Source organism: Schistocerca nitens, chromosome 9, assembly GCF_023898315.1.
Source record: "Schistocerca nitens isolate TAMUIC-IGC-003100 chromosome 9, iqSchNite1.1, whole genome shotgun sequence".
In the NCBI taxonomy this organism is placed as follows: domain Eukaryota; kingdom Metazoa; phylum Arthropoda; class Insecta; order Orthoptera; family Acrididae; genus Schistocerca; species Schistocerca nitens.
In genome coordinates, this window is record NC_064622.1 from 110,755,116 (window position 1) to 110,899,294 (window position 144,179).

Here is a 144,179-nt window from a genome sequence, read left to right on the forward strand (position 1 = left end):
ACTGTGATACACATGGTGAGGAAAACATAAAGAATTGCAACCAATAGTTTGCACATCATAATAGGCTTTGACATCACATAAATTACAATTATCAAGTGTACTAATTAGCATATGAAATATTAATGTTTTTTGTGAAATTTTTATTTTTGCATATTCATACAACATGGCTAAAAAATATATGTCCATTGTTGACAGCGATAGCGAAAATTCGATCATTCAAGATGGCATAGAATTGCATGATCAAACAATTGAAGTTCGGGCACCATGTATGCCAACTGCAGAAAGTTTAAGTAGATCAGAGACGGGTGTCGCAGTTGTGACAAATGATATCGATGCTCTACAGTTGAATAATCTTGACAACATAATGTTTACAATTGACAAGACGATGTCACACATCTCCCAGAGCAACATATCACTCATGAATGATACATTGAAGAGCGATTCTAATATGAGTCTTGACAATATATTACAAACACCAGTTGGTCACAACACAAACATTAACTTGGAAAGTACAGCTGACAGCAATCACAGTAGTACAAGTGATGCAATGGTATGGCTGTTTTTATCCACCATAAACATGAAATTAGGTAGTCTCAACACAAATTTCACTGATATGAAACAAGGAAATCTTGCTGGGGACAATTCTGTAGCTGATCAACTCCATGAACTTGAAATCAAGGATATTTTGCAGCTCATCAGAGAATGTAAAAACAAAAAATTCGCTGGATGGGATGAAATTTCTCCATTTTTACTTAAACAGTGCGAAAACAATCTAGCGTATCCCTTGGTGCATCTAATAAATAGTGTCTTAAGAGAAGGAGTGTTCCCTGACATACTAAAATTAGCCATTGTTAAACCTCTCTACAAAAAAGGTGATAAATAACTAGTAGAAAATTACAGACCACTTGCCTTAACTTCCCTTTTTAGCAAGTTAATTGAAAAAATAATTCTGAAATATATTTTAGAGCATTATAATAAGCAAAGCATCCTGGGAGATTTTCGCACGGTTTCGGAAGTGGTCGTAGCACCATGACTGCAACACTTCAATTTATGCTGAAAGCTCTTGGCAAAACTGATGAAGGCATGCAAGTAGCTAGAGTTTTCCTAGACCTATCAAAGGCTTTTGACAGGGTTGATCATAATGTGCTTCTGTCAAAACTGGCCAGAGATGGCATAAGTGGAAAATTATTGCACCTCATCACATCATATTTAAAAAACAAAAGACAGTGTACCTCAATCTCACACAATAGTGGAGAAACATTAAAAAGTTATACATCAAGGGCCAGGAGTATTAAATTCGGTGTGCCTCAGGACTCGATAATTGGTCCCTTCCTCTTTATACGTTACGTCAATGACTTCCCAAAGATAGTAAAAAATGATACCTTCGTTACAATGTATGCAGATGACACTTCAGGCCTTTGTTGGGGAAATGATATTCTTAATCTCGGCATAGAGGTAAAAAATTTATAGATATTGCAAAGGAAAAGTTTGAAAATGACAATCTAAAAGTCAACTTACAAAAAACAAATATAATCCCCTTCAATGTTGGTGATTTGAAAACTTGTATTGATTCTCAAGATAGCAATATCATAGGGAAAATCTGCAGTGAGTGTAAATTCCTTGGTATATGCATTGATAGCAAACTACTACGGACACTACAAATTGACAACGTATGTGCAAGGCTATCATCTAGCCTGTATGTTTTAAGAAGAATAGCTCCATATGTCAATACCCAAAAATGAGGATGTATTTTGGTTTAATACATCCATTTCTAGCATATGGTCTTGCACTGTGGGGCGGGGCTTCCAAAACTCATGTAGACAGAGTATTTAACCTCCAGAAAAGAGCTTTGAGAATATTAGGCAAAAAAGATGCTCGAACATAATGTAAGGAATTGTTTATAGAATTTAAAATTCTGACTATCTATTCAATGTATATGTTTGAAACAATAGTATTAACTGTAGAAGATAAAAAATATACCTGTTATAATGCAGAAATTCATTATCACAATACTAGACAAGTACAAAATTACCATATGATACACAGAAGACTGAAAAAACTGCAAACAGTCCATATATTAATGGAGAAAAATGCTTCAATGCACTGCCAAATGAACTGAAGGTAATAACTGGAGAGACATTAAAAAAAACATCTAAAATCGTGGCTCATTGAGGAGTGCTTCCATAGCCTACTGCATAAACTAAAATCTAAAGTATTATTATGTCAAATAATTTGGACAACATTCTTAAGTTCCTATTATAAAGTAAAATTAGATTGTATACTGTTGTATTGTACTACCAATTGCTATGCATGTAATTACATGTTTCACGCAAATAAATTACACATTACAAAAGGTACGAATACCAAAATTGATAATTTGACACAAGATATGAACATGGTAAAACAGCAACAAAACACTGTTACACACGATCTAAATACAATGAAACAAGAAGAAAAACAAGTATTCAAGGATTTGCAAGACGTGGTCTCACAGAAGTTCAATGAGTTAAACAAAAATTTTTGCACTAAAATCAATGAAGAATTGAATAATATGAAAAAACAAGTAAAGCATGAAGTACTTTCTGAAGTTATCAGTAACATTATGTAGTTAAAACAGAAGGTAGATTCTTTCAATGACCATCGTGATGAAGTAGAGCAACAGATAAAGGAAATCACAGACATGAACACAAACACTGAAGCCACATAGAACCAGTTGTGTTCGACAGTAAAAAAGGCAACCACTGTCATTAACAAACTAAATGAAGACTATTAAGGTGTACCCCTAACTATAGAAGAGCTTACTTTAAAGGTAGAAACTTTAGAAGTTGACTCAGCATGTACTAAGAAGGAGAGAGAGAAGATCAATGAAAATCTGAGTGATATCATTAGTCAAGCTGAAGCAGGTACGTTAGATAAGGGTAATACCATTGCAGAGAAGTTAGTAACAGATTGTAAGCTATACACAGATGTAGTAGAAAAGGCTATTCAGAAAAAAGAAAATGAAATAGTGAACAAGGTAAACATTAAACTACAAGCGGCAGAAAATAGGATCCGCAATCTTTTAGAAGAAAATATGCATGTAAATAATACACAGGCTACAGTGAACAAACTACAACCTGTCGGTATTGATCCACAAATTGTCACGGGTCCCACAGCAGTACTTGTGATAGTTGTAGAATGCAAAATGTAAGGATACCCACAACTCCAATACCTGAGCAATTACCAACCAGAATTACAGGTAACTACAATAACCACATAAATATGACTGAAAATGCCACATGTTTATCAACTATTTTTGCAGAGGAAGGTTTCTGGACACATCAACAGATTCCTACATTCACCACTGAAGGTAAAAGAATAAATCCATTAGTATTTATCAATGCTTTTCATCATTTATTTCCATGCAACTGGATGGAAGCACAGAAAATTAGATTTGTCATGGGATATATGCATAGTGACATTCTTTTATGGGCAACTAAAGTGGTTGAACATTGTAGCACTTATATCCAATTTCAGTGAGCTTTTCTCAACAAATACTGGTCTGAGGCAGTGCAAGAATGACTCAGATGCGAGGTTTTCAACCTCCCATCATTCAATGGCAAATACAATAGTCTGCATGAATACTTTGAAAAATATCTGGATAACACATACTATTGGACGAACCCAACATCACAGGTAGACTTTTAAAAATCTGGAAAAGTTGTTTACCATCGCACATTAGAGAAATATTAGTCACAATGCCAGAGCACGAGACTGAATATTTTCTGTCAGTGCTTGATTGTATCAACTTTTGAGGAAAGACCTGCACCCAATAGAGCAACAGAAAATCAGGCACAACAACAACATAGTTATGTAAATCAGTCAGTAGAACTTGTTCTGAACACACAGTAAGGATGGTACACACAACAGCAAAATTACATACACAGAGGTAACGAGTATGGTAACAGAAACGGAAAGGACAAATGATTTAAAAGAAATTTTCAAAACAACAGAAGTAATTTCAATGCACTAGCGAATTACAATCTGACATCACAAGGCCCTATGCCAAACATAAACAGAAACAGTCAGCTGCAGCAGTGACTGAGGCATGGCAACAATGCCATGCCTTATGCTGTACCGTAGCTAATGTTTGGGTGGCAAAATAACGGCACAGCAGCCAACAGCACAAATTGGTGAAGTGCCCACACAGTGCAACTAACTGGAATTACTCCAGGTAATGAATTAAGTCACACTACGCCATTGGAAAACACCAACCGGTTGTAGTTAAGCCCCAGGCTATTGACCTCTCTGCGAGTGGGGACAAAGAAAAACTACAAACATGTTTCATAAGGTTTGACAAACAAAGTAACATCGAAATGATCTGCATCAGTATTAGTTAGATACAACAAATAATATCCAGGAAGGACAAGTACAAGCAATCATTAAGGTGAAAATATTTAATATTGACACATAGTTAATTTTAGACACAGGTTCAACTACCAACCTAATTTCAAATACATTTTTGTGTGAATTGAAGAAGAGAGGCAAATTCCGAACACATCCTGTCCAAAACTGCGAGGTGCAAACTTCTACAGGCAATAAGAGGAAATTCGTTAATAATCAGGCATTTATTGCATTACAAACTGGACATTTTTACAGTGAAGTGCAATTTGCTTATAATTGACAACCTTATAGTTAATTGTCTTACTGGCATGGACATGTTTAGAACATACAAAACACAGATTGCCATAGGTAATGGTAAATGCCACTTTTATGTAAAGGATCAGATTTTTTCTATTTATTTCACAAACAAATTTGATACTGATCAAGAAACAAACACTGAGGTTAGTTACGATTTGGTAGAGCAGAAACTAAGTGAATCACAGATACTACATGATATGCAATGACAAGAACTTTCTACCTTGTTATTTAAGTGTGCAAATGTTTTCAGTAAGGAGTCAGGAGTAATCAAAGACTATGTATATATATTTGAAGTCTGTCCACATGAAATATTTTGTGTAATGTCATATCCTATTCCATGGGCAAAGCAAGAGGCAGTAAGGGAAGAGATCAATCATATGATTAAATGGGGAATTATACAAGCTTTATTTTCACCCATACCAGTGCATATAAGACCAGACATCTTGGATGAACAGCTTCTAAAGCTTTACAATACAAGATATTTCAGTATACTACAATATCAAGGAATCCTACTGGCAAATAAAGCTCCATGAAGAAAGTCGAAAATATACAGCATTTGTTTGTAGTGGCAGAAGTTACAAATTCTGTGTTCTACCTTTTGGACTCAACATTAGTGCAGGCGTGTTTATATCGGGACTGGACAAGGTTGTATGACAAGAATTGCTTAGCAAAGTCACTGTTTATGTAGACAATGTGTTAATACCCACACCCACTTGGTTAGAACATATCAGGCTGATTGAACAGGCACTTCAACGATTTGCAGATTATGGAGTAACAGCCAATTTTTCAAAAAGTCTAGTTTTCGTTGGGAGCAAGTCAAATTCTTAGGACATGTTGTGTCAGAACAAGGTATATTACCTGATCTGAAAAAAAACTTAATGCCTTACACAATTGTCCAGTTCCAAGGCATAAAAAACAACTAAAAGCCTTTTTCGGACTAACATCCTTTTTTTGTAAATTCATACCACAACAACTGACGACTGACTAGTGATGCATTACTCAATTTGTTATGAAAACGTAGGCCTTGGTTATGGGGTGATAAGTGTCAGCAGGACATTAATAACATTAAGTATTCTTTAGTCAATGCAAACATTCTTAATCACACTGACATGTCCACGGATTTTTGTCTATTCATAGATGCCTCATCTCAGGGGCTGGTGGCATGCTTGTTCAAGGTGCAAGAAGAAGAAGGTAAAGAAGTACCCAAGGTCATCAGTTTTGCTAGTTACACATTATCAGAACCATAAAGATCTTATTCTGGATGAGAATTGGAAAGTTTAGTTGTAATATGAGCATTTAAAAAGCTTGAATATTTTTTGTGGAATAAGAAAACCCAAGTTTACTGTGACCATCAGTCACTGTCATTTCTTTGAACATGTAAACTATTGCATTGTAGATTAGCTAGGTGGTATCTATATTTACAAGAATTCAGTTTTGAGGTCATTTATATTAAACGAAGTCAGAATATTATTGAAGATGCCTTGTCTAGGTTACCACAAGGTTTAGAGGAATTTAGTGAATTAATGGAGCAAGATGCAGAAATCAAAATGTTATTAATGCAGGGTACAACACAACAGTCTTATTACTATAAGTTTTGTAAGCAAATGAAAATTATACAGCAGCAAGATCACAGATGGAGTAAAATCATTCAAAACCTTAAGCAAGATGAAGGTGGAAAGGTAAGTAAATGGTATCAGGGGTACAAGGGCGTTTTGTTTCACAGGAAACATGAAAAATCTGATCAGTGGTGTATGTATTCCTGAAGATTATGTCAACAAATTTATAAGACACACACATGAAGTATGGAGTAGGCAAATAGACTGAGAAAATTGCAACACTTCATTATTTTCCAGATTTGAGAAGGCGAGTCCCAAAGGTATTAAGAAAGTGTGCAATATGTCAAAAATCAAAACAGTCCAGTGTGTCAAAATGTACTGAGCTACATCCAATACTCACCAAAAGTCCTCCAGATATAGTATCCCTGGACGTAGCTGGTCCATATCCAAGAAGTAAAGGAGGAATAAGATAGGTAGTAGCACTATACGATATTTTCTCCAAACATATCAAAATGTATTCCATTAAAAATGCATACTATGTGAATGATTAGTCAGTACACATTATTTCCGTGAAGTAAGAGTTCCTTAGCAACTAGTCCATGAATGTACAAGTAACATTTCCTTATAAATCCTTGAAGCTGTAGATCAGTATTTCCTTTCTCCCCTCCCAAACAAAGGAGGCAGCATCAAGTGTAGTTAGGCCAGCAATGTGTAATGTTTAGTCCTATTTCAAATGTTTTTCTACTTCCTCTACCTAAGGAAGAAATGAGCACCCATAAGTGATAAAAGCCTATCTATAAAATGGAGCATAAATGTATCATAAGCTTCTATTGTACCATAACAGTGTGTTATGTAATTAATTTGTATGTGTGATGTGAACAAAGATAAGTTAAAACTAACAAACTGCAGTAACAGAAACCAGTTAATGAAAAATTTATGACATTTTAAAACTTAAGAAATTTATGTTCGTAGTATAAGCGAGGGATAAAATGTCAGCCGTAGGTACAATCTATTGTTTTATGTATATTGTTGTAACTCAAAATTTATATGAATTTTCATTGGAAACCAAACTCTATGTGAAGGAATGAACTTTAAAGACAAGCAATTTATACAATGTTTGGGATGGCTATATGTGTCTTTGAACAAAGTTGACAGTGAAATGTGATGACATTAACATACGTATGCAATGAAATAATTTCTGACTATTGTGGCTCACAATGCTTGATACATTAATAAGTGAACTATAGTTGTTTGAGCACACTAAATTCAAATATGTAATGGATGATCATATTACGTATATAATCTTTCAATTTCTTGTAGAACTTTAACATACACAGAATAATCTGGCATATCCATTCCAGTAAATATTTATTTATTTATTCCATGTGATCTGATGGTACACAGTGTGTTACAGATGTTGGAAAATATCAGTTAACATTGTTAACATATATAAATATATAGAATCCTAATGTATTATATTGTAAAGATTGGTTAAGTTTACTTCACTCCATTGCTCAGTTTTTTTCAAAATAAGGTAAATAGCAAGATTAGTGTTCTAGGTATTCATTTATAGAGTAAAAACAGTGACACAACAAGTATGACTTCACGATTTGCTACATTTTATGTTGTCTTCGATGGACTTAATACTAGTGGGAAGATTGTTGAACAGTTGGCGGCCCATGTGGAAAGCTCCCTTTTTACACAGTTGAGTGTTTGTATGTAAAACATGCAGATTTGAATTTTTCCTGGTGTTGTGTTTATGTACTTCATTATTTTTTATGACTCTGGAGTCAGTTGGAACTATGTGGTTTCTGAAAAATTTTAGAGTCTACAGAATGTATGGGCAAGGCAGTGTAAGGATTTCCTACTTTATGAAGATAGGTTTGCAGGAGTCTCTGGGTTTGCTCCCAGTAATAATCTTCATTGCTCTCTTCTGGATTTTGAATGTGCTCAGGGCAGTTGGAGAATTTCCCCAGAATATCACACCATATTTTAGGTGGGCTTGTATGTAACCATAGTACGCACTGGTTAATGTTTTCAGGCTTGCACATGATTTCAGTACACTCAATGCATAACAGCCAGTACTAATTCTGGCATTTACATTTCCTGTATGTGTATTCCATTTCATGTTATTTTGAACCCACAGACCCAGGAATTTAAAAACAGTGTCAGTATCTATTGGCTGGTTATTTGCAGTGACAAGTGGCTGAGAGGTATTTGCATTTTGTGTTGTGTGAAAGTTCATGGAAGCTGTATTTTTGGTGTTGATAGTTAATCTGTTGATTTTAGCCCAGTTGTTGAGTTGTTTAGTGGCGAAGTTCACAGCTTTTTGCACAGTCTCTGTATTCTCCCCTTTGAGGAGTACAGTTGTGTCATCAGCAAATATTACTTTTTTGTGCGCATTTACATTCAGGCTCAAGTCATTAATATACAGGAGGAAAATTAGAGATCCCAATACTGAGCCCTGTGGTACACCTGGTTTGACAGTTTTATTACTTGATAGGATTTCGGTTAGAGTTGGTTTGTCTATTAGTGTATTTCATGCTGCCTCTCTGCATCTCATTGGTTAGGAGTGAAGCAATCTAATTGTTTGCAATTCCTCTCATACCATAAAGTTCTATTTTTTCCAGCAATATTTGTGGTCAACACTTTCAAAAGCCTTTGACAGATCCAGAAATATGTCTGTTATGGGTTGTTTTTTATCTGACGGATCTAATTGCGTATTTCTGCAATCATATACTGCAGTTTCAGTAGATTTGTTGCTTCTGAACCCATGTTGAGCTAAACTTAGTAAATCTTTTTTTTTTTTTTTCAATTAAGTCCATCAGGTTTTTGCAAATTATTTTTTTCAAATACTTTAGAGAAGCAGGATGAGACTGAGATAGGCTTGTAGTTAGTCATATCTTTATTATCACCTTGCGTATTTATGCAGTCATATACTGCAGTTTCAGTAGATTTGTTGCTTCTCAACCCATGTTGAGCTAAACTTAGTAAATCTTTTTTTTTTCATTTAAGTCCATCAGTTTTTTGCAAATTATTTTTTTCAAATACTTTAGAGAAGCAGGATGAGACTGAGATAGGCTTGTAGTTAGTCATATCTTTATTATCACCTTCTTTGAAGACAGGAATTACTTTAGAAAGCTTCAGAGCTGTAAGGAAAGTACCTGCCTGGAAAGTACAGTCACAGAGGTGAGTTAATGGTTCAGCAAATAAAAGAGAAGCTGACAAATAAAGGGCATGGACCCCTATCAGCAAATGTAAAAAACACTGTACGTCTCCATACCATGTCAACGAACAGTGTGGGGGCAATTGTGTAGGTGCATGGTGAAAGACCTCCAGGATATCGTTAAGTTAAAATTTATTAAAAACAAAAAAATGAAATACCAATCAACCATAACCATTGGTAAAGAAATTAATTATGAATGCGCGGTAAGGTGCAGACAAATGAAATGAAAAAAAGGAAGAAACATTCATTTTTTTTCTTCGTACATGATATTGTTTTTCACACTCTCTCGTATGTAGGACGATGAAGATGTATGGCTTTAAGTGTGAAGCATTATGAGTGTTATGTATCATATGTGTGCCTGAACAATAGTATATTTAATAACAGTATTAAGTATTTTTTGTTGAAGTGAATGCAACCTAGTAAGGAGGATTTTATTCACTTATTTGTCATGCACTGGTGTCCTTGAAGTCAGCTGCCTGTATCTACAATTGAAATGTAAGAGAGGCAGTCTGAATAACCTAAATACATACAAGCAGAATATTTGTGATAATGCATTGTACTACACTTTAATTTTTTTTCCATTCATATGTATTTTTTCTATTATTATTATAGCACAACCTATACTGATTATTCTCTGGTGTTTCATCGTGTGTACTGCTTGAGTTTTTTTAATGCGACACTCTGCATTGTTGTAATTAGAAAAGATAAAAACCATTTACCAACAATATTTAAGAAATGATGGTATTTGAGTTTCTCTAGCAGACACTGGATAGGAAGATGTGGGGGAATATTGGCCATATTTGCTGTACCGCTAGACACAACTAGCTGAGATAGTCTCAGTTCTCTGTCTCTGGCAGCATATAGTGGCCATGTGGGCAAGAGGTGTGCTTGTGACTTCTGAAATTTTCCCGGCGTATTTCTTCTTCTAATAATTTCCGGGTATGCAGCCGGATCCCGTCGACATTCTGCCATGATATTTTGGTCCAGAGACGTCCGGCCATCATCAGGTGAGTACACAACTACTGAAGAGCCCAGGTGCAGTCGCGGTATTTATGCTGAATCTCGCGCATGCGAAATGTACTGGCATCCTACAGCGCATGCGTCAGGTGTTGACATGCGCAGCATAGCCGAGTTGTACGTGCTGCCCTCGGTGGTGAAAATAAAGGTTCATCTAGTCATTGAGTATCGAATGACACTGTCGATTCTGCTGTGATTGTATAATTTTAATAACAGGATTCCAATTTTTATCCAGCTGAATGCCGTTGTCACGAATTATAAGATTATTGGCAAGACGTATTTCCACCGATTCCTTGATTACGGAATCTCAAAAACCGGAAACCGGAGCTAAAATTTTGTTCCATTGTATTCCATTGAATGTCCCAATGAAATATAGTGCTCTGCTACTGCCGATATTGACGGTTGCCGCAGACGGGTGTATCTTTCATGTTCTATACATCGTTCATGGACAGTTCTTGTCATCTGGCCAATATATGCAGAGCCACATTCACAGGGAATTTTGTAGATGCCTGCTTTCTTCAGTTGTAAATCATCTTTAACGGATCCAACCAGGGCCCGGTTCTTTGCTGGTGGACGGAAGATAACCTTGATTTTATTTTTCTTCAGTAATCAGCCTATTTTCGAAGACACATTCCCAGCGTATGGAAGGAACGCAGTTGATTTAAAGTCGTCATCTGCGTCCTCAGTGCATTGCTTCTTGTTATGATAGTTGCGGATGGCCTTCCTTATTTGGCGAGAAGTGTAGCCATTCTCTTTGAACAAACAGCCGGTGTTCTCAGTACCTTAATACATCGAGCGCATATAATATCGGATGATGAAAACCTCCACGCAGAATTAGAACACTTGGAGAAGGTTTTCAAAGAGAGAGTGGTCAGCAGCATTGTGTAGAACCCATTGCCAGTGACGTGGTAGGCTTAGTACACTGTTAACAGAGCCTGTTCTGTTGACGGTGCGATTGGAGTGGTCTACTGCCTGTTGAATCTATGGAACAGTTCTGAAGCGAATGTCATGAAGTGGTTCCTCCACCTTTGGAATCAAATCAAAGTCACAAAGACTTAAGTCCAGAGAGTAAGGTGGATGGTACAGTACTTCCCAGTCGCTTTGACCAAACAGAGCAGCCACAGCTTCCGCTGTATGTGTCTGCACATTGTTGCGAAAAGTGATGGGTGGCTTGCACAGAACGTGTCGCCGCTTCTTTCGCAAAGCTGGTCACTGGTGATGCTCCAAAAATGAACAGTAATACTGTGCATTGACAGTCTGCTATAGAGGAATGTAATGCATTACGATAACACCATCACAGTCATACACAAGAATTACCATAACTTTCACCATACTGGGCTCTGATGCACTTTCGACTTTGAAACCATTCATTGGGTTGGCGTTTCAGTTTTGGCTCATACGATGTGGCCCATGTCTCATCCAGTGCTATGATACGGCATAAGAAAAGCTCTCCTTCACGCTTATAGCGCTCCAAGTGTGTCTGAGCAGCTTCTTAATGCATACATTTCTGCATCTCCGTCAAGTCATGTCGAACCCATCATGATGCAATTTTATGCATGCCCAGGTGTTCCTTCATGATGAGAAGCACAGTCGTATGCACTAATCCTGTTTTATGGCATGCTTATGAATTGTATGACATCAATCACTGTCCACTAACGTGGCAACAGCATGCACTTCTTCTTCAGAGACGCTAGGATGACCAGCCCACTGCATGGCTACCACAGTTTGCCGACCTTCATTGAAGGCTTTTACCCAATGTGCCACTGTTCTGTATAGCAATGCCGATTCCCCGCATGCCTCTTGAAGACGTTGATGACACTGTTGTGCTGTATAGCCTCTGGCACATTCAATCTTGATCCAACTCTGCTGTTCCCATTTCGAAAACATAGTGACACCGTTAAGTTAGACCACTCACTCACAAGTGACTGTGTTTCCCTCAATTGTGCACACGCCAGTGACGTGGGATGGGCGACTCCATTTTCTCGGAAGTAAGGTAGATATGTAAACAACATGTGCTATCAGCGGCAGTATTAGATTCCATTGCATAAAGTCTCCACAGTTTTTTTGCCACTATTTAAGTTCCAACCTATGTACTTTTCAGTGATTTAAATCTGTTTGTTATGGTACAATAAAAATTTTGACTCTGATTCTGAGGCGCTTACTAGCAGATGCTTTGTCTGCATTCCAATGTTTGTAACTGTACCTGTGACAAGCCATTTTAGCATGATAATGTTTGGCGTCACATCCTTAGATAATGAAGATCTGTGTATTGGAGTAAGCTACCCAACAGTGTGTATTTTTATTGTGTGTTGCCAGGTTAGTATTAGACACATGACCATCACAGTGGCATAAAATATGTACTGGTTCCTTAGTACATGACAGACATTTTCTGGTAACATTCACGTAATTATTTAACAATGTGTTTGTCAGAGTATAAATTTAGATAATGTATAATAGCCAATGATGACTTGCTTCACATCCAAAGATTATCTTAACAACTTATTCTTTACTATGTACAGAAAAACTGTCTATCATTCTGTCAAAAGTTTCTTTGTTAGCTGTCCTCAGGTAGAGGACACCTATCTCAATTTAACTTATGTTCGATGTCTCTTTCTGTTTCAAAATTTTCAAGTGTTACCCATTTGTTTTGATTTCTCATGTGGAAGCTCCACCTCTCCTTTCCAATTTCATATGTTATCTCATGCTCTCTTTTCTCTTGAGTAAGGAACGTCTGCTATATTTTTGAGGCTAATTGTTATGTCATTCAGTTCTTCTGCCTTGTTCTGTTAGTAAATATGACCTCATGCTCCAGTTTTCTACACCCCCATTATAATATTTGATATTGTTTCCTGCTGTTCACAATGTGTTTTTTCTGTTCCCATTTCTCATTCTTTATTCCAGAATTAATGTTTGTGGATCATTTTTGATATTTTGGTCAAAATTTTTGTGTTAGCTGGCTGCCACATCATAGACTGATAATATCTTTACGGAAAAGTCCAACGAACAAGATTATATTACAAAACCAATAGTCAATGATTTCTCAGACTATGACATCCAATTCCTTTTGTGAAATGTTAATACTGAACAGGGTATAAAATCTACTAAATCTAAATACAAGAGGGCAGTCAGTAAGGCACAAAGTGATTAGTTTAGGACACTCCTCAAAGACATGAACTGGAGTGATACATACAGTGTTTATGGCATGAATGTCTTTAAGTCCTTACCTTATTCAAATACAGTTTTCTCCCAAACCTAGCAAGGATTAGACTGTAGTCTACAAAGAAGCCATGGAGTACTCAACGATTAAGAGTTTTTTTAAGGGACACTCTCAACCATAAAAAGTTCTGATGTTGACACTATAACTCATTATAAGGCATACAGCGAAATATTAAAGATAGTAAAAGTGAAATAAAGACACTTAGGGACATGGTGAAGGAGGAGACTGATAGAACCAGACATGAAGAGGGGCAGATAGCATTAAGAGTAAATGATACATTGGTAACAGATGTGTGATATGTTGCACCATTGCGGATGTGGAATAAGTTAAAAAGAAAAAAAGAAACATATTTTTGTTTAAAGGTTGATAACAAACTTATCACAAAACATGAAAATATACTAAGGTGCATATGACAGTTTTTAGCCTATTGTAGCCACACGTCATCAAAGAGAAAATCAGTTTTCAGTACTTATTGACATTGATTGCATTACTGCACTGAAGATATGCAGAAGTCAGACTTATGTAACACTCACATCATTTGATAATATTTATAATATATACACATTTACCAAGAAATTCATCAGTGGACTTGGAGGAGAAGCCCACCAACAAATCCTTTAGGTTTGTATTAAACTGAACTTCATTAGTAGTTAAACTTATTGTGGCTGCTGGCACATTATTGAAAATGTATATTCCTAAATATGGACATTTTCTGGATCAAAGTGTGTGAGTTAACCCTCAAGCAGGCACCCAGTTTTCATAACACAAGTGAGTGCATGGCATACTTTGTACACAGGTAAAGAATAGTTATCCTTTTGTTACCGAGATCAACTTGTATTATAAAATCACAGCTCATTCTTAGTTTCATTAAACAATGATAAAATAAATTTATATTACATGACCTGAATCAAATTTTCTTTGTATCTCTCTGTTGCTAGGTACAAGTGTTATTCCACAGTAATGACCCAGTCAGAGCATTAAACAGCGTAGTGGCATCAGATCCCAACCAATTACTTTTTCAGTTACAAATTACCTGATAGACAACTGCCTCGTTGTGGGACTGTGCTGTGGGATGTATTTTTCCCTCTTCTCCTGCTGATGTATTTTTGTAGGATTTGTGGTGGGTCTTATATCAGCACTAGCGGGAAGTTGTGTCTCTGGCCGATATAACTGGGCAATATTTTGTTGATCCTAATACATCACCAAATGAAAGTAGTATTACATTTATCCTCTCTTCTCAGAGTAGTTGTTTGGTGGTCCGGATCCTTCTGTGAGACCTCCCTGTTGATCAAACTGCAGGTGAAGATTCCTGGAATGCTTCCACAAGTTCTCTCTTCTGGGCTACTAAATAAATAGCCACACTTCCCACAAACAGGGGTATATTTTGCCCAACATTTTCACTATTTCTTTTAACAACACAACAAACAGTTGCTACAGTAATACCACTCTCTTGAGTACTTTAGGAGCTGAGAGAGCAAACCAGATAAACAACTACTGCTGTTCAGTTGTTCATTATGCCCTGGTTGGTGCATCATTTGCTCCATGGCTCTCAGACTCAGGCACTTGCTGCACCATGGCACAAATGACTCCCAGATAACCAGTGGTTTTAATACCATTTTTACTGGTCCCCTTCTTGCCAGCTCCACCACTGCTCCACTGCTCCACATTCATACAGCGCCTACAGAATATTGCCTCAGTTGTGCGACTGGATTTGTGATTTCCTGTCAGAAAGGTCACAGTTCGTAGTAATACATGGAAAGTCATCAAGTAAAACAGAAGTAATATCCAGCATTCCCCAAGGAAGTGTTAAAGTCCCTCTATTGTTCCTGATCTATATTAATGACATAGGAGACAATCTGAGTAGCCATCTTAGATTGTTTGCAGATGATGCTGTCATTTACTGTCTTGTAAAGTCATCAGATGATCAAAACAACTTGCAAAATGATTTAGATAAGATATCTGTATGGTGCAAAAAGTAGCAATTGACCCTGAATAAAGAAAAGTGCGAAGTTATTCACATGAGTACTGAAAGAAATCAGCTAATTTTTCGAATACGTGATACGTCACACAAATCTGAGGGCTGTAAATTAAAACTAAACATTTAGGGATTACAATTACAAATAACCTAAATTGGAACGATCACATAGATAATATTGTAGGTAGAGCAAACCAAAGACTGTGATTCATTGGCAGAACACTTAAAAGACGCAACAGGTCTACCAAAGAGACTGCTTACACTACGCTTGTCCACCCTATTCTGGAGTACTGCTGTGCGGTGTGGGATCCGCATCAGGTGGGACTGACGGATTACATCAAAAAAGTACAAAGAAGGGCAGCTTGTTTTGTATTATCACAAAATAGGGGAGATAATGTCACAGACATGATACGTGAATTGGAGTGGCAATCATTAAAACAAAGGCGTTTTTCGTTGTGACGGGATCTTCTCATGAAATTTCAATCACCAGTTTTCTCCTCCAACTGCGAAGGCATTCTGTTGGTACTCACCTACATAGGTAAAAATGATGATCACAATAAAATAAAGAAATCAGGGCTCACACGCAAAAATTTAAGTGCTCATTTTTCCCACTTGACGTTCAAGAGTGGAACAGTAGAGAGACAGCATGAAGGTGGTTCATTGAACCCTCTGCCAGGCACTTTATTGTGAATAGCAGAGTAATCATGTACATGTAGATGTAGATACAAGAAAGGAAAACACACAGTTTCCATTTCCCACTACATTTATTCTTATTCAACTTACTCATGAGCATCTCTTGTCAACGGGTTTCTAATAGTATGTTGGGATGTTTACAAATATCCTGAAACACTGCATATCCCGCCACTCAGACAAGAGTTCTCATACTTAAGTCTCTAGTTATGTACAGATTTTATTAACAATTGCATTATTATTATCCTACTCTTACTTCTTAAAGCTGCCTTTACATAATCTCTCCAACATGACTTTTTATAATTGTTAATGATCACTCGTGACTATGTCCACTTAATTACTTAACTACTTTATTCCTGTTTGGCAGATTCATTCATTTTCTTCATACTTGTAATATTATTTCTCATATCTTATTACTTTCTTTAATACTATGGCTAGTTTTTCTAGATCTGAGGAACGTGCATAGTAATACAAACATATTACTTGTCATTAATGTTGTTCTTGAGTTCCTTTCGTGGTCCTCTTGACCTCATAACCAATTAACCAATTTCGTTTTTGATTTAAGGCAATTTTAGCATCTATCTACTGGATACTTGTGCGACATTTATTCTGATACACTTAGACATCATATTATTATTCGTCTTTAAATATGTAAAGCAATATTGACCTTCTTTACATAGAGAGCTCATTTTTTTTGTTATTATACTGATTTTAAACTTTCTGAATTTCCATTGCAATGACATCTAAGTCTTCTCTTTTTAGAGAACTTAACTTCTTTAATATCCGACCTTCCAAGAGTATGGACTTGTATTGCAAAGCCTTTGTGCACAAGAATGCGGAGGTGTAAATTGTCACCACCACTCAAATATTTTCACCTCTTTATTATGAACCATTTGGAAAAACCTCTTGTTATTTATTATAAATTTAAGAATAATCTATGGATTATCCTTTTAACAAAACTTATTCCCCCTTCCACCAAAGACCACTTCTGCATCTTAGTACAGTAAAATATATCTATCTCATTCAGTGTGGTAGTGCCTCATATTAATTCCTATTCTACTATGGTACAGGTCAATCCCCTTCTTGGTGCCCCTGCCCACACAGTATAGGCCAGTCTTTCTTAGGGCGGCCTATCTGCCTTTTATTCATCATTCCTAATTCTCCACATTTCAGATATATTTATATCTTCCATTATTTTTTTCTACTTTCTCCAATATTGCTTTGAGGTTCCCTTTTGATTTCCATGTCTGCACTCTATTTCCCCATTTGATTTCCATGTCTGCATTCTATTTCAATTGTTAAGTCTTTTGCTTACTACCTTCTCCATACCTTAACTCATCTATTGACAGCACTACATGTCTAAGTATTCTTAATTGCACTCTATTCTTTCTTTTGTTCTCTCTTTTCTTAAAACCCGGCTCCAGCTAGATAACCAATTCAAAAACTTACTGTTTCTACTAGCAACTTCTATTAATCCATTTTCTGTACCTGTACCCTATGTTTCTATTTGTCATCCTATTATTATAGTCACGTCAAATATTATTTAATACTTGGTTGCTTGACCTCTCTCTCCTCCTAATTTATGATGACTAAATAGATAGTGCAATTCATCTACTGGATCATCTAAGTACTTCGATTTTGTCAAATGCTATTTTATGTACTTTTTATATGTTCCCCATGAATTATTGTATGGAGTAGGGTCTAATAGCTTTAAGATTAATTTTTCCTGAGTACTTGAAGACCAGTACTTCCTCTTAAAGCTTTCCTCAAAATCTTTCCAAGACACAAATTCTTCTGCATGAGCATTTCCCCATTCCGCCGCATCTCCCATTAAATATCCTAATGTGAAATCTATTTTCTTTTGGTCATCAAAATTTTTAGGTAAAGATCTGGAAAACACTTGTACAAAATTAATTAGGTGTACATCACTGTCTGGTTTATACTTTGGAAATTTCTTTGCTAAATTAAACCCATTACCTATAGATAAACAGTCTATTACGTCTTTAGTTACTCCTGTCATAGTTTCAGTTTTACTATTTTCTAATTTATTTTTATTACAGTCTATTGCTTTCCATATTCTATCATGTTCTTCTTTACTGTTAATTGTACCTTCCCCAGAAGTGATTTGTCAATATTTATTTCTATTTTGTCTTATACTTCTTTTTCTACAAATAACTGTAAACATTTTTCCAACTGTTTTATAGCATCAGGTGTCCCTGTTACAGCATTTTCCTGTATGGACGTGATAAGCTTATTTGTGTCTGAATTACTAACTTGTACCACCTGGAATCAGGAATTCACCTCTACTGGCACTGATTCTCGTAATTCATTTATTCTAGAATTTATTTCCATTGTTTTAATTTTTTGATCATTAATTTGTGTATTAAAGTTAGATTCTAAGTTAGTTTTAATCTTTTGTATTTTATTGTTGAGTATGTCCTCGATTGATTCATAACTTGTTCCTTAATGGACTCAACTAATTCTACTTGTTCCGCTCTCCGTCCTTCCTTATCCTTCTCTACATGTTCTTTAATTATACCTTTTAGTATCACCTTATCCTTCTCTGCTTGTTCTTTCATTATACCTACTAGTATGGCCTTATCCTTCTCTGCTTGTTCTTTAGTTATACCTTCTAGTACCGACCTTAACTCCTCGTTTTGCATTGCCATCTTTCTTGTGATCGGCACACACTATTTATTACCAATCGACAATTTTAATATTGCACGCTATACCCACAGAAATGTCTTTACATTTTTAAATCTTCACGGCTCACCCTTCTGCAGAACTGTGAACTGCTGCTGGTTGTAGAACAGCCAAAGCCGGCACTGAAGTTGAAGCTGATGTCTGTTCTCGTGCTGCACACTGCCGCTGACTGTACAACACCCCGTACTTGCATTGCTCACTGCTCTGCAATGATAACTCCCACTGGATCGACATCTGCTGTGTATGTCATCCTGTCGAAACAGTTTTGTTAAGTTTTGAATTAATTCCATGCACTCACTGCTTGTAATATGGGTGAACTTTCTGCTGCTATTGTCTTCTTTTTTTGTTTCAGATATCCAACAGTAAAGTATAGTTTCCGTTCATTATGTGTTTACTAATCTTTCTTAGACAATTCATTCAAAAGAAGCTCTGAATTATTTTTGATTTCTTGTTATGTGTGTTATAAGGCACTGTTGCTGATCGCTGGTTGTCAAGGGCAACTTCTCTGTCTTCTATTCTTTGGAGTCGTAATTCTGACTCAAATCAATTTTCTGCACTTACTTGCTGGTTCATTCTCCATTTGGATTTTCCAGGGTCACCACATGGAGTGTATTTTTCCCTCCTCTCCTGTTGAAGTAGATTTTGTAGGGTCTGTGGTGCGTCTTATATCAGCACTAGCGGGAAGTTGCGTCTCTGGCCGGTATAACTGGGCAATATTTTGCTGACCCTAATATACTGCCAGATGAAAGTAGTATTATGGTTATCCTCTCTTCTGAGAGTATTTGTTGGTGGTCTGGATCCTTCTGTGCCACCTCCCTGTCGATCCAGCTGCGGTGAAGATTCCTGGAATGCTTCCGCAAGTTCTCTCTACTGCACTACTAAATAAATAGCCACACTTCTCACAAACAGGGTATATTTTGCCCAACATTTTCAATATTTCTTTTAACAACACAACAAACTATTGCTATGGTAATACCACTCTCTTGAGTACATTCAAAAACGTCCGTACATGTGTACTTTAGGACCTGAGAGAGCAAACCAAATAACCAACTACTGCTGTTCAATTGTTCATTATGCCCTTGTTGGTGCATCGTTTACTCCATGGCTCTCGGACTCAGGCACTTGCTGCACTATGGCACCCATGACCCCAGACGACCAGTGGTAGTAATACCATTTTTACTGGTCCCCTTCTTGCCGGCTCCACCACTGCTCCACATTCACTGCATACGAGAAAGGAAAACACACAGTTTCCCTTTCCCACTACATTTATCCTTATTCAACTTACTCATGAGCATCTGTTGTTGACAGCTCTCCAATGGTGTGTTGGAATGTTTACAAATATTCTGAAATACTACAACTGCTAACTTTTGAGCCTGGGTCATTTTCTTGGACAGATTGCAAATTTTTTATCACCTAGCTCACTGTTTCATATTTCCACTGCTCATTTGGCTTTATGACAGCACAACTTATTTCTCTATTAGCTGACGCAATACTGAAGGATAAGTATGGGTTCACAGTTGTAAAACAACAATGGAATGGTACAAGATATTATTATTTGTGATTGGCAATTTTATACATAGGTGTGTGCACCCACTCACAAGTTGAAATCTTTCTAAAGATAATTTTTATTCCTACTACTGATTCCATGACCTGTGTTGTTGATTTGATAAAAAGACTACTTACTTATGACAGATTTCATTAATTTAAAAATAGCAATAACCAAACACCTCATAGAAACTTCTGGGACCTTAAGTGATCCTTTTACTCATGTGCCAATACATTTACTCCCTAATTGTATTGAGATTAATAATAAGATTGAATTTAAAATAACCTATTAAATAGTACTAGTAGCATTTAAATAATCTGCTTATAGACATTGCACCTCTGTCTTGCTTTCAGACTGAAGTTATATATTCAGGGGCAAAAGTGTTTAATGAAGTAGTCAGCAGACACTGGATGAGAACCAGTTAATCACCAGGTATTCAGAAGTACCTTAAGGGAAACATTTGATGGTGTGATGGTAATTTAAGTATCCGGTATTTCCTATACCCAACTAAGAAAGAATTGTTCAGTCCAGTATTGGAACAATTCAATTTAAACACAGTGTTGGAACAGTTCAATTTAAACACAGTGATGGGAACATTACAGTTAACTGTTTTGAATACTGGCCTTCACCTCTGAACAGTCAGGTTATTTGAACTATCATCAATGGAACAGATCAACTCGGTAATACAAAGATAAGTACTCATATTACTGAAAAACTGTCTAATGCTGAGAAGTTACCTATATTAAATGCAATTGTAATGAAATCCAGACCTTTAGCTGCTTACAGGCACTGATAAATATCAACGGGGACAGTTGAAAAATGTGTGCGCCAACTGGGATTCAAACCCAGGACCTCCTACTTACATGGCAGATGCTCTAACCGACTGAGCCAATGAGGACACAGACAAGAGTGCAACTGCGAGGACACAGACAAGAGTGCAACTGCGAGGACACAGACAAGAGTGCAACTGCAGGGACTTATCTCTGGCACGCTCCCCATGAGACCCACATTTTCAACTTACTGTCGGCACACTACATTTGCAGTGACCCTGCCCACTATACTCATTACTCGTGGCATTCAATCTACTGATTCCCGTAAGAGTTCTGAATTTCATTGTAATTCCATTCTTAAAGAGCTGCAAGGTCACCAATGGAATCCGTTCTTTTGGACATGTCCGAAAAAATAGATACCATCTTCATATAGATAAGGCTTACTGTCCAGTGATCGTATTCAGTGAGGGTGCACTCATATTGCCCAAACTCATGGGAATCAATAGATTGACTACTGCGAGTAATGAGTATGGTGGGCAGCGGCGCTACAAATGTAGTGTGTGGACAGAAAGTTGGAAAGTGTGGGTCTCATGGGGAGTGTGCCAGAGATAAGTCCCTGCAGTTGCACTGTTGTCTGTGTCCTTGCTGGCTCAGTCAGTTAAACTGTCTACCATGTAAGTAGAAGGTCTCGGGTTCAAATCCCGGTTGGGGCACACATTTTTCAACTGTGCCCATTTGTATTTATCAATGCCTCTAAGCAGCTAAAGGTCTGGATTTCATTATAATTTCATTCTTCGAGAGCTGCAACATCACCAATGGTATCTGTAGAGATACCAGCTTCATATATTAAATGTAGTGTGACAACCGAAGATAGACCTGAAAAACCACATATCCTGATCAGTTACTCTATGGAATACAGGTCTATTGTTATAAGCAAGGCAATTGTTATGTATGATAATCAGGTGTGAACTTCTGCAGCTTGTGGCCTAACTTGCCACATATGAGCACAATGTATACAAGGACATGTGGCGGAAATTTAAATGTGAGAAGAGATACAAACACAAGGAATCAATATTTAGATTAAATGTATTTTTTTTTCAATAGTTCCATAGTGAGCAGACCCACCAGGATGCAGAACAAGTTAGAAAAACAATAATACACAAGAAATATTTTTGCAAATTGCTAATGTACCTTCCATAGATCCCAAGGAAATGGTTCTCAAGGATGTGGAATAAACCAAAAATCTTAAATATATTTTTTGTTTAAAAGGTAATAGGAAACTTGTCACAAAACATGTAAATGTTGAGTATACTGAGGTGTATATGGTAATTCTTAGGCCATTGTAGCCATGAATTGTAAAATACAAAAATCATTATACAACATTTATTTACAATGATCATATCATTGCACTTATGGTTGGAAAGTTACTGAAAATGTGTTTGGACCAAAGTAAGTGATGTTAGGTCTTCATGAAGATGATTCTTGTTTCTTAATATGTACCCATAAAATAAAGAAAAGAAAACCATTCATCTTTAGGTGACTGACATGTGGCTCACAGAAACATGCAATGGAAAATTGTCATACCAGATTTAGAGTTCTTGCTCTTTCTCTGCCGGCTGCTGTGGCTGAGTAGTTCTAGGCACTTCAGTCTGGAATGGGGCTGCTGCTATGATCACAGGTTTCAATCCTGCCTTGGGCATAGGTGTGTGTGGTGTCCTTAGGTTAGTTAGGTTTAAATAGTTCTAAGTCTAGGGGACTGATGACCTCAGGTGTTAAGTCCCATAGTGCTTAGAGCCATTTGAACAATTTTTTTTTTGTTCTTTCTCTACTAGAAGTGCACACAGTCACATACAGATGCACAAGACATCAAAATGCACATCTGCAGGGTGATGGTGAGATTCAATATGAACACAAAAATTGTTTTATAACACTTATTTACAATGATTGCATTAGTGCCCTGAATTTGTGCAGAAGTCTGCTGAGTCTTGCCATACCCACAGGCATGTGTGTTTTGGTGTCTATGTAGTTGTGGGTGTGAATGCCTGTATACTTCTACTAGAGGAAGAGCAAGAGCTTGAAAGCTCTGTCTAAATAGTTTTCCATTGCTTATTTCTATGGGCCATACATCAGTCATTACAAGTGAAACCTTGCTTTTCCTTTATTTTATGTAGTATTCCATCTAAAAATTTACATTATTGTTGTTCTTATTCCTAGTACTGATTCAGTGGACTGAGATTTTGGTTTCAAAAAGAAATATATTTTTAACAACAAATTTCATTAAGAATAAATTCTTTGGGAATCAGTGGCTTATACCCCTCATTCCCTAAACACACCTCTGCAGGCTGTACCTGACATCACACCATAAATAAATTCTTATCACACAATTTTAGACATGGAAAACTTTAGCTTAGCTTGATGAGTTACTCTCAAAAATAACCCTATATAACATTATGGAATGAAAGTAAGCTTAATATACCAGCTTTTTATTTTTATGTCACCTACATCTGACAACATTTGCATTCCATATACTGTCAAATCCTTCTGTCTATCATCATATTTTAGACACATGCTGGTGGAAATCTCTTACGAGTTCTAAATTGCATATAGTGTTTTTGAGTTTAGTGGCAAAGAATTGGGTAGGAACAATTAATGTCTAAGAGTATTTCATTAATTGATCTTTCTAAGATTACACTTGATTTGCTGTTTACTGCTACATTTGTATCATCTACAAACAAAACAAATTTGGCATCTAGTAATGTTACTGATGATACGTCATTGATAGACATAAGAAAAAGTAAGAGCTCTAAGATGGAACCTTGTGGGACACCACGTATAATTAGTTCCCAATTGGATGATGCCTGATAGCTCAATACACATCTCTATCCCATTGACACCTTTTGTTTCCTACTAGAAATATGGGATCTGAACAATTTTGCAGCATTTCCTACTACACGGTATGGAATATTCTAATTTGCTTAAAAGGATATTGTGATTTGCAATCATATGCCTTTTTTAACAGATCACAAAGTGTATCAGCAGCCTATAATTTATAGTCTAATGAATTAAGTACATTTTTTCTGTATGTTTAGACAGCCTTCTCAACATCAGAACCCTTTGGAAATGTGAATTGTGACATTAACAATATATTATTTGTTGTTTGAAGGTTAAGAAACCAACTGTATATTACCTTTCCTAAAATTTTCAAGAATGCCCACAAAAGTGAAATTGGGTGAAATCTGACAGTATTTCCGTATCTCCTTTCTTAAACAAAAGCTTAGCTTCAGCATATTTTAACCACTCAGTAAATGTTCCACTGATAAATGATTGGTTGCATAGACAAAATTTACTAAACTCAGAAGCACACTTATTAACTCTGTTGGTGTTTTATAGTAACAACTAGAAATTTTTGATTTTAAAGATTTTGTTGTGGACATTGCTTCTGCTGGTGTAGTGAGTGTCATACTCACGGAGCTGAAGTTAATTGTAATGACTGATCTGAGATATCCCATGGGAGCATGTACTGAACTTGACAACTCCATCTTTTCATCTTTTCAGTAACAGTTATGAGGTGGTTGAATGGAGGTAGTATACTGTAGGATGTGCAATCTGGTCAACGATTCACAATGTTTACACAGTTTACATAATCATCTTTGTAGCATATTCTGAGAGATTGCATCAATAAGGATAACTCATTTATTAGTGTTCATAATTTTTGAACCAATGCTTATTCCTCTGATAATGCACTCACTATGCTATACATAATAACCATGCCAGTTGTGTCCTACAGACAACTCTAACACTCCATAGCAAGAAAACCTTCAGTTCTTTGTAAAATAGGGAAATGGGACACTATGTAGACTGCAGAGTACTCAGCAGTTTCACTTTCCATCATATCAGAAACAAGACAACCAGAGTTCATTTGCTAAGTTATACAATAATGCACATCTGACACAGGAATTGCATGTACTAATAAAACTTCCCTCACCATATGACTCATTTATTTTAAAGTGCTGATTTTCTACATAAGACTAAAACTAACAAAGTTTAAATATGAGAGTTAAAATAATCCAAAGACCTCAGCAGATGGCACACACACTGAGAGACACTGTGAACATGAGTAGCACCATCAACAGTGAAAAAAAAATGTGAAGTCACTGTTTGCACATAGTTCAGTTTAGTTAATTAATTTTCATGCTTCATAGATCATATTTGTATTCCACCTTTATGAATAACATGTTCCTTTAGCACATTTCCAGGCATTAATGCTGACACATCAAACCTCACCCCCTCATTTCAAAACTGAAAGACAGTGAGCGTCATACCTCCTCCCTTAGTCATTATGAGGATATGAGGAGAGATAAAGATCTCCTCCCCAAGGAACTAATATTTCTGAAAGTTAAGACAGTTTTGTGTATGGTATCTATTGGTAATGCTAAAAAATTCACCTTCTGTAGGCAAGTACTGGCCAGATATTTTATCTTGGCACCAGCAAAAACTTTGCATTCTGTAGGGAAGTATTGGCCAATTTTACAATTACATAATTTTCGTAAGTGTTAGAGTATTGCGCGGTGTGGGATCCTTACCAGGTGGGATTGACGGAGGACATCAAAAGGGTGCAAAAAAGGGCAGTTCGTTTTGTATTATCATGTAATAGGGGAGAGAGGGTGGCAGATATGATACGCGAGTTGGGATGGGAGTCATTAAAGCAAAGACTTTTTCGTCGCGGCGAGATCTATTTACGAAATTTCAGTCACTAACTTTCTCTTCCTAATGCGAAAATATTTTGTTGAGCCCAACCTACATAGGTAGGAATGATCATCAAAATAAGAGAAATCAGAGCTCGAACAGAAACGTTTAGGTATTTGTTTTTCCCGCGCGCTGTTTGGGAGTGGAATGGTAGAGAGATAGTATGATGGTGGTTCGATGAACCCTCTGTCAAGCACTTAAATGTGAATTGCAGAGTAATCATGTAGATGTAGATGTAGACCATTAACCTTCATAAACATTTTATTTAAAAAAATGATTTTCTTATGGATGACAGTGAATGCATAAGGCAGAGAAGATTTTTCAAGAGAAGATATTTATGAGGGAGGATTGGAAAGCAATGCAAAACAATTTTACTACCAAAAATTTTGAAAGGTAACAAAACAATAAAAATCAAAAATAAACTTACACCTTTTACCTATTATTCTACGTAGTCACCAACATTATCAACACATTTCTACCATCATGGTATAAGTTTCAATATGCCATACCACTTGGTTGGTTCACTTCTGCACCTGTCACAAAGCACTGGCTGGTCAGGAATTTCATTATGGGACCAAACAGATAAAGTCCTAGAGTGCACTGTCTGCACTGCATGGTGGATGCTGGACCATCTGACACTCAAATTTGGCAGTTTTGTCACAAACAGGAGGAGCAACATGGGGGCATTGTCATGAAGAAGTCTGACACCATCAGCATTAATTTATGGTGCTTATCACAAAGGGTATGATGCAACTTAATGAAAGTTTTAATGTAGGCTGCAGCATTCACAGTGGTCTGATGTTGAGTAAAGTCCACCAATAATAAGACCATGCATATCCTGTCACAAGCACTTTCCTAACAGACTGAGTCACCTTGAATTTTTTTCATACTGGGGAACCATGCCTACACTCCATAGCAATCTGCTTGGTTTCAGGCATGTAGTGGTATGCCCACAACTCATCACCAGTGGTGATTCCTTTCAGGAAGTCATGCCTTTCTGCAGTGCAACACATTAAGTGAGCAAAGCTTGTCATCATTTGCTGGCCGTTGTGATTGTCAGGTTCTTAGGCATGCTGGATGAAATTTCAACATTTCATCAACAATATAATACACCACACCACAGGAAATTATGGACTGGGGCAATAAGATTCTCAGTTGCACATGTAGGTCGTTCAGAATTGCTGCATCAATGGCTCCAACATTCTGTGTGGTTGCAGCTGTTACCGGCCACACAGAGCATGGTGAATCACTAAGGTTCACATGGCCTCTTGGAAGAATGCACACCATATGGAGACCTTGCTATGGTCCATACAGTTGTCCCGATACATGCCACATACATCCCTGTGAATTTCATTTGGTTTATGACCTCTGGGCCACAAATATTGAACTACACTTCACTGCTCTTCACAAGCTGATGAGAGTAAAATGCGCGCTATGCTTGTTTTGTACTTCAGGCTCTTCTGTATAGACCCTCACGTGAAAATAAAATATCCTTTTTAGTGCAATCTTCAAACCATATCACCATTAAATTTCAACACTCCAGCTGTAAAACCAAGGGACAAAAATATTATTGTGCATTACTTTATGATCCTCCCTCATAACTTATTAATTCATGTGAAACTGTTTTATTATGCCTGCCTGAACCACACACATTGTGGAGAAAGTGCAAATCATTCTCCTCTGGAACACTATTGTATTCATATATTTTGGCGACCTAGAATGGTTTGAGCTCTTAAGAATAAGTACAGACACATATCTATTCCTGTACACAAAATCATTGAATATTTTATCACCAATCAGTTCGTATGTCCCTTTGCCACTAAAAGAGACAGAGGATCCAGCAGTTCTCAAATTAGCCAGCTGTGCAGACTATGAGGTAGTTGCAAAGCAGTTCAGTTTTCTTAATTTGGCAGTTGTATCAGAATACACACTCACTTCATCCATATTAACCAACATTTTAAAAAGCAATTAGCAGCATAACAAGCCAATCAGTAGCCAAATGTGGTACAGCATTTACACAGAGTGAATATTTATTGTGAGAGCTGAAATACAGCAACTGTAGCCATGCTTCAGACTCGATACTGGACTGGTTGTGTGACCAACCAGAACTGACACTGGGAAATCAGTGTAAAGAAAACTGGAATTGGAAAAACCACGTAAAAACAGTAAACATGAGACAAGAAATATAATTTATAAATATTTAGTAATTGTTTCCTGATAGGTATATTTTGTATAACATAAAACAAAAAAATACACTCTCAAGTATAAACACACTCACAAAATTTTAAAAAGTTGCACAAGCATTACTTTGCTCATAAAATTATGACGGCATTTTCCACAAAATTCAATTGTTCGACCAAAACAAACAGTGGACAGTACCAAATAAAAATCAGTCCAAAAAAAAAAAGAGCCAATCATACCCTGAGGAAACTGACTTTGTAATTTTGATTTCTTGTATACAATTATCAGTATTCACTGTTGGAGGAGTAGGGTTCTGTGTCTACAGCTATTTCTTCATAATCCTTCTCCAGGGCACCCAGATCTTCACGAGCTTCACTGAACTCCATCTCCTCCATACCCTCTCCAGTATACCAATGGACAAAGGCACGCTTCTCAAACATTAGGTCAAATTTACGGTCCAGCTTCTCCCACGCTTCTTGGATAGCTGTGGTGTTGCTTAGCATAGACACAGCACGATTTACCTTAGCCAGATCTCCACCTGGTACCTCAGATGGGGGCTGGCAGTTTATTCCTACCTGCAAGAGATGCAGGAAGACATTCAAATGTTATCACACTGTAATCATACAAAATTCTTGCATCAGATCAGGCACTGCAATCATAAAATTCATGGATCATATCCTGCCTTGTCCAAACTTACACAGCTAGCAGTAATGATAAAGAAAATAAAATTAATTATGCTTTATGCTGTTAGATTGAAAAGGCATGAAAGAGTGGTAATTAGTGCCTCAGCTAAGTTTTTTATGGGGGCATGGTAAAATATACAAATGCATAGTTTCATGATGATATATACTGATAAAATTTTCTTGGGCTTCCAGCAATCTCCAGTGGTTTTATCAGAGCATCGTAAAAGTGTTACCAATACCACACACTCTGCCAATGGTCAGACTGTTATTGTATCCACTGAAGTTAGAAAACAGTCTATCTGCTGTATAACATAAGCAAAACCCAAATAACTTTGCATCCAGGCACAGAGAACTACATGATTAAACTGGATGACACCCCTCCTTTCCATTAACAAACAAGTCACAAGTGATGCAATAGCACAGTTACCAAATGCAAGATGTGCCTCCTGAAACTGCATTAACAAATGCTGTAAAATATGTGCAAACACAAAAGGAATAGCTATGAAATCACACATGAAGGTCAATTGACATGAGGTCAAAAAAAGGTTCTAACATTCTCAACAAGCATTTTCTCCCACCAATTAGAACCAGCTTCCAAACAACAAGACCACTTAGCAGCTCAATGCACTGCTTCATGATGAGAGCTTTGAATCTGAAAGGCTAAATGAGAAAGATATAGGTAATATATTTCTACAGCTGTAAAACAAACATTCAGGTGGCCGGGGTGGCTTTACAGCATAATAATTAAAATGCACACATATTGTGGTCAAATAAAGTACATATATATCTCATCAACTGTAGCATTAAATAATGTGCATTTCCCAGTACACTGAAAAAAGGAGCCAGTCAGATCAACAGATAAAGAAGGGTTAGAGGAGGAAGCATCAAAATAGAGATCAATATGTCTGATTCCCACGTTTAGTAAGATTCTTGAATCAGTGATGTTAGTCCAACTTAGTACCTTTTACATTAGAGACAATTTACTCACAGAAACCCAACAAGGATTTCAAAAAGACTGCAGCACCACAACAGCTGTCATAAAATGTTAGCACAAAGTATATAGCTTTCTAGATGGAGAGAAGAATGCTGTGGGTATGTTTTTAGATCTGACAAAGGCATTTAACACAGTCAACCACACACTGCCCTCACAGAAACTGACTGTTTACAGTATCAGACACACATATATTGACCTCCTGTCTACTAACCTACAAAAATAAAAAGTGCACAAATGCAAATGATGAAAATAATGTGAAAAATTAACATTCAGTCTAAAACTGACATAGTAACAAAGGGCATGCCGCACGTCAGTGCTGGGATCACTTCTTTTTCCCTTGCTTGTAAATGACCTCATACGACTTTCATATTCCCATGTAATTAAAAGAGATAATACACTTTCCTGTGCTTGGACATCACAAAAGAATAAATAACCAGGGCCTAGAAGTCTGTGTCGGTGTAACTCCATGAAGTTACTTGGAACAATATTGCTGCCCTGCTGTAGCTCAGCTAACTTCTCTGGATTGCAGTTAGTTCATTTGGATCTATGTTTGTGACAAAATGCATTTTACCTTGTAGGACAATAAAATATATTTGTATGGAATCATATGACCTGTTAGTTGTTACTACATGTAACTACTATCACGAGTACCATACTTCCTACAGTGGTGACTCCAAAATATCAACCATGACGCATTTAAAACACAAAATCTCCCATGCTGGTCCAGTGTCTTACAGTGCCACAGCTACCTCCAGCTCAAATGTTTCCTGCTCTGAGGGATATCAGGCTCACTTCATCATCAACATCTTTGAATTCTGCAAACTTTCCAAGCCTCAGTTTGGTAAAATTTCACTAAAACCTGGGTATAGTGTCCGACCTGTGAGTGTGTAGTGAAGTGGTGAGAATGCTTCCATTGTTTCCATTTATACCACACTAGACTCAAGCCACTTCACACAGAACTGGCCAATGATGTTTGTCAAATTCTCAGTATGACCTTACGAATGATGGTACTGTAAGATGCCGGGTGAGTACTTGCCTAGAAATTCCCATGGACACTCCTTTAGTGCCAGTAAATCTATGTGCATTAACATTCTCAGTGTTTTGCAAAACTATCCAGGCATCCATCAGGGTGTTTGCAATAGTTGGTCAACAATGGCCCCCAGTAAACGTTCCTCAAATCATTTCCAACTACTTACCATCTCCCGGGCAAAATAACATAGGTTTGAGTGATCTTCCTAGACATAAAAGCAAACTACCCAACACAAACATGTCTCATGCAGCATTCATCCATGTCATGACCACCATCATAACGCCCAGATTCAGCACAACTGCATTATTTCATGAGCATACCATGCACATAAAGCACCCAGCAGCTCCAGCAGACCACCACTCACCACCAGTCATGCCCACATTTGTTCTCAGCTCATGTCTATCATGCTGCTCATATTTTGTCTCATCCAAACGTGCTCCATCACTAAGCTTCTCCACTTGCTGTGCCTACCATGCTGCATTTCTCTTCACTACTTTACAACGCGCCACTTCCCCAAAACTTCCATGCCTGCTGAGGCTACTTTGCTGCATATCTCTTTGCCGCTTTATGATGTGCTGCTCCATGATGCCTCCACTCCTGCTGCATCTACTGCACCAGGCAACACCCACCTCATGACAGCGCCAGCCTCACATAACCATGACCCTGCCATTCCATAAGCCCTCAGCCGAAACTCCCTCTGCTGAATGTGGACTTACCTATGCTGTGGTTCATGCTTAATGTGTGCATAATGCAGACCGGAGGCATCACTGAGAACAATGACAAATTTGCAGTACTTCTCAACCATCTTGGTGATAATGCCGATCTCACTAATGACTCTCTGCTTGATGTACACACACAAACAAATAAATATGAGACTGTCAAGGTACTTCTGCTTCAATGCCAATCCCACTCACCAGAGCAACAACTTCATCTAAAGATAAATGAAACCTCACTCTGTCACAGTATGCACACTGTGGCACAAGCTTTGCCTGCAAACTGAGACAAACATACTACCAGATTGCACTCTATGGACTTTGTGGCTGTTGAAACTGCCAGAGAGCATTCAAACAGCAATGCTCACATACAACGACACTCCACTAGATTTCAAACTATGCCTCACTGACAGAATGCTAGTGCTCAGACAGCACCACTCATTGATTAATTCTCATTATAACCATGCTACAGCTAACAGCATCCCAACTGTGCTCTCAGCCTCTACTGCACACCTCATACTGCGCAGACACCAGTCACCCAAAGTCTACCAGGACTCGCTGAACCTTACCTAGCTGGCACCCACTATTGCTCCATGTCGTCTCCCAGGTGATGAGCATAAACAAAAGCCTACAGTGCAGATTACCAACAGCGCTCCTTCACCTGGTTACTGAGCCATGCCTGCCAGTCAAAACAATGTGAGTCATCCAGGCCCTTACACCTGCCTGCACGAACCATCTCTGCTGGTTCCACACTTGCTTCAGCTCCAACACACTGCATAGCAGGCAGCCTTGCTTATATCCAAACCGATCTCATGGACTGATACCAGTGTACCAAGTCACTCGTCCTCTTTCAAGTTGCCATAGATCATCACTTCACAACAGTTTCTGCAGGTCTCATATATGAGCAGGTGGCTCTCACCACTTTATTTACATTGCACAAGTGAATTCTTGTCTTCTACCTGATGCCGGAGCCGACATCAGCATGATTCCACCATTTCTCACTCCCACTACACTTTCATTTTTGCCAATGCAATTACACACAGCTAATGACTTTGTGATACCGATGGTTGGCATGCCTACATCACTCTTGATCTCAGCAGCCACGAAGCTATGCCCTGGATGCTCTTAGTGGCTGAAATGGTGGAACTCATCTTAGGAGTCAACTTCCTCATACAGTACTGTCTACTGCCAGATCTGAACTGCACTCTGCCCCTGTGCCATGATGGCTAACGGTCAATGGCAAGATCATCTACTCTCTTCCTGCCAATGATACACTGCCATCTCCTATTTGCAGTCAGAAATGCCTCTCAGTGTTATCTTGAAATGTCAAACACTTCTGGATGAGCTCTGCATGAGATCTGCTGAATGCTCCAGACTCTGGCATTCCAACTTGGATATGTGAGCAACAAACGACATTCTCTCCTCATGTTTTGCTGAGACATCTAGTGAGCTTTATATGGCTCAACAGCAACTCACTGTTCTGAAACATCTACAACCACTGCTTGATGACAAAGATATCACCTAGGTCTCCAAATAGGTCAGTCAAGTGCCATTACCTAATTGTGCTCACCTGACCATACCCAGTGTTACTGACACTGCCTCTGTGAGCGAGTTGTCCATGGACGATCGTGTTACGATAATACTGTTGCTATGCCCTCAGCCCCCACTTCACATCTGCCCATCCGGCCGCATAATATTTGCGCTATCTGCGATGGGACAGTTCATCACATCAACGCCACCCCTGAACCCACTGGTCTGCCATCACCTAGCTCCCCACAAACTCAAAGCAGCAAAAGCTACCATGTACTAGCTCTTGCATACTGGTATGTATGGTCATCTGACAGTGCCTGGGCTTCTCCTATCAAGCTCATCCTCAAAAAGGATAATACTTGGCAAATTTATGGCAATTATCAGTACCCTAATTCCTGGACTGTAATAGACAGCTACCCCATACCGAACTTACAATACTTCACACACAAATTTGCTGGTGCCACTATATTTAGTGTTAGTGAATGTAACAGGGCTTGTTTCAGATATCTATGGCTGACAAATATCTAACAAAAACTGCAATAATCATGCCGTTCAGTATGTTTGAGTTTTTATTTATGCTGTATCATTAAAAAAAAAAAAAAAAATGCAGCGCAGACCTGGCAGAGGTTTATTGACGGCCTCCTATTTATCACATCATTCTGCTATGCTTACCTAGATGATGTGATAATTTTCTCACTGTCTCCTGATGAACTTGAGATTCATTTATGCACCTTGTTGGACAAGTTAGTACCACACATAATTGTTTGTTGTTGTTGTTGTTGCGGTCTTTAGTCCAGAGACTGATTTGATGCAGCTCTCCATGCTACTCTATCCTGTGCAAGCTTCTTCATCTCCCAATACCCACTGCAACCTACATCCTTCTGAATCTGTTTAGTGTATTCATCTCTTGGTCTCCCTCTACGATTTTTACCCTCCACACTGCCCTCCAATACTAAATTGGTGATCCCTTGATGCCTCAGAATAAGCCCTACCAACCGATCCCTTCTTCTAGTCAAGTTGTGCCACAAATTCCTCTTCTCTCCAATTCTATTCAATACTTCCTCATTAGTTATGTGATCTACCCATCTAATCTTCAGCATTCTTCTGTAGCACCAAATTCCAAAAGCTTCTATTCTCTTCTTGTCTAAACTATTTATCGTCCATGTTTCACTTCCATACATGGCTACACTCCATACAAATACTTTCAGAAATGACTTCCTTACATTTAAATCTATACCCGGTCTTAACAGATTTCTCTTCTTCAGAAACGCTTTCCTTGCCATTGCCAGTCGACATTTTATTTCAGCTCTATTTCAACCATCATCAGTTATTTTGCTCCCCAAATAGCAACACTCCTTTACTACTTTAAGTGTCTCATTTCCTAATCTAATTCCCTCAGCATCACCCGACTTAATTCGACTACATTCCATTATCCTCGTTTTGCTTTCGTTGATTATCATCTTATATCTTCCTTTGAAGACACTGTCCATTCCGTTGAACTGCTGTTGCAAGTCCTTTGTCTCTGACAGAATTACAATGTCATCAGCGAACCTCTAAGTTTTTATTTCTTCTCCATGGATTGTAATTCCTACTCCGAATTTTTCTTTTGTTTCTTTTACCGCTTGCTCAATATACAGATTGAATTACATGGGGGTAGGCTACAACCCGGTCTCACTCCCTTCCCAACCACTGCTTCCCTTTCATGTACCTTGGCTCTTATACCTGCCATCTGGTTTCTGTACAAATTGTAAATAGCCTTTCGCTCCCTGTATTTTACCCCTGCCACCTTCAGAATTTGAAAGAGAGTATTCCAGTCAAGATTGTCAAAAGTTTTCTCTATGTCTACAAATGCTAGACATGTGGGTTTGCCTTTCCTTGATCTTTCTTCTAAGATAAGTCGTAGGGTCAGCATTGCCTCACGTGTTCCAATATTTCTACGGAATCCAAACTGATCTCCCTGACATCGGCTTCTACCATTTTTTCCATTTGTCTGTAAAGAATTTGTGTTAGTATTTTCCAGTCATGACTTATTAAACTGATAGTTTGGCAATTTTCACATCTGTCAACACCTGCTTTCTTTGGGATTGAAATTATTGTATTCTTCTTGAAATCTGAGGGTATTTCGCCTGTCTCATATATCTTGTTCACTAGATGGTCGAGTTTTATTAGGCCTGTCTCTCCCAAGGCTGTCATTAGTTCTAATCGGTTGTTGTCTACTCCCGGGACCTTGTTTTGACTTAGGTCTTTCAGTGCTCTGTCAAACTCTTCACACAGTATCACATCTCCTATTTCAACTTCATCTACATTCTCTTCCATTTCTATAATATTGTCCTCAAGAACATCGCCCTTGTATAGACCCCCTACATACTCCTTCCACCTTTCTGCTTTCCCTTCTTTGCTTAGTACTGGGTTTCCATCTGAGCTCTTAATAGTCATGCAAGTGGTTCTCTTTTCATTACATTTCCTTACATTTGTCCTCCAGCCATCCCTGCTTAGCCATTTTGCACTTCCTGTCCATCTCATTTTTCAGACGTTTGTATTCCTTTGTGACTGCTTCATCTGCTGAATTTTGTATTTTCTCCTTTCATCAATTAAATTAAATCTCTTCTGTTACCCAAGGATTTCTATAAGCCCTTGTCTTTTTACCTACTTGATCCTCTGCTACCGTCACTATTTCGTCTCTCAAACCTACCCATTCTTCTTCTACAGTATTTCTTTCCCCCATTCTTGTCAATCATTCCCTCATGCTCTCCCTGAAGCTCTCTACAACCTCTGGATCTTTCAGTTTATCCAGATCTCATCTCCTCAGTTTCCCACCTTTTTGCAGTTTCTTCAGTTTTAGTCTACAATTCATAACCAATAGATTGTGGTCAGAGTCCACATCTGCCCGTGGAAATGTCTTACAATTTAAAACCTGGTTCCTGAATTTCTGTCTCACCATCATATAATATATCTGACATCTTCCAGTATCTCCAGGCTTCTTCCATGTATACAACCTTCTTTCATGATTCTTGAACCAAGTGTTAGCTATGATTAAGTTATGCTCTGGGCAAAATTCTACCAGGGGGCTTCCTCTTTCATTCCTTACTCCCATTCCATATTCATCTACTACATTTCCTTCTCTTCCTTTTCCTACTGTTGAGTTCCAGTCACCCATGACTATCAAATTTTCGTCTCCCTTCACTATCTGAATAATTTCTTTTATCCCATCATACATTTCATCGATCTCATCACCTGCGGAGCTAGTTGGCATATAAACTTGTACTACTGTCATAAGCGTGGGCTTCGTGTCTATCTTGGCCACAATAATGCATTCACTATGCTGTTTGTAGTAGCTCACCCACATTCCTATTTTCCTATTCATTATTAAACCTACTCCTGCATTACCCCTATTTGATTTTGTATTTATAACCCTGTATTCACCTGACCTGAAGTCTTGCTCCTCCTGCCATTGAACTTCACAATTCCCACTATATCTAACTTTAACCTATCCATTTCCCTTTTTAAATTTTCTAACCTACCTTCCTGATTAAGGGATCTGACATTTTACACTCCGATCCATAGAACGCAAGTTTTCTCTCTCCTGATAACAACATCCTCCTGAGTAGTCCCTGCCCGGAGATCCGAATGGGGACTATTTTACCTCTGGAATATTTTACCCAAGAGGACACCATCATCATTTATCCATACAGTAATGCTGCATGCCCTTGGGAAAAATTATGGCTGTAGTTTACCCTTGCTCTCAGCCGTTCGCAGTACCAGCACAGCAAGGCTGTTTTGGTTAGTGTTACAAGGCCAGATCAGTCAATCATCCAGACTGCTGCCACTGCAACTACTGAAAAGGCTGCTGCCCCTCTTCAGGAACCACATGTTTGTGTGGCCTCTCAACAGATACCCCTCCGTTGTGGTTGCGCCTACAGTACGACTATCTGTATCGCTGAGGCACGAAAGCCTCCCCACCAACGGCAAGGTCCATGGATCATGGGGAGGCACACATAATTAATAAAGCATCGACCAAACGTCCAATGATGAGGACACATGATTGCCATAGTTGGCATTTATCATTATTACACACATAATAATGATGAATGCCAACTATGGCAATCATGTGTCATCATCATTGGACGTTTGGTTGATGCTTCATGAATATGCTCCATGCCAGAAAAAAAAGGGAACAAATCTGCCTCCTCCCTACCCTCTCGGACTATCAAGAACTACAATGTTTCCCTGCAGTCATCAGTTTTTACAGGTGTCATCTCCCACACACTGATGAAACACTCTTGCCTCTGACTGATCCACTGCTCAGCAAGAACACCACCAGCAAACAATGCCTGACATGGGTGCCTGAAATGCAAACTGCCCTTGACAAGACAAAATCCGACCTAACACAGGCTGTCACCCCCATCCTTCTGTCACTGGATGCAAACTTTGTGATCACCACAGACGCCAGTGACCACATAACTGGCGCATTACTGCAACAAGATATTGCCAGCATAACACAGCCACTGTGTTTCTTGTCTTGAGAGGTAATCGATACTCAGAAGAAGTGGTCAAATATTGATAGAGAGCTTGTGGCCATCTATTAGGTGGTCTCCTTTTTGCAGAGTGACATTAAAGGATCCCTCTAACCATTTACACCGACCACAATCCTCTTGAAGGTGCGATCAAAAGCCCTTCTCTTAACATCAAGCCAAGTGCTTTTGCCACCTTGACCTGTCTTGCAATTTATCACAGACATCAGATATGTTGGAGGTGCAGAAAATATAGTTGCAGACTACCTGTCCTGCTTGGTGGTCACATCTACTCAGCTGGACTTGATCTTCTCACTGGCGCACTAGCCACAGACCCCGACCTATAACAACTACTCACCGGACAAGACGCTGGCCTACAACTATGACAGTGCATACTGCCATGGACCACCAAACCTGTTTCATGTGATGTGTCGCATAAGAGAATATAACCAGTCATCCCAAAATCATACAACTGTTTTTATTTTGGCTGCTGCATGAATCTGAGAATAGATGTATAGTATTGGTGCCACCATTTAGTTGTTTTTTATCTATGTCAGAATGAAAGTCCAGCAAAGCTGAAGCAACTTGATTGCATCCTCTAGAGGATTCCATCTCCAACCAGGTGTAGAAAACAGTACTTTCATCCTTTTTTTCCTGAGTATGGATCATGATGCACCGATTGTGTAACCATACTAGTCTAGTAAAGAAAACATCACTGACTTGATAGTTCTAGAATAGGCTGGTTTTGTTAGATGTCAAAGCAAATCTTAATGACAGCTGGGCTATCTTCATTCATTGTATCATAAAACTGCTTTGCATGAATTTTATTTAACTTGTAACAAGTTCACAGATCACTCTTCTTCTGCAGACATGTTTCGGCTTTTATTTCCATTAAACCAATCTTACAAGTGGAGCAGCTATCGCTGCGAGGAGTTCTTTGTAAAATACGTGCTTGTATTTTGATAAGGAACATTGTTTCAGTCCTAAATTTTTCTCTTTCTGCAAATAATCTCTTGAACATTTTATTGACTGTGAGAACTGAAGGCAAATAACCTCTCATAAACTTCCCCCTTCCACGGAGGCTCTCTCTGCCATTCTTAATGGTAGTAGTTACCTCCTTACAATTGTTTCCTGTTCTGTCGTCTCCTCTTCTTTCCTTTGGCACCCTCCCTCCTTCATCGAACCTCCTTGCTAGATAGGATTATATATTTACATTTTTTGCATGTAGGCCATTGAGTTGATGTCTTTGCAAATGTCATACATAGGTTGAGCAGAACACAGTAGAAAACACTTACATATATTAGTGATGTATACACTCATCTTAATATTCTAATTATATTACATGTTACTACAGAGGGCAAGTAGATTAGAATTCAGTGAGTGAATACAAACATTTATTTACTAAGAAGGCTTAAAACTCCCTGTGCAACGGCTTTGGTTCACAAGTTTTCAAAGCCTGTGGTAGCTTGCAGAACCATATCTGTCCATTAATATGAGAACTATTTAAGTTATTTTTACTTTTGTCATCTGACTGAAGGGGTTACCCTTACTTCCAGTATCATAATTATGTGTATCACTGCACTTATTTACTTTAACAATTTTAGACAAATATAAGGAATGTATTTTTAGATATTTATGCTGGACAAAGGTTTCACAACAGGACTCTCGGGACTTTAGTACATTCGTTAAACTAATGCCTCTTTTCTATAGTACTAATATACTATTCAAATGCAGGACTGCCTCACAACCTAATAGTTCAATAGCAAAATTAAGAAATGGATAAACTGTTCCATAGTAAACATTTTTTAGTGTTTGACTTGGGACTATTTTTGCCAGCTGACTTACAGATACAAGTTACTGCTGATTTTCTCACATAAAGAAGTAATGTGGTTTATCCAACTGAGATTTTTTGTTCAGGTGAACACCAAGAAATTTAATTTGGTTTCTGCTGATCTAATACCACAAATATTGTTTATTTCAGTCTCATGGTATTTTAAACATTAGTAGCTGGGATTTACTGATGTTGATGTTTAGACTCTGGTGTAGAAAATATGTAGTTACTTCCATCACACCCATAGTTGCAGCGTAGTGTAATGTCTCCAAGTGTTTCTCATAAAATAAAATTTTTTTGGTTTGGTTTGGGGTATAAAGGGACCAAACTATAATGTCATCAGACCCTTTATCCTCAGGCAAACAAGTCTCAAGGTAAACAATTAAAACAAAGAACTTGGGGGAAGTGAAAGGGGGTAAAACTAATGGGAAACCACACCAAAAGAGAAAATAAAAGAAGCCAATGAAGGAGGGGGGGGGGGGGGGGGGACATACGGACATACACTAAAATGAAAGGTAGAGGAAGGCAATAAAATCACATAGCAGATGGCTCAGGCTGATTGATCACAAGGATAAAAAAGGATTAGCCAGCCACTATGCAATATACTAAAATTGCCAGCCTAAAAGACAAGGTGAGAATAACACACATAGGGAAAAGACAAGCAACACGGCAAACGAAATGCAAAAAAAGAGCAATTAAGATGTAAAAGGGAGGGAGGGTGGAGGCCTGGGAGAGAAAGCCAGACACCCAATCTTGGATGGTACAATACAAACCACCCTCATGAACAAAACATAAAATTTAATCAGCCATTGAGGCATTGTTGCCCAACTCCATAGGTAGAGTGCTGGGAAGGTTAAAAGTCTGCCACAGAGCGGCTACAATTGGGCAGTCCAACAAGAGGTGGACAGTAGTCATACGGAAGCCACAGTGACACTGAGGTGGGTCCTTGCGATGGAGGAGGTGACCATGTGTTAGTCAAGTATGGCCGAAGTGAAGCCGTCCAAGGATAACAGTGTCCCTACGAGTGGCTTGCATGGGTGACTGCCACACATTCGTTGTCTCCTTGATAACACGGACTTTGTTTGGGGTACTGAAGGCACACCATTCAGTATCTCAGATCATGAAAACATTGTGGCAGAAGACTGATCAGAGATCAGACTCCGGTAGGCCAATTTCCAGAGCTGGTTGACCAGTAGCCTGTTTGGCCAGGTTGTCAGCAAGTTCATTGCCCAGTAACCCGACATGTCCTGGAGTCCAAATAAAGGTCATTGAATGTCCGCTGGTCCTGAGGACATAAAGAGAATCTGGGATAGCTGTGACCAAAGGATGTCAAGGGAAACACTGGTTGAGAATTTGTAGGCTGTTTAAAGAGCCACTACAGATGATGAATGACTCACCAGCGCAGGAGTCGATATGCTCAAGGGTGCAATAGATGTCTACCAACTCTGCAGTGAAAACACTGCAGCTGCCCAGCAAGGAGAGGTGTTCAGTATGTCCAACAAGACTGTCGACCACTGATCCATCGGTGTAGTCTATTTCTTGAGTCCTGGAACTCGCCCAGAAGAGAGAGAAATTGCCGGTGGAGGGCTTCAGATGGAACACAGCCTTTTGGACCTTGCAATAGGTCCACCCAAAGCCATGGCTGAGGCATGGACCATGGAGGTGTACAGAAGTGGACTGCAGGAAAGATGGTAAGGGAAAGCATTGAGTTTATTAAGAAGCGACTGGACATGGACAGTGAGGGGATTTCCAGTTTTGGGCCACTGTTGTGAAAGATAGATCGCCGCGTTAGGGAAAAGGAGACAGTAATTAAGATAGCAAGGCAAACTATGAATGTGGGTGGTGTAATTTGCAAGATAGCTGCCGATGAAGCCGCAATGTAGGAATGCCAGCTTCCACAAAGAGGCTGTTCACGGGTCTCGTTCAAAAGGCTTCTGTCACGAATCAAGCTCCACAGTGGTGGATAGGGTCCAGCAGATGCAGTGCAGAGGGCGATGCTGAACCATACACCATGCTCCCATAATCAATATGGGACTGTATGAGGGCTTTGTACAGTTGCAGCAGTGTACGAAGATTAGCACCCCAGTTGGTGTGGCTCAGGTATTGAATAATTTTAAGGTGCCGCCAGCACTTGTCCTTAAGCTGACGAAGATGGGGAAGCCAAGTTAAGTGGGTGTTGAAGACCAGTCTCAAAAAGTGGTAAGTGTCCACTACATCTAGTAGTTGGTCATCAAGGTAAAGTTCTGGGTGGGGATGGACAGTACAACGATGACAGAAGTGTATGATACAAGTTTTGGCAGCCAAACACTGAAAGCCTTGAGTGTGGGCCCATGACTGTGCCTTCCATATAGCTCCCTGCAGCTGGTGTTCAGCCACAACAATAGAAAAGGAGCAAAAGGAAATACAGAAATCATCATCATATAGGACGGGAGATACTGATGATCCTACTGCAAATGCGAGACTATTGACGGCAATTAAAAAGAGTGGGCACTCAGGACAGAGCCCTGTGGGACCCCATTCTCTTGTATATAGGGTGCACTGTGGGAAGCATTGACAAACTCTGAAAATGTGGAGTGAGAAAAAATCCTGTGAAAAATTGGGAGCAGTCCCCAGAGACCTCACTCATGCAGAGTAGCGAGGACGTGGTGTTGCCAAGTGGTACCGTAGGCCTTCATGATGTTGAAAAAGACGGCAATAAGGTGTTGTCACCAGGAAAAGGCCGATCGAATGGCATACTCCAGGTACACCAAGTTGTCAATCGTGAAGCATACTTGGCAAAAACTGCCCTGGGACAGAGCCAGAAGGCCCGGAGACTCAAGGAGCCAACACAACCGCTGACACACCATAGCTGCACAGAATGTTGGTTAGGACGATAAGATGATAGCTATCAACATCTAGTGTGTTCTTACCAGTCTTTAGCGCTGGGATGATGATACTTTCCCGCAATTTTGATGGGAACTTGCCATCACTCCAGATGCAGTTGAAGACAGCAAGATGGTGCCACTGGGAATCCACAGACAAATGTTTCAGCATTTGTGAATGGATGCAGTCTGGGCCAGGGGATGTGTCAGGACAGTTGGCAGAGCTTTGTCCAAACCAGGGATGGGGAGGTTCATGTTCCAATGTTGGGGACATAGCATTCCCAACACTCCTGCTTCCTTCATTTGATGAGGAGGAAAACCTTGGCATGGAGCCATTTGAAGGTAATAAGGTTCTCCAGAGAGGAGTGGCACTTATGATGTTGGAGGGTCCACCTATAGTCTCTAATGGCCACAGTGATTTCTGGTGACCACCAAGGCACTGACTTCTGCCAGGGGTAACTGGAGGAACAAAGGATTGCCGATTCAGTTGTGGCAATAGTGGTATTAGTGATGGTGTGAATCATCTCATAAATAGTAGCATGCAATGGAGATTCAGCAGTGGTAGCAGATGTGAAAGTGTCCCAGTCAGCCTTGGGAAAAGCCCACCTGGCCAAGTGTGGAGATGAGGGACACTGGAGCAGGGAGAGAAAGAGTGGAAAGTGGTCACTACCACACAAGTTGTCATGTGCTGTCCAGTGGATAGATGGGAGAAGACTAGGACCGAAAACTGAGAGATCAATAGCTAAATATGTGCCGTGTTCCAGACTGAAATCTGTGGGGGCACCTGTATTTAGGAGGCAAAGATTGAGTTGAGTTAGTGGGTCCTCAACATCTTTGCCATGGCCAGTAACTTTGGTTCCACCCCACAAAGGGTTATGGGGGTTATGGGCATTAAAATCACCCAAAAGAAGAAAATGTGGGGGGAGTTGTGAAATGAATACAGCCAATACATGGGGTGGTGCATCACCATCTGGAGGGAGGTAGGTGTTAGAGATGGTAATTTCCTGTGTTGTCCTCACTCTGACAGCCACAGCTTCTAAAGGTGTTTGAAGGGACACAGGTTCACTACAGACAGAGGTAGTGACAAAGAGACTGACTCCACTGATGGTCTGTCACAGGCAGTATGGTTCTTGTAGTACTCCCTATAGCCACGAAGAGCAGGGGCCCACATTGAGGGAAACCAGGTTTCCTGAAGGACAATGCAAAAAGCAAGTGTAATACTTAAAAGGTGACACAACTCAGCCAGGTGGTGAAAAAACTGCCACAGTTCCACTGGAGAATGGTGCTTTCTGTTGTCTGGGAAGGCATAAAGTGACCAAGGAGGTAAAATTATGCCTCAGCATCACCTCCCATCACCGGTTGAGTGTTGGAATCCTGTAGCATTGCATCCGAGCTATCAGTGAGCTCTAGGTCCTCAGAGGATGCCAAAATCTCCGTGTCCTCAGATGCAGAGACATGAGGGAGTGCAAGCAGTCACTGGAGGCTCCATTTCTTATCAGACTTCTTCTTTGAAGCTCCTTAGGGGCTTGCTGAGAGGGCTCTTGCAAGAAACTTCAGGAACAGAGAAAAACTGTGAAGCCCTCCAACCAGCAACCACTGGCTCTTTCAGCCACTGGCTTCATCACTGGGGGGGGGGGGGGGGGGGGGGAGACCATGGAAGGTAGAGTCCCAAGGTATCAAGAGGGAGGTGTCATCAGCATAGGTTACTAGATGTGAGTTAATGGATTGTGTCATGACATTGACATAAACCACGAAGAGAAAGGGACAAGGATCAATCCCTGCAGTACCACCTGGATTATTGTATCTCTAGATAACTGGAAATCTATTACCTTATTATCTATTTTACATGAAAGTTTAGTACACTGTTTGTGATTTGTCAAGTATATGGTCATTAATTGTAAATTAAGTCCTTGATGTTTTAAGCCTTCAGTTTCTTAATGAGCAGCCCTTGGTCGACTGAGTCGAAGACTTTTGAAAGATCTAAGAACATGCCTGCTGTCTTCATACCTTGGTCTAGGAGGGTGTACATCTCATGGAGAAATTCACAACTGCAGTAGTTGTGCACCAATCTTGCCTAAAGCCATGTTGTGTTTCTGTTAACAATTTTTTCTTTGTAAAATAACCAGAAAGCTGAGAAAGGATAACCATTTCCAAAACCTTACTAAAGGTAGGGGTCAATGATACTGAGTGTTAGTTTGAAACCTCTTTTGTACTCCCCTTCTTATGCAATGGTTTAAAAATGCTTATTTTTAGACTACTAGCATAAGTACTTTCTCAAATACTGTAGTTTATGGGGTGCATTAGTGGTTTAACTGTTTCCCTTATGCATTTTTAACTACTACACTCGACACACAATCCCATCCAGCTGAGTACTTGTCTTTAATGTGAGGATTACCTTTCCTTGCTTGTATAATTTTCTCTAATCTCGTCAGATTAAAAACTTACTGCTTGAGTAGTGTATTTTGGTATCTCTTAGTACGTTTCTAAAGTGTGTGTTGGATTTCCTGTTGATGATATGAAATGCTTATGAAAAAGATTACATAATGCTTTAGGTTCTTTTATAATATTACCATCCTGTATAATGCATAAAGGTTTGCTGTTCCTAGTTGTGGAGGTTTTTCGATACTTATTGATCAGCTTCCAGGATACTGTGCTTACATTTGTAGATTTTGAGATTTCATTACTGTGGACTTGTTTTCTAAGGTTTAAAAATTCTGATTTAAAGGTCTTCTTAGCTGTGTTATATTTTTGTTTGAAAATGTGCAGTCTTGTTGATTTGTACAGGACATTCACGTCATAAATATTATGCCTGAGTTTAACAGGGCTGCTGGAAGTCTGAGTTCACTATTTCTTCCACTCTGAATCTGTATTGGCCTTCTCTGCATTTCTTTAATGGGACAACAGGAATCAAATTGTCTCAACAGGACATTATAGAACTCACCCCATTTGCTATCTGATCCTTCCACATGGTGGATCTGAGACCCTTGTATCCATGGTAACTATATTTCTAAGATAATTGTTATAAGTTAATACATCTACAAGTTTCATGTTAGCAGTGTTGTTGGAGTTTGCATCAATGTTAAGATCTCTAAGTACAGTAAGGTCACTGGGACCAGTTTGCCTATTTACAGTATTGAAGATATTGAGAAAATGGATCACATCTACACAAAGTGGTCTGTATATGCCTATTATTTATGTTTTACTACATTGACTTCGTGCTCTTTTTTTTGAATTGCAATACCACTTAATTGTAAATACCCCTTCACAATATTTCTCAATAAATGTAACTTTCTTAGACTGAATATGTTCTCTCACAAAGACTGCCACACCTCGACCCTTATGCTGTTTGCTACAATAACTGTTTACCAGTACATAACCATCTATTTTATAATAGCTAATTTCATTACATTTTTGCCCATGTACAGTCAATACTAACACTTGTAGTGAATGCTCATTTAGAAATTTTTGTAGGATACTGAGTTTCTTTTTAAGGTACTGCACGTTCAGATGTATCCTGCTAAGTGAGACCATGGTTTCTTCTCAGCTTATAATCTGTGGAGAGTTGTAGTGTTCTGTGAGACTAGAATCAAGATTATCTTCACTGTTGTATTTATCTTCTACATGATTGATTACACTGACTGCACAGGGTTCACATTTATCTAGTTTGCCTGGTTGATCACTGCCCTAATGGTTCTTTTCTCTAAAACAGCTTCAGGACTATAGCCTACTGCTATAGGTTCCTTCTGGTAGGTGAATGGGCCACAGAGAACTTTTATTTCATTCACTAACCTTAATTTTCCCTTCCTGAGTAGTCCATGCTGGGTGTGTTCATCTGGGTTCATTTTGCATACATGACTTTATATACCTGAATTTTTCAAATAATTTTTGCAGTACTGAATTGTTAGTTTCTAGTTCTCTATTAACACAAGACCACTCTGGAATATCATATCATACTGGTACTATCCTTTGTCATGCCAGATAGTTCTTGGAAACTGGCAGCACAAACAGGCAATACTTCATCCTCCTTCTAATGGTATACTTCACTGTCACTGTTTTCTCTTTTTGCATTCTGGGTGTCCACTACACTGTACTGAGAAGAAATATTAAGAATTTTTAACACACACTTATCTTGATTCATTTTATTTAACGATGTCATGTGATGATGAAAGTGGGAAATATCTTCACAGCAGCATTCAGCAGCTTTGCATTCTTTCATTCCTTTAGCTTTTGAAGGTGAAACCTTGTGTCCATTGATTGCATTTAACTAAAGGTTCCTTTTTACACTTTTTGATTTGCGTTTCAGGTCGATGTAAGCTCTCTTTGAATCAGTATTTTCTCCCATTGGAACATTCGTTGACCTGTATGCCATTTTCAGAGTCGCAAGGATAATCATCCATTCTGCTTCCACTTGGAAAATTTCTTTGTAGATGTACACGTGAGTGTCAAGTGAATACTTGTCTAAAAGTACGCTGTAGTGGTTTTGGCGACAGTGAAGTCTGGTTGCAACATTATTCCCGCCAGTAAATTTTGTTACAACAATGAAAAACATCGCTTGAAGGAACCAATGTACTCTATTATTGTTAACTGCTTGCAGCCGAAAGAGAGCTGAGACAGTAGAGAGTAATTATACTGCATTTGTCGATTTCTGCTGTAACAGTAAGATTGCATTTATTGAATTTTGTTAAAACCTAGTGTTCTAGAGTGCTCATAGAAGGTCAACGTATGTCATTACCATGCCTAACTCAATTGTGAGATTTCTTGCATATTTCGAGTTTTGAAAAAACGCTTGCAATTGGAACAAGTCAGTTTTTGTAAATGGTATACATCAGTGTAACAGCAATGTAGACTCAATCATAGATAAAGCAAAATGGCAATCTTCGGTTCATTGACAGGATCTGGGACAATGCTGTGAGTCTACAAAGGAAACTGCTCACAAAACACTTATGTCACCCACCCTACAATATTGCTCAAGGGTGTCAGACCTCTGCCAAACAGTACTAACAGGGGATATTGAACATATACAAAGAAAGTATGTTTGGTCACAGGGTTGCTCGACCATTGAGAGGAGGGCCACCTGAAATGGCAGAAGCTAGAATATACCAGGTGTACAGTATGAAACCGGAATTTCCCTATAGATGGTGCTAGCCGTCAGTGTAGGGTCCATGAGACCACATCTGTGGTGTCATCTGCTACCTGTAATGGTTGACGGCAAATGTCAACACACAGTAACCCAATTTTCATACATTGGTATCTGTTTCAACCCGTAAACATGTCGAGTTTGCGAACAGCATTGGTTTTCTGTTATCATTTGAAGAAAACTGCTGCAGAATTGCATCAAATGCTTGTTGAAGCTTTCAGTGAACATGTTCTTGGAGAAACACAGTGTTACAAATGGTTCAAAAATTCAAAACTGGTAATTATGATGAGTGAAAAGATGAGCGTGGGAAACCACTGAAAAAGTTTGAAGACAATGAATTGCAGGCCTTATTGGATGAAGATTACACTCAAACTCAACAGGAACCTGTGGAACAATTGAATGTGAAGCAGAAAGCCGTTTCTCTTTGGTTGAAAGCTATGGGAAAGATATAAAAAGTGAGAACTGAATGAAAGACTGCAAGCAAATCGAAAGACCACTTGTGAAATGCTGCTCGCCAGATGCAAAAGAAAATCGTTTCTTCATCTAATAGTGACAGATAATGGAAAAAGGATATATTTTGAGGATCCTAAGCATTGTAAATCATGGGTGAATCCAGGAAAACCATCTACTGCAAGACCAGATCGCTTTGGAAAGAAGACAATGCTGTGTGTTTGGTGGGATCAGAAAGGTGTCATCTACTATGAGCTGCTAAAACCTGGTGAAACCTTTAACACTGATCTCTAACAACAGAAAATGATCAATTTAAATCGAGCATTACTTAGTTAAAAAAAAATTTTTTTTATGTATTTACTTAGCATCCTTGTATCTCATCATTATAAAAATGATATAGGATTTGTCATACATTGCCTTACATAGAAAATAGAACATGAAAAGATTTACAGTTATATGTCTATAAATAAAATATTATTACATATAATATGAAGCCATATTCATAACAACATTCATAATATGCTACATTAGAATAATAGATGAATACAATTTAGTTTTCAGTGAGCATTTTGGGTCATTATGGTGAAGTAAATAAGCTACTGTATACTGAATGCTGGTGATTTAAGTATTCCTTCACACTATAAAAACTCTTGCTAATTAAAATTTTTTTAAGTTCTTTTTTGAATATATGGAATTTTGGTATACTTTTAATTTCCTTTTGTAGTGCACTAAATACAATTTTTGGCTGATAAAGAACACTTTTTTGATACACAGCTTTTGTGTGACTTTCTCTACGAAAGTCATCTCTATTTCTTGTTTTGTAGTTATGAACTTGACTGTTTAACAAAGAATGTTCCTGGTCCGCCTTCATAAAACATATACTTTCATAAATATAGATACATGGTAGAGTCATGATTTGTAGTTCCTTGAAAACTTTTTTACATGATTCTCTGTGTGTCATACCTCTGATTATCCTTATTGCCCTCTTTTGAAGCATAAATGAGCATTTGGCAAAACTGGTATTCCCCCAAAATATGATACCATATCTTAGTGTGCTATGTATGAGTGCGAAGTATGAACATAACACTGCATCAATGCTACAGGAAATTTTTAGTATTCTAAGAACATAAAAATACTGACTTAATTTTTTGTTTAAAATTTCTGTGTGTTTCTCTGACATTAAATATTCATCTAGCCATAATCCTAAAAAGTTAGTATGGGGGGTTTGCTCTATATTACACTGCCCAAGTTCTACAGTTAGGTCAGATTTTACTTTGTTTGTTATATGCCTGACATTCATTCAAACTGTTTTTTGTCATTAACAATTAATTTGTTGTTTGTAAACCACATGTTTGCTTCTTCTGTGGCTACAGTGGCTCTCCAATAAGTCAGTTTCATTCGTAGCTTTGACAAACAGACTGGTGTCGTTAGCAAAAAATACTGCATCTGTTGTTGATATATGGCTTGGCAAATCATTTATAAATATTAAGAACAGCAATGGCCCCAGTACAGAGCCCTGCGACACACAATACCTGACTTTTTGTTATGCGGATGAGTAGACTTAACCCGCATGCTGTATCTCTACTTTCTGATACCTATTAGAAAAATAGGATCTGAACCAATCTTGTGCCACTCCACAAACGCTGTAGCAATATAGTTTCCTGAGCAGTAAATTATGGTCAATGGCATCAAAAGCCTTAGACAGATACAGAAACAGGCCACAATTTAATTCTTTTTTATCTACAGAATTTATGATCAGTTTTAAAAAGTTATAAATTGCTGTGTCAGTTGACCTATTTTTTCTAAAACCGTTTTGCCCATTAACTATAATTTGATTTTTATTAAGAAAATGAGACAGTCTTTCATGCATTACCCTTCCAATTACTTTTGAAAATCCACATAACAATGATGTAGGCCTGTAACTGATAACATCAGACTGGTCACCCTTCTTGCAAATAGGCTTGACCATCGATTTCTTTAGTTTTTCTGGGAAGACTCCTGTGCTAAATGACATGTTAAACATGTCAGCAAGTGGGGAACCTATGTATCTTGCACTGTTCTTTATTACTTTGTCTGGAATCCCATTGTAGTCACATGTTATTTTATTTTTTAACTGATTTAAGGCATTTTGTACCTCTAATGCAGTAACAGGGCATAGAAACTTGGTTTTATCATTCATTGGTAGTTGCACTCTGGAGCTGATATAACATCTTCCTTGAATTAGTTTTGTTGCGATATTTGTTTAATGTGTGTTGAATATGTTGGCTATCTGTACTGGGAACACAATTCTTTTCCCTTCACTTTTAATGACAAGAATGCTGTTTTTACTTTTTTGTTTACCTATGCTCCTATTTATTACCTCCCAGGTTGATTTTATTTTTTTAGTACCTTTCCCGATATATGAGTCATTATTTAGTTTCTTAGCTGCTATTATACTTTCCTGTAAATTTTCACATATGGTTTTAATTCTTGCAGATGTTACCCATGTCTTTGTTTTGGTTTTAATTATGACTCATTTAATAGGAAATGCGATATCATAACAATGCCAATAATTTGCTGGGAATGACTCAAATTTTTTATCTACATCACAGGTTGATTCTGTGTCACAAGTTATATTTTTTAACATTTGATTAAAAACCCTTATGCTGTCTTCATTTACAAATCTTTTCTCTCTGTATTTTTCATATACCACTGGATCCTTAATGGATACATTATATAATGTCAATGTGACTGCCTTATGATCGGAGAACCCCACATCTATTACTTCAGTGATATGCTAACACTTATTCTTATTGACAAATAGTTGATCAATTATTGTTTCAGACCCATTTAAACTAGTGTCTTCTCTTACTGTTGCTGTCATATTATAAGTTTTAAAATTAACATTAAAATCTCTAACGACTGCTGTATTTGTTAATTGCTGTTTGAATTGAATTAGCAGCATTTCAAGGTTGTAGAGAAAAGAAGCAAAATTCGCTGAAGGTGATCTCCATATGCTCACATTAAACACTTTCAATTTTTGAAACTCACATATACAGTACCGGTATTCAAAGTCTTTTTCTATGCATTTTACATTACTATATTTAACTTCTTTTGCATCAAGACCTGTCCTAACATATAGGCACGTACCACCACCCTTACTACTAACTCTACAAAATGACCTGAATATGGAAAAATATGGAAATAGGCTAGACAAAGTCATATCGCTGCATGATAATGCCCTATCACACACAGCAAAACGGGTCAGGGAAACGATCGAGGCGCTCAGTTGGGAAATAGTAGGGCATGTGGCTTATTCTCCAGGCTTGGCTCCATCCAATTATTATCTATTTGCATCACTGGGACATGCCCTAGCTGAACAACAGTTCGTACGAAAACGTATGAAAACGGCTCGCTGACTGGTTCACTTCAAAAGAAGAACTGTTTCTTTTGGCGTGGCATTCATAACCCGCTGGTGAAGTGGGAGAAATGTATAAATAGCAATGGAGACTATTTTGAATAAAATATTGTTTATCTGTTTCAAACAACAGACGTGTAATTGTTGTAACCAAATTCCGGTTTGGTACATCTACACATGGTAGTACCAGCTATCCCAAAAAAAAGCTGACTTACACAGTTCCAAGGACCAGTATTAAGTGGAGAATCTAAGAATATGCTTCAGCCCTCCATGTATCACTCCTGTAGAGACAGCAAAGATGAAATTAGACTCGTGGTTGTTACAGATGATTAGTTGGGAGATATCACACTTAATACTGAAAACACATTTATTGGTCACTCATACATGTAACAAATATGGCGGTTGAACATGTCACACATTGAAAGTTCGGACAACACCAACTAGTTCAAAGTAGGAAGGTGCCAAAGATGTGGGGCGTGCCAGAGATGCCACAGAGACCCCCCCCCCCCCCCCCCGAGTAGTGCGGAGCATGGTGGAGGGAATCCTCACAAGATGAAGTCATGAAGTCGTAATCTTGGTGCCAACGTGGTGGTTGTAGGCAGCACCTTGTGTGGGAACTGGGGGCAGCAGTGTCGACTGTGCTGCAGCTCGCTGGTTCCAACGGCTGCACATGAGAGGTGATGGTGGGCGGAGATGAATCAGCTGAAGGCAGGACGGCTGCTTTGGGAGGAAAGTCATCGTTGAGGAACCACGCCAGTTTAAGTCTACTGACTGATACTGTCTGTGGTCGTCCATGGAGGTGGATGATGAACATGTTGGTATCGCGTGTAATACATGGTGAGGGCCTGAATAGGGTGGCTGAACCTCCCCGAGTGATGCATTAAGATCTTCTTCATGAGCCAAACAAAAACCCAGCAGGACCCATGGAAGGGCCTCTGACCAGAGACCTATGTGGCACATTTAGACAGCCTTGAGTCAGGTGTTGAGTGGTCACTGTGAATGGCTCGGGGATGTCATGTGCTCATATGAGGTGGCATTATCAGTGCCTGACAGTTGAAAAGGGGCCTCACCATGGGCCTCAATTTGACCAGCCGGTGGAATTGTGCAGTACCCATATTTTTCAGACATTCGGTTGTGACAGTGGCACTGTGTGGGAATGTGACAGCATACCCATCATACAGGTCTCAGTTGACCACATCTGACCACAAGGGCGCACGCATACTTCGCACCGAGCACATTGCCATTACTTCCCATCTGAACTTGCCATACGAGAATAAGTAATGGGCTCCCTGCAACATTCTCTGTCATCCCGTATCGTTGGTGGGAGACTAGAAGCAGCCACACTAAGCAGTTACCATCCCACTCATATGTGGGACATGTGACTAGGGGAAGGGGTGGCAGATGGATAAAGGGAGTTATGTATTTTATCAGTTCCAAGAGAAAGGAATGGAATGTGGGTGAACATGTAGCAACAGGATGTATGCGTACAGATGAAGACAATAATTCGTACAGATGTCTGGAAGAGGTTTTATTTACGAGTAGATGCCGATTCAATGTCTGTTTGCAGTAACGTAGCAAAAAGTAAAATGTAAATTCAAAACCAGTTACCTAGAACGAAAAATAAGCGTCTGGCTTTAGTACCTTTGGTTGTGTATGTGTACCACTATAAAGCAAAGAAATCATAGCTGATGACAATCTTTTCGCGAACAAGACAGTCTTTCTGCCAGTCTGTTGTAATTTTCTAGATACACCTACTCATGCAGTTCTGTGCATCATGCAGCGACCAAATAGTATATAAAAGTTTTTAACTGTTGGCACCGGTATATATTTCACCCTCAGGTCACACAAATAGATATTTCGCATATGTTACACAGTAACTCGTCAGTGTACGAATGAAGAGGCTACAAAAGGAGCCCCCACTGTTTACCTGTAACACACATTCCACTTGTTGTCCTCGATTTCATCAATAATTTTACAAGTACAATAAGATCTCTCCCATTTTGTTACACAGGAATTATGCGTAAAGAATGAACAGAGTCGAACGCTAATCAGAAAAAGATAAGATATTTCTTTAATAGTTTGCGTTTTCCAAATTGTTTGCGTGTGCAAGAATTCATTTGTTAAGTGACACCGTTGCAAACGAAAAGTAGTACAAATAGTCATGTCGGTTACAGATATTTCTTATCTGAAGTTCGCGTTTTCGCGCAATAAGAAGACAATCTTCTGACCTTCATTGTGAACGGGCGCTGATATAAAACTTTCATTTCTCTCAAACGTTCCAGAGTTGTTTCAAACTTTGTCAATAGTATTTTGTCTGGGTGGATGTGGATAGGTTTATAAATTGCCATTTTCAATGTTAGTGAGGCTCAATTTTTAAGTAACGGAGTGCAGACCCATATGTATGGGGTTCTGTCCCCGTACAGTTCTAGAATTTTTGTGTCACTTACTGCATTTTTAGCTTTCGGAATGAGTGTGAAAAATGACGAGATGCACGGTGAATCTGAGTCTCTCTATAATTAGCTGCATAAGCCAATTCAGAGGTCTGAGGAAAGGAAAGGACACTTCACTTTCAATACGACCCTGCCTAGTAAAGCACCGTGGTGTCCAAACCAGTCGTTGAGTTGATGACTGCTTGAGGTTTACGCACCTCTCTGCACACCTCCGAGAACCACAAATGAAGTTCATGCAGATATTTATGGCGTGTACATAACTAATGAGGAGGTACTGAATAGACTTGGGGCGAAGGGGAATTTGTGTCACAACTTGACTAGACGAAGGTATCGGTTGGTAGGACATGTCCTGAGGCATCAAGAGATCACCAATTTAGTACTGGAAGGCAGCGAGGAGGGTAAAAATCGTCGAGGGAGACCAAGACATGAATACATTAAGCAGATTCAGAATGATGTAGATTGCACTAGGTACTCAGAATGAGATTTTCACTCTGCAGCGGAGTGTGCGCTGATATGAAACTTCCTGGCAGATTAAAACTGTGTGCCGTACCGAGACTCGAACTCGGAACCTTTGCATTTTGCGGGCAAGTGCTCTACCAACTGAGCTACCCAAGCACGACTCACGCCCCGTCCTCACGGCTTTACTTCTGCCAGTGTCTCGTCTCTTACCTTCCGAACTTTACAGAAGCTCTCCTGCAAACCTTGCAGAACTAGCACTCCTGAAAGAAAGGATACTGCGGAGACATGGCTTGGTAGAGCACTTCCCCACGAAAGGCAAAGGTCCCGAGTTCGAGTCTCCGTCAGGCACACAGTTTTAATCTGACAGGAAGTTTTATATCAGCGCACACTCCGCTGCAGAGTGAAAATCTCATTCTGGAAACATCCCTCAGACTGTGGCTAAGCCATGTCTCCGCAGTATCCTGTCTTTCAGGAGTGCTAGTTCTGCAAGGTTCGCAGGAGAGCTTCTGTAAAGTTCGGAAGGTAGGAGACGAGATACTGGCAGAAGTAAAGCCGTGAGGACGGGGCGTGAGTCGTGCTTGGATAGCTCAGTTGGTAGAGCACTTGCCCGCGAAAGGCAAAGGTCCCGAGTTCGAGTCTCGGTCCGGCACACAGTTTTAATCTGCCAGGAAGTTGCACTAGGTACTTGTAGATGAAGAAGCTTGCAAAGGATATAGTAGCATGAAGAGCTGCAGCAAACCAGTCTCTGGACTGAATACCACAACAACACGTTTCGAGAAGTAAAACAAGTATGTGGTATGTGCGGTAGATGTAGCCAGTAAATGCCGCTGGAGAGCGTTGCGGTCGCAGAGCACGTCGGTGAACATCCCCCTCCAGTGAGAAATACTCGAGTGCGAGAAGATGGAGCCGTCACTCACCTTGAATCCCGTGGGGCACCAGTCGACGAAGCGGATGCCGCGCTTGTTCTTGATGGCGGCTATGGCGGCGTTCACGTCCTTGGGCACCACGTCGCCCCGGTATAGCAGGCAGCAGGCCATGTACTTGCCCGCGCGCGGGTCGCACTTCACCATCTGGTTGCAGGGCTCGAAGCAGGCGGTCGTGATCTCGGCCACGGACATACCCTCGTGGTAGGCCTTCTCGGCCGACACAACGGGCGCGTAGGCCGCCAGCGGGAAGTGTATGCGCGGGAAGGGCACCAGGTTGGTCTGAAACTCGGTCAGGTCGACGTTGAGCGCGCCGTCGAAGCGCAGCGACGCCGTGATGGACGACACCACCTGGCTCACCAGGCGGTTGAGCGTCGAGTAGCGCGGCTGCTCGACGCCCAGGCACCGCCGGCAGATATCGTAGATGGCCTCGTTGTCCACCATGAACACGCAGTCCGAGAAATCCATGGACGCGTGCGTCGTCAGCACCGCGTTGTAGGGCTCCACCACGGCCGTCGACACCTGTGGCAGTGCAGTTTAACAGAACAGTTCAGCTCGACCACACTTGTACTACACTACTGGCTATTAAAATTGCTATACCACGAAGATGACGTGCTACAGACGCGAAATTTAACCGACAGGAGGAAGATGCTGTGATATGCAAATGATTATCTCTTCAGAGCATTCATACAAGGTCGGCGCCAGTGGCGACGCCTACAACGTGCTGACATGAGAAAAGTTTCCAACCGATTTCTCATACACAAAAAGCAGCTGACCGGCGTTGCCTGGTGAAACGTTGTTGTGATACCTCGTGTAAGGAGGAGAAATGCGTACCATCACATTTCCGACTTTGATAAAGGTTCGATTGTAGCTTATTGCGATTGCGGTTTATCGTATCGTGACATTGCTGCTCGCGTTGGTCGAGATCCAATGACTGTTAGCAGAATATGGAATCGGTGGGTTCAGGAGGGTAATACGGAACGCCGTGCTGGATCCCAACGGCCTCCTATCACTAGCAGTCGAGATGACAGCCATCTTATCCGCATGACTGTAACGGATCGTGCAGCCACGTCTCGATCCCTGAGTCAACAGATGGGGACGTTTGCAAGACAATATCCATCTGCACGAACAGTTCGACGACGTTTGCAGCAGCATGGACTATCAGCTCGGAGACCATGGCTGTGATTACCCTTGACGCTGCATCACAGACAGGAGCGCCTACGATGGTGTACTTAACGACGGGCCTGGGTGCACGAATGGCAAAACGTCATTTTTTCGAATGAATCCAGGTTCTGTTTACAGCATCATGATGGTCGCATCCGTGTTTGGCGACATCGCGGTGAACGCACATTGGAAGCGTGTATTCGTCATCGCCATACTGGCGTATCACCCGGCGTGATGGTATGGGGTGCCATTGGTTACACGTCTCGGTCACCTCTTGTTCGTATTGACGGCACTTTGAACAGTGGACGTTACATTTCAGATGTGTTACGACCCGTGGCTCTACCCTTCATTCGATCCCTGCGAAACCCTACATTTCAACAGGACAATGCACGACCGCATGTTGCAGGTCCTGTACTGGCCTTTCTGGATACAGAAAATGTTCGACTGCTGCCCTGGCCAGCACATTCTCCAGGTCTCTCACATGTGGTCAATAGTGGCCGAGCAACTGGCTCGTCAAAATACGCCAGTCACTACTCTTGATGAACTGTGGTATCGTGTTGAAGCTGCATGGGCAGCTGTACCTGCACACGCCATCCAAGCTCTGTTTGACTCAATGCCCCGGCGTATCAAGGCCGTTATTACGGCCAGAGGTGATTGTTCTTGGTACTGATTTCTCAGGATCTATGCACCCAAATTGCGTGAAAATGTAGCCACATGTCAGTTCTAGTATAATATATTTGTCCAATGAATACCCGTTTATCATCTGCATTTCTTCTTGGTGTAGCAATTTTAATGGCCAGTAGTGTATTGTTGTTGTGGTCTTCATTGCAAATACTGTTTTGATGCACCTCTCCAGGCTAGCCTACCCCCTGTAACCATCTTCATATCTTTACAGCTGCTACAACCTATATCCATTGAAGCCCCCTTAGTGTAGCGTAGCCTTGGTCTCCCTCTACAACTATTCTTACCCGTCACAATTCCCTCCATTTTCAAATCATGCCTAAGGATGTGTCCTGTCAAGGGATCCCTCCTTTCATTCAATTTGTGTCATTAATTTCTTTTCTCTGTGATTCGATTCAACAGATCTACTTCATTAGTTATCTCATCCACCCATGTAAACTTCAGCATTTTTTTTTTTTTTTATAACTTCACAACTGAAAAGCTTCTGTTCAGTTGTCTGAGCTGTTTTTTGTCCTCGGTTCCCTTCTGTACAAGACTACATTCGAGTAAGATATTTTCGCAAAACACTACCTAATACTCAGAAAAAAAAGAAATGATTGTGTGGCATTTTTGGCCGGGAGACCACATCCGGGGAAGTTCGGCCGCCGGGTTGCAAATCTCATTTCAGGTGACGCCACATTGTGCGATTTGTAGGTCGGTGACGATGACGAGAAGATGACGAGGACAATAAAACACCCAGTCCGCAAGCGGAGAAAACCTCCAACCCCGCCGGGAATCGAACGCGACCCCTTTTCATGGTAGGCAAGCACGTCACAACGCAGCTAAGGAGCTGATGTTAAAATATCTTTCTCGGAATCACTTTATTTCTGTTGCTAGTCTGGATTTTATGTCTTCTCTACTTTGGTCATCATGGCTATTTTACTGCACAAACAAATACTTGCTCTCAAGCACATAAATCCAAAATATTGGCGAAACAGTATGAGTTTAAGGATGTACTTATTGGAATATGAATAGACGTCCACGAAAAGCACAGACCTGAAACAGCGAGCCCAGAAATGTTGGCTGGCTGATCACTTACGTAATAACTGGATAGACCAACCAACTTCTGCACCCACTAACAGTGGCAATGGCTGTCTGTGAACTCCACAGATCGCAAAAAACATGTTATTTCACGTTGCGTTTTAACAAACCCTTAATGAATATTGAAACTTACGTAGTAATCTTGGGGTTATTTACACTAATGGGTCCAGGCAACCACTGGCAGTAACCGCTCGAATATTTTCCCTGACAGTCTTCTGAGGTTTCGTTTGCCCGAAACATCGAAACAAAATCAAAGAGCACCGGGACTGTAGGAGTTGAGGAAGATCGTAGCACGGATACGACTCATCTTCTCCAGTACCATCATCATGCTTGCTACTGAGTACCACGCGCTGTGATTATTACTACGTTACCTGGAAAAACCATTCAGCAGCCAACTCTATAGCGTTAGGAAGTATGTATGTTTAACTAAGGTGTTCTATGTTTAATGTGAACTAACCGAAGATGGCGTCGTTATAATTACATTCGATTAGAAGATTTATTCAAGCACGAATAAGATACTGAAGTAATGGGACAAAGAAGCGTGAATTAGTTTACTGACAGAACAGTGTTGTCAACATACGACCAAAAAGTTTTGTAGCAAGAGGAAACTGAACGTCAGGTAAGTAGAAATATGAGGGTTGCAACTTCAATAGTGGCAACTATTTATTCACAATAGATACAAAACAGTTACATGTTTGCACCTGTTACTGTCCTTCAAAGAAGTCACCAGCGTTGTGTAGAACCCGTTGCTAGCGATGTGCGAAGGCATAGTACACCGTTAGCATAGCCTGTTCTGTTCATGGTGCGAATTGAGCGGTCTACTGCCTGTCGAATCTCTGGAACATTTCTGAAGCGAATGCCACGAAGTGGTTCCTTCATCTTTAAAATCAAATCAAAGTCACAAGGAATCAAGTCCGGCGAGTATGGTGGATGGTACAGTACTTCCCAGTCCTATCGAACGAACAGAGCAGCCACCGCTTGCGCTGTATGTGCCCACGCATTGTCGTGCAAAATGATGGGTGGGTTGCGCAGAAAGCGTCGCCGCTTCTCTCGCAAAGCTGGTCACAGGTGATGCTCCAAAAACTTACAGTAATACTGTGCGCTGACGGTCTACCGTGGAGGAACGTAATGCGTTGGGATGACACCATCACAGTTACACACGAGAATAACCGTAACTTTAGACCCCTCCAATCGCACCATCAACACAACAGGCTCTCCTAACGGTATACCACGCCTTCCACATTGCTGGCAACGGGTTCTACACAACGCTGGTGACTACTTCGAAGAACAGTAACAGGTGAAAACATGTAACTTTTTTGTACTGATTGTGAATAAATAGTTGCCACTATACAAGTTCCAACCCTCGTATTATTACTTATTTCGATAAAAAGTTGAGATCTACTTCTGCGGCCGTCTCTTAATCAAACCGAAACTCTGTTGCCTTAGTGGACAGTCGGGTCTTGTAACAATGCATCTACTGACCACTGGAAAGTCTAAACCCTTACCAGACCAAGAGATTCTTTAGTGTCGCTCATGAGTTCACTACACGCAGGAGGCGGCTGCACCGGTAGCAGGGGCTGTGTGGCGTGGGCTGGGCGGTTGTTCAGGTTAGAGGGTCTCGGGAAAACACAAGAGGGCTTCAGTCACAAAGGGTGCAGGCCGAACATAGGAAAAACGTAGATACAGAGCTATCGGTATAAAAGTTGTAAACTGTCGTAGCTGTGTTAGGCAAGTACTAGGGCTCCAAGCGCTAATAGAAAGCACTGACACTCAAACCGTTATAGGCACTGAAAGCTGGCTAAAGCCAGAGATAAGTTCAGCCGAAATTTTTGCGAAGCAGCTAACGGTGTTCCGAAAGGACAGGCTAAACACAGTTGACGGTGGCGTGTTTGTTGCTGTTAGAAGCAGTTTATCTTGTCGCGAAATTTGTTCCTTTTTCTTTTGTGGGGTTTCAGGGCGCTCAACTACTAAGGTCATTAGCGCCCAGTCACAAATGTATGTGCACATATAATCTGGTAAAACTCAAGGGGGGGGGGGGGGGGGCAGACACCAGAAAGTTCTTACAAAGACGCAGATAGAATAATTAAAAGAGTTAGATATCTTTGGACAAGTCCGTCAAAGTAATAAAACGAAGAACACGAGCAGCTGCTCGAGCGTTATCAGCTAAAATTTCCTGTAAGGTAGTTGGCAGAGACAGGACAACACGAGATTGATTAAAACGGGGACGCTACAATAAAACATGGCGCACTGTCAATGCATGACCACAAGGGCACTGCGGGGCGGGGTCACCGGATAGCAGGTAGCGGTGGCTAAACCGGCAATGCCCATTCTCCGTATGTACTCTGCTCTGATTCACTCAGTGCTCTTCAGAGCCTTGGAGCTGCATATTCGGTCCATCCCTTGGTGCAACGGATCCAGCACTCCCTCCATTCTTTTGCTGATGGTGGCTCTCCTGTTAGCTTTATGTGGGTTCCAGGCCATGTAGGAGTGCTTGGCAATGAGGCTGCTGATGCTGCGGCCAAGACTACAGTCCTCCTGCCTCGGCCAGCCTCCCTTTGTGTCCCATCGTCTGACATTAGTGGAGTTGTTTGTAAGAGATTTGTGTCATTATGGTGGGATACTTGGTCGTCACTTCAAGAAAATAAGCTCCAAGCCATAAAACCGTTCCCAACAGCTTGGACAACCTCCTCCCGATCATCTCGGCGAGAGGAGGTCATTTTGGCCAGGTTGCGAAATTTGTTCCTGTGAGCCAGTATGGGCAGAGGCCATTCTTGGCAACTGGAATAAAATAACAGTTGGATCCTTTTACCGATCTCCCAATTCATGATACAGTTTCTGAACGGTTCAAAGAAAACTTGAGTTTGATTTCAAACACGTACCCGACTATACAGTTATAGTTGGTGGTGACTTTTAATTTACCCACGCCATGTTGGCGAAAATACATGTTTAATTCCGGAGGTAGGCATAGACCATCATCCGAAATTGTCCTAAACGCATTCTCTGAAAATTATTTCGAGGAGTTAGTTCAAGAGCCCACGTGAATAGTAAACAGTTGTGAAAACACACTTGACCTCTTAGCAATAAATAATCCTGAGGTACTAACGAGCATCAAAACGGATACAGGGAATAGTGAACACAGGGTTGAATATTGTAACCCCCAAACCGTCCAAAAACAAACGAAAAATATACCTATTCAAAAAAGCGGATAAAAATTCACTTGAAGCCTTCCTGAGAGACAATCTCCACTCTTTCCAAATTAATAATATAAGTGTAGACCAGAGGTGGCATGAATTCAGAGAAATAGTATCGGCAGCAGTTGAGAGATTTATACCAAATAAATTAACAAACGACGGATCTTATCCTCGTTAGTACACAAAACGGGTTAGAACACTTGTAGAAACAGCGAAACAAGCGTGCCAAATTTAAACAGACGTGAAATCTCGAAGATTGGCGATCTTTTACAGAAGCTTGAAATTTAGCGCGGACTTCAATGCGAGATGCTTATAATAGTTTCCACAACGAAACTTTCTCTAAACCTGGCAGAAAATCCAAAGAGATTCTGGACATATGTGAAGTATGTTACCGGCAACAAACAATCAATGCCTTCTCTGCGTGATAGCAATGGAGATCCTATCGAAGACAGTGCTGCCAAAGCAGAGTTCCTAAACACAGCCTTCCGAAATGCCTCCACAAAAGAAGACGAGGTAAATATTCCAGAATTCGAATCAAGAACAGCTGCCACAATGAGTAACGTAGAAGTAGATATCCTCGGAGTAGGTTGGTTAGTTTGTGGGATTAAAGGGACCAGACTGCAACGGTCATCGGTCCCTTGTTCCAAAACTAAAACCACCCATACAGAGTAAAAAAACGGACAATGGGGACAACAGACGACACACGACAAGAAAAACTCAGACAAAGAACAGACAAAACAAATTAAAATCACACAGAGTGTGACGGTGGTTGGCTGACCATAGAGAAAAAAAAAGGAAAAGCCAACCACCTAGAAACATATTAAAAGCTCAGTCTAAAACCGTAGGCCAAAGGCCAGAATCAACATAAAAGAACATAACAACCACTCAGATTAAATGATAAAAACCTCCAAACCGAATGAAACGCAAAACTAAGTCCGCCATGGTAAAGTCATCTGTTAAAAGGGCAGGGAGCGTATCAGGCAGCGCTAACATCTGCCTGAGCACAGCTAAAAGGCGACACTCCAACAAAATGTGGACCACAGCTAAAACGGAGCCGCAGCGACATAGAGGAAGGCGTTTCTCGTTACGGAGGAATCTTCTCACGAAATCACAATCACCAGCTTTCTCCTCTGAATGCAAAAATACTTTGTTGATGCCGATTTACATAGGGCGAAACATCACGATGATGTTGTTGTTGTTGTGGTCTTCAGTCCTGAGACTGGTTTGATGCAGCTCTCCATGCTACTCTATCCTGTGCAAGCTTCTTCATCTCCCAGTACCTACTGCAACCTACATCCTTCTGAATCTGCTTAGTGTATTGATCTCTTGGTCTCCCCCTACGATTTTTACCCTCCACGATGCCCTCCAATACTAAATTGGTGATCCCTTGATGCCTCAGAACATGTCCTACCAACCGATCCCTTCTTCTGGTCAAGTTGTGCCACAAACTCCTCTTCTCCCCAATCCTATTCAGTACCTCCTCATTAGTTATGTGATCTACCCATCTAATCTTCAGCATTCTTCTGTAGCACCACATTTCGAAAGCTCCTATTCTCTTCTTGTCCAAACTATTTACCGTCCATGTTTCACTTCCATACATGGCTACACTCCATGCAAATACTTTCAGAAATGACTTCCTGACACTTAAATCTATACTCGATGTTAACAAATTTCTCTTCTTCAGAAACGCTTTCCTTGCCATTGCCAGTCTACATTTTTATGTCCTCTCTACTTCGACCATCATCGGTTATTTTGCTCCCCAAATAGCAAAACTCCTTTACTACTTTAAGTGTCTCATTTCCTAATCTAATACCCTCAACATCACCCGACTTAATTCGACTACATTCCATTATCCTCGTTTTGCTTTTGTTGATGTTCATCTTATATCCTCCCTTCAAGACACCATCCATTCCGTTCAACTGCTCTTCCAAGTCCTTTGCTGTCTCTGACAGAATTACAATGTCATCGGCGAACCTCAAAGTTTTTATTTCTTCTCCATGGATTTTAATACCTACTCCGAATTTTTCTTTTGTTTCCTTTACTGCTTGCTCAATATACAGATTGAATAACATCGGGGAGAGGCTACAACCCTGTCTTACTCCCTTCCCAACCGCTGCTTCCCTTTCATGTCCCTCGACTCTTATAACTGCCATCTGGTTTCTGTACAAATTGTAAATAGTCTTTCGCTCCTTGTATTTTACCCCTGCCACCTTTAGAATTTGAAAGAGAGTATTCCAGTCAACATTGTCAAAAGCTTTCTCTAAGTCTACAAATGCTAGAAACGTAGGTTTGCCTTTCCTTAATCTTTCTTCTAAGCTAAGTCGTAAGGTCAGTATTGCCTCACGTGTTCCAGTATTTCTACGGAATCCAAACTGATCTTCCCCGAGGCCGGCTTCTACTAGTTTTTCCATTCGTCTGTAAAGAATTCGTGTTAGTATTTTGCAGCTGTGGCTTATTAAACTGATTGTCCGGTAATTTTCACATCTGTCAACACCTGCTTTCTTTGGGATTGGAATTATTATATTCTTCTTGAAGTATGAGGGTATTTCACCTGTTTCATACATCTTGCTCACCAGATGGTAGAGTTTTGTCAGGACTGGCTCTCCCAAGGCCGTCAGTAGTTCCAATGGAATGTTGTCTACTCCGGGGGCCTTGTTTCGACTCAGGTCTTTCAGTGCTCTGTCAAACTCTTCACGCAGTATCGTATCTCCCATTTCATCTTCATCTACATCCTCTTCCATTTCCATAATGTTGTCCTCAAGTACATCGCCCTTGTATAGACCCTCTATATACTCCTTCCACCTTTCTGCTTTCCCTTCTTTGCTTAGAACTGGGTTTCCATCTGAGCTCTTGATGTTCATACAAGTGGTTCTCTTATCTCCAAAGGTCTCTTTAATTTTCCTGTAGGCAGTATCTATCTTACCCCTAGTGAGAAAAGCCTCTACATCCTTACATTTGTCCTCTAGCCATCCCTGCTTAGCCATTGTGCACTTCCTGTCGATCTCATTTTTGAGACGTTTGTATTCGTTTTTGCCTGCTTCATTTACTGCATTTTTATATTTTCTCCTTTCATCAATTAAATTCAATATTTCTTCTGTTACCCAAGGATTTCTACTAGCCCTCGTCTTTTTACCTATTTGATCCTCTGCTGCCTTCACTACTTCATCCCTCAAAGCTACCCATTCCTCTTCTACTGTATTTCTTTCCCCCATTCCTGTCAATTGTTCCTTTATGCTCTCCCTGAAACTCTGTACAACCTCTGGTTCTTTCAGTTTATCCAGGTCCCATCTCCTTAAATTCCCACCTTTTTGCAGTTTCTTCAGTTTTAATCTACAGGTCATAACCAATAGATTATGGTCAGAGTCCACATCTGCCCCTGGAAATGTCTTACAATTTAAAACCTGGTTCCTAAATCTCTGTCTTACCATTATATAATCTATCTGATACCTTTTAGTATCTCCAGGGTTCTTCCATGTATACAACCTTCTATCATGATTCTTAAACCAAGTGTTAGCTATGATTAAGTTGTGCTCTGTGCAAATTTCTACCAGACGGCTTCCTCTTCCATTTCTTAGCCCCAATCCATATTCACCTACTACGTTTCCTTCTCTCCCTTTTCCTACACTCGAATTCCAGTCACCCATGACTACTAAATTTTCGTCTCCCTTCACTATCTGAATAATTTCTTTTATTTCATCATACATTTCTTCAATTTCTTCGTCATCTGCAGAGCTAGTTGGCATATAAACTTGTACTACTGTAGTAGGTGTGGGCTTCGTATCTATCTTGGCCACAATAATCCGTTCACTATGCTGTTTGTAGTAGCTTACCCGCATTCCTATTTTCCTATTCATTATTAAACCTACTCCTGCATTACCCCTATTTGACTTTGTGTTGATAACCTTGTAGTCACCTGACCAGAAGTCTTGTTCCTCCTGCCACCGAACTTCACTAATTCCCACTATATCTAACTTTAACCTATCCATTTCCCTTTTTAAATTTTCTAACCTACCTGCCCGATTAAGGGATCTGACATTCCACGCTCCGATCCGTAGAATGCCAGTTTTCTTTCTCCTGATAACGACATCCTCTTGAGTAGTCCCCGCCCGGAGATCCGAATGGGGGACTATTTTACCTCCGGAATATTTTACCCAAGAGGACGCCATCATCATTTAATCATACAGTAAAGCTGCATGCCCTCGGGAAAAATTACGTCCGTAGTTTCCCCTTGCTTTCAGCCGTTCGCAGTACCAGCACAGCAAGGCCGTTTTGGTTATTGTTACAAGGCCAGATCAGTCAATCATCCAGACTGTTGCCCTTGCAACTACTGACAAGGCTGCTGCCCCTCTTCAGGAACCACACGTTTGTCTGGCCTCTCAACAGATACCCCTCCGTTGTGGTTGTACCTACGGTACGGCTATCTGTATCGCTGAGGCACGCAAGCCTCCCCACCAACGGCAAGGTCCATGGTTCATGGGGGGGGGGGGGGGGGGGGGATCACGATGATAAAATAAGGGAAATCAGAGCTCGAACGGGAAGTTACAGGTGTTCGGTCTTTCCGTGCTCTATAGTAGATTGGAATAAATGAGAACTGTGAAGGTGGTTCGATAAACCCTTTGCTAGGCACTTAAATGTGATTTGCAGAGTATCCATGCAGATGTAGATGCTACAGCATCCAGTAATCGTTAAGCTTGTTCAAACGTACGGGCGGACAAAGACTGCAACACGCAAAATACATCACAGAGGATTCTAGGTGTTGTAGTTACACAGAGATGAAAACGTCTCTGCACAATATGAAAGGTCGCAGGACAGTATCAAACGCGCAGGAAGAGTACTGGCTCATTTTTATAAATTAAAAGCGTAAAACAATGGATGTTCTACAGTATTAATTTATATCTTTAACCGGTTATTGGCTTGAAAGGCCATCATGAGACTATAGGAGGATGCAGTATGTTCAAATGTGTGTGAATCTCTAAGGGACCAAACTGTGGAGGTCATCGGTCCCTAGACTTACACACTACTTAAACTAACTGAAACTAACTTAAACTAACTTGTGCTAAGAACAACACACACACCCATGCCCGAGGGAGGACTCGAACCTCCGACGGAAGGATGCAGTACCGGTGAACAAAATTGAGGAAGATGTTATCCATGCACCGTGCAAACGAAACATAAATGTCATCTGTGACAGGGCAATATTACGAGGGTAATCCCAAAAGTAAAGTCTCCTATTATTTTTTAAGTACACAGACCTGTTTATTTCTACAATGGTTAACATCAGTTTACAGCTTGAACATTTAGTTATTTTTCCGCCCCCGGTAGCTGAGTGGTCAGCGCGACAGACTGTCAATCCAAAGGGCCCGGGTTCGATTCCCGGCTGGGTCGGAGATTTTCTCCGCTCAGGGACTGGGTGTTGTGTTGTCCTAATCATCATCATTTCATCCCCATCGACGCGCAAGTCGCCGAAGTGGCGTCAAATCGAAAGACTTGCACCAGGCGAAGCTATTTTTCGACATAATCACCATTTCTGTCGATGCATTTTTGTAGATGCTGTGGCAGTTTTTGTATGGCCATGTCATACCAGCTCGCCGCCATGCTGTTCAGAAAGTTATGAACCTCTTCTTTCACCTCGTCGTCGGAGCTGAATCGCTGGGACCACAATTAACGCTGACAGGTACTGTGAGACTGAAAAAACTCAAACGGGCAATTCAGAACCGGAGGAGAGGAATGTTGAGCAAGGTCGTACACATTCTCCATGACAACGCTCGGCAAACCGTTGCTCTCCTGCAACAGTTTCAGTGGAACGTAATCACCCACCCATCCTATGTTCCTGAGTTGGGCCCAGTGACTATCACCTGTTCCCTATTTTAAAAGAACATTTGGCCGGAAAGCGATTCAGCTCCGACGACGAGGTGAAAGAAGAGGTTCATAACTTTCTGAATAGCATGGCGGCGAGCTGGTACGACATGGGCATACGAAAACTGCCACAGCATCTACAAAAATGCATCGACAGAAATGGTGATTATGTCGAAATCTAGCTAAATGTTCAAACTGTAAACTGATGTAAGCCATTGTACAAATAAACAGGTCAATGTACTTATAAAAAAATAGGAGACCTTACTTTTGGGATTACCCTCGTAGCATAACTGGAAGTGTTTAGCGAAACAGTAAATAAGTGTGAAGGGAACAAACCAGAAAAACATCATGGGTGAAACAATAAAGAGGATGAAGCAGAAGGGGAGGAGGGCAACATGAGCACAGAATTACACTCAACTGAAGAGTAGATGTATATCTGATAAAACTACCAAATGGCCTATTCAGCGATTTGAATTAAACTGACAACCGCAATAAAATGAAACAGGACAAGAGATCTGAAGAATTTTTTGAAAATGTTTTACATTTGGAAGGTGATACAGTAAAAGAGTAAAAGACATATTACACAATTGTAGCATAAGTCTCTCTCCTTAGTTGAGTGGTCAGCGCGCCTGACTGCCATGCAGTGGGCCTGGGTTCGATTCCCGGCCGGGTCGGAGTTTTTCTCCGCTCGTGGACCTGGTGCTGTATTCACCTCATTATCATTTCATCTTCATTGACACGCAAGTCGCATAATGTGGTGTCACCTGAAAGATTTGCTATTCGGCGGGGAACTCAGGCCATCAATGCCATACGATCATCATCACAATAAATACGGAAGCTGAGCTATATATCAGTGCTATGAACAATTACTGTCACTGTAAGAAAGATGTACTGTAATAAAGAACCAGAATATATGGAATACGTAGAATGTCACAATAAAATGAACACGAGTAACTGTAGGGAAAAGTGGAGGAATAGAATGGAGCCGACAGTTTGAGAAGACTTAGAGAAATGTGAAGCTTAAGTGAGGTTTAGGAAAGGGAATGTATTAAGGCGTGGGTAATCACTTAACATCGCCAACGGCCTTGCTGCGGTAGTAACATCGGTTCCCGTCAGATCACCGAAGTCTGCTGTGCGCTGTTGGCAAATGGGTTGCACACAGCCCTTGTGACGCAAACTGAGGAGCTACTTAATTGAGAAGTAGCGACTCCGGTCTCGTAAACTGAAATACGGCCGGGAGAGTGGTGTGCTGACCACATGCCCTTCCATATCCGTATCCGGTGACGCCTGTGAGCTGAGGATGACTCGGCGGCCGGTCAGTACTGTTGGGCCTTTTCTAATCACTTAATATCAAGTGAGGACTTTGTGCCTGATGCTTACTGATATGTATAATTTCCAAGAGATTCAGTTTTGTCTCTTGCTGTTCGAGGACATGCGACTGTGTCTGGCAACTGTGACCTACAGTCGGTACTTGTTTAGTTGCTGTGGAGTCAGAAGTTTGCAATCTCATTGACGACGATACTACGATGGTGTTTTGAAAAGTTCTCTGAATCACCACGAGAGGTCAGCGCTAAAGCAGCGAATTGTTCACGTGATATTCATTGGACAGTCGCCTGTAAACACGTGCCACAGCGTTGCCAACCATACGATAAATTATCGCGATATACGATAATTACAACGTGAACACGATATACGATAGTACATTGCTGATAATTGCGGAATCTACGATAATTTTTGTGAAGATTTAAAATGAAAATAAATTGACACTTGTAGTAGTTTCATACGTTAATAATCTGTTTTCATATATTTAAGTCCATACTCCATTCAATATAAGCAATTTCCTCTTTTTCTCTCGTCCACTCCCCGCAACAGTACAACGACTCTTAACACTGTATATTCGCTTCCGGGGAAAACCCTTACCGCCTAACAAATATTGTTTCACAACAATATGGGTTATTAGGGCTAGGCCATCGTCATCAGTTGACGGGACTTGAATGCACGGGTAGTTGTCTTTGTGCTCTTAAAAGAATATTAATTTTTTTTCTTAAGGTAAATTAAAGTGTGGTGTTCTTTAAATAAATACTGTAGTAGTGTATTCAAATATAAATAATGGAAAGTGACAACAGTGATGTAGATTCTCCGCTGACCCCACAGAAGAAATTGAGGCTGCGTGGTGAGTTGAAATTAAAACGTTTGAAACAAAAGTTCAGAAAGGAATGGTTGACTGATTTATCTTTCAAGGATTGGCTACAACCTGTTAGTGATGATGCATATAAAGCTCGGTGTAAAGTTTGTAGATGTGAATTCAGTGCTGAGTTGACCGTAGTGAAAAATCACGCTAAAGGGAAAAATCACTTAAGTGCCGTAAAATGTGTCGGGCCTCTACAAAAGAAACTTGACTTTTCATCACAATCAAAATCGTCTGATACATTTGATGAGCATGGCAAGAGGGCTGAAACATTGCTATGTGGATTTTTGGCAGAACATAACATCTCTATTAATACAGCCAATCACTTACCAGATGTAATTAAAAGTGCCTTTCCCGATTCTAAAATAGTTGAGAACTTCCAGTTGGGTAGAACAAAAGCAATAGGGGTGATAAAGAATGTCATAAGTAAATGTCATTTGGATGAACTGAATGAAGTTTTATGGAGACGAAAATTCAGTTTCATAATTGATGAATCTACCGACATTTCCGCTACGAAAAATTTGTGTATTTGTGTGCGGTATTTTGATGAAGATAGCTCCAAAATACATACTAAATGTTGGCAGTTGTTACAGCTGTCTGACGAGAAAAATGCAGAGGCCGCTCATGAAGGTGCCACTGCTAATCGTTTGTACGATCTCGTACGTAAAGCCTTGTCAGTACATAATATTCCTCCTGAAAATTTAGTAGTATTTGCTTCGGATGGGTGCAACACAATGATGGGGAAAGATAATTCTGTTGCTAGTCGAATAATTAGAGATTTTCCTGGTATTTTTATACAGAAATGTATATGTCATTCATTGCACCTATGTGCCAGTGAGTCTTGCAAACAAATACCAAGACTATGTGAAGACACAGCAAGGGATACATATTCATTCTTTAAGCATAGTTCAAAAAGAATAGCCCAGTTTGTGGAATTCCAACAGTTTTGTAATGTCGAACCTCACAAGATACTGCATCCGTCTCAAACAAGATGGTTATCTTTGTTAACTGTTGTTTCACGTATTCTAGAACAATGGAATGCGTTGCAATTATTTTTCACTTGCAAGTGGGAAGAAGAAAGACTGTATGCAGCTGAACAGTTAGCAAAGGCATTCAGGGACAACTTTGTACGTGTATTTTTATTTTTCTCGAATGGATTCTACCGAAATTTGTATCTTTGAATCAATATTTTCAAAGCGAGAAATTAGTAATTTGCTCTTTGCATGACAGAATGTGCAAAACGTACAAAGAAATCCTTCTCTGCTATATGTCTCCTGATTATATCAATAAGACTGATTTGACAGAAATAGATCCAGGAAACCCAGACCAACTTGTGCCTTATACGCAAATGTATTTAGGTGTAGGTGTGATGGATTTCATGAGCCAATCTGAAAACATCTCACAAAAATCTAAAGTGACTGATTTCTACTACAGAGTGCAACAGTTTCTTATAGTATCTTGTTGTGAAATAAAAAAGCGGTATGATTTCAACAGTTCTGTTCTAAAAATGTTGAGTTGGTTAACACCAGAAATAGCATTGTCAAAAAGTGCTGCAAGGCCGTCAACGCTTGTTCCACTTACAAAGTCGGTTCAGAGGATTTCTCCAAAAGACAAAAGGCTTATGTAAAAGATTGATGATCAGTGGAGAGCATTGCCACATGCAGAATTTCCCGAAAATCTACGGTCTAAAGAGGTGGACGAATTTTGGGTGTTCATACAGAACGCTAGGGACCTTCATGGTAACCAAGAGTTCCTCCAAACAGGAATCTTTGTGCTAGATATATTAGTTTTACCACATTCTAGTGCTGATTGTGAGCGGGTCTTTTCAAAAATGAATCTAGTGAAGACACCATTGAGAAATAAGTTACATTCGGGTACAGTCAGCGCAGTATTGCTCACTTCCCAGCATGTCAAGAACTGTGTACAGTTCGAACCAACCCGTGGAATGATTGCATCAATGAACACGTCGAACATTTATGCTAAGAAGAAGGAATTTCATCGGGATAGTGACGCCGATTTCGCCGATGTGGAGTTCGACAACGATGCTTATTAGGGTGAGTTTAATTATATTATTACTTTTATTTATATTACGTACACAGTGCTACTTTTCGATTGGGGTTAGCGAATTTTCCTTTAATAAAATCTGTGATGCTTTGGACACTTCGAGTTTATCTGGTTCTGAACATATTTTTAGTACTTAGCATCGCGATTAGAGACGTTTTGGTTCGTAATTAGGAGGTTTTATGGATAAAAATTTTAAAAGATGAGAAGACTTTGCCATTCGCGATTGAAAACAAATATTGTGTAAGTCATATTATCAGCATTATTGTTTTGTTTTTAAGATTATCAGTATACGATAATTTTAGATAAAAAACGATAATTTTAAATTCAAAATGCCATAATTTTATCTTCTGGGGTTGGCAACGCTGACGTGCCACGTCATTGATCTTTGAAGAGAGCTGTGGCGGTGACGTGGTTCTGTTGTTGTTCCCGCGTAGTGAATTGCGAAGACCGAAAAAAATCGAGATTTGATCAGTGATTAAGTACTTCGCAAAGAAAGGTATGAAAGGAAAGGACATTCATGCCGATTTCCAGAATACACTGGGAGACTCTGCTCCTTCATATTCAACTGTTGCCAAGTGGCCAAATGAATTTAAATTTGGTCGGAAGAGCTTAGATGATGATCCGCGCAGTGGTCGGCCAAGATGTGTCACTGCTCCAGAAACCACTGCAAAAGTGCACAAAATGGTCATGGAGGATCGCCGACTGAAAGTACGTGAAATTGCTCACGCTTGCCAGATATCATCTGAAAGGGTATATCTATCACATTTTAACTGAAGAATTAGAAAAGAAAAAATTATCTGCAGATGGGTGCCGCGACTCTTGACGCTGGATCAAAATCGCATGAGAATGGATATGTCGGAACAATTTTTGGCCCGTTTTAGGAGAAACGAACAAGATTTTTGCACCGGTTTGTGACCACAGATGAAACTAGAGACAAACAACAGTCAAAGCAGTGGAAACTTGCTGATTCTCCGCCACCACGGGAAGCAAAGGCAGTTAAGGTCACGGCATCAGTGTTCTGGGATGCGAAGAGGATTCTGTTCGTAGATTATCTCCCCACTGGACAAACAATTACTGGAGAACACTATGCTAACCTCCTGGACAAAAAATGGTTCAAATGGCACTGAGCACTATGGGACTTAACTTCTGAGGTCATCAGTCCCCTAGAACTTAGAACTACTTAAACCTAACTAACCGAAGGACATCACACACATCCATGCCAGAGGCAGGATTCGAACCTGCGACCGTAGCGGTCGCGCGGTTCCTGACCATAGCGCCTAGAACAGCTCGGCCACCCCGGCCGGCCCTCCTGGACAAATTGCAACAAAAGATACGCGAAAAAGGATAGGTTTAGCAAGGAAGAAAGCCATCTTCCATCAAGAAAATGCGCGCCCGCACACATGTGCCGTCGCCATGGCAAAATTAAACGAACCAAGGTGTGAATTAAGTCTTCAGGCTTTCCCGGCGAGATGTTGACATGTGGAATAATCGGGTCTACTGCCGGATGTTTGTGTCGTGGCCGACATATTGTGCCAGAGCGACACAAATATCCGGTAGTAGACCCGATTATTCCACATGTCAAGGTATGAATTGCTTCCACACCCGCCTTGTTCACCTGATATGGCTCCGTCAGACTTCTGTCTCTGCCCAAAACTGAAAATTTTTCTTAGTGGACGGAGATTCAATTCAAACTAAGAACTGATAGCCGGAGCTGACAACTATTTTGCAGGCCTGGAGGAAACACATTTTCGAGATGGGATCAAGGCACTGGAACATCGTTGGACAAAGTGCATTAATTTACAAGAAGACAACATTGAAAAATAAAAATAGTTTCAGTGATGTAAGTACTTTTTTTCTATTGCGTTCCGAGAACTTTTCAAACCACCCTTGTAGGGTGGTAAGGTGCGCCTGCCCAGTTGGCCGTGCGGGAAGGAGCGCCGGTCCCCGACACGAATCCACCCGGCGGATTTGTGTTGAGGTCCGGTGGATGGTTTTTAGGCCGTTTTCCATCTGCCTCGGCGAATGCGAGCTGGTTCCCCCTGTTCTGCCTCAGTTACACTATGTCGGCGATTGCTGCGCAAACAAGTTCTCCACGTACGGGTACACCACCATTACTCTACCATGCAAACATAGGGGTTACACTCGACTTGTCTGAGACGTTCCCTGGGGGTCCACCTGGGGCCGAACTGCACAATAACCCTGGGTTCGGTGTTGGGCGGCGGAGGGGTGGAGTGGACTGCGGTCGTCGTCGTGGGGTTGTGGACCACTGCGGCTGCGGCGGGGACAGAGCCTCTCCGTCGTTTCTAGGTTTTCGGTTAACATAACATAATATGGTAAGGTGTACTGTAGGTCTCTAGAAGAGCGTAGCGTTCCAAAGGATTGGAAAAAGGCACAGGTCATCCCCGTTTTCAAGAAGGGACGTCGAACAGATGTGCAGAACTATAGACCTATATCTCTAACGTCTGTCAGTTGTAGAATTTTGGAACACGTATTATGTTCGTGTATAGTGACTTTCTGGAGACAAGAAATCTACTCTGTACGAATCAGCATGGGTTTCGAAAAAGACGACCGTGTGAAACTTAGCTCGCACTATTCGTCCACGAGACTCAGAGGGCCATAGACACGGGTTCCCAGGTAGATGCCGTGTTTCTTGACTTCGGCAAGGCGTTCGATACAGTTCCCCATAGTCGTTTAATGAACAAAGTAAGAGCATATGGACTATCAGACCAATTGTGTGATTGGATTGAAGAGTTCCTAGATAACAGAACGCAGCATGTCATTCTCAATGGAGAGAAGTCTTACGAAGTAACAGTGATTTCGCGTATGGTGCTGTGGTATATCGAGAGGTTGTAACAATGGAAAATTGTACTGAAACGCAGGAGGATCTGCAGCGAACTGACGCATGGTGCTGGGAATGGCAATTGAATATCAATGTAGACAAGTGTAATGTGCTGCGAATACGTAGAAAGAAAGATCCCTTATCCTTTAGCTACAATATAGCAGGTCAGCAACTGGAAGCAGTTAATTCCATATATTATCTGGAAGTACGCATTAGGTGTGATTTAAAATGGAATGATCATGTAAAGTTGATCGTCGGTAAAGTAGATGCCACACTGAGATTCATTGGAAGAATCCTAAGGAAATGCAATCCGAAAACAAAGGAAGTAGGTTACAGTACGCTTGTTCGCCCACGGCTTGAATACTGTTCAGCAGTGTGGGATCCGTACAAGATAGGATTGATAGAAGAGATAGAGAAGATCCAACGGAGAGCAGCGCGCTTCGTTACAGGATCATTTAGTAATCGCGAAAGCGTTCCGGAGATGATAAACTCCGGTGGAAGACTCTGCAGGAGAGACGCTCAGTAGCTCGGTACGGGCTTTTGTTGAAGTTTCGAGAACATACCTTTACCGAGGAGTCAAGCAGTATATTGCTCCCTCCTACATATATCTCGCGAAGAGACCATGAGGACAAAATCAGAGAGATTAGAGCCCACACAGAGGCATACCGACAATCCTCCTTTCCACGAACAATACGAGACTGGAATAAATGAAGAACCGATAGAGGTACTCAAGGTACCCTCCGCCACACACCGTCAGGTGACTTGCGGAGTATGGATGTAGATGTAGATGTAGAAGGTGCTCGCAAGCCGCAGCCTGGTTAACGAAATGATTTAATGCTGTGGAACACAACGGTGGGGTAAGTAGTTGCGCCCACCTGGGGGGCCGGATAGACGGCGAACTCGAGCATGCTCTTCTTGGAGTACTCCTGGCAGAGGCGGTCCATGATGAGCGAGGTGAAGCCGGAGCCGGTGCCGCCGCCGAACGAGTGGAAGACGAGGAAGCCCTGCAGGCTCTCGCACAGGTCCACCATCTTGCGGACGCGGTCGAGCAGCGTGCCGATCATCTCGCGGCCCACCGAGTAGTGGCCGCGCGCGTAGTTGTTGGCCGCGTCCTCCTTGCCCGCCACCAGCGACTGAGGGTGGTACAGGTCGCGGTGCGTGCCCTGGCGCACCTCGTCTGCAAGCGCCGAAATCTTCCTCATTCAAAACTAAATCAAATTCACTGTAACACTATTTCCTAAGTAACAGATCAGTTAATTTACAGACAAACATTTTTGGAAGGTGACTATCGATAGCCGTCAAGTAATGTATAAAATGCATGTTTCACCATCAGCTGCTTTCATTTTAAACCCAAATATCGACCGATTTCACTCGTGGACCATATTCAGGAATAAGGGTTAAAATGGTTCAAGCCACAACATTACATTTGTCATTACTTAAATAATGTGTGGAGCAAGTCATGAATGTCAAAGAGCAGCTAGTTCAACACCGGCGGCACCGGCTCCGGCTTCACCTCGCTCATCATGGACCGCCTCTGCCAGGAGTACTCCAAGAAGAGCATGCTCGAGTTCGCCGTCTATCCGCCCCCCCCCCCCCCCCCCCAGGTGGGCCCAACTACTTACTTCATCATTCTGTTCCACAGCATTAAATCATTTCGTTAACCAGGCTGCGGCTTGCGAGCACCTTACCATGTTACGTTATGTTATGTTAACCGGAAACCTAGAAACGACGGAGAGACTCCGTCCTCGCCGCAGCCGCAGTGGTGCGCAAACCCACGACGACTACCGCAGTCCACTCCACCCCTCCGGCACCCCACACCGAACCCACGGTTATCGTGCGGTTTGGCCCCCGGTGGACCCCCAGGGAACGTCTCACACCAGTCGAGTGTAGCCCCTATGTTTGCATGGTAGAGTAATGGTAGTGTACGCGTACGTGGAGAACTCGTTGCGCAGCAATCGCCGACATAGTGTGACTGAGGCAGAATAAGGGGAACCAGCTCGCATTCGCCGAGGCAGATGGAAAACCGCCTAAAAACCATCCACAGACTGGCCGGCTCACAGGACTTTTAGAAGCAAACATACTAATAACAGACGTAAAGACCCGCCAGGGTAGTCGAGAGCGCTAATGCGCTGCTTCATGGACTTGGGAAGGCGCGCCGGCCCCGGATCGAATCCGCCCAGCGGAATAACGACGAGGGCCGGTATGCCGGCCAGTCTGGATGTGGTTTTTACTCGGTTTTCCACATCCAGCTAGGTGAATACCGGGCTGGTCCCCAAGTTCCGCCTCAGTTACACGACTCACAAACATTTGAAAACGTTCGCACTATTTCATGACTTACGCTAGACACAGACAGTTGTGGTACACTACTTCCGTCCCGGGGGCTTCGCGGTGGCGTCAGGAAGGGCATTCAGCCACCCTCTGCAATTAACACTGCCAAATCCGTAATAACAAAGCCGACCCCGCGGCCGGCCGGAGTGGCCGAGCGGTTCTAGGCGCTACAGTCTGGACCGCAACTTTCGCAGGTTCGAATCCTGCATCGGGCATGGATGTGTGTGATGTCCTTAGGTTAGTTAGGTTTAAGTAGTTCTAAGTTCTAGGGGACTGATGACCTCAGAAGTTATTCCCATAGTGCTCAGAGCCATTTGATTTGAACCGAACCCGCGTTGGAGCGGGACAAAGGCCCCGAGAAAGAAAGAAAGAAAGAAATACTAATAATAGACGTAAATAAAGCAGTACTGTTCTTCGTGCACTTGGTATTAGTATGTTTGCTTCTAAAAGTCATGTGACGTATACTGATACTCATGACATGCTCTGCACATTATTTAAGTAATGGCAAATGTAATGTTGTGGCTTAAACCATATTAACCCTTATTCCTGAAGATGGTCCATGACTGAAACCGGTCCGCAGCTCGTGGTCTAGTGGCTAGCGTTGCTGCCTCTGGATCACGGGGTCTCGAGTCCGATTCCCGGCCAGGTTGGGGATTTTCTGTACATAGGGACTGGGTGTTTGTGTTGTTCTGATCATTTAATCATCATTCGTGTCAGTGGCTAGATTGGACTGTGAAAAAATTGTACTGCGTAAAAATTTGGACTTTGTACGGGCGATGATACCCGCGCAGTTGAGCGCCCCATAAACCAAACATCATCATCATTACTGAAACCGATCGATATTTGGGTTTAAAATAAAAGCGGCTGATGGTCAAACACACTTTTTCTGTGTTTTTAAACTGTTGCAATCTGCCGACAAATTTCTTAGTGGTACTTTCAAAGCAGATATGAGGACGTTACCAAAGGCAATTTCACACGAATTGATGCTGCAATATAATTCTGTTGAACTAGCTGCTCTTTTCATAAACCTGACATCGATTGCGACCAATCGATTGTTCCAGATGAAAACTTTTTTGTAAACTATAAGCTAAAATTCTGCCTAATAAAAGCTGTTTCTGATTTGAAGTTACAGGCACTTTCCGCTACTACAAAAAATTGCTCGAAGATATACGCCCCCTTCCATATCGTCGATTTTACTTGCATTCTTCTATGGTTCACGTTTTCGTATTTGGCTTCTAGTTCAGAGATTATCCTCAGCTTAACTAACACATATTGGAAGTCAGAACAATCTCTTATTCGCAGAGACGTAATAGGTTTTGTGGCGGCTAGGTTCCATCATCTAATCCTGGAACGTCCGATCGAGAACACTGATTATCTTAGTGTTGGAACTTTCTCAGAAAAGCCTTTTGAAGGAACTTGTATGTTAATAGAAGAAGGAGTTCCAAATACCTCTACTATGATAACTTCCTTTAAAAAGCGGTATTTCAGTTACTACTCGTATTAAAACATCGATAAAGATACATGGGCAATTGTAGTTCCACTTAGAAAAAAATCAGTTTCACTTTCGTAAACCTCTGACCAAACAGAATCGTCTGATATAGATCACACTAACATTGTGTAATTTTTATTTTGGAATTTTTCTAGTGATTTTCGTTTTAGTTTGTTTTCAGCTCTTCCATCCCCTTTCAGACTATTTCACTCAATTTATTATACACACAATCTGCATGCAATCAGAATCCGAAAATTGTGAGTGACTCGCGATGTCATTGAATGCATTGAATGTTCATAATAGCTTAAAATTACATCAAGCTTAAATTCAGTTGATAGGACATATAGAAATTCTGACGTAGGACTTGTCCGTCGCAATGGGAATCACGTCACAAGCCAACAGAATAAAAACAGCAGCTTCAGCTGAAAGGGGTCACTTGGGCTGCAGTAGAGCAGTATTTGTACGGGCAGTCTTGGCACTCTGTCTAGTTTTCGAGAGGGAGCTGTATTTTTTTCGCCTAGCATCAAAGTGGCAACACTGAAACACCGAGACAGTTGCGTGCGCTTCACCAGCGTTATTATTATTTTGGATGCAAATAAAAGACCATTGTCCGAAACTATTGTTTGTTAGTTACAGTGTTAAGATGTGAATGCAGTTCTAGTCGGTCGTGAAGCACTCTCCACCGTGAGTTCCCTCGAGCGCCCAGACATGTACGAGCCACATGGTGACAAATCTGAGGTGTAGACTGGATATTAAAGGAATAACAGCCAACGTCTCTTTGTTTACTCCCGCGGACACACAGACACAGTCTTGAGTGCTGTGGCTCTGAGTAATGGGCAGCTCCAAAGCGACGAGTGAGGTGGCAGTAGTAGGCTGCAACAACGGTCCGACGTTCCTGCGGGAATCCGGCAGGGCAGAACGCCTTTGTAATCAGTCACATAAGAGCGCAATGCTGACGTCACTGGGCGACAACTGTGCCCTGTCATTCACCTGTCTTCAAATGGTTCAAATGGCTCTGAGCACTATGGGACTCAACTGCTGAGGTCATTAGTCCCCTAGAACTTAGAACTAGTTAAACCTAACTAACCTAAGGACATCACAAACATCCATGCCCGAGGCAGGATTCGAACCTGCGACCGTAGCGGTCTTGCGGTTCCAGACTGCAGCGCCTTTAACCGCACGGCCACTTCGGCCGGCATTCACCTGTCTCTCCTCGTCACTCCCTAATGGTCGGCTATCTTCAATTTGGAGATGTCATGGCGGGTCATATGTAACTATTCAGAAATAAGATATCCTATTCCGTACTTACATTGAGGTGACAAAAGTCATGGGATACCCCCTGTTATCCTGATGGATGATGGAGAGGGTTGTATGGACGCACGACGACAAGGTCTTCAGCGCCCGCTCAGTAACAGATTGAGACGGGTGTCAAGAAAATACTCAGAACAATAAGTTAAAACAGAACGTTAAACACAGGTAACAAGGTTGGAAAAATATGTGCCTGCCCACACCGAAACGTGGGACGAAGCATGCCGTCAGCGGTAAAACATGGACAACACAAGAATAAAGTGGTAGAGGGAGCTAAAACAATATAGCAAATGGAAGTGGCTGGCTGACCGCAAGGAAAAAAGGGAGGAGCCAGCCACTTTGCAATACACTAAATCCTCCAGCCTAAAAGTTTAGGCCAGAGTCCAGACACATCATAAAACTTTAAAACCCTAGACACACACGTCTCATTATTAGCTAAAACACAGGGCAGATCCCCATCAACTTGTGCTTCTGCCCTTGCATCACGGTATAAAATGCAGTCTGTTAAAATGTGCCGGATAGAGATGTGCACACCACAAGCATCACAAAACGGGGGATCCTCCCGCCGTAATAGAAAGCTATGTGTGAGAGGACAATGCTCGATCCGAAGACGTGAGGGCCACTTCTTCCCGTCTGAGTAACCAGCAGGAGGAACGCAACGGCCGATTTGTTGACTTCACCAACCACAGTTTATTGGCCGTCACCGCCAGCCATTCTTCCTCCCACAACTCCATGCACTTCTTGTGGAGTGCAGAAATGACATACTGCACGGAAATAGGACACTGAACCACATCCTGCTCTCTGCAGGCCTCCTTGGCAGCCCGACCGACCTGTTCATTGCCCCATATTCCTACATGACCAGGCACCCAGCAGAAGGACACCTCCTCACCCCGCCGTTGGAGCAAGTACAGTTGTTCATATATCAGCTGGACCATCTCCTCAGTTGGGTACAGATTCTGCAATGATTGTAAGGCACTAAGAGAATCGGAGCAGAGGAGAAATCGATTGCCCCGAACATGATTCATCTGCTCCAGTACCTTCAGGATCGCGTGGAGCTCCGCTGCGAAAACGGTATATTCATCAGGGAGGCGAATCCGGGTAACATGATCAGGGAACACTACAGAACAGCCAAGGAAATTCTCTTGTTTGGAGCCATCAGTGTAAACGACGGTAAAATGGTGATGCACATCTAATATGTTAAAAAACAGATTAAAATCTGGTGTGCTATCTTTTTCAGAATTAGTCAAATCCTGTCGGACCTCCTATTGCCCGGCATAGTTCAGCAGCTCGACGTGGTATGGACTCAACAGGTCGTTAGAAGTCCAGCGAAGGAATATTGAGCCATTCTGCCTCTTCAGCCGCCCATAACTGCGGAAGTGTTGCCATTGCAGGATTTTGAGCTCGAGCTGACCTGTCGATTGCGTCCCACAAACGTTCAATGGGATTCGTGTCCGACAATCTATGTGGCCAAACCATTAGTTCGAATTGTCCAGAATGTTCTTGAAACCAAACCATTAGTGAACAAATGTGGCCCTGTGACATGCACTGCCATCCATAAAAATTACATCGTTGTTTGGGAACATGAAGCACGTGAATGGCTCCAAGTAACCCACCATAATGATTTTCAGTCAATGGTCAGTTCAGCTGGACCAGAGGACCCAGTCCATTCCATGTAAACACAGCCCACACCGTTATGGACACACTACCAGCGTGTACAGAGCCTGTTGATAACTTGGACCGATGGCTTCTTGGTATCCGCGCCACTCGAACTCTGCCATCAACCCTTACTAACTAAAATCGGGACTCAACTGACCATGCCAAGGTTTTTCAGTCGTCTAGGGTCCAACCGATATAGCCACGAGCGCAGCAGAGGCGCTGCAGGCGATGTCGTGCTGTTAGCAAAGGCACTCGCGTCGATCGTCTGTTGCTATAGCCCATTAAAGCCAAATTTCGCCGTACTATCCTAACACATACGTTCCTCGTACGTCCGGCAGATTTCTGCGGCTATTTCACGCAGTGTTGCTTGTCTGTTAGCACTGGCAACTCTACGCAAACTCCGCTGCTCTCGGTCGTTAAGTGAAGGCCGTCGTATTCTCGGCAGAGTCTTGACGCTGTGAATCGCGGAATATTGAATTCTCTAACGATTTAGAAATGGAATGTCCCATGCTTCTTGCTCCAACTACCATTTCGCGTTCAACTTCTGTTAATCCCCGTCGTGCGGCCGTAATCACGGCCCCGGACACCTCCCCACATGACTCACCTGATAGAAATGACAACTCCGCCAATGCATTGTCCTTTTATACCTTGTGTACGTGGTACTAACGACGTCTGTATATTTGCATATCACTATCCCACGACTGTTTGTCACTTCAGTGCAATACGAAAATGAAATTGCTGTTGGTACCTGCCATGTACTGTAGAGCAATACTGAGTACACCACAGTTCTCTCAAAGAGTGGGTTCAACCATATTTATTCATGCACCAGAAAGGGAAACTAAAAACATATAATCAAGTTTGTTGTGAAAATAACATTACTATGGATTTATGAAATGTTTTAGTTTATAATTTGTCTAATACATTATTACACTATTGGCCATTAAAATTGCTACACCACGAAGATGACGTGCTACAGACGCGAAATTTAACCGACAGGAAGAAGATGCTGTGATATGCAAATGATTAGCTTCTCAGAGCATTCACACAAGGTTGGCGCCGGTGGCGACACCTACAACGTGCTGACGTGAGGAAAGTTTCCAACCGATTTTTCATACACAAACAGCAGTTGACCGGCGTTTCTTGGTGAAACGCTGTTGTGATGCCATGTGTAAGGAGGAGAAATGCGTACCATCACGTTTCCGACTTTGATAAAGATCGGATTGTAGCCTATCGCGATTGATGTTTATCGTATCGCGACATTGCTGCTGGCGTTGATCGAAATCCAATGACTGTTAGTAGAATATGGAATCGGTGGGTTCAGGAGGGTAATACGGAACGCCGTGCTCGTATCACTAGCAGTCGAGATGACAGGCATCTATCCGCATGGCTGTAACGGATCGGGCAGCCACGTCTCGATCCCTGAGTCAACAGATGCGGACGTTTGCAACACAATAACCATCTGCACGAACAGTTAGACGACGTTTGCAGCAGCATGGACTATCAGCTCGTAGACCATGGCTGCGGTTACCCTTGACGCTGCATCACACACAGGAGCGCCTACGATGGTGTACTCAACGACGGACCTGGGTGCACGAATGGCAAAACGTCATTTTTTTCGAATGAATCCAGGTTCTGTTTACAGCATCATGTTGGTCGCATCCGTGTTTGGCGACATCGCGGTGAAAGCACATTGGAAACGTGTATTCCTCATTGCCATACTGGCGTATCACCCCGCGTGATGGTATGGGGCGCCATTGGTTCGGTCACCTCTTGTTCGCATTGACGGCACTTTGGACAGTGGACGTTACATTTCAGATGTGTTACGACCCGTGGCTCTACCCTTCATTCGATCCCTGCGAAACCCTACATTTCAGCAGGATAATACACGTCCGCATGTTGCAGGTCCAGTACGGGCCTTTCTGGATACGGAAAATGTTCGACTGCTGCCCTGGCCAGCACATTCTCCAGATCTCTAACCAATTGAAAACGTCTGGTCAATGGTGGCCGAGCAACTGGCTCGTCACAATACGCCAGTCACTACACTTGGTGAACAGTGGTATCGTGTTGAAGCTGCATGGGCAGCTGTACCTGCACACGCCATCCAAGCTCTGTTTGACTCAATGCCCAGGCGTATCAAGGCCGTTATTACGGCCAGAGGTGGTTGTTCTGGTTACTGATTTCTCAGGATCTAAGCACCCAAATTGCGTGGAAATGTAATCACATGTCAGTTCTAGTATAATATATGTCCAATGAATACCCATTTATCATCTGCATTTCTTCTTGGTGTAGCAATTTTAATGGCCAGTAGTGTACTTCTAAAATCACTTCAGAGGAAATTTGCCTGGCGAGTTTTAGGACAGATACGAGAGCTACAAGAGGGCAGCTAGTTGAGGACAATAACAAAGGCATCAGGTACTGACCGATGGTTGTGGGCTCGAGGTCGACCATGACGGTGCGGGGCACGATCTTGCCCGCCTCGGTCTGCGAGAAGAAGGTGGTGTAGCACTCGGTGTCGACGGCCACCTTGTCCGAGGGAATGCGGCCGTTGGGCTGTATGCCGTGCTCCAGGCAGTACAGCTCCCAGCAGGCGCTGCCGATCTGCACGCCCGCCTGCCCGATGTGCAGCGACACGCACTCCCTCTGAAACATGCTCGTCTGTGTATGCACGAATCGAAACACGACGTAAAAGATCTCGATCAAACAGTCCATGGGTGTACTGACGATCCACAGTGTGCAACTATGGATTGTCAGTATACCCGTGGACTGTTCGATCAACAAATACACCGGGATAAACTGAAGAATCACAAAAAAATGGTTCAAATGGCTCTGAGCACTATGGGACTCAACTGCTGAGGTCATTAGTCCCCTAGAACTTAGAACTAGTTAAACCTAACTAACCTAAGGACATCACAAACATCCATGCCCGAGGCAGGATTCGAACCTGCGACCGTAGCGGTCTTGCGGTTCCAGACTGCAGCGCCTTTAACCGCACGGCCACTTCGGCCGGCTAATCACAAAAAGAACTTGAATGTTGGTGCGAAGAAACTTCCGCCAGGCACTGCACAGCTACTTGCTGTGTATGTACAAGGTGAGATAGAATAACGGAAATGTTTGAAATGAGTAGTGGCAGCCATGAGCAGATGGCAGCACAGCGGGTTCGTGACGGGTAGCGAGTAAACAGTCCGCCATTTCAGTAACCATGGATCAGTGGAACGGACAACAGCGTGCGTTAGCCATAAAAATGTTTTATAAAAACAATGATATGAAACTTCCTGGCACTTTAAAACTCTGTGCCCGACCGAGACTCGAACGCAGGACCTTTGCCTTTCGCGGGCAAGTGCTCTACCATCCCTTTTTTTGTTTTGTTCGTTGTTGATCGTTGCGGACGTCACATGACATCCCTTCAAGTTCGTTGTTGATCCTTTCACTCAGTTTTTTATTACAGAGGCCAGCCAACTCTCTGACCGAACACGCTGAGCTACCGTGCCGGCACCAGCTGAGTTACCGAAGCACGACTCACGCCCGGTCCTCACAGCTTTACTTCTGCCAGTATCTCGTCTCCTACCTTCCAAACTTTACAGAAGCTCTCCTGCGAACCTTGCAGAACTGTTCTGCAAATTCCGGCACGGTAGCTCAGCGTGTTCGGTCAGAGGGCTAGCTGCCCTCTGTAATAAAAAAAATAAAAAAATAATAAAACTGAGTTAATGGATCAACGACGAACTGAAACGGGTGTCTTTCGACGGCGCCCAAAGCAGATACAACGAACGAAAACGAACAAAATGAGATAAAAAAAAGATGGTAGAGCACTTGCCCGCTAAAGGCAAAGGTCCTGAGTTCGAGTCTCGGTCGGGCACACAGTTTTAATCTGCCAGCAAGTTTCATATCAGCGCATACTTCGTTGCAGAGTGAAAATCTCATTCTAAAAACAATGATAGTTTGGAAGTGGTGCAGAGGAAGTTGCGACGTTTTTATAATTTAGAACATCATGATGCCGTTCCGTCGAAACACACGATAAAATGTTGGATTAATAACTTTGAAGGGACTGGATCTACCCTCAAGACGAAACCAACAGGACGACCAAGAAGTGTGCGTTCTCCAGTGAACACTGATGTTGTACGCGAGTCTGTTTTACGGAGCTCACGGCATTCAATTCGTAAGCAAGCAGCAGTGGTTGGTATGTCCTGGGAGAGTGTTCGCAAAATTCTTCATCTTGATTTAAAATTTCGTTCGTAAAAAATACAGATGGTGCAACGATTGAAGAACAATTATTACCGGTTACGATTAGGATTCTGTCAACAAATGATAATAAAAATAAACAATGACGTTGAATTTCTATCAAGTTATTGGCAGATGAGGCAAATTTTCATCTCACAGGTTAAGTGAATAAACAAAACTACCGTTATTGGGGAAACAAAAATTCTAATGACGTTCATGAGCCCTTTACACGCTAGTAAAGTGACAGGATGGTGTGGTATTTCATCACATGGGATTATTGGTCCGTATTTTTTCGCAAATGAACAGGAAAACGCAATAACTGTCAATGCCGATCTTTACGTGGAGATGTTACGAACTTTCGTTACACCTGCAACTTTCCAAACGTTCAAGAAGTCTGGTTTCAATAGGACGGAACGACAGCACACACTGCACGCCAATCAATGGCAACCGTATGATCTCACGATTCAGTAACATTCGCTGGCCCCCTAGATCGCCAGATTTATCCGTTTGTGATTTTTTCTTGTGGGGCTACCTCAAGAGAAAAGTCTACACAACTCGACCAAGAACTCTGGATGATTTAAAACAGAGAATTCGGGATGCAATTCACAGTATCCCAGCAGAGATGTTGCAGCGGTCAATGAGGAATCTCAACAGCAGTTTTCACGAATGTATTCGTACAGGAGGACGGTATCTAAAGGACGTAATTTTTAAAAATGATCAATGTTTCGCAAATGGCAAAGCTGTAAGGTTTCATGTAGTATGAATGCTATTTCTTTCCTTCATCACTTCTAGTTTGTGGAAATGTTCCCGTTTTTCCGTTTCACGCGTGGCAAGTAGATCCTAAAATTGGAACGATGTTGTAAACATTTTGCTTCAGCAAAAAGACGTCAGAGAAATCATAACAGGCTACTGACCGACCAACATGCTCTCCGTAATTTATAAGACGCTCACTTAAGTTACCACCTGCTATATAGATAAAAGCGTTAGCTCCTGATTTGACAAAGGAATGAGTTGAGTTTAGAAGTAGAAATAGCGCAATGGGCCATTTCTAAGGCGCGAAGGGACGATGAGTAGGCCTACCTACTCGTATAACCACTTTGTCGGTCATTGCTATTATTAGGCATGGTTTGTGTATGGGGTGCGTCGTAATTAGTAATGAAAATTGATACGCATGAAGTCCATAACAATAGAAGGAAAACTTTCTAGTCAACAAAGCCTCAGCCGGCCGCGGTGGTCTCGCGGTTCTAGGCGCGCAGTCCGGAACCGTGCGACTGCTACGGACGCAGGTTCGAATCCTGCCTCGGGCATGGATGTGTGTGATGTCCTTAGGTTAGTTAGGTTTAAGTAGTTATAAGTTCTAGGGGGCTGATGACCACAGCAGTTTAGTCCCATAGTGCTCAGAGCCATTTGAGCCAACAAAGCCTCACAAACTAACCGTTTCCCAGATTTAAAAAATGGTTCAAATGGCTCTGAGCACCATGGGACTTAACATCTGAAGTCATCAGTCCCCTAGAATTTAGAGCTACTTAAACCTAACTAACCTAAGGACATCACACACTTCCATGCCCGAGGCAGGATCCGAACCTGCGACCGTAGCGGTCGCGCGGTTCCAGACTGAAGCGCCTAGAAACTCTCGGCCACTCCGGCCGGCTTTCCCAAATTACTGCTGATGTGTTGTTACGAGTTTCCTAGTTGGTATAGCAGCAAAACCCCGATTGCTTGAAGAATCGAACTTCCACGTACAAAACAGCTTCAAACGTTTGATTACCTTACAAATGAGTTAATAGTTGAATATTTGAATTTAAGCATGAAAGCGAGAAAAGAAGTTTATGGAAGTTTAGAAAAAAACTGTCCTTAAAGTCTGTTGGAAGTCGCTAATCCTTTCACTATGAAATTCTGGGTAATTTGCTCTCTTCTTTAAGCAAAAGCTTGTTTTTACGCATCTCAATACCGATAAGGTCATATCTCCTGAAATGTGTGTTCTATAATGATCTAACTCCACAGGTACATTCAGTCATGTATGTGGATACTACCTGCATAGCGTGTTGCGAATAGAATCGGTAGCAAAGAAGTAATAAATCAGAACGACTTGCCTGATGCTAAAGTTTTACTGCATGAACAGCGAAAATTTCGTAAGCGATACAAATTTTCCCTTTAAAAATTTTGTGAGGGGTGTCAGAGAGAAGATGTTTCGTAACGGTATGAAAGTGCGTACAAAATTTCTTGGAATTCACCAAGTGCTCTCATTACCAACTACTGGATGACTACATTCCGGGCATTTGCGTGACATCAGATACACTGCCTCAAGACAAACTTAATACTTGTCTCCCAGAATGAGATTTTCACTCTGCAGCGGAGTGTGCGCTGATATGAAACTTCATGACAGATTAAAACTGTGTGCCGGACCGAGAATCGAACTCGGGACCTTTGCCTGTCGCGGGCAAGTGCTCCACCAACTGAGATACCCAAGTACGACTCACGAGCCGTCCTCACAGCTTCAATTCTGCCAGTTCCTCGTCTCCTACCTTCCAAACTTCACAGAAGCTCTTCTGCGAACCTTGCAGAACTAGCACTCCTGGAAGAAAGGATATGCGGAAACATGGCTTAGCCACAGCCTAGGTTCGCAGAAGAGCTTCTGCGAAGTTTGGAAGGTAGGAGAAGAGGTACTGACAGAATTGAAGCTGTGAGGACGAGTCGTGTGTCGTGCTTGGGTAGCTCAGATGGTAGAGCACTTGCCCGCGAAAGGCAAAGGTCACGAGTTCGAGTCTCGGTCCGGCACACAGTTTTAATCCGTCAGGCAGTTTCTTAGTACTTGTCGTACTGTGATAAATCTTTAAAGCAAGATTGTACCACCTAATGAGTACATTACGATAGCATTTTAATTTCTTTGATTTGGCCAAAAATGTAGCGAAATATTAAAATTCGTATTTTTGTTATCCCTGGAAGCTGTTACACAGGCAGATAGCAAATGGAACTGAGTTCGAGGATCGAGCTTTAGTGTCTCCTAAGAGTCGTCAGACGCATTTTCTCTGGTGTTACGGCACATATCTGCAATTTCCTGTCTGCAACATGCAGCTAGAGTCAGCCCAAAAAAATTCCACACTTCACGTCTTTCATGTGACGTCCAGCATCGATGGAAACGATAGGTTTGTTTACCGTCACAGACAAAATTATTTTCAAAGCGGAATTTTACTTCCCATTCAGTAGAGCGGTCCCAGATCAGTCTAGTACGACATTCGTTTTATTGATATGTATTAACAGGGACATTCAAACACAAGGAATAACCAGTAAGTCAGCAGCGACTGAGCAGCGCTGCATGCTTGGCCAGTAACAGTCAGACGGTGCTGTGGTTGTTGGGGTGCTGGTTACCATTCGAGTTTTACTGTCCCTGATGATACATAACTATGAAACGAATATCTCACTAGACTGATCTGGGACCGCTCTACTGAATGGGAAGTAAAATTGCACTTCAAAAATAATTTTGCTTGTAACAGCAAACAAACGCTTCCCGTCCACGCTGGTCGCCCCATGAAAGACTTGATGAGCACAGTTTGTTTGGAATGATACCAGCTACGCAATGCATAAACGGAACTTGCAGATATCTACGGAAACACCACAGAAAATGCACCCGATGACTCTTAGGAGGCCGGCCGGGATGGCCGAGCTGTTCTAGGCGCTACAGTCTGGAACTGCGTGAGCGCTACGGTCGCAGGTTCGAATCCTGCCTCGGGCATGGATGTGTGTGATGTCCTTAGGTTAGTTAGGTTTAAGTAGTTCTAAGTTCTAGGGGACTGATGACCTCAGAAGTTAAGTCCCATAGTGCTCAGAGCCATTTGAACAATTTTTGAACTCTTAGGAGACATACTCTGTGTATGCAGAATTTTAAGTTCTGGACTATGTTCCCGTCACACTTGGCTCAAATTGCACTCAAGACCTACATTAACAAGAAATATAAAACGTTACGTGCTACATTTCACTGCCTACTCGTACAGAGCCTCACATTTGGAAGAAACACTTGTGAGTTAACGAGCATTGCGCTCTCATTTAAATATATGGCCGAAAGGAATTGTGAAACGAACCCTGTCGTCCAGGACCGTGTGCCACAAAGGGCGCAGATTCTCCACGAGATGGGGATATTCACAAGCGTCTATTGTGCTGCAGTGTGCGAGTGAGACAGACGAGAACCTTCGTCATAGGGAAACCCCGTAGAAGCCGATTGTGGCCAGGCGGAACTAAGATCGCCCATAAAGGTTAACATTTATGAAACCTATTTAATTCCGTAGTAATGCAGGGAATGAAGCCACAGTAATTTTTATCTGCCATGCTCCATAAAATTTCATGGTGATCCCAATAAAACTTGAATATAGATCAAATATATAATAGTTTAGGATTTACTGTTAAAGTGAAATTAACAAGTTTTGTAACAAAGACCTGAATGCTAAAATCTGAACGCTTTGATCGATCTTAACGATCCATATTTCATATAGAAGCGCATCATTAAAATGCCAAAAGTTGTAAATATCAACTCTGTAACTTTATTTGCGTAAAGGATATGGTGAATTTAAGTTATCACTATTTTCGGTTAAGCATCAGATCATCATTTGCTCCACACAAAACACGTTGAACGATGACAGCATGACACCTTACTGAAACATTGGGTAACAGAATTTTTTATGTAAAGTTTAGTGCGTAATAGTTACTTTTCTTCTTTATTTATTTATCAGAAAGCACATTGGTGCAACGCTACTGGCCGTGACATTCAAAGTTAAGAAGGACATTGTATTGATTTTATGTAAAAGAATTTAATGTTTATTATGCAATGGGTATTATTGTTACTTTATCTACAACGTGAAAGTGGTCAAGCTTTAATTATTTAAATATGTTAAAATGTAAAATAATGTAGAATAAGCTGTAGCCAATCAGATGGGCGGCTTCAGGAAAGGGAACTGTCCTAGTCAGTTGAGCGAGGAGTATGTTTGCCGGCCGGAGTGGCCGAGTGGTTCTACAGTCTGGAATCGCGCGACCGCTACGGTCGCAGGTTCGAATCCTGCCTCGGGCATGGGTGTGTGTCATGTCCTTAGGTTAGTTAGGTTTAAGTAAGTTATAGGGGACTGATGACCTCAAAAGTTAAGTCCCATAGTGCTCAGAGCCATTTGAACCAATTTGAGGAGTATGTTTGGCGCGTGAGCGCGGCCAGGGACGGGCAGAGGGACAGTGCTGATGCAGACGCGAAAGCGGACAGTTCGGCTGGAGACACCAAATTGGACAGTTCGGATTGAGACGCGAAAGCGGACAATCGGTCTTTAGGCAGCTAGGAAGTGAAACGACTTAGAAAATTTCGCATTGCGTGGTACCGCGAAACTTAAGTCTCTGAGCGGTGAGCAACCGCCCGCCTGGTGTTAACTCTTAACTTTTCTTGTAAATAAGGAGGTGGAGTATTGAACTTGTATTTCACAATGAGATTGTGAATGATCGAACTGTGTCAAATGGATATGAGCTCGAGTGTAACAATAATTCTAAATACGACCACTTTCGCTATTAGTTTGCTTTCTGAATAAACATTATTCTAACCAAATCGCAACTGTGTGACCTACATCATTTATGGGTCGGGTCATTAATTTAGTTCCTGATATTACTATTACTGTTATTATAAGTTATTTTAACTTTGTATTTCGCAAACTTGCCGTCAGCCAGACAATTTAACCAAAGGGTCACAAGTGCCTAATATATGTCGTGAAATGCGACACGTGCGGTTCAACTGCTAGACGAGTTTGAGCCAAGGCATTTCGGCGAAGAGGAACCGCATGTGAACCCGAACATCTTTAGTATGTTAGCTCGCACACTGCACTCTTCTGTCTAGTGAGTTAACGAGTTTTTCCAAACACCCTCACATTATATCATGAATCTTACAAGACTATATTACTGGCTGCAGCAGTTCTTAAACCACATCAACGAAAATGCTGAACAGTTCATTTGAGAGGTTGCTGCCGACAAAAATCCAGCGGGTTGGGGTGAGATTATAACAGTGTTAATCACTTACCTAAATTCATAAAAAAAATTTTGCATTTAAAATTTGTCACAACATAACTTGTGATACGCAAGGACTGTATAAAAAATGTGGTATACCTGATGTTAGAGTGCTTTGCTGATGTATGTTTGTAACTTATGTAAAGAAATGTGTGAAATGTATAATTTACTAAATAACATTTTGTCATGGATTAATGAAATAGAAATGTTCATGTATGTAATTTTATATACTTGTGCAAGTTGTCATTTGTATAAAATGGTGCACGCTTAGGGACAACATGTAGTATATGTATTGTGTAAAAGTGGTTCAAATGGCTCTGAGCACTATGGGACTTAACATCTGAGGTTATCAGTCCCCTAGAACTTAGAACTACTTAAACCTAACTAACCTAAGGACATCACACACAGCCATGCCCGAGGCAGGATTCGAACCTGCGACCGTAGCGGTCACGCGGTTTCAAACTGAAGCGCTTAGAACCGCACGGCCACACTGGCCGGCTATTGTGTAAAAGATTGAGTCCTTTTGTACTGTATGGAAACTCCTGTGGGAATCGTAAAAGGTGGCTTGGGTTTTTGGCGCGCTAGCTGCAGAGGTCTTTGGTACATGTTGTGGAGCTATGTAATGGACATTAAAACGACGCCAAGAAGAATTAATTAGCCCATTCTTCAAGAAACCTGTACGCCGTACCATAAGAAATAAGCTGCCGATACTATCCGCCACACCCAACGCCTACAGGCAACAGGATACGAACAGTATAATTAGAATTGTAGAAGCGAGAACCATTAATTAAAAATTAACTTTTTTGCATAATTATTGCGTTAAAACATAAAATTTGGTCTATCCTGTTTTTTTATTCCTAATTAGTCACCTATATGGGATCCTTAGTGCGAGTAAACTCGTTTTAAAAATATTTGAAGTGCTTTATTCAGTATCTACAAGCACTAATTTTAATCTTCAAATAAATGTCTGAAGATAATTGTTGTGAACTAATTTTTAAAGTGATAATGAGTAAGTAAGTTTTGAGTAAAATATAGATAAAACTCTGCCAGTTGTAAATGAAATTCAGTAAAGGACAAAGAGTTATGAAAAGAAAATTTCTTATGTGACTCAGTAACACATAAGCAGGGTTGCATAAAAATACTGAATGACAATACAGAGTGACCACACCGTCCCTTCCTTTGGCTTTTGACAGATCATTTGTCAAGAGAGAGATGTAAACAAATTGTCTTAATAAATTTAAATGTGTGTATTATGCTATTAGAGTATGTAAGTATTTACTGTGTCAGTTATACAAAATGCAAACATTGAAGTCCTTCCTGGATAAAACTTTTTTAGCACATTGTAATGATTAGAAATTCGTGGCCTTTCTATATCAAAATCACATAGGTATGTATGTGGGTGTAGTAGCTAAAAGATTCTTGTGTCTTTCACAGGGCCATATCCACAAAGTTATATTTGTTTGTGAAGGTATATTAGGGAACAGAAGAAAAGTAGGTCAAATTTACTTCTGCTTTCCTGAAACTTAACCACTTCTTTGTTGCCTAGATAGATCGGCGGCCGTAAATCCATTAGACAAACCACTTAATGAACTTCCCAGATTCAGTATTATTCCATTTTTACTGCGTTTCTTACTTAAAAGCTAGAAAACTCTTAGGAGAAGGAACTAATAGTCTCATTTCCATGGCCTTTAGTCATGCATCACGGTCAAATCTTGTGAAAGGAATAACATTAAACTGGCTTTTCCATTAGCAGGACTATTTGTTCTGTTGAAATATAGTGTTATAAGGTGACCTTGGAGTCCAAGATATGGGCTGTGCTCACCTCACCACCACGGATCCATATTCGTGCATTTGATGGCGTCCTACATCACATCAATTTATGCCTGTCCCCTCATCATGCATTTAACATATTTTTCAACGTTGCGGAAGTGCGGAAGTTACTGTAGGTCATGGATAAAATCTGACCCTTAGAATGTGACTTAATGGAAACGCTTACATTTCAAATACATTAGTACTACTAATAATAATTTCATGTGGCTCAATGGCTTGGTGAAACTCTTTCAACTGGGCGCTGTTTCGGAGACTAGCGTATCCCTAACATATTGCAGTTATCTGGAAGACTTGCTTAAGACGAAGATTGGAAAATCCGTTGTTCGACTGAGATTCGATCCCGAGATCTCCCGGTTTGCAGGCACGTGCACCACCGCTCCTTTTTAGTCTCAAAATAAAAATATGAAAATCAAATTTATCCCTACTTGGCACCGCCAGTTTTACACTAACATAAAAAAAAGAACTCTCTCTCCATGAGGCGTTGCCCCTAATTGTTCTCAAAAATTCTCCCAAGGCGATGGGGTCCACGGGTCTATAATTTTTTTTGTATTCATTTTTTATTAGTTTCTTTATTAAATGATTATAATTAGTAAATGTGTACAATGAAAATTCAATAAAACAGGATGCTATAAAAATATGATTCAAAGGATAAACTATAATAACTTTATATATTACTTGTGCTGTGTTCAAATGTGTGTGACTTCCTAACGGACCAAACTACTGGGGTCATCGGTCCCTAAACTTACACACTACTTAAACTAACGTATTCTAAGAACAGCACACACACACACACACACACACAATGCTCGAGGGAGGACTCAAACTTCCAGCGGGAGGGGCCGTGCAGTCCGTAACACGGCGCCTCAAACCGCACGGCTTACTTGTACTACTTCAGCTAAAATTATCTTTCTTCAAGAAATGGTGCAAATGAAGTTCTTGTGTCCAATGCTGCTGGCGTTTTCTTTCTCCATCAATGCCGCCTGAATTATCTACAAACAGATAAATGCTGCATTGCTAATGCCTTAATGTGTTTTTACCATGAATCAGCCAGTCTCACTGCTTACACTTCAGGTAATTCTGTCTTGGATGTGGTGCTGCGCGAAGGTCACAATGAGCCTGGTACTCACCAACTAGAGAGTTCACGAAAACACTTCATAAATAATTTACAAAGAGCGTACGGTGCCTCGATATGGGTTCAAGAGCGTTGTAAGCGTTCTGCATGTACCACCAATACTCAAGCTTCACTTTCTGCCCTTCGTCGGAGACCGCTAGACCACGACGCCAGACATTTTTACTAATGGTACTAATTAGCAGCTGCGCAAGATTAGCCGAGCGGTCTATGGCACTGCAGTCATGGACTGTGCGGCTGGTCCCGGCGGAGGTTCGAGTCCTCCCTCGGCCATGGTTGTGTGTGTTTGTCCTTAGGATAATTTAGGCTAAGTACTGTGTAAGCTTAGGGACTGATGACCTTAGCAGTTACGTCCCATTAGATTTCACACACATTTGAACATTTTTTTGAACTAATTAGCACAACATTTCATACTGAAATCAATGGTGAATTGTAGCCATACATTCCCAATTATCTCGCAAACGCCTCATTTGTGAGGACATATTGACTGAACGTTTTTGCTTCGGTTATCGTCTACTTTCACACGTGTCAGTTTTCGCAGTTAATTATAATCCAAAATATTTATCACTGCGGTTACAAATAAATAATTTAAAAATCTCGTGTGGCTCACAGCTTGGTGCAAATATTTTATCAGACGGAATGTCAGTAACGAGCGTGTCAGTTTAAATTAATGCTGCCAACAGCAATGGCACAAAGGCCCACGGCGTGAAAAGCGTGACCGCTACTCTTCCGATACACTGGTGGATTTCAACGTATATGACACGACTAAACTGCTTCTGATTGGATATCATTAGCCCTCAGGACATTTTGTCTAATGAATTGCACAGAACCGCGCTTCTTGTCCAGCTACGTCTATTCCCTCCTCTCCTTCCCTACTCGACACCCAACCATGGCGGAAAGTTCTTCTTTGGTTTTCGAGAATACTTTTGTACCATATAGGCAGGTTGTTCTGTGGACGCTCGACCAGCCCTTTAGCGAACTGACGAAAACACACACAAAAGAAAAGAAAATCATCTGAAGCATGTTATGAAAAGTATCGGGAAAAAGAAACGAAGGGAAATGAAAAAGAAGCTAGGGCCATGAAAGTGTCGCCTTCTACAAGCAGTAAAAAATCTTGTAGATGTCTTTTCACCAGAATGTCGTGAATTTCAGTGATGATCTTCCTACATCTACAACTGTCTCTTCCAAGAGTTGAACCGTTGATGGTTCACTTGTTGCCAAACTTAGTTTCACGCTTCTAGAAAATTACGAAGTTTCCTTATTGAATTTCATTAGCGTAGTTGTTTATTATTACTATCAGCAGACAGCTTTGTAATTAAGTAAGTAATATGATCTTTAAGAAATGACAGTACAGCAATCGCGACTATCTGGCTCACGACTAACCAGCCCTCCATACTATACAGTCTTCACAAAAACCCAGACTTGTTAAACCATTACAGGAGGGCATCTACCACGATTCACAGTGTGCCAATTTCAGTTTCAGCATGAAAACTGACGATTTCATTAAGTAGGATAATGCATCATTAGCGTTTCCTTACACATTGTAACAATTGTCTTAAAATAGTCTTACCAAGATCGCAAAGAAAGGCTAGTAATATCTGAGAGAGTGAAGGAGGGCGCCAAGTGATATATCGCTTGTGTGGAAAAATGTTCTCGAATCGGCTCTGGTCAAACCAATAATATTTCGTAGTACGTATTTTTCCAGAACAGTTAGTATTTGCAGCGTACAATTTTATGTTGCTAACGAACAAAAAAAAACATTATTTTACTTCAAATAATCATCATTTTGTAGTCTTATTGTTAACAGTATACAGATTGTTTAAGTCATTCCTCGTGACAATGCTGCTCATGGATAACTATAAAAAAATGAGTTGCGACTTTTGACAGTTCAGTGTGGAACATATGGAGAGAAGCGTAGTTACAATAAAACGAATACCCCTAGCTGCATACAGGCGTTGATATAAATCAACGGGGACAGTTGAAAATGAGTGCCCCAACTGGGACTCGAAGCTGGGGTCTCCTGCTTACATGGCAGACGCTCTATCCATCTGAGCCACCGAGAACACAGAGGATAGTGTGACTGCAGGGACTTATCTCTGGCACGCCTCCAGTGAGACCCACATTCCCAACTTATTGTCCCGCACTATATTCATAGTGGCCCTGCCCATTGTACTCATTACCCGCGGCTTGTTGCCGGACATGTCCGAAAGAACAGATACCATCTTCATAAATATGTATAGTTAAGGTTCACCTGCCATTTGACCATCTTCTTCTGTGCGGATGCACAAACAGTGCCCGAACTCTTACGGGAATCGGCAAAAAGCCGTGAGTAATGAGTATAATGGGCAGAGGCATTATGAATATAGTGCGGGACAATAAGTTGGGAATGTGGGTTTCACGGGAGGCGTGCTAGTGATAAGTTCCTCTGTCACACTATCCTCTGTGTCCACGGTGGCTCAGATGAATAGAGCGTCTGCCATATGCAAGCGGGAGAGCCAGGGTTCGAATCCCGGTTGGGGCAAGCATTTTCAACTGTCCCCGTTGACTTATATCAACCCATGTATGCAGCTAGGGGTATTCATTTCATTGTAATTTCATTCTAACGAGCGGCATGGTCACCGATGGTAACTGTTCTTTCGGATATGTCGCCTTTATCTATCCCCATCGCTTGTTACCCACAACTCGCAACGGCTTCGAGAAAGGGGTACCTTCACAGTCAGCAGGTATGACTATGGTGCTCCAAGGAGGCACCGAACATCCAACTGGAAGAAATCGTACTGCTTTACGTTAAAGAGAACCCGTCAACGAGTACACGAGGAATTCCGCATACGATGGATGTTGTTCTCATTTGGTATGTTCTGCATGAAAATACTTGAAAAAGTGATCCGTTACCACCATGTTTTCAAATGGATGTAACACTAAAAGTGTACGTTTTCGGACATGGGTTCCATTCAAAATATTATCTATTCACTCCCCTCTAAAAATCCTAGACGTTTGTAACGGGAATTTCCGAACACTTTGCACAGCGTCTCCCAGGAGAAATGGTCAATTTTCACGCATATTGCAGGAATGATCATTCAAAATGTTCGAGGCAAAGAAGGCTATAAGAGGTATGAGCACTTCATCTACGACACTGTGAAATAAATCTCTCCTTTTGCAAGCTCTTTGCTTTCAATATTTCAAGAGGTGGTAGTATGGACCAAAACAAGAAAAAAATGTCCAGTAAACGTGACCGCTAAAATGCATACCTTTAGAGCTATGAGTACTTGTTCACTAGAAGAGAGGTATTTCACAGTAGTGAAGAAGAACAAGTGTTATTTATATGTATATATTTACTTTATTTAATATTTATATTTATTTATTATTTATATATTTATTTTATGTTTATACATATTTATAATTTTTATTATATATTTATATGTATATACATGACTTTTTTTTCCTTTTTTCAACCATACTATCACCTCAAAAATATGGAAACTAAAGAGATTTGTTGCACATTATACAACATGAAAAAGTGCTCACAGGTTTTAAGGGAATAGGACGTCAAATGGGCCAACTTGGAGCAAGAGAGGCAGGCACCACAGGACATATTCATTTCCACTGTCTGTACTTTTACAAATAAATTCATAAAACTTTGTCGGCATGACCAGGAATGATTCAGAATTCACACTCACAGCAATGGAAGTTCAAAAACATAACAAAATAAATTTTTTTACATATGAAATTTCATCATTTTTTCGTTTACTATTGGCTGCATTTGTTGCTATAGGTACACTTTTCTTCATAAGTAAGAGAGATTCTTCAATGTAAGGGGGGTTGTCTGTGTTGATGCCCCAGATGATAATGAGACGGAATATTTGTCAGGATTTGTAAGCGGTGGGTCCTTGAGGTACGGCAATACGCGAACATGAGAAGTAAGTTTAAACAGTTTTATTAACAAAGGCTGATTATAAAACACGCATGCTATGCGCACCCATCATCACTGTCTGACATCCTAATTGCGGTCGTATCGAAAGGCTCCATGGTGAGCTAAGAAAAGAGACATATTCGCGCTCGATGCCACACTAGTTAATACGGTGCGCTGCGGACGGCGGCCAGTGGCTTACTGCCTGCGTCGCACTGCGGCCGGACACACGTGTACTGACCAAGTAAATTGGTCAGCATTCCAGACAGGTCGGCTGGCGAGCGCGTGTTACATACCGTACGGCTGCGTGCAACCGGTAGACTCTTACATCGATGAATTTTGCACCGCATACAAACCATACTTACATGTATATGAAACTCTAGAATTTATTTAATATATGAAAAAAATGAATGAGCTGTTACATTTTAAACTTCATGTTTAGAAAAAACTAAAATTTTATAGTTAATTATCTCAATTTTTACCAAAGTTTTTAATAGATTTAGAAAGTTCTACAGTTCCATACACCTGTAAGTATGGTTTGTATGCTGTGCAAAATTCATTGAAGAACCTGTCTTACTTATGGAAGAAAAGTGTACCTATAGCAACAAATGCAGCCAATAGTAAGTGAAAAAATGATGAAATTTCACACTAACAAAAATTAATTTTGTTATGTCTTTTAACTTCAACTGCTGTGAGTGCGAATCCTGAATCGTTCCTGGTCATGCAGACAATGTTGTATGAATTTATTTCTAAAAGTATAGACAGCGGGAATTAAAATGTCCTGTGGTGCCTCTCCTTATCTAAGACGGCCCGTTTGACGTCCTAACCCCCCCCCCCCCCCCCTTTAGGTATGCAGTTTAAGAGTCCATGTTTACAAGACCTGTAGACCTGTTGAATGATCGTTCTTGTCATATTCCTCAATATTGGCCATTCCTCCTGGGGCACTCTGTATTAAATAGTATCAAAATGAAGCACTTACAACACATTGCTCACACTTCGAAGGGTAAACGCCAATGTAAAAGTAAACGTAAAGTCTGTGGTGCCTAGCCCGGTCTGCGGATGTAGTGCCGTCTTTCTTCGCCGCGGTACTAGAAGGGGCCCATCGCCCCTACCGCCGTAATACCCCAGCAAAAATTACCTGTGCTGATTTGAAAGATGAATGGACCTGGGGCCGTCCTAGAGGAAATGGAACGAAAAAAATCGCCATCACTGTCCGGGACTGAACCCGCAACGTCCAGAGCCGGAGTCTAGTGCTCTAAACGCTCGGTAGACCACGTCAAGCACAAACGCCACTGGGTTCCAGCTGAACAAGCCATTAGGGATTCATTCGTATGTATCGACTGTGGTTACCACATATGAGATATAATATAACGTTATTAATAGGAAAGTAACATCTCGATCAGCTGACAGGAGCAGGACTGTTTCAAGTGGCTAAATAGTAATTATTTATTTGTTGTTGTGTTTTCAGTCACAGCTGTTTTATTATAACTGTGAAGTCTTGTACAGCTAACATATTTTTCCAATGCAATGCACTGGACTGTAGTCAAAGCTAAGGAGTGATATCGGTACAGAGCAGATGCGCATTGCCTTTTGTTCTTAATGATGTGCTCACGGAAATTTTCTGGTGTTATTTGCAATAAATAAAGAACCTCCTTTTAACTTTTAAGCGCATCGACAGAGAAACGTAACTTCATTGACACCAAAGATTATGCAAAACCAATACATACATATACTCTGTACTTTCACAACAGTGTGAGCGCATACAGTGAGTTCCAGTCTAATATCTAACATTTATTTGTATATAAACGTTTCAAATTTACTAATAAAGGTCATTATATAGTTGTCTCTAAAAGTACGTGCTGATATTCATTAAATATTAACTAGGCCTACATGTTTCTTCCCTTTTTGTCCCTGACGCGAAGTTTTTTTACATAACCATAAATCCAGTCATCAGTCCCGAAATCAGTTTTCCCGCTGATGAAGTATGAAGGACCGTTTGGATCCTCACCTTGAAAACCAAAGTTTTTTTAAGAAACACCACCAGTCTGAAGTATGAAGTAAACATTTTTCGCCTGTCTGTTTTGACACTGGGCTTTGCGGTTAGAAGAAAATGAAAGAGAGCTACTGTGCCATCAGTTCTTAATTTTCCTCCGCATTTGGCATATATGTGAAGAAAGAATATGCTGTCACTTTAGCGAAATATATAATAAGTGTACCTCCATGTGACAGTGTAGTGTAATGCAATTTATTTCCACTGTTACCGAGATGACTGTCAAGTTAACTGACCAAGATTAAAAGATAAAATAACGTTTTCTTGCTAATTGCAAAAGATTCATAATAATCAATGTTTTCAATATATTCTGTATCTTGTCTTAATTTCGTCCCAGTATCTGTACAGGATTTAGTAAAACTCAGAAACGTAAATGGTAATTTTGTGTAACATTGGACATGATAAATGAACGCAGATGTCACGAGATTTTCCAGTCCTCTGTGAACGGTACACCAAGTGACGAACAGTGCAGCAAAAACGCTGAATTAACCGAAAAAGGTAATTCTGGCTCTCGGAAAAACAGAACAAAAACGTGCATATAACGTTTCAAACGTTCACTGATACGCCTTTACTTGACAATGAAAAATATCCATAGTAAAATATAAAAAAATCGTAAATATTGGTCGGTAGGTCGCTCAGTTCTGAAATCAGTGGTTTATTTCAGCTATAAATGAAAAAAAAAAGTTTCATTCCACCCGTCACGTGACTGTTGGTTTGATAGCTCTGTATTATAAACATTGGGGCTTGTGCGATCTGCATGAATTTCTAGTTTGAATTTGTCATTTATACAAATAAATACTGTTTATGTCCTCGCTAAAAATGTTTAAACAGGTGATTCCTGCTGGTTGTGTCAATTTAACTTTACACTATGCTTAAAAAGTTGTTCTAAATACCATTAACATCCTCATAGTTATTAATCGGCTTTTAGAAAACCGAGATAAAGGAGTAACTCGCAATATTGGTTTCCATGTTCAACTGCCTAAAACGAAAACTGGCAGAGCTAAGCTGTTGTATTGCATGGAAAACGCATGAAAATGCGTAGCACGTGATTCACTCCACTACGTGTTTTGTGGAATTTTGTGAAAGAAAGTTAATGTACATAGCTGTATCTCTGTGTTATTTACCAGTTATTGACATTATATGATTCCAGCTGTCTCACGTGCACTGGCCGAGATATATACACCAATCGGCCGAAATGTGGAAACTAATTCACAGTAAATATTAGCGTGTACATTTCAATATGCCTTAGGCATATCAGAGCTGTGATGAGATTATCTATAGCCTTGGGTGTTTATTAGCTAATGCACTTATCATCTGCGTCACTGGAGCGTTATCTGTCGAATCTATTGCCAGAAATACAAAACGAATATATTTAACCCGAACATTTATCTGTTTGGCAACATTCGGTTTAGTGCTATAAATAAATAAATTTATCTGATGGTAGATCGCGTTGATGGCGAGTGCATATACATAGGAAGACGAAAATTGATTTTATTGGTTGAGATTAACGTTAAACGGCTTAAATAGATTGAATAAAAATCGTAATTCCTTACCATACTGGAGAAATTTTGAGTTCCGGGTGTGTAAAATTTGGAAAACCGGGAAAAATTTTGAGCCGAATGGTGGAACTGTGTAACCAAAATTTGAAGGTACTGAACTGACTTTGTTTTGTTTTGCTTACATGTCTATGAGTAAACCGGATTGTTGTTCAGTCAGAGAGTAGCAAATCTAAAGAAAAATACCAATTAATGTTGGTCACAGAGAGGAGGAACGGTTTAAAAGAAACTTCCTTCCTTTTTCGTGATTTTTAGTCGTTTTTCCGTATTTGTACTTACTTGAAATTCGCAGTACAAATACACATTAAACTGCTTGAAGTGAAGTTTTAGCCATACCCATAAATATATTACGCCGCATTATGTTAAGAAGTCACTATATCAAGATAACAGGTGTTGCTGTGAACTTAAAATAACATGAGATCTTGACTGAAATGATTTTACGATTACGCCTATCTGATCTAGAATCACAGGATTGTATAATGCGTAAAAAAACTGTTTTTGAATAGCCTGTTGTTACCTAATCACTTCTAGCAGCGTAGAAGAGCCATTATACTTCGAAATTAGTTACTTTTTTGCATCTTTTCTTTCGTGTAAGTCGTCTGTTGTATTTTACACGAGAAATGAAATCAGAAGAAATGTTACAGTCTACTGATTTCCATTCAAATCAAGATGTTTCAGACAGTCGTGGAGCTGTGTTTTGTGGCAATAGGATTTGTGAGGACTTATTTCATACAGAAAATATCGGTATCTTATTGCAAAAGATCCAAACATTTAAGTGTATCACTACTGGAAAATGCATTAATGCACAACGAAATTAACTCGATTTCAATCCTATCTAGAAACATTTGCGGTGCTCTTTTGTCATTTCGTCTGAACACTGTAATAGCATCATAAAAGCTTATTGTTTCGAATTTTATAATTGTTGCCCTCTGATGAACATATATGCTAACCCAGATTTTTGTTTGTTACATGAAAGATGGGTATGATTAAATTGTAAAGGCGTTCCACAACAAGACACTACTGTACTTTTTTTTGCCTCCTCCCTCCCCACTTCCCGTTCACCAATATGTGCTATGTCGGGCCGCCTTCATCGCCTTTAACATAAAGCGTTTTCCATACAAAAAATAAAAAATTACAACTTCTGCATTAAATGAAATATATGTCTCTTCGTCTGCAATTGCGTGTTCGTTTTATCACAAAAGACTGGAACTGAGTTGTTGTTGCATGAAATTGGTGGCTAGTGTATGGAGGGGACTGACAGAACGTAATGTATAGCTATTGTCGCAGCAAAATAAGTGTATGGGTAAGGAAATCATAAAATATAATCGAATGGTAGAATCCATACCATCTGTTAGGTCTGTTGATATTTTTAAAAATGTTGGGAATTCGATATATCGATATTTAGGATGCTGCTATGGGGTATCGATATATCAAAACGATATCGATATATCGCCAGAATAAATATTGACGTGCTGCCTATAAAAATATCAGGTGTACACTGTAAATATACTGCCAGCTTTAGAGCTGTACATTTAATTATTGATTTATTATTATATATTCTGTACTTGAACAAGCTAGCAGCCTGCCTGCTCCCATAGAGCAAGAATTGCAAGATAAACGATGCACGTTCACGCTTGGCGATAACCACTTTGCTAGCAATGGTAACTGCAGGCAAGTGGCACAATAAAAGGTGTTTGATGGGTCCGTCGTTCGGTTTCGTCACATTCGTCCGGAATACTTCATGTCAACTTCCCTATTTTTTCATTTCTGCCAACACCAGTGACCTAGCAGTTGCAGTGTTAAAATTGCACGGTGAGACTAAACGTTGCAATTAATGTTTGTAGCGCCGAGTGTCAATTACATCAACATTTCCCTCAAACGTCTCCGCCCACTGCAAAGACCCATCTTGTCATTTAGATATTTGCTCCTCAGTTTCAGAAACTGCTTTTGAAGAATGCCGATGTGAAGAAACATCACACTAGCTGCGTTAAAATTTGTATTTTAACGCCTCCGGTGTGCTACTTCTGCATATCCGTAATCTTGTTATTCCATATTCACCCCCTCCCCAGTATAATCGATTTTCATCTTTCGTGCCACACATACTTGCTTAATACAGTGAAAGTGAAAGATTGGACGTGATGAATGCTCAAAAAATAGTAAGACAACTTCAATTATTTATCGAAAGTTGTGGAAAAAATGTAATATAAATTAAAAATATCGGCACTCCATATTGCCATTTTGACATAGATATATCGGGGGAGGAATATCGACGATATTAATCAATACTTTTGGAAAGAATATCGATATATCGTTATTTTATCAACAACCCTACCACCTATAACCGGTACCGCATTGTGCGCTGGACTGGAGCCGACTGAGTCACCCAAGCACTGTATCTCCTACCTTCCAAAAACGCGTAAGTCCTGAGCTAATCTGCCATAATGTTTCGTACCAGCACACACTCCCCAGTAAAGGGAAAATTTCATGGTAAGAAAGAACTTCTCTCAGACTCTGTCACACCTGTAGCCAGTTTCTCGGACTTTTAATGATTTCTAGGGTTATAGGTTCATCTCCTCGAATCATCAACTGTTTACTGTCAGATTCGCTTCCTAGAGATTCAAGGCTTTTCGAATAGAAAATGAGACTCATACATATAGGAGATCTTGAAACAATAAAACAAAATATACAGAAACGGTATCTGAGAAAAAAAAAATTTGACTGAGGGAGGAAACCACGACAAGAGATCGAAAACAGAAAGGACTCAGCACATCTTCCTTAACAGAATGAAATTGTCACATGTCAAAGCAACCTCATGAGTAACTGTCGACGTGTTCTATTGGATAGGACGTTCGCTAACGATGCTGTTGTCTACAGCAGTGGGCCGGCCGAAGTGGCCGTGCGGTTAAAGGTGCTGCAGTCTGGAACCGCAAGACCGCCACGGGTGCAGGTTCGAATCCTGCCTCGGGCATGGATGTTTGCGATGTCCTTAGGTTAGTTAGGTTTAACTAGTTCTAAGTTCTAGGGGACTAATGACCTCAGCAGTTGAGTCCCATAGTTCCCAGAGCCATTTGAACCATTTCAGCCTACAGCAGGGGTCTGTAAAGGGAGACCCAACATCATTTCCTCGTAGTGCAGGGTAGAAACATGTTTTATCTAACATTCACAATGAACGACTATAAGAACTAACCAGGCTCTCACATGTTTCTACGATTGTCATCCCACACATGGGGTTCGCGGTGAAGAAACCTACAAAAAACGTTTCCACGATTGATGTTGTCTTCACGCCAATTGCTTTGCAGCTGTCGAATACTGGGTGAGTTTTAATCATCGCTGCATCAAACTCGTCTTTGGACTGAAAACAACAACAACAACAAATAAACAATATTATAATATCTGGAACGTTGAAATGAGTAGATGAGTTGAGATACCTGAAGCTGAAATATTCGTTTCAAGCTGTGCAAAATAACAATATCTCCGCCAAAGACTTCTACTAAAGCGGTGAACAGAAGGCGATTTTTTTTATTTCTTCTTAAGTCACAATTTCTGTTCAACAAAATGAGATGAAGAGGGTCTCTGAGATGTACGTTTCGTTCTTGCTAAAATAAAATCAATTCGTAAATTAAGGCAGCCGAAGAAGGAATAAGACAAATCATTTCACTGTATCAAAATTCTTTAATCATCCCTTTTTTTTCAAAATACTGAGAAAAGTGCGCAGGAAATAGAAACGAAAAAAACAGTAGTTATTGTGTGATTTTTGAATACACAAGAAGTTTTAAACGTTCACAGTGATAGAAACAAGTGTCTGTTGCCTTCTTCAGAAACGTGCATCTTCTCTCAGTCAGTCGTGTTACCCTCACACACGTTTCTGCATATTAAAGTACCGGGTTCGAACCATCACGACATGAATAACACGTGTATCTTGTCATTTGGGATTTCGTTTCCTTCCGACAATGCCTACATCTCTTCCCCACGTTTGTAGCACATAGTTTGGTTTTTATTTGTTTCGATTGTTCTCCTTTCCTCATTAATGCCTAGGACTGTACAAAGTCTAATGACAGAGGAAAAGAGAAAGCAGGTTTTGAAATTCTAAATTAGTGGCATGAAATATTTTGAAATCAACTGAAGTTAATATTTTTCTGTAGCCAGACAAAAAATTAATCACGTCGAAGAGGCATGATGCCAGTACCGTGTAACACAGTATCTAGCGAGGAAGTGAGACGTAAAGCTGCTTCAGATGTGCAATATCCAGCTAGAGCAACTCATCAGTGATTAGTTCTGTACAGCTACGAAATTGCGAGAATGTTGATTGCTACGTTTCACACGCTGCTGAAAATTGTCTATGGAATTAGCGGGCCAGTCGAGGTGTAATAGGATTATCCGTCAAACTAGGGACGTATGTGTGGAACCCTGTCCACACAGTTGTTGGGATCTTGTCAGACGGGCTATTGATAATCATCCTGACTCAAGTTATGTGTAACCTGAACGACTGGGCCGAAGTGATGGTGCGGAAAACACCCTCAAAACATCACAGAACCACCTCCAAGCTGAACTACACCCTCCACACACAGAAGGTTAAACGTCTCACTGGGCCGACGACTTGCACTATTTCAAAAGAGACAAAAACGTACTCATCCGATCACATTGCACGCCTACATCAGCTGATGTCCAGTTTCTGTCAATTTAGCCCAGTGTAGACATGCAGCTTTATGTGCTGCAGCAAAAAGTTCCCCAGACTCAAATGTCGATTGCATGCAGTTCCTGTTAGAATGTTCTCTTATAAAGTGGCTGAGATGTCATTGTCAGTAATAACTGAGGTGTCGCACTCATCTATGTTCCCTGCCAGGACTCTTCTACGACCAGTGCTCATACAATGTGTTACACAACTGTGAGTGGTTCACTATCCGTTGTAGACAAGTCGGGCAGTCTGCACTGATACACCAACAAATTGGTCAACTTCATCATTGTGTGGTTATGGGCATGTCCAAACACGTTAGCACCGTTCTTCCGTTATGTCACGTCACCATGTCGACCCACGTTACTGCACTAATTCCACACAACTGACTGGCACATACGCACCATCTCACTACCACGTCTTGTCAGTAGTGGAGGGTAACATGACCACCTGGCAGCGGTGGACGGCGATCACGTGTCATTGTGCTACAGCACACTGTAAATATCGCACGAAAATAGTGTCATTTCTCTCTGAACGCGAGCCGGAAATCGTATTAAAATTACACCATTTGTGTTCGAATGCATGCTGGTATGCAAACAAATTGGACGAAAACATGTTTCATAATTGCTCTCTCCGCGATAACAAACAGAAGTAGCGGAGCAGCTGTCTGTATTGGCCTACGCATGCTGCTGCGATGTATTGGCCCCCAACGAACTTGTGACGTCATACTACTCGGCTTGTCCGCCACACTTCGTGAACGCTTGGCTCCTTGCGGAAAATCAATATGTAATTGAAAACGTACCCACTGAAGATCTTAAATTACTCGCTCCGCTTTTATAGCTTCACCACTATTAAAATGAAGTACGCGAAGGTGTTTTCAAAATTTTGGTTCAAATGGCTCTAAGCACTACGGGACTTAACATCTGAGGTCATCAGTCCCCTAGACTTATAACTACTTAAACCTAACTAACCTAAGGACATCACACACATCCATGTTCGAGGCAGGACTGGAGTCTGCGACCGTAGCAGCAGCGCGGTTCCGGACTGAAGCGCCTAGAACGCTCTTCCATAGCGGCCGCCCTAAGTTTTGGAACAGATGCAAATCGGACAGGGACAAGTCGGAACGGTATCGAAGGTGATCGACGACAGTGGAGCCCAAGGCGTCGAATTGTTGCGGATGTCGCAACGCTCGTGCGTGGAGCATTGTCTTGCTGAAGGGGAAGGTGCTCCACCTGTGGACAAACTCTGAATTTGAAACGTGCGGACATAGTTACGTTACACACAGTTGTGTTACACGCTACAATTCGGAGCCCTGTAGCGGCAGAGGGCTGTAAATATGCAGACATGAAGAGTAAAGGTGTAGAGTACTAATAACCTTTTGTTTTATTTAAAAAAGCTTTAAGAGTTTTCGTGTAAGAAATTCGGAGGCATTACTTTTCAGCATGAGTTCGTAAAATGAAAAGTCTGTTGTATACAAACAAAAACAACCAGCAAAAGACCTGGATGTACGCCGGTTCCAATTCTGGTGGTGGAGAAAATTTCAATTGCCAGTATTTGGTCGGCAAGGGGAGGAGTGTTGGTGGCGTGAAGTTTCTGATCACCAGGGTTTGCGCCAACGTCCTGGTTTAAATACCAAACCTCTCCGCAGTGTCTCGTGAAGTAAGGGACTTTGATGGTGACCCGTCCCTCGAACGGGGATGTTAAGCTTGGAGAGGGAGTAGGCTAGCTGCCGGCTCCGGGTTTCACCCTCTCCCTTCTCTATCATCATCATCATCATCGTACAGCACAAACATTACGCTACACTCTACACACACACAAACACACATACAATACATACACGTAATATCACAAATATTATAATGGAGCATGTTGCAAATAAATAAACAAAAAATCAAAAAACTCCGTTGATCAACAATACTATTTCATAGTCCAGGAAACATGGCATAAACTTAAGAAACGCTTAGTCAACTTTGATATCTGTAACAATATGTTTATGCACAAAACTTTCATCACTAAATAGAGGTATTACATTATTTTCGCGTCTTTTACTGTTACGTTTTTTAGTGTTTGTCTGACTAATTTAAGCTGAAAAAAGACGTTTTGAAGGCTAAACTTTTTCAGTTAGTTGTGGAAAGTGTAAACTAGACTTTGCATTGGGCTAGATTTGTGTAAACGTTGCTCACACTAGCCTTAGCACCGAACCAATGAGGTCGTCATCTCACCTGTTTGGCACTTCAACTGGATTTTTGAATTTTTAAATCTATGACTGCATGTTATTTTCGAAATAATACAGTTGAGTTCACAGTTTAAGTACAGATGAACACACAAACAGTGTAGAAAGTTCTACGACTTAAGGTGAGCACACTGATGAAAAGTTAAACTGGAAGACATCATAATAGTACTAGTCCTGTTAAAAGGTTTGGGTTTAGCTGCTTTTATGATAAGAGTAACTGACAACTTTAGGGGTATAGAAGTTTAAAAGGTAACATGTTTTGCGTATTTTCTTAAGGGGTAACTCCTCACTTAGGTAAAAAGTATCTTTTGCACAAACGAAAACGGATGTACCTGTATGGAACACACAGGCACATTATGCATAAATTTTAACCACGGTCTCTAAGTACTTTTTTCACATATGAAGTTTGTTATCGACAATACATCTGAGTCAGAGAATAAGAGATATTCACAAGTACATCCGAAGAAGGAAAAATGTTCTGCATTACCCGTTAATGAATCTAACTTTCACACACATGAGTAAAATATGCAACGATAAAACACGTTGACAGTAGATCCGTGAAAATAAAATATCTGACGGACAGCATAGCCCTTAGTGTTTTAAAATGTAGATCAAACATGTTGCTCCCTAACAACTCTTTCTATCACAGAGGAACCCTTGAATAGAAATAATTAATCATTTTCTTCAGAAGAAACCTGCAAATGGCCACATTTACAAACTTTGGGATCAGGTTCCTTAGACCAAAACAAGAAAAAAATGAACAGTCAGTATGGGCTGTAAAATGCACATCTAAGAGTTATGTGACTTGTTCAACTTCGTAACTATGAAACACAACTCTCTCGGATTGAGCAAGTTCTCATAGCTCATAAGGTATTCATTTTAAAGCCCATGTTTGCTAGACATTTTTGTCTTGTTTTGCTGTAAACAATGTGTCCCCAAAGTTTGCAAAAGTGTTTTTGAGATATATATACCTGGGCTGGGGGAAGTGTGTAGTGTTTAAATGTTAACCCTGTAAAAATGAATGTAGATAGTCTCAGCAAGCAGACACAGGTCTTGTTTATGGACGGAGAAATGGTAAACTACTGGTGTGATTAAATTGTGCGGCACTGAGATGGGGAGGGGACTGCGTTCCACAGTCACTTTTATGTTGTGCTGGTGTGGGAGAAGAGGGGTGGTGACCTGTTCCTTTTACTACATCTCTGTGAGCGAGAGTTCGAGGAAGTGAAGAGAAATGGCTGGGGATTATTTTGGTACTGTTTCGTAACGGTTCACAGCAGCCCTGATCACAAAACAGCGGAGAAAGCCCAGTTCACACCAAAGAACCAGTGAGGTGTCCAGTAACCTGCATGACAACCAAACAAATCCCGAATACAATATTTCCCGCCACACTTGACAATACTGAACCTACTATTACGTAGAATCGCAGACAATCGACTTCTAGATATGCGTGAGAATTCTGCAGTGGATAACAAGTTCAGGTGGGGATCTCAATTAAACCAGCCGGTCTTGACTCTCTTGTTCGACAGAAATTTGCCTCTAAAGTGTTAACGTTTTGATTTATTTTTTGAAGGATTTCATGATGCCTTCAGCTGCCATTCTCTTTATTTCATGTGCGATTGTACAATTTCGGCCTTGGGCCATTTTCAAGTATTTTATGGATGTTTTTAGTAGTAAATTATGCCTTGTATGATTTATGTAAAGCGGCTCATAGACGATCAATATTAAATTTTCCGACTGTGCGATAATACTGAACTTACGTAGTTTATATTCATCTTTTGACTCTGCAGCGCTTGTCCTTTCTTTCCGCATTTGCAGATAAACTGTAGGATATGGGTTCCGCCTTTTTACCCAAACATGTTTCAGCATCTCTGTGCCATCATCAGTGGGTTTCTGTTTATTGAAAACTGTAAAAAGTGAAAGTATTTTAGGCTATAACTGATCTAACAATGTGAGGCCTAAAGAAAGGTTTTGTTCGTTTTGCTTCTTACCGTGATTTTATGTTATATGGTGTTGCAGGAGCAAGTATATGGTGTCCTGCACTGATAGCTTGTCATCTGAAATCAAACTATGTAAATGTAAATTTCATTGGGGAGTTAACACATTTTCAAAAGGACAGATAAAACGAACGACACAAAAAAACCTAAAGGCGCCCACTTTAAAATCCCTACCAAAGGTGAGCAGAGAAAATACCTCTTTAAGGCCAGTCATCGACTTCAGGAATGCTCCATCATACCACCTAGCGTAACATACAGACACATTACTAAAGAACATATACACTTTTGGAAACAACAGGAACCTGGAGAACCCAATGCAACCAGTAGAGAGAATCAAGAATACAGACATACCAGGCACAGCAAGCCTCATGTAATTTGATGTCACATCAATGTACACTTGTATTCCAATAAATGGAACAATCAACATCACCACAAAAAGACGAAAACAACAAGTGGCCACACCAGTCTCACACATTAATGAAATAGCAACCATACTCGAGACCATAACAGCACAAAACTACTTTACGTTCAACAAAGAACTTTATTCCCAACGTGAAGGACTGTCAGTGGGATCACCAATTAGTGGCCTCTTAGCCAACGTATTCATGAGCAACCTAGAGAATAGGATCTCCACATACATAATAAGACCAAAAAATACAGGAATATATTGGTACCGTTACTTTGATGCCTGATTGATGAACCACACACATATACAGAACAGCTAACAAGGAAATAAATAACTTACACCCAAAAATTCATTTCAGGTTAGAAACAGAAACAGACAACACACTAAATTTCCTGTACCTCGCCATACGAAAAACAAACAACACCCATGATTTCACAGTATTCAGGAAACCTACAACCACTAGAACCACCATTCACAATCAGTCAAACCATCCATGGTACACAAGCAAGCTACAGATTCATGCTCCATATACTGAACAGAATACCTGCAAGCAAACAGAATTACACACAGAAGCTAAACACAATCAAAAACGTAGTAGAGGAAAATGGTTCAAGTCTCATATGATAGAGAAATTAAACCAACATATTTATAAACAGAAAAGGCACAAAAGCACAATACACACGTAAACTTAACACAACACAGATTAGCACAATATATAAACAATTACCATATGCAAGACACAACAGTACAACACCACACACAATACAAAATGGTACATACTCACCTACAATAACAAAATTGTCCACAGAATAGGCAAAATATTGAAGAAACAAGGACTCCAAATAGGATAAGGACAGACAACACTACACAGAAAAAACTCAGAACACAGGAGACACCCACAGACAAATTCAACACATCAGGAATATATGAACTCACATGAAATACCTGTCGTACACACAGGACAAACATGCAGGAGCTTTAAAACAAGATACTCAGAAAACCTCAGAGCCCTAAAAAGTAATAGCACCCATAGCACCACTGCTGACCACCTAATAGCCCATAACAACCACCAAACTACAGTACCAACAGATTTAAAAATACTGAAATTCAGCCACAGCCTATACCACAAATTAAACTGACAATAGAAGAGAACTTCCATTTACAGAGGACAATAGCAGAAGCGAAACAAGTTCCATATGAAAACACTAGACTCTGCAAAGGCAAATTATTTAACACATTACAGGAACTTTACAGAAAAGAAAACACAAACAGCAAAAGGAGAGTGTTCAACCCTGAGGTTGGTTTGCAGCAGAGGGTCATTCCTCTCTTCTGTCTGCCTTCCTCTTCATTTCCACGTATGTGTTACATCCAGCGTCATTCATTATCTGTTGCACGTATGATATTCTTGCTCGCCCCCGCCGATTCCTTCCCTCAATAGCTCCTTCTGCTATTGTTCCAATGATGTTGTATCGTAGGATGTGCCCTACAAGTTTGTCTCTTCTTGTTTGGATGTGCCTCCACAGAGATCTGGTTTCCCGTACTCTTCTAAGCACCTCTTCATTTGTTACTTTGTCCCTCCAGCTGATCTTCATCACCCTTCTATAGCACCACATCTCCAGGGCCTCCTGCCGTCTTCTCTCTTCTCTTCCAACTGTCCAAGTTTCACATCCGTATAGGGCCACACTCCAAACGAAACCTATCATGATACGTTTCCTTATTTTCAGACTGATGTTGTTGCTGGTGAGTTAGCTACTTCTCCGATTCAATGCAATTTTGGCCTTTTGTATTCTGGTCGCAATTTCTTTCAGGCTTCATCCATCTCTTGTGATTTTGATTCCCAGGTAAGTAAATTCCTCTATCACTTCCAGCTCCTCTCTTCCAATTCTCATTCTCAGAGGTTCATATTCTGCTCCTGTACTGCATACCATCACTTTATTCTGTTCCTTGTTTATTCTCATTACATACTGATTACATAGAATTTTTTCCATTGTTCTGAGGACTTCCTCTAGATCTTCTTTTGTCTCCGTGACTATAGCAATATCATTTGTATAACATGGCATGTCTATCTTCTGCCCACTATTTTTGATCCCCATCTCAGTAGTTTCTCGAACTTGGTCTATAGCTTCCTGGATCTAAGCACTGAATATAAGAGGAGAGAGAGCAGATCCTTGCATTACCTCTTTTCTAATATTTTCTTCTTGTTCCTCGTGACAGTTCCTAATCACTACCACCTCATTCTTATAGAAACTGAGTATCACACGGATGTCTTTGTACTTTATTCCACTTTTCCTCAGCACTCTGAACATCTCTCTTGTTCCCAATCCCCTTCTGAAACCAAACTGATCTTCACTCAGCATATCCTCCACCTTCTCTTCAATTCTCTTCAGAAATATTTTTATGAGAATTTTTGATGCATGTGGTATTAGGCTTAGAGTTCGGTACTGTTCGCATTTTGTAGCTTCTGCCTTCTTTGGTATAGGAACAATGATACATTTCCGGAAGTCTGTCGGTATCCTCCTGTGTTATTGATGGACATAATAAGTTTAAGCAGCATCATTTTCATGCTGTCACCAGCATTATTAATTAGTTCTGCAGAGATGTCATCAATACCCGTTGCTTTGTTGCCCGGTAGTTCTTTTAGAGCTCTGTCAAATTCTTCTTGTAGAATGTCAACTTCCTTGCCATCTTCGTCTACTTGCTCTTCTCTTCCTATTACTTCCTCCGAAAGAGGTGTTCCGGCACACAACTCCTCTTTGTTTCCAGGATGAGATTTTCACTCTGCACCGGAGTGTGCACTGATATGAAACTTCCTGGCAGATTAAAACTATGTGCCGGACCGAGAATCGAACTCGGGACCTTTGCCTTTCGCGGGCAAGTGCTCTACCAACTGAGCTACCCAAGTACGACTCACACCGTCCTCACAGCTTTACTTCCGCCAGTACCTCGTTTCTCCTTTCCAAACTTCACAGAAACTCTCCTGCGCACCTTGCAGAACTAGCACTCCTGAAAGAAAGGATATTGCGGAGACATGGTTTAGCCACAGCCTGGTGGATGTTTCCAGAATCAGATTTTCACTCTGCAGCGGAGTGTAAGCTGAAATGAAACTTCCTGGCAGATTAAAACTGTGTGCCGGACCCAGACTCAAACACGGGGCCTTTGCCTTCCACTGGCAAGGCATAGGCCCCGAGTTCGAGTCTCGATCCGACACACAGTTTTAATCTGCCAGGAAGTTTCAACTCCTCTATGTATTCTTTCCATCTCTTCACCATGTCTTTACCAAACAGCATTTTCCTCTATTTATTTTCTATTGTGCCTGAGAGTGTTGTTTTACGTTTGTTAAAAAACTGATCCTCCCCCCATGAACCATAGACCTTGCTGTTGGTGGGGAGGCTTGCGTGCCTCAGCGATACAGATAGCCGTACCGTAGGTGCAAACACAATGGAGGGGTATCTGTTGAAGAGGCCAGACAAACGTATGGTTCCCGAAGAGGGGCCTTTTCAGTCGTTGCAGGGGCAACAGTCTGGATGATTGACTGATCTGGCCTTCTAACACTAACCAAAACGGCCTTGCTGGGCTGGTACTGCGAACGGCTGAAAGCAAGGGGAAACTACGGTCGTAATTTTTTCCCGAGGGCATGCAGATTTACTGTATGGATAAATGATGATGGCGTCCTCGTGGGTAAAATATTGCAGAGGTAAAATAGTCCCCTATTCGGATCTCCGGGCGGGGACTACTCAGGAGGACGTCGTTATCAGGAGAAAGAAAACTGTCGTTCTACAGATCGGAGCGTGGAATGTCAGATCCCTTAATCGGGCAGGTAGGTTAGAAAATTTAAAAAGGGAAATGGATAGTGTAACCTCCCCCTCACTTATCGACCTTAATGACAGTGAAAAATTAAACCGCGTGTACCTAATGGGAATTTGGGAAAAGCAATCGTCACCGAAGTTAATCTGTCGGTAAAGAGGGAGGAAAGGGTTACATCTAAATGAAAGGAAAAATGCAAATGAAACTGTTGGAAATTAATTTTGAAAAGGGGTAAAGTTAATAAAGAAAGTGAATGTGCGGCCGTTACGTCAACAATTAACTAGCGGTAATTAGATATTTGAGATTTGGGGGAAATCACGGTCGCCAGTCGTAAGGACAATTACTATAGTAACTGAAAAAGAAAGGTTATTACACATATAATTAGCACTAGAAGCGTGGCAACTGAAGGTTGACACGTGTAATGTGAAAACTGAAAGTTTGTCAGAAGTAATAAATTTCGCTACACTCTGACTTAATTTAGCAAAAGAATTAATAAAACCGGAAAATCGAAAGTTAATTTAGTGACTGAAGTTAATAGTGAGCTTTCTTTCTGAAGCACATCGAAATACAGTTAGTCTTGGACTACCTCAACAATCATTTCTAAAGCTACTTGAATCTACGCAATTTAGAAAGAAGAGATTTAACTTTGAACTTGACTTAAACGATTCTGAACAATTAACAATAGTAAAATTTAGTACGTACCAAGCTGAGCTGCAGTCACAGGTAAGCTAAAATACGGTAACAAGCACTCTTAATTTGTGCTTGTGTAATCTAACTGTTGTAGCCAGCTATGAATACTTAAAGTGAACTTTGAAATTAAAGGCCCGCATCTCGTGGTCGTGCGGTAGCGTTCTCGCTTCCCACGCCCGGGTTCCCGGGTTCGATTCCCGGCGGGGTCAGGGATTTTCTCTGCCTCGTGATGGCTGGGTGTTGTGTGCTGTCCTTAGGTTAGTTAGGTTTAAGTAGTTCTCAGTTCTAGGGGACTTATGACCACAGCAGTTGAGTCCCATAGTGCTCAGAGCCATTTGAACCATTTGAAATTAAAGCAGTGAAATGGAATTATGCTGGCGTTTGAATTTCAACGACACTCGGGTTCATTTCGGAAAAGGAAGGGACCCTACTTGGCAATGCAATTGGGACAATGAGCAACAAAGGTTCATGCTAAGTTGCTGTAATTTTGCGAGGCAAATGGAACAATTTGAAAAGCTGAGGTCTGCCATACAGTTCTGAAACTTTACGTGCTTTTAGTCTTCCTTGTTGGTTGATTGAAGGTTTGAAGCCGTCGATCGAGGAGGTGGCGACAGTCACTCATTGTCGGCCGTCGCTGTTGCAGAAGCTAGATGTTGGCGCGCCTTCTTCTCGACACGGTCACCAGGCGAAACGGGCTCTTGATGTGCGCCAGCTAATGCTTCCCGTCCGCGACACCATGTCAGAAACTATCATCGCGAGTCGAGCGCAATTACATGCTGCCAAACCCCGAAAGCGCGGCAACTCACGGGAGCGTCACACAACACACCTGCTCCACTCACTACTCCAGCCAGACCCCGACTGCCCTGCCCGCGCTCCACGCGGCAGAGTTAACACTACCAAAGATCCTACACACTTTGATTCTTCACACGACCTATCGATGTAATCGTTCGATAGCAGTTTTCCCTAGGCAAGACCCAGCGTAAAAATACAAATAATATTTACGAAACAAACCAATTATACATCGACATAAATGCATATATATATATATATATATATATATATATATATATATATATATACAAATAGTAAAACAATTACAATATCTAAAGACACGGAAATGTCATATATTCAGGTAACAAAAATAAGGAAAACAAATTTATAGTACAATAGATGGAAATAGGAGGATATGCATTTCCGGCGTTACACGTGCCCCACATTGTCTGAGGTTGTTCGTGTAACGTAAACAGACTCAGAAAATGTCCCAAAAAAGAAACAGCGGAAATGCATATGCTCAAAACATCAAAACAATTTAGCATTCGTCTAATTAACCATAAACCAATTTAGACAATAATAATTGAGTGGAGACACTCCTAATCTCATTCCACTCTGTCATCTTGCAAAAAAATAAAACAGGTTGACAACATATTGAAATTCATAGAAAACATAGAAAATGGTTTAGCTATTCCAAAATCATTAAAATTCGTAACACTATAAGAAATGGAATACTATTTACAAAATTAATCAGAGTACACGGTCATAAAAACAGGTAGATCAAAATACGCAAATTAATTATTAATTACATAGAATACGTATTTTATATAAACTTTTCATAATTAATATTCTCGTCATGAGTGTGCACTTAACGCTAAACAAGAAAATAATATACAGCAGATCGACAAAAACATAAATATTGACAGCAGAATTGTTTCACATCAGCTGTCCGGGAAGAAAAACAACTCCGCCCTCCGTACTCGCAAGTACAAAGAATGCCGACAGCAGCACAAGAGCCGACAGCGGCACAAGAGCCGACAGCGACTCCGCCTCGCCAGTATTGTTGCGCCCGCCTGTGCGGCACGCTTGATCTCGCTCGCCCTTGTAACGGCGTTTCCAGAACGCCCGTTTCACTGAATTCTTTCGGAAAAACTCACTCCCGAGTAATCTCAAGGAGTCCATAAATACTATCACAGTGGATAACTCAACACTGTCCATCATCACACGCATGTACTAGCCTGAAACTTAAAACAGCGTCTAAGTACATCGGCAATGACTAGTAATTTACATATTTATGAAATCTTACAGCTATTTACAAAATCATATTTACATTCCTTAATCTACTGTGACTCAGCTGAAAACTTAAACTAGCAGCTTGGATTTTTCAGTTGATTAGATAATGATTAAATTGATTAAAATTAAATTGATTAATCAAAATTAATTACTTATTAATTACAACTTCTTTAATGACCTTGGTCAGTCAAAAGCATGGCAATCTAGCAAATCGTTAAATCTTACACTCTATTTTACATACTGTACAAATTACCCATTGTGTGGTATTAATCGATCCTAGGTCGGTACAATTTCAAGTCTACAATGTTCTGTGTACCTAATAGTTTTCCAGAGCTTGGATACTCTAAGCAATAAGCATTTGTGTGAGGTATACCAATGACTTTATATGGTCCATTATGAACAAACTTAAATTTAGAGATTTCATGGTCTATCTCGCTCGATTTCTCATGAGCTTTTACAATTACTAAGTCTCCGATAGCAAACTTAGCAAAACGCGCTTTAGCGTCATGACGACGTACGCGAGCATCGGCTTTTAGCTTCATTACTTCTCGCAAACGATCTTTTTTCACACCAATACTAATGTCAATCCGTGGAGGGAATTTGATTAGCTCTTTCAATTCACTTTCTACACTTTTGTCAATGCCGAGATTCCTCACATTACAGTAGTTCAAATTCATACCTACGTCAATAGCATCTTGCCAGTTAACAATGTGTATAGGCTGGTATTGCCTATGCACACCGTCTCCTGCCTCGTCAAAACTAACTACTATTGTTTTATCTTGTGACGTACATGTCAAAGTTTTGCTTTCGCAATTAATCACTGCACGGTACTTTAATAGCCAATCTAACCCGATAATTACTTCCGCAGTTAAGTCTGGCACGACGACAAACTCTTGTTCAAATCGTGCCCCACATATCTCGAAGTGGACAAAAATCTGTTTTGTGACCGGTTTACTGGCCTTCCCAGTAGCACCGATAATTTTCACTCCTGTTACTGGCATAACTACGATGCCAGGTCTATCTTTCAGTAACTCAAATATTTTCCCAGATACAACACTCAATTCTGCACCGGTGTCAATCAACACGTTTAGTTGTAGGTCGTGCATATTAACAGACACTACTATCCGTCTACACTTGTCCTCGACTGTTTCTTTATTTTCCCACAATAAATCCTCGTCTATATCCAGGTCATTCCAGAAAAAACCATCCGGCTTTGATCCTAAATCCGGTTTATCTGGCGGCTTTTTCAGCCTCTGTTCACATACAGTTTTAATTTCAACATGTTTGTCCTGAGGCTTAGTCTGTAGCTTCGCCTCCAATACCGAAACCTTTTCCTGTAACTCGTCAACTAGTGAGTGTTGCTTTGCTATCAATTCACTAATTGTCACCTTCGTTGATTCCTCTTTGGTCAGATTGAACTCATCTGCCAATCTACCTGGAGGAATGTGCCCAGTAGTCTCTGCAATTACTTCCGCTAGATCTGCGCAACCCACACTGCTATCGTCTGACCGTATAATGTCAGCTCTAACCTCATACACGCTGTAATCCACATGCTTTTCTACCAATCGTGTCCGGCTATCACTAAAATTCTCGTAATCTCTCTCCTCAATACTTTCGCAATTTTTAAACTGGAGTTTTGCGTCGGATGGGTCGGCTACTTCTACCACTATAACTTTCGGTAAGGTCTGCCGGTTAGGGCCAGAACTTTCTATCATTTCACAAACACTATCTTCCTGCGGGACGAGACGCGGAAAATCCTGCACGCGCTCCCCATAAACACTTCTCCCATACAGGCCCCTATAATCTCTTAGTTCGTCGTATAAGCGACCGAACTGCCTTAACCAGACCTCATCCCTCTCTGCATCCCCTCGCTCGATGACGGACGTTTTATCCGACATCTGATCTTCTCTCAACACTTGCGAATCATTCTTAAACTCAATCTCCAGTTCCGCTGTGGGTATTACAGCTGCCACTTTATAATCGATTTCCGGAACACTACTTAAATTGTTCTCACTGACAGTGAATGTACTTCCTACTGCCGTGTATACAGCTGATCTACTACTTGTGGGCGCACTCCTTTCTCCTAACACTGGCACACTCTCCCGCCGTTGATTATTCCACACGGAATTTTCATAACGACGACACCTGGGTTTTCTCCTGTTATTGGGCCGCCAAAATTTCTCCACGCCCGGTTGGCCCCTCACCGGCGCGGCTAATGGTTTCCCTGTCTCGTCCCAGCAGATACGGTCCCCGGATGCTGCTGAGGCGGCTGATCACACCCTCGGGCGTTATTACTATTCTGTGAAGCCCGTATCACGTTAGTATGATACTGGTTTCAGTCATTCCTGTTATTATTTGCATTGTACCGATTGTTATTACGATCCGAACCATTATTGTTATTGCTGCCATGGTTGCGGTATGCATTATTCCCATGGTTATCGTTGTTGTGGTTGCTGTGGTACCCGTTGTTGTTACCACGGCCTCTACCACTGTCGCGATTATTGCGCCAATTGTCCTCGTCCTCCACTCTTTCCAGGAAATCATTTATTGTCCTGTAATTGCTTCCTACGTAGCGTTTTGTATCATCTGGAAGCTTTTTGTAGAGTTCCCAGACTATTTCGGATTCCGTGCGGCGATCACGCAAATATTCCAACTTGCGGATCCAGCCCTCACAAAACTCCTTCATCGAACCGCGAGAATTCGCATCGATAGGCCTCGATACGACAAATTCGCGCCAGACACTTTGCTGTTTTTGCTCTGACCAGTATTCAGCCAGAAACAAATTTTTAAATTCGTCAAAAGTCAGGTAAGTAATGTTGAGGTTTAAGCCCCAACGCTTGGCATCACCAGCCAACACATCAATAACCGCATTAATTTTTCTCTCATTAGTCCATGATTTGGGTAAAACTCTTTCACAATTCTTAATGAAATCCGTCGCGTGTATACCGCTTTTTTTCAAGGGATCGAACCGCTCCTCCTTCGTCAACAATTCCGAACTATGTGCATAGATTGGCACATAGCTCTGTTTTTCGTCAAGTTTCTTTTCTAATTCCGACACTCTCGTAATTACTTGGCAAGTGGTTGTCGCAAGCGTTTCTACTTCCCTTTTTTTCTCTTCGCAGGTATTAGCCGGCTTCGTCACTTTGGTATCTACTTCGGATACTAAAGCCTTTAAAGTTTCCACCTTCTTTTGATCCTCTTTTTTCACTAATTGAATTTGTTCCATCACCTTATTCTCGATGATCGGAGCAACTGATTCTCCTACACTTTTCTCGATTCTGCTAATTTCGGAATAAAAACGAGTATTTATGCCCGCAATTTCCACCTGAACGCCTATCATTTCCTGTTTAACATTACCGATTTCGGTATTAATCACAACAATATCTTCTTTGATTTTATCAACTTTTGTGTTAACAACTCCAACATTGTTGTTAACAACATTAATAGCTTTGTTGTGACTGTCTAGCTTTCGTTCAATTTTTTCAGACTGAGCTTCTTGCTTGGCCGATTGACTCTTGATTTCGTTAATCAAAACATTCAATAAATCAGTTAAATTCCCGGAAACTACCGGTTTTACTTCCGTAGCGGCTTCCTCTTTAATTGTCCCCCCGTATTCGTCATCAAGGGATTCGCATTTGATTTTCACTTCCGACTCCGAAACATTTTCTAAAGTGTGGAATTCCATTTCTGCTCTTTGTTGCGTTTCGGCGGTCGCGTCTTTCATGCTAGCCGCCTGTCCCTGAACAATGGGTACCGCGGTGCGCGTTCCCCACTGTTCGACCGATTGTTCCTTATCCAAGCCTACCAAATTTTGGTAATTGTTGCCTTCACTCATTTTAATAATTTTCAATATAAATGCCAAATCTCAAATCTAATTAGGATTCCTCACACTAATATTCTCGATGACGTATCGACCATTTCGCAAACAGTACTTTGTTACGAGATATGCACAATGCAAAATTCGTGTCCAGAACAACCTCAAATCTGAAGATTGTCCTGTCACGGTCGCCACGTGTAACCTCCCCCTCACTTATCGACCTTAATGACAGTGAAAAATTAAACCGCGTGTACCTAATGGGAATTTGGGAAAAGCAATCGTCACCGAAGTTAATCTGTCGGTAAAGAGGGAGGAAAGGGTTACATCTAAATGAAAGGAAAAATGCAAATGAAACTGTTGGAAATTAATTTTGAAAAGGGGTAAAGTTAATAAAGAAAGTGAATGTGCGGCCGTTACGTCAACAATTAACTAGCGGTAATTAGATATTTGAGATTTGGGGGAAATCACGGTCGCCAGTCGTAAGGACAATTACTATAGTAACTGAAAAAGAAAGGTTATTACACATATAATTAGCACTAGAAGCGTGGCAACTGAAGGTTGACACGTGTAATGTGAAAACTGAAAGTTTGTCAGAAGTAATAAATTTCGCTACACTCTGACTTAATTTAGCAAAAGAATTAATAAAACCGGAAAATCGAAAGTTAATTTAGTGACTGAAGTTAATAGTGAGCTTTCTTTCTGAAGCACATCGAAATACAGTTAGTCTTGGACTACCTCAACAATCATTTCTAAAGCTACTTGAATCTACGCAATTTAGAAAGAAGAGATTTAACTTTGAACTTGAATTAAACGATTCTGAACAATTAACAATAGTAAAATTTAGTACGTACGAAGCTGAGCTGCAGTCACAGGTAAGCTAAAATACGGTAACAAAACTCGCACTCTTAATTTGTGCTTGTGTAATCTAACTATTGTAGCCAGCTATGAATACTTAAAGTGAACTTTGAAATTAAAGCAGTGAAATGGAATTATGCTGGCGTTTGAATTTCAACGACACTCGGGTTCATTTCGGAAAAGGAAGGGACCCTGCTTGGCAATGCAATTGGGACAATGAGCAACAAAGGTTCATGCTAAGTTGCTGTAATTTTGCGAGGCAAATGGAACAATTTGAAAAGCTGAGGTCTGCCATACAGTTCTGAAACTTTACGTGCTTTTAGTCTTCCTTGTTGGTTGATTGAAGGTTTGAAGCCGTCGATCGAGGAGGTGGCGACAGTCACTCATTGTCGGCCGTCGCTGTTGCAGAAGCTAGATGTTGGCGCGCCTTCTTCTCGACACGGTCACCAGGCGAAACGGGCTCTTGATGTGCGCCAGCTAATGCTTCCCGTCCGCGACACCATGTCAGAAACTATCATCGCGAGTCGAGCGCAATTACATGCTGCCAAACCCCGAAAGCGCGGCAACTCACGGGAGCGTCACACAACACACCTGCTCCACTCACTACTCCAGCCAGACCCCGACTGCCCTGCCCGCGCTCCACGCGGCAGAGTTAACACTACCAAAGCTCCTACACACGTTGATTCTTCGTACGATCTACCGATGTAATCGTTCGATAGCAGTTTTCCCTAGGCAAGACCCAGCGTAAAAATACAAATAATATTTACGAAACAAACCAATTATACATCGACATAAATGCATATATATATATATATATATATATATATATATATATATATATATATACAAATAGTAAAACAATTACAATATCTAAAGACACGGAAATGTCATATATTCAGGTAACAAAAATAAGGAAAACAAATTTATAGTACAATAGATGGAAATAGGAGGATATGCATTTCCGGCGTTACAATAGGTTAAAGTTAGATATAGTGGGAATTAGTGAAGTTCGGTGGCAGGAGGAACAAGACTTCTGGCCAAGTGAATACAGGGTTATAAATACAAAATCAAATAGGGGTAATGCAGGAGTAGGTTTAATAATGAATAAAGCAATAGGAATGCGGGTAAGCTACTACAAACAGCACAGCGAACGCATTGTTGTAGGCTAGATAGACACGAAGCCCACGCCTACGACAGTAGTACGAGTATATATGCCTACTGGCTCTGCAGATGACGAAGAAACTGAAGAAATGTATGATGAGATAAAAGAAATTATTCAGATAGTGAAGGGAGACAAAAATTTAATAGTCATGGGTGACTGGAAATCGATAGTAGGAGCCGGCCGGGTGGCCGAGCGTTTCTAGGCGCTACAGTCTGGAACCGCGTGACCGCTACGGTCGCAGGTTCGAATCCTGCCTCGGGCATGGATGTGTGTGATGTCCTTAGGTTAGTTAGGTTTAATTAGTTCTAAGTTCTAGGGGACTGATGACCTTAGAAGTTAAGTCCCATAGTGCTCAGAGCCATTTGAACCATTTTCGATAGTAGGAAAAGGAAGAGAAGGAAACGTAGTAGGTGAATATGGATTGGGGTTAAGAAATTAAAGAGAAAGTCGCCTGGTGGAATTTTGAACAGAGCACAACTTAATCATAGCTAACACTTGGTTCAAGAATCTTAAAAGAAGGTTGTATACGTGGAAGAAGCCTGGAGATACTGACAGGTTTCAGATAGATTATATAATGGTAAGACAGAGATTTAGGAACCAGGTTTTAAACTGTAAGAGATTTCCAGGGGCAGATGTGGACTCTGACCACAATCTATTGGTTATGAACTGCAGATTAAAACTGAAGAAACTGCAAAAAGGTGGGAATCTAAGGAGATGGGACCTGGATAAACTGACTAAACCAGAGGTTGTACAGAGTTTCAGGGAGAGCATAAGGGAACAATTGACAGGAATGGGGGAAAGAAATACACTAGAAGAATGGGTAGCTTTGAGGGATGAAGTAGTGAAGGCAGCAGAGGATCAAGTAAGTAAAAAGACGAGGGCTAGTAGAAATCCTTGGGTGACAGAAGAAATATTGAATTTAATTGACGAAAAGAGAAAATACAAAAATGCAGTAAATGAAGCAGGCAAAAAGCAATACAAACGTCTCAAAAATGAGATTGACAGGAAGAGCAAAATGGCTAAGCGGGCATGGCTAGAGGACAAATGTAAGGATATAGAAGCTTATCTGACTAGGCGTAAGAGAGATACTGCCTACAGGAAAATTAAAGAGACCTTTGGAGAAAAGAGAACCACTTGTATGAATATCAAGAGCTCAGATGGAAACCCAGTTCTAAGCAAAGAAGGGAAAGCAGAAAGGTGGAAGGAGTATATAGAGGGTCTATACAAGGGCGATGTACTTGAGGGCAATGTTATAGAATTGGAAGAGGATGTAGATGAAGATGAAATGGGAACTATCATACTGCGTGAAGAGTTTGACAGAGCACTGAAAGACCTGAGTCGAAACAAGGCCCCGGGAGTAGACAACATTCCATTAGAACTACTGACGGCCTTGGGAGAGCCAGTCCTGACAAAACTCTACCATCTGGTGAGAAAAATGTATGAGACAGGCGAAATACCCTCAGACTTAAAGAAGAATATAATAATTCCAATCCCAAAGAAAGCACACGTTGACAGATGTGAAAATTACCGAACTATCAGTTTAATAAGTCACAGCTGCAACATACTAACGCGAATTATTTACAGACGAATGGAAAAACTGGTAGAAGCCGACCTTAGGGAAGATCAGTTTGGATTCCGTAGAAATATTGGAACGCGTGAGGCAATACTAACCCTACGGCTTATCTTAGAAGCTAGATTAAGGAAAGGCAAACCTACGTTTCTAGCATTTGTAGACTTAGAGAAAGCTTTTGACAATGTTGACTGGGATACTATCTTTCAAATTCTAAATTTGGCAAGGGTAAAATACAGGGAGCGAAAGGCTATTTACAGTTTGTACAGAAACCAGATGGCAGTTATAAAAGTCGAGGGACATGAAAGGGAAGCAGTGGTTGGGAAGGGAGTGAGACAGGGTTGTAGCCTCTCCCCAATGTTTTTCAATCTGTATATTGAGCAAGCAGTAAAAGAAACAAAAGAAAAATTCGGAGTAGGTATTAAAATCCATGGAGAAGAAATAAAAACTTTAACGTTCGCCGATGACATTGTAATTCTGTCAGAGACAACAAAGGACTTGGAAGAGCAGTTGAAGGGAATGGACAGTGTCTTGAAAGGAGGATATAAGATGAACATCAACAAAGGCAAAACGAGGATAATGAAATGTAGTCGAACTAAGTCGGGTGATGCTGAGGGAATTAGATTGGGAAATGAGACACTTGAAATAGTAAAGGAGTTTTGCTATTTGGGGAGCAAAATAACTGATGATGGTCGAAGTAGAGAGGATATAAAATGTAGACTGGCAATGGCAAGGAAAGCGTTTCCAAAGAAGAGAAATTTGTTAACATCGAGTATAGATTTAAGTGTCAGGATGTCGTTTCTGAAAATATTTGTATGGAGTGTAACCATGTATGGAAGTGAAACATGGACGATAAATAGTTTGGACAAGAAGAGAATAGAAGCTTTCGAAATGTGGTGCTACAGAAGAATGCTGAAGATTAGATGGGTAGATCACATAACTAATGAGGAGGTACTGAATAGGATTGGGGAGAAGGGGAGTTTGTGGTACAACTTGACTAGAAGAAGGAATCGGTTGGTAGGACATGTTCTGAGGCATCAAGGGATCACCAATTTAGTACTGGAGGGCAGCGTGGAGGGTAAAAATCGTAGAGGGAGACCAACAGATGAATACACTAAGCAGATTCAGAAGGATGTAGGCTGCAGTACGTACTGGGAGATGAAGAAGCTTGCACAGGATAGAGTAGCATGGAGAGCTGCAAACAAACCAGTCTCAGGACTGAAGACCACAACAACAACAACAAAAAACTGATTTGCTGTTCTGTAGGCTAAATCAGTTCTTCCGTTTTGCATATTTTCTTTTGCTTTCCTAGCTTCTCTGTTAACTAAATTCCTTAGTCTTCTGTATTCAGCTTTTCCTTGTTCATCAGTTGCATTTTTGTATAATCTCCTGCTTTCTATCAGCTTAATAATATCTGCTGTAATCCATTTCCTATTGTTTTTGGATTCAGTTCTTCCAACTATCTTTCTGCTGCTGTGTATAGACCAGATTTAATTTGATCCCAGTCTTCATTTACTCCATGTTGAAAATTCTTAGCTAGGTTGTCTGTTTCATAAGCATAGTGCTTTGCCACTCCCTCAGTTTTCAGTTTTTCTAGCTTCCATTTAAGTTTTACTGGCTTCTTCTTCAAACGTTTGAATCTCAGTGAACTTTTCATCAGGACCAGTTTATGATCACTGCCTATGTCTGCAGATGGATAGCTCCTGCAATCTTTTAGCTGGTTCCTAAAACCTACTTTCAATAGAATGTAATCAGTCTGTTGTCTCCTCAGGTCTCCAGGGGCCTTCCATGTGTATCTTCTTCGTTTGTGATGTTGGGAAAGCGTGTTTGCAACAATTATATATGCAAAAAATTCTGGCACGCCAAAATTACATTTTTTTTAAAAATCAAGAGATGTGTTAACTCGCCGATGAAATTTGCAATTACATCGTTTGTTTTTCATGTGACAAGCTATCAGTGCAGGACACCTTGCAGTTGACACTGCAAAACCAAATAATGTAAAATCGCTGTAAGAAGCAAAACCAACAAAAATTTCTTTAGGCCTCACGTTGTTAAATCACTTACAACTTATAATACTTGCACTTCTTACAGTTTTCGATAAACAGAGACCCACTGATGACGGCATGGAGGTGCTGAAACATGTTTGGGTAAAAGGAAAAAACAGGGTGTGTGCAAAAAGGCGAAAACTATATCCTACAAGTATGTAGCTTAGCTTGAGGGGTTGTGCAATACCATTGAACACATCAAAAACTTCTGAAATATATTTTGCTACCCGAGAAATATTGTACTGTCTGTGGACACTATTGACAATGTCCTTACCATTCGCTCATGTGCTTCATTGTATTACAGTCACATGTGGATCGGGCCACGTGGTGCCGAGCCTGTTTCGCCTACACGGTGGAAGTTTCGCTTTCTTCCATCTGTCTCGATTTCATTTGACTGCCCCTTATCCAGTAATAATTTTATTGTTTATCAGGCAAACCTAAATATCGGAAATTTAATTCATATTTTTCCCTTAGCCGCGTAACCAAATTGTGTGCGGCTCTTTTTTCGTCAAGGAAATTGTGTTTTTTCCATAATATAAACTCTATGATTTTACTGTTCATTTTCCTCATAGTTCTACAAAATTATTTATTCTCAAGTATCGTCGATGCATATTACACGTTACTGGTGTAAGATATGTAGGGTAATCTCTGTAGGCATAATATAGTACACGTAGGGTTGCCAGGTCCAAAAATAGAAAATCCGAACCCGACGTTATATGTAGCCCGACATTTTGCCCCAAAAGACAGACTGCTTGCTTTAAACAGAAATAGTAAGGCGGGTATTTTCAGTCGTTTAGTGATAATCAAATACAGTGATATTTTTGTGAGATCAACCTTAAACGTGTTTGAACCAAAACAGAAAGTATTTTAAATAGCCAGATAATTTGATATTTACGATAGCAACTACCTGCTCAACGTTCTTAATTGCTCAGTCTTCTTCAAAGATAATTTTATGTTAAAAAAATTAAAAATTCTTCACTAAACAAAACAAACAATTATTTTTTCTTCTTGGACGGAAAAGGAAAAGATACTCAATAACTTTGCTCATTCCAGTAAGACTTATAAAGGAAGACGAATAATCTGTAGACTAATATTTCTCATTTGAATTCACTTTATCAAGAACGGTTTTTTCTTGGAAACTATTTCATGGAGCTCTTGAAAGGATAATTTAAATTACACGGCAACAACATCATATCTATGACTGTGTCGGTTTGCAAGTTATTGCGTTCATTGGCCCATTTTGCGTTTAAGATAGAGAACATGCTTCCAAAATTGCCGTTGAGGCGTGGAATAGCAAAGTAAAACTCGTATTCGCTGGTTTCAATTGTTCCGAGTAAAATTTTTCATTATGCAGTGCTTCTAAATAAACTGTCCATTTTTCACGCGCCAAAAGACTTTGTAGGGCATAGTCGTCTTGTATCGTTGCACGAATTTCTTAAAATTTTGCCAGTGATCAAACAATTTACTATCATCCAACATTACGTTTTTTTTTTCTAGACAAAATATATATTATTTCTGCTGTTTTCACAGCTAAGCAGAAAGTGCTTTAATTGGGTGCTCAATTCATATGTTCCAGATTTTAAGAAATCTTTGACAGTTATGTAGGTTGGATGTTAATCATGTTTACTCTAAATTCTTCCACATAATATTTATGTGTCTCTGATAATCGCCTTAAATTTCTGATAACTTAAATATGACATTTACATCCTCTCTAAAAGTCTACCGACCGCCAGAAAGGCTGGATCTGTATATGCTTCGCCAGACACAACACAAAAAGCCAGACATGTCCGAATAAATCTGGCCACCTGGTAACCGATTTAAGTACAGAGGAGGATACTCGTTTGTATCAACAATGTACGAAGTAATTGTTGCCGCGTCAACAATGCAGGAGTACAAGAGTCGCAGCTGGTGCTGACTGCTTACGTCACTGCTGTTCGAATTGTCTCGTGTGAATTTTCACGAACATTCTCTCGGCCTGGCACGCTCTTGTTTTTAGTGTTATAATCACTCATTATAACGTGCACACTACGAATATTCGTAGACAAGTGATGTTACTCTTAAACGGTGGATTAGGGCCATCTGATGTGGAACTGTGTGACGAAAATGTAGTAGTATGAACCAGTCAAGTTTTAGCGTGGTGCCGCTGTTCTTAATTAATGCAGTCCTCAGAAAACAGGTAATAGATATGAAAGATCTTCAAAACAGGTAATAGATATGAATCATCTTCCTGCGACACCTTCTGAACGATTCTGTTATCCACCGGGGACATGGGAATCGGCTGGTCAAGTAATTATCAACGAAATTCGCCAACAGCCATGTAATTGAGATGTTAATTTTATTTTATTTTGACTACCAGTTTCGTCATTCCACTATACCATCTTCAGGCCCCATATGCATCTCTCAAAAATAAACGATATTGTCATACAGTGCCATATATTCCTGGATGTTGTGAATTCAAAACCGTATCCGAAGTGCTTCATTCGAAGACTTGATCGCAACTGAGTTCAAGATACAACGTGAACACCAAGGGTCCCAACACACTTCCTGTGGACCCCTGAAGTTACTTTTACATCTGACAATGACTCTCCAACCATGACATGTTGCGTCCTCCCTACCAAAAAGCCCTCAATTCAGTCACAAATTTCACTTGACACCCCATATGATCGTACTTTTGACAATAAGCGTAGGCGTGGTACTGGATCAAAGGCTTCTCGGAAATCTACCTGATTCCCTTACCCAAAACTTTCAGTATGTCACGTGAAAAAAGTGCGAGTTGGGTTTCACACGATCGATGTTTTCAAAACCCATGCTTGTTGGCATTGAGGGGGTCATTCTGTTCAAGAAACCTCATTATGTTTGAGCTCAGAATATGTTCTAAAATTCTACAACAAATCGATGTCGAGGATACTGGACGGTAGTTTTGTGGATCACTTCTAATACCCTTCTCGTAAACGGGTGTGACATGTGCCTTGTTCCAAGAACTGGGCACGGCTATTTGTTCCAGGGATCTACGATAGATTATGGTTAGAAGAGGGACTAAGCCGCAAATTCAGTATAGAATCTGACAGGGGTTCCATCGTCCCTGGAGCTTTGTCCAATATGAACGATTTCAGAATGGGCCTAGTGACCTCCAGATCTTTGAACACAGTGCACTCACTTGTCATCGTCATTGTCACAATGTACTCCTTCAGCATGCGCGTCTTTTCAGGGGTGCATTGGGCGCTGACTTCATTGTGATGCAAGAAAGTGCACGACCGCTTCGAACACTGTAGGAGGAGAAGATCTTGGATTGGGAGGCTATTATGCGCTGCACTGTCCTGTCCGTTCCAATGACATCAGCCCAAACGAGTAGGTGTGGGAAGCTTTGGGCAATCGAATTGCAGCACGTTCACATGCGCCAACGACCGTCCACCAGATGTCAGTCGCACTGGTGGAGGAATGGAAAGCCCTGGCAGAACAACTCCTTACCAATCTTGTGGCCAGCATGGGAGCACATTGCAGAGCACGCATTGCTGTCCGTGGTGATACACATCCTATTAAGAACCATGTCCCGTCTTTTGTAATGTCCAGGGGACCGTCATAAATGGAGGTCACTTCATTGTAACTATTGTCTTTGAATAAATGTGTAATATCTGTTCGTTTCATTGCGTATTTGTTTCAGTTATCATCTATACTATACTGTAGCAGTTCTTTCTATGTATGGTCCAAGTTTCATCGAGCTGTGTTGCTTGGCAGTGACAAATCGTGTCGAATGTACTATCGTCCTTGAGTTTTGCACACCATTATAGTTAGCGAGGGAACTGGTCCAAAGTCGGTAGTTCAATATGTCACATCAGCGCCAGCTGACAATCCTACAAGCTGAAGCGATTTCTACCGACATGTTGATATCAGTATGTTTCTCGGCTGTGAGAGCCTAATCGTATACAGGGTGTTACAAAAAGGTACGGCCAAACTTTCAGGAAACATTCCTCACACACAAATAAAGGAAAGATGTTATGTGGACATGTGTCCGGAAACGCTTACTTTCCATGTTAGAGCTCATTTTAGTTTCTTCCACCTACGCTCAATGGAGCACGTTATCATGATTTCATACGGGATACTATACCTGTGCTGCTACAACATGTGCCTTTACAAGTACGACACAACATGTGGTTCATGCACGATGGAGGTCCTGCACATTTCAGTCGAAGTGTTAGTACGCTTCTCAACAACAGATTCGGTGACCGATGGATTGGTAGAGGCGGACCAATTCCATGGCCTCCACGCTCTCCTGATCTCAACCCTCTTGACTTTCATTTATGGGGGCATTTGAAAGCTCTTGTCCACGCAACCCCGGTACCAAATGTAGAGACTCTTCGTACTCGTATTGTGGACGGCTGTGATACAATACGACATTCTCCAAGGCTGCATCAGCGCATCAGGGATTCCATGCGACGGAGGGTGGATGCATGTATCCTCGCTAACGGAGGACATTTTGAACATTTCCTGTAACAAAGTGTTTGAAGTCACGCTGGTACGTTCTGTTGCTGTGTGTTTCCATTCCATGACTAATGTGATTTGAAGAGAAGTAATAAAATAAGCTCTAACATGGAAAGTAAGCGTTTCCGGACACATGTCCATATAACATATTTTCTTTCTTTGTGTGTGAGGAATGTTTCCTGAAAGTTTGGCCGTACCTTTTTGTAACAACCTGTATACGAGAGACAGTGTGACCAGTTGCGTAAGTTTTGTTCCTTCCGAGCAAATTAAATTTTCTTCCAACTACGTACCCATTACTACTTCATTTCGCGAGTGTTTCAATTTGTCGCACAATTTAATAGTGAACCAACTTTTGCTAAAAGCCTGCACGAGTGTGAGAGATGCTCACAACGCATTTTAACCATCAGCTGTTTATTGTCCCATTAGTCATCTACCCCCTATGTATAGCCCACGTAGGGATCGTGACGATAAGAACTGTACGCACAGAGGCATTCAAACAATCGTTCTTTCCTTGCTTCATACGTGTAAGGAACAGGAAGAAATCCTAATAACTGGTACACTGGGATCTACGCTTTGCCATGCGCCTCACGGTGGTTTGCAGAGTATAGATGTAGATGTAGATTCAATATTATGCCTCTCCATGCCGCAACACTTGGACTACCAAAACGATATGTTACAAAATGTTCATGCTCGTATACTGCGTGTTCGCACCTCTCACCATATGAGGATACGTCCAGAATCAATAGTAAGTCAGTCTGCAGTTATCTGAGAAGCGTACGCGACCCCACTGCCCATCTGTCCAGTCACTATAGCCTTGGCACCATCGCACAAGCTGCCGCTGATGTGCGGGTGTTTTATTCGCTACTGTATTCTCATACTTTTATCTTGCACTTTAATTCTCTGGGCTATAGTAAGTTCCGGATTCACATAGAAAATTTAGTTTTTGTGTCGAAATTGATTAATTCATTTACTTCAATAAAGGTGATTTAAGTGTGTCATACTCGTCAGCCCTCACGGAAACAATGTCAGCGGACGCACATGGGAAGAAATGTGTCTGTTTTAAAGGAACACAAGTTCAACATACCTTAAGAATGCCTGCATGTTGCGGAGATTTACTAATTATGACAGATAATTTTTTTTCTTTTTCTTCTTTCCGTTCCTTTGCTTCCTTTTACTCTATACATCTTATAATGGTCTAGAACAGGGGTCTCCAAACTTTTTAGTCCGCGGGCCACATTGACTCCTCGACGAAGTCATAAGGGCCAAGGTCTACATAGTGGGATTAAAGCACCCTAGCACTCCATGATCACCATTGTGTAAGGCTAAAGGAAAAATGAAACCGCAAATATCTAAGGCTGTGGGAAAACCTAGCACTCAAACGAAGTACGATTTTTATTTAATTACATAATTTTGATTGGCTGACGTACCTGACCGAAATTCTGGCGTATTTAATTCTGGCGAATTTCACTGACAAAATGTATGTCACTGCACATTCTTTGCGAAAGCGTCCTGCAAAGTTAACGAAATCTCAAAATCATTGTTAGCAACACTATTACTGCAAGACGTAACAGAGGTAGAGTATGTCAACGCATTGTTATTTCAAGCGGCGCAACAAATGGTTCAAATGGCTCTGAGCACTATGGGACTTAACATCTGTGGTCATCAGTCCCCTAGAATTTAGAACTACTTAAACCTAACTAACCTAAGGACATCACACACATCCATGCCCGACGCAGGATTCGAATCTGCGACCGTAGCGGTCGCTCGGCTCCAGACTGTAGCGCCTAGAAACGCACGGCCGGTTATTTCCTTTCCTCTGCTTCCTTTTACTTTATACGTACATCTCTGATGGTCTACAATATTATTTTTGTTTTGTTCTCTAATGTAAAATATGACTGTTTTGCTTTATCATCATTGCTAATGTATCTCTTTTTAACTGAATATGTGAAAGTTTCAATACCTATTTCAATTTCTTGTAATACCATAGTCTAATAAACAGCCATGACATCCTCTGGTGTTAAACTTTTATTGCTACCGTTTGACAGCTGGAACGACATTAGCAATCTAAGCTGTGAGAAAGCAGATGGTCACACGCATCGTAAGGATAATGTTTATTTATAATTATTTTACCTAATTAACGGAATAGTTTTTATATTTTTGCGTTCCATATGTTAGTAAGTTATCAAGAGATATGAACTATTTTGAAATAATGGCAGAACAACCGAATCAGTGTGATTCAGCGACATAAGCTACAACTCCCTCATGAAGAAATACTTTCGATTATGTCTATATTTACAGCTTATTCCCCTGAAAGCAAGAGAATATAAACACATTTCAGGCTTGAGAAGCATGTATTTCTGTTGTCTGTTGTTATTATCATGGGCACTTTTCTTGACTGAAATTTTTTTTTTATGGAGGCCAATATTCGCCCTTTCTTACACTTCACTAGACTTTCTAATACACGAATATTTCTGTAAATGTAATCACTTTTATTCAATAGAGAATGTGTTGAAGATTCTTGCCGTTTGTTGCTCTGATATTTAGCAACAACTGTGGAATTGGTTTTTCATTTGTTGGGTAACAGTTTTGTTGCTTTTGGCCATTTACTTTCACATCTGTGTGGTTTTCCTTAAGCTACAGTTGTGCTAGCTTACTTGATACGTTAAATAATGTAGGTATTAAATTCCATATGGATTTTCTACGTTCCATATTCACTGATTTGGCTGAAAATGTAGCGAACAAAACTCTGCTTTGTTGGATGGATATATGACGTCTTTCTGTAAAAGTTCAGGTCTTCTGGTTTTTACTAGCAATTCTTTGCAATAAAGGAAAACGACATTATTCTACATCTACATCTATACTCCGCAAGCCACCTGACGGTGTGTGGCGGAAGGTACCATGAGCACCTCTATCGGTTCTCCCTTCTAGTCCAGTCTCGTATTGTTCGTGGAAAGAAAGATTTTCGGTTATGCCTCTGTGTGGGCTCTAATCTCTCTGATTTTATCCTCATGGTCTCTTCGCGGGATATACATATGTTGTTGTTGTCTTCAGTCCTGAGACTGGTTTGATGCAGCTCTCCATGCTACTTTATCCTGTGCAAGCTTTTTCATCTCCCAGTGCTTACTGAAACCTACATCCATCTGAATCTGCTTAGTGTATTCATCTCTTGGTCTACATCTACGATTTTTACCCTCCACGCTGCCCTCCAATGCTAAATTTGTGATCCCTTGACGCCTCAGAACATGTCCTACCAACCGGTCCCTTCTTTTTGTCACGTTGTGCCACAAACTCCTCTTCTCCCCAATTCTATTCAATACCTCCTCATTAGTTATGTGATCTACCCATCTAATGTTCAGCATTCTTCTGTAGCACCACATTTCGAAAGCTTCTATTCTCTTCTTGTCCAAACTATTTATCGTCCACGTTTCACTTCCATACATGGCAACACTCCATAAAAATACTTTCTGAAACGACTTCCTGACACTTAAATCTATACTCAATGTTAATAAATTTCTCTTCTTCAGAAACGCTCTCCTTGCCACTGCCAGTCTACATTTTATATCCTCTCTACTTCGACCATCATCAGTTATTTTGCTCCCCAAATAGCAAAACTCCTGTACTACTTTAAATGTATCATTTCCTAATCTAATTCCATCAGCATCACCCGACTTAATTCGACTACATTCCATTATCCTCGTTTTGCCTTTGTTGATGTTCATCTTGTATCCTCCTTTCAAGACACTGTCCATTCCGTTCAACTGCTCTTCCAAATCCTTTGCTGTCTCTGACAGATTTACAATGTCATCGGTGAAGCTCAACGTTTTTATTTCTTCTCCATGGATTTAAATACCTACTCCGTACTTTTCTTTTGTTTCCTTTACTGCTTGCTCAGTATACATATTGAATAGCATCGGGGAGAGGCTACAACCCTGTCTCACTCCCTTTCCAACCACTGCTTCCCTTTCATGTCCCGCGACTTTTATAACTGCCATCTGGTTTCTGTACAAATTGTAAATAGCCTTTCGCTCCCTGTATTTTACCCCTGCCGCCTTTTGAATTTGTAAGAGAGTATTCCAGTCAACATTGTCAAAAGCTTTCGCTAAGTCTACAAATGCTAGAAATGTAGGTTTGCCTTTCCTTAATCTATTTTCTAAGGTAAGTCGTAGGGTCAGTATTGCCTCACGTGTTCCAACATTTCTGCGGAATCCAAACTGATCTTCGCCGAGGTCGGCTTCTACCAGTTTTTCCATTCGTCTGCTTTCTTTGGGATTGGAATTATTATATTCTTCTTGAAGTCTGAGGGTATTTCGCCTGTCTCATACATCTTGCTCACCAGATGGTAGAGTTTTGTCAGGACTGGCTCTCCCAGGGCCGTCAGTAGTTCCAATGGAATGTTGTCTACTCCCGGGGCCTTGTTTCGACTCAGGTCTTTCACTGCTCTGTCAGACTCTTCACGCAGTATCCTATCTCCCATTTCATCTTCATCTACATCCTCTTCCATTTCCATAATATTGTCCTCAAGTACATCGCCCTTGTATAGACCCTCTATATACTCCTTCCACCTTTCTGCTTTCCCTTCTTTGCTTAGAACTGGGTTTCCATCTGAGCTCTTGATATTCATACAAGTGGTTCTCTTTTCTCCAAAGGTCTCTTTAATTTTCCTGTAGGCAGTATCTCTCTTACGCCTAGTCAGATAAGCTTCTACATCCTTACATTTGTCCTCTAGCCATGCCCGCTTAGCCATTTTGCACTTCCTGTCGATCTCATTTTTGGGACGTCTGTATTCCTTTTTGCCTGCTTCATTTACTGCAGTTTTATATTTTCTCCTTTCGTCAATTAAATTCAATATTTCTTCTGTTACCCAAGGATTTCTACTAGCCCTCGTCTTTTTACCTACTTGATCCTCTGCTGCCTTCACTACTTCATCCCTCAGAGCTACCCATTCTTCTCCTACTGTATTTCTTTCCCCCATTCCTGTCAATTGTTCCCTTATGCTCTCCCTGAAACTCTGTATAACCTCTGGGTTGGGTTGGGTTGTTCTGGGGAAGGAGACCAGACAGCGAGGTCATCGGTCTCATCGGATTAGGGAAGGAAGGGGAAGGAAGCCGGCCGTGCCCTTTCAAAGGAACCATCCCGGCATTTGCCTGGAGCGATTTAGGGAAATCACGGAAAACCTAAATCAGGATGGGCGGACGCGGGATTGAACCGTCGCCCTCCCGAATGCGAGTCCAGTGTGCTAACCACTGCGCCACCTCGCTCGGTACAACCTCTGGTTCTTTCAGTTTATCCAGGTCCCATCTCCTTAAATTCCCACCTTTTTGCAGTTTCTTCAGTTTTAATCTACAGCTCATATCAAATAGATTGTGGTCAGAGTCCACATCTGCCCCTGGAAATGATACGTAGGAGGGAGCAATATACTGCTTGACTCCTCGGTGAACTATGTTCTCGAAACTTCAACAAAAACCCGTACCGAGCTACTGAGCGTCTCTCTTGCAGGGTCTTCCATTGGAGTCTATCTATTATCTACGTAACACTTTCGCGATTACTAAATGATCCTCTAACGAAGCGCGTTGCTCTCCGTTTGATCTTCTCTATCTCTTCTATCAACCCTATCTGGTACGGGTCCCACACCGGTGAGCAGTACTCAAGCAGTGGGCGAACAAGTGTACTGTAACCTACTTCCTTTGTTTTCGGACTGCATTTCCTTAGGATTCTTCCAATGAATCTCAGTCTGGCATCTGCTTTACCGACCATTAATTTTATATGATCATTCCATTTTAGATCACTCCTAATGTCTACTCCCAGATAATTTATGGAATCAACTGCTTCCAGTCGCTGACCTGCTACATTGTAACTAAATGATAAAGGATCTTTCTTTCTATGTATTTGCAGCACATTATACTTGTCTACATTGAGATTCAGTTGCCATTCCCTGCACCATGCGTCAATTCGTTGCAGATCCTCCTGCATTTCAGTACAATTTTCCATTGTTACAACCTCTCGATGTACTACAGCATCATCCGCAAAATGCCTCAGTGAACTTCCGATATTATCCACAAGGTCATTTATATATAATGTGAACAGAAACGGTCCGACGACACTACCCTGCGGCAGTAAATGTCTGTACGTTACAAGAGAATAATAAATAGGCCATCCTATAAGGCACCGTTTCGTATCTCACAGGATCCTTGTCAAACTAAATAATCACAAATGTGGTGTGTGGTGTAATTTTTTAGTCATTGTAGTTTTTTTGTGGCACTAAATTCACTCACTATTGTAGGAACTTTGTTACAAATCATTATAAACGTTAGTATTCGCACCCATCCGATTATCGTATTCAGAAGTGTCGCTTGCTGACCGCTTAGGGCGCTACTATTGCTGGCGATAACAAAAACGAGAAGGAGTGTCGCGACTGTTATGTTAGACTGTGGTAATACTTATGTGTAACGCGATGTGTAAAACCAAATGCAATACGCAGCACTGCTATATGATCTGTGATGCGATATCGATAGTTGCAGTCTGACAGTGAAGACAGGTGTGCAGTATCGTGGCGTATGATCGGTTTTTGTTGTGTAATCGTGCTAGACAGAATCTTATGAAACTTCATGCCCGCGTTATTATTGTGTGGTCACGACTGAAACTAAACTTCAACGTGGACGTTATGGAACAAAATGTTAGACTGTGTGAGCGCTATGAGATCCGTGGAGTACTATAAACAGTAGTGACAGTGCTTGTGCGAATGGACTGTGAGTGTCGTGAGAACTGAACTGTTTACAGCTAACCGAACTTACCAAACCAATATACTTTCGAGTTACTATCTCTTAGCAAATTAACGAGCTAAAACATTAATTGTCGCCGTGAGGACTTGAAAACTGTGACGCGTGGCAGAATTGTTAAGTTCTCGACCGTGACTGCTAAAAGTGTACTACGATCATTGGGTGGAATTGAATACCATACTTTTTTAAAACTGTTTACGGAATGCTAGATACAGAAATATGTGTGTATAGAACGTCGTAATTGTACACTTGCGTAGTTGAGTTATACACGAACAAATACGTCCTACCGACCTATGAAATAAGGAATGCAACGACGACCAGACTAATCGCCTGGAGGAACACAATCCACACAAGACGATGTTTGCATGGCAATTCCGTGACTGATGAAGCTACACTAATTACGTCGCCAGCATCAACAAACTTCCGCTGGCGTGACGACGCATCGTCTGCAAACAGATGAAATGAAATGAAATGTGTGGCTAGGGCCTCCCGTTGGGTACCGGTCGCCTAGTGCAACTTTTTTGAGATGACGCCACTTCGGCGACTTCCTCGTCGATGGGGATGATATGATGACGATGATGATGATGCTGATGATTATGATGAAGACAACATTACATCCAGTCCCTGAGCGGAGAAAATCTCCGTCCCTGCTGGGAATCGAACCCGGGCCCCTGTGCACAGCATTTGGCGGCGATGCTATTCGGCTATCAAGGCGGAATACAAACAGATAAGCTGCAACGCCAAGAGCTCTCCCCCTGTAAAGACTCAAAGCATTTTAAACACACTTGCAATTTCTTCTTCTTTGTAACTGATTTTTTGAATATTTACTTTCGTTAAAGATAAAGTTGTTTCTTTAAAGCGTGTTCATAATGAAATGATAGTATGTCACTGATGGCCGGGCTCCCCACCCGGGGAAGTTCGTGAGAAGAGTTGCAAGTCTTTTCAATTGACGTCACATTGGGGAACTTGTGAGTCGATGATGATGACGATGATAATGATGATGATGATGATGATGACACCACAACACACTGTCCCCGAGCGGAGAAAAGCCTCCATCCGGCCGGAAATAGAACCCGGGCTCTTGGATGGCATTCAGACAGGCTGACCACTCTGCCAAGGGGGCGGACACATGTTCGTAAATCAGTGTTGTCATTGTTGAGTCAATCCTTGACAGTAGTTATTACTATTTATTTTCTGTGTCTTATTAATTTGTTTTGTTGCAATTGTTACTGCATATGTTTTACCTATTCTTATGGGGGGGGGGGGTGTAATTTCATGTCTATGGACAGTGTTTTATCACGCGTCTTTAAGTGTATCGGTTGTGGTATGTGCCAGTCCACGTAAGTTGTGGTGTCCGCCATTAAATTCCGGGCGCCGACCAATCATAGCAAAGCTGCTCGGCCGCTATTGGTGCAAGCCACACTACCGATGGAAACTGTGCTTTTGACAGCTGTCAATTATGGAAACTGTTTACATTCAGTAAGACATATTACTGCATTATCATAAACAAATGTGAGTTTATTTAACTCTTTCAATTTCTCTGAACAAAATTACAGTCGTAACCTTAATTATCCACGAAGTTAATTGCGGAAGTTTTTGTGTTCTTTAGATGTTTGTTCCGTACTCGGACCTGGTTACTTTTGTTAAGTTTAGAAAGTAAAACGGATTTCTTCTGAGTTCAAATAATCGAAATTAACGGTCAAAATTACGCAAAGTAGATCTATGTGAACCGTTTTCTTCACATTGTGAACAAATATTCGTCTCTGATAGCTGATGACCGCCAGACCAAATTTTTTTAGTATTTAAGGCAAAAGTGATGAAAGAAAATTGATTGAAACAAAATATACCAAAATCTTGCTACTTTGTGAGCCAGTTACCGTATTACCGTTGCATCACACCCAGACTGTGGTATTGTCAAAGTAATAGGCAAGGGTGATACGCCCACTTTTATATTCACGCTTTGCCTTTTTGGTTCCGGGAAAGGATTTTAATACATTGTGAAACAGTTTTGAAAACACAAAGTATTTTTGTAGATTTCATACCGAATATTCCAGATCGAACTTTATATATAACCCTTACGACAAGCTTCTATATTCTTTTGCGTAATCCATTAGTGGCTGGAAATTAGCTGAATAAAACGACGTCTTTATTTTTAAATCACCTAGCGCAGTTATCATTCGTACTGCAAATGTAGGTGAATTAATGTGCTTCAGGAATTCTACTGTGTGGATTTTCGAATGAAATTTGTGATCTGTCTGTTGTGCGAAGAACGTAACACTTTCTCCTTCTTGAATTTCATTGTTTGAGTAACATAGGCTATTTTTAGAGATGGGCGAGTTCTGTGAGACACACTGAGTTGCATGTACCGAGTATACTCAAAAATGTAATGATAATGCATTCGCCTCGAATTTTCTGTTGAAATTTTGAAATGTTTCCTTAACTGCCTGTTCATCACAAGGTCTGGTCATAAAGTTTTAATTATGACCTCGAAAATAAAAAAATACGAAATTCGGTTTTTGTTCATTTGATACGCTGAAAATGGTCTACGCCATTTTGTTGTGGCCCCTGTTCGCGGCGTGTTATGATTTTGTGGCGCAGATTTCATTGTGTACCAGGACTGCAGGCATGTACCTGCGAACTAACAAAAAAATAATAATTTCGAAAATTTTTATTCCCGTGATGATAATTAAAACAATTTAACTCAGTCTCGTTTACAACACACTGCTGTTATTCTGAGAATTACAGGCAGACGACCTGATAGCTGTGCAGGTTGTACCGAATAGAATAAAATCGGCAGGACACTTAGAAGATGCAACAAGTCCACTAAAGAGACAGCTTACACTATACCCGTTCGTCCTCTGTTAGAATATTGCTGCGCGGTGTGGGATCCTTACCAGGTGGGATTGACGGAGGACATCGAAAGGGTGCAAAAAAGGACAGCTCGTTTTGCATTATCACGTAATAGGGGAGAGAGTGTGACAGATATGATACGCGAGTTGGGATGGAAGTCATTAAAGCAAAGACGTATTTCGTCGCGGCGAGATCTACAGTATTTACGAAATTTTAGTCACCAACTTTCTCTTGCGAATGCGAAAATATTTCGTTGAGCCTAACCTACATAGGTAGGAATGATCATAAAAATAAAATAAGAGAAATCAGAGCTCGAACAGAAAGGTTTAGGTGTTCGTTTTTACCCGCGCGCTATTCGGGAGTGGAATGGTAGAGAGATAGTATGATTGTGGTTCGATGAACCCTCTGCCAAGCACTTAAATGTGAATTGCAGAGTAATCATGTATATGTAGATGTAGATACGGAACACAGTGCTCGTTTCGAACGAATGGAATTTGGACTCATGTATGGTCTCTATGTTACTAAAACTTCAACCCGTAATCAGAAACCAGTTGCAGATTGCGTATCTTAACGGCTGCCAGGGGCAACAAATATTTTATTTTCAGTACCTCGCTTAATTATCGACAGAATTTAAACTTGTAAAATGCTTCGTAATGTACTCATTAAGAGGTATAAACATATACTAAAAGTTTAACGCAGTACGACCAGCGTTACAGTTACGAACTGTGTTTCTTGGGGCAGCATAACTGATTGCGCGCAAATACCCAGACTATATTGTCCAATACTCAGTCTATATTCACTGAGTATTTGAGAATGAGAGGATCTGGTGACTTCCAACAAAAGTTTACACATAATTTCAAACTATTCGCAACATAGTGTGGAGACAGTATCTACATAGGCCTATATCACTGACTGTACGTAAAAAATTGTATCATTCTACCACACGTGGTTTGAGAGATATGACGTCATAGACATTTAGATGACTGAAAAAACTACTTTTTGCTTAAAATGGCCCACAGTAAAGCCTTACAAGTCAGGACATTTTAATTTATTATTTGTTTACAATTACACTACTGGCCATTAAAAATGCTACACCAAGAAGAAATGAAGATGATAAACGGGTATTCATTAGACAAATATATTATACTAGAAGTGACATGTGATTGCATTTTCACGCAATTTGGGTGCATAGATCCTGAAAAATCATTACCCGGAACAACCACCTCTGGCCGTAATAACGGCCTTGATACGCCTGGGCATTGAGTCAAACAGAGCTTGGATGGAGAGTACAAGTACAGCTACCCATGCAGCTTCAACACGATACCACAGTTAATCAAGAGTAGTGACTGGCGTATTATGACGGGCCAGTTGCTCGGCCACCACTGACCAGACGTTTTCAGTTGGTGAGAGATCTGGAGAATGTGCTGGCCAGGGCAGCAGTCGAACATTTTCTGTATCCACAAAGGCCTGTACAGGACTTGCAACATGCGGTCGTGAATTATCCTGATGAAATGTAGGGTTTTGCAGGGATCGAATGAAGAGTAGAGCCACGGGTCGTAACACATCTGAAATGTAACGTCCACTGTTCAATGGGCCGTCAATGCGAATGAAGAGTAGAGCCACGGGTCGTAACACATCTGAAATGTAACGTCCACTGTTCAATGGGCCGTCAATGCGAACAAGAGGTGACCGAGACGTGTAACCAATGGCACCCCATACCATCACGAGACGGGATACGCAAGTATGGCGATGACGAATACACGCTTCCAATGTGCGTTCACCGCGATGTCGCCAAACACGGACACGACCTTCATGACGCTGTAAACAGAACCCGGATTCATTCGAAAAAATGACGTTTTGCCATTCGTGCACCCAGGTTCGTCGTTGAGTACAACATCGCAAGCGCTCCTGTCTGATGCAGCGTCAAGGTTAACCGCAGCCATGGTCTCCGAGCTGATAGTCCATGCTGCTACAAACGTCGTCGAACTGTGCGTGCAGATGGTTGTTGTCTTGCAGACGTCCCCATCTGTTGACTCAGGGATCCAGACGTGGCTGCACGAACCGTTACAGCCACGCGGATAAGATGCCTGTCATCTCGACTGCTAGGGATACGAGGCCATTGGGATCCAGCACGGCGTTCCGTATTACCCTCCTGAACCCACCGATTCCATATTCTGCTAACAGTCATTGGATCTCGACCAACGCGAGCAGCAGTGTCGCGATACGATAAACCGCAATCGCGATAGGCTACAATCCGACCTTTATCAAAGTCGGAAACGTGATGTTACGCATTTCTCCTCCTTACACGAGGCATCACAACGTTTCACCAGGCAACGCCGGTCAACTGCTGTTTGTGTATGAGAAATCGGTTGGAAACTTTCCTCATGTCAGCACGCTGTAGGCGTCGCCACTGGCGCGAACCTTGTGTGAATGCTCTGAAAAGCTAATCATTTGCATATCACAGCATCTTCTTCCTGTCGGTTAAATTTCGGTCTGTAGCACGTCATCTTCGTGTTGTAGCAGTTTTAATGGCCAGTAGTGTAACTCTATTCGCAACACAGAATGCAGACCTAATCTTTATACATCACTGCCTGTAGACCTACCTGTAAAATCATATCGTTGTATGACATATTCTTCAGATGATAGGACGTCATAAACATTGAGATGCATGAAACACTAGCTTTTGGATAAAACGAAGCGTAAGTTAACCAGACTATATTGATACAGTATTTCACAATGAGAACACTTGACGATTTTCAACAAGATTTAAGCTTATTTTAAAGCTTTTCCTGAACTTTTTCTTGCTTACATGTTTAAAGTCGACTACGAGAGTCATTTCAAAAGGTCTGCATGCGCACGAGCGGCCGTTACGATGACGTGTCAAGTTGAAATTCATGTCGGTTGTGAGCGAAATTTTTTAGACGTGAC

At 41.0% G+C, this 144,179-nt stretch overlaps 1 protein-coding gene and 1 non-coding gene across 2 annotated transcripts; one reads left to right on the forward strand and one right to left on the reverse strand.

The window, feature by feature from the left end:
• Positions 1 to 28,591: 28,591 nt before the first annotated feature.
• On the reverse strand, positions 28,592 to 83,769 carry LOC126204042 (tubulin alpha chain-like). The gene is made up of 4 exons (XM_049938467.1): positions 83,541 to 83,769; positions 75,215 to 75,516; positions 55,271 to 55,798; positions 28,592 to 28,882 (listed from the first exon to the last, which is right to left on the reverse strand). Exons 1-4 carry the CDS (start codon positions 83,767 to 83,769, stop codon positions 28,592 to 28,594), a joined length of 1,350 nt encoding a protein of 449 aa, XP_049794424.1.
• Positions 54,929 to 55,003, forward strand: Trnas-cga (transfer RNA serine (anticodon CGA)). The gene has a single exon. It is a non-coding gene; the product is annotated as a tRNA-Ser (tRNA).
• Positions 83,770 to 144,179: the final 60,410 nt, after the last annotated feature.

Bases quoted from the DNA above. Each gene is read 5' to 3' on its own strand.
- LOC126204042 (XM_049938467.1), bottom strand. From the start codon at position 83,769: ATGTTTCAGAGGGAGTGCGTGTCGCTGCACATCGGGCAGGCGGGCGTG. The intron at 75,517-83,540 runs GTCAGTACCTGA...CGGCGCTTGCAG, and splicing joins CCTCGAGCCCACAACCATCG to ACGAGGTGCGCCAGGGCACG. The intron at 28,883-55,270 runs GTGAGTGACGGC...CATCTCTTGCAG, and splicing joins GGTGCCCCACGGGATTCAAG to GTAGGAATAAACTGCCAGCC.